Source organism: Canis aureus, chromosome 1 (genome assembly GCF_053574225.1).
Source record: "Canis aureus isolate CA01 chromosome 1, VMU_Caureus_v.1.0, whole genome shotgun sequence".
NCBI lineage: Eukaryota > Metazoa > Chordata > Mammalia > Carnivora > Canidae > Canis > Canis aureus.
This window is the reverse complement of record NC_135611.1, coordinates 101,272,151-101,392,222: the sequence shown is the minus strand read 5'-3', so window position 1 is coordinate 101,392,222 and position 120,072 is coordinate 101,272,151. Positions and strand designations below refer to the sequence as shown.

Here is a 120,072-nt window from a genome sequence, read left to right as displayed (position 1 = left end):
ATTACCTCATGCTACCCATTAACATTTATTACATAAAAATTCACTTTGAGGGCAGACCCAGTGGCGCAGCGGTTTGGTGCCGCCTGCAGCCTGGGGTGTGATCCTGGAAACCCGGGATCGAGTCCGCATCAGGCTCCCTGCATGGAGCCTGCTTCTCCCTCTGCCTCTCTCTCTCTCTCTCTCTGTCTCTATGAATAAATAACTAAAATCTTTGGAAAAAAAATTCACTTTGAGAAGGTACCCTGTGTTCTCATTATCCAGCATCTTTATTACTGAGAAGCTGCACATGATTACACGACTCCATGTCCTCAGATCAGAATGTGACTTCTCTTCCACCAGACTTCTTATGTCAAGCTTAGTCAAGTATGACTCAAGGGTTGTGTCCCAACTGGAAGGATAGATTTGTTCTTAACAGATGGGAAGGGGTGTTGGTGGTGGAGATAAAAGAGCTTGGAAGCATTGGGATCTCACTTTTGAACGTATTTTGTTTTAGAAACATTAAATATCCAAATGAGGCAGACTGTTGACATTTCAATATAGAACTCTAATTTTTTGGTAAAAATGTCAGCATTTTAATGCACTGATAGAGTGATTTCTTGAATGCTCATACTCTGCAATCCAGACTCCTCAACAGAAGAAGAAATTAATGTTCAGAAATACCACAAAGTAAAATGTCTCATATATGGATTTTTGCAGTTATAGGTAGGTAAGTCCAATATCTTAGAAAAAGTAAACGTAGAAGCAATTTAGCTGAGGAGTATTTAAATACTGGTTGACCTGGAGTACAAAAGGAGTGTTCCTAGGTCTCAAACCAGGACCACCTGTGGTACCATTTACACTCTAGATCTCTATGTGAGATCAGGCTGGCATAGATTCCAGATGAGATCACATCCCTTGTGTGGCTCCTTTCCTTGCCTCATTCTCCAGCCTTCCATTTTTCCTGATAATTCCTCCTCTGTAAATCACATGTCATTGAATCCTGTGCCAGCTTCTGCTTCCACAAAACCCAACCTCAGACAGGACACATCTGGCCAAAATGTGAAATAGTAATCATGTGAAGTGTATCCAGGATATGAAGGTTTCTTCTCCATAATAAGGTGAGCAAAGAAGATCAAGAAAACTTGCTTAAATGTGTCCTGAAATGAACAAAGCTCTGCAATTTTAGAGGATGGTTAGAATGTGATGGTGAATCTATTCGTGGGGGAGTGCCTGCCTCCTTAGTCAATACCTGATGCACAGGGCACATGATGTTCTCTGCTGTGACTGTGTGAGATGGATCTCAAGTTCTTAGCAAAACAAACTTTTTCATAACAGCAAAAGGATTAAGGAAGAAGCAAGCATTCAATAATTTGTAAAATCTAAATAGATGGAACACAGATTGCAATGTCAGTAGTACTCTCCCAAATGATACTGAAAGATTATTTTTTTCTTATTATATACACATAAAAATGAGTCATTGTAAAAAAGAAACAACTAAAGTGACACCAAATTATCAGGGTCTCTTCAATTTTTTAGTTCCCTTTTTGCCTCTTTTGAGTCATGCTTTTTCACTGTAGTAGTAACTAAGGTGGAATGTGACATACAACTTTTAAAAACTTTAAAGCATATTATCTAACTAAAATTCCTTTGCAGGGTGCTGGGTGGCTCAATTGGTTAAGCATCTGCCTTCAGCTTGGGTCATGACCCCAGGGTCCTGGAACTGAGCCCTGAGTTGGGCTCCCGGCTCAGTGATGAGCCTGATTCTCCCTTTCCCTCCCCTTCTCCCTCTGTGTGCTCACTTGCTCTCTTGCTCTCTCTCTCTCTCATAAATAAATAAATAAATAAATAAATAAATAAATAAATCTTAAAAAAAAAATAGAAGAGAGAACTCTGCCAAAAAAAAAAAAAAAACAAATAAAAGAAATAACCTCAGTTTCCATCTATAAGTTTCTGGGTGAATGAATGAGGGCATAACTGCACTCACTTCTCAATATCTGTAGAAGTAGGGACAGGAAATTTTTGTATACCAAGCCAGTCAGTATTGTTTCAGTCTTTTTTCCAACATGATTGAGAAGTTAGGAAACATCATGAGCATAAAGCAAATTTTATAACTGCTTATGGGTGTTTTTCATCTGTAAGAAAGACTGGATAAATGGCAAAAATTGCCCTCAGATGAAGCATGCTATGCAGGAATTAAAAAAATGCTCACTAAGACACAACTAAAACATCTGCCAAGCATGTCAGTTTACTGTGCAGTATAGCCTCATACACCCACATCTAGTGCTACAATTTTCTGCCTGATTTTATTTACGTTTTTAAAATTGAGGTATTATTGTTATACAACATTATATTAGTTTCAGCTGTATAACATAATGATTTTACATTTGTATATATTGCAAAATGATCACAATAAGTCTAGTTAACATCGTCACCATGCATAGTTACAAATTTTTTCCTATGATGAGAACTTGTGAGATCTCACTGTGAGATCTACTCTCTTAGCAACTTTCAAATGCACAATGCAATATTATTATTTTTTTAAAAAATTTATCTACGATAGTCACACACAGAGAGAGAGAGAGAGAGGCAGAGACACAAGCAGAGGGAGAAGCAGGCTCCATGCACCGGGAGCCCGACGCGGGATTCAATCCCAGGTCTCCAGGATCGCGCCCTAGGCCAAAGGCAGGCGCCAAACCGCTGCGCCACCCAGGAATCCCACAATGCAATATTATTAACCATAGTTACCATGGTGCTCATCAGTTCCCCATGACTTATTTATTTTGTAAGTGGAAGTTTGTTCCTTTTGATTCCCTTCACCTGTTTTGTCCATCCCTACTCACTATTTCACAATAACTCAAAAGCCATAATCCTTCTGACACTCTACCTCATGCAAATTTCAGCTCTTTAAAGTAAAATGTTATATTTATTGCAATATTTGTGTATTTCTTAAACACTTAAAATGTGTAAAACTGTGTTTCTACATTTAATAGGCTTCTATCTTCTTTTTTATGTTTCACTGATGACATTTTTTAGCGTCTCAGTAAACTCTGTGATTTTATTTTGGATCCTGTATATCGCAGTGGTTTTCAGGAACATATGCATTGTGTCATAGCAGAACTGATTCTATGGAGTTTTCTCCAGGATATATTCTATTTTTTTAAAGATTTATTTATTTATTCATGAGAGACAGAGAGTGAAAGAGGCAGACCTAGGCAGAGGGAGAAGCAAGCTCCTCGCAGGGAGCTCAATGCAGGACTCCATCCCAGGACTCCAGGATCATGCATGACCCCAGCTAAAGGCAGATGCTCAACAGCTGAGCCACCCAGGCATCCCTCCAGGATATATTCTTTTTTTTTTTTAAGATTTTATTTATTTATTCATGAGAGATACAGAGAGAGAGAGAGAAGCAGAGACACCGGCAGAGGGAGAAGCAGGCTCCATGCAGGGAGCCTGACGTGGGACTCAATCCCAGGTCTTCAGGATCACACCCCAGGCTGCAGGCAGTACTAAACCGCTGTGCCACCAGGGCTGCCCTCCAGGATATATTCTAAAAAGGAAAAGGCATAGTCCAAAACAGTGTACACAGTATGCCATATTTTTTTCAACCAAATAGAAAATTTTAAATAAAGGAAAAAAATGTAAACTGTAAACAGGTAGAGAGACAGAAATGAAAACTTTTGAAAGTTTCTTGTGTTTTCTCTTTCGTTTGTAGAAATTTAAATATTTTACATAGTTTTTATACAATGTCAAATCAAAATGACACTTATAAATCCTTAAAATGAAAAATAAATAAATAAATAAATCCTTAAAATGAAGGGCAAAATGAAAGAAAAAGTGAGCTTTATTGTGTGTTGGCCTTGTGTCCTATCTAGAAAAAGAAAAAGCCTTCAAATGGCTTTAAATCCCAGACACACACACACACACAGGAATCAACTGAATAAAAGTAATGAAATCTGAATAGGAGCAGTGTATACTATCATTGTTATGCAAAATGTTACCATTGGAAGAAACTGAGTATTCACCAGCTTTCTCTGTAGTAGTTCTTATAACTGCATGTGAATCACTAGTTTATCTATAAAAATCTCAACTTATAAAATATCTAAGGGATACATACATTGCAAAAATACCTGCAAAAATATCTTAAAGTGCCATCCATAATAATTTCTTGACAAAATCCATTGGAATTGATACATTTAAAAAATTGATATGTTAAAATTTGGCACTATTACACCAAAATTAGGGAATTAAAAAAACAGAAACAAAATTTAAAACTCTATTAAAGGGGATCCCTGGGTGGCTCGGCGGTTTAGCGCCTGCCTTTGGCCCAGGGCACGGTCCTGGGGTCCCGGGATCGAGTCCCACATCGGACTCCCTGCATGGAGCCTACTTCTCCCTCTGCCTGTGTCTCGGCCTCTCTCTCTCTGTCTACATCAATCATGAATAAATAAATATAATCTTTATAAAAAGATATCTTGCTACCTTAAAAATAAAATAAAATAAAACTCTATTAAAATATGAGGAAATTGGGCAGCCTTGGTGGCTCAGTGGTTTAGCGCCGCCTTCAGCCCAGGGCACCGTCCTGGAGACCCGAGATCAAGTAGTCCCACGTCGGACTCTCCGCATGGAGCCTGCTTCTCCCTCTGCCTGTGTCTCTGCCTCTTTCTCTGTCTCTCATGAATAAATAAATAAAATCTTAAAAAAAATAATAGAATAAAATATGAGGAAATAAATACTATCAGAAGAAGCTGCAGCCCAAGATAATATTTGTAAAGATTCTGTTACAGTATTACACTACAGTTCCAATCTTAATGGGGATATTTCTAACATTTCTCAAGTAATTATCAAATATAAAAATGAAAGGAGAACGAAGATAATGGGTACAAACAAAAGCTTTATGCTGAAAATGGATAGAAGTAGAAAAGTCAAAACAAGAAGCAAAGCCAACACATGGCACAAAATGAAAACCATAGTAAACAAATACATAAATAGGCATATGCATATACTTTTCCTGATAAATATAACCAATTTCTGGGGAAATTATGTTATTTATTGCATGATATTAACTTATCTGGACATAGAAACAGTTATTTCAACCTCATAATTAGAACTAAATAACACGCTGTATTTAAATTGTAAAGAATGACAGACCTTTTAGATAAAAATATTGGAGTGCATTTTTATGATTTCGAGTTGTCCATACCAATGGCATTTTAATTTAATAATAAAATATTATAATATAATAAAAATATTAGTAGATACTAAACAAATTAAAATTAAGCACAAGAATATTTAATTAAATAAAAAATATAAAAGGGGGATGCCTGGGTGGGTCAGTGGTTGAGCATCTGCCTTCGGCTCAGGGCTCAGGGCATGATCCCGGATTCTGGGGATCAAGTTCTGCATCAGGCTTCCTGAGAGGAGCCTGCTTCTCCCTCTACATATGTCTTTGCCTCTTTTTCTGTGTCTCTCATGAAAAAATAAATAAAATCTTTAAAAAATATATACATATATATAAGAGGAATTGTCAACCACGACCTCAGTAAAAAAACTAGACTATTGAAACCAAAAACAAATGATGGCAATGTGCAGTACTCAACAGACACCTTATACACTTATGAAATATGTTTGTCTCATATGTGATCATAAAAATGCAATGGAACTGAAAATGATGTTCTGTTATTTTCAACTCTAGCATCAATTTGCAAAAACGTTATGGCTCATTTTTTTTCTGATACAAAATTTTATTTCTCTTTCCTATCACAAACCATAATTAATTAAATATTATGCCATTAAGGTGCCTGAAAATTAGAAGACATTTTGAAACTTTTCATGCTTTCTTTCAGCTTGCCAGTTTGACTCACACCCTTTACCTCAATAGTACTTTTTTTTAGAACCTAAAAAGTTATTTTTTCCAGAACAATTTATTTTGTTTTATTTTATTTTTTTAGAACAATTTATTTTGGATCAAGGAGATATAGATCTAATTTTTTAACGATTTTATTTCAGTTGCCTTGCTCATAATAAATACATTATGTAATGCAAGTCATTAACTTTGGAGGAATACAACTGAGTTAGCACATATGTCACCTGGTAGGGACATGGTGTGAGGACAGAAGTAGTGATCCTATTAGCAGTGATCACATGCATTCCACTGACATTGATTAGGATATTTGACAAGAGAATAAAGAGAAGGAATTGGCACAAGGTCAGTTAGAGGAGCATTCTCAGAGATTTTACTGGATATATATATATATATATATATGAAAATCTGGAAGGAGCCATTGGCAGCAATGTTCTTTCTAAGAGTTGAAGAATGTGGGAGGGAGGAGGGAGATAGTGTGTCAAAGTGAATATTTACTTTAATTTTATTTATATGTGGATTTGTTAAAAATATTCATATGAGGGATGCCTGGGTGGCTCAGCTGTTGGGCATCTTCCTTCCGCTCAGGGCGTGATCCTGGGATGCGGGATCGAGTCCCACATCAGGCTCCTTTTAAGGAGCTTGCTTCTCCCTCTGCCTGCGTCTCTGCGTCTCTCTCTTTGTGTCCCTCATGAATAAATAAAATATTTTAAAAATATATTCATATGAAAGCTATAATGTTATAACACCATTTAAGGTTGAAACAAAAAATATAGAAAATCACTAGAGTAATGAACCTAGGTTACAAAAAAGACAAGTGAAACAAAATAAGAGAAGGGGTAAAGGAAAGAACCAGGCATCATCTTCAAGAAGAATCACAAAATGAAGTGAAATAATAGAAACATGTGGGATAATAAATAATAATAATAATTTAATAAAATTATAAATAATAATTTATAATTATAATAATAAAGTTGACTGTGGGAGTTTAAAATATTTGCACAAAACAGAAAGCCTGACAATTAAGACATTGCTGGGTTATACATCCCTCTGGCCCCTAAAGACCCAGGCTGCCCCAGAAGGCCAATTTTTAAAATAATAATCATGGATTTCCTGAGATAAGTATTTCCTGAGAGCATGATACTTACCTGAAAAGAAAAGCTATTTACACAGTTTAGGCTCCCAGGACAGGGACTGCTACCACAGCATCGGTGAAGTATCTCAATAGGACACATATGCCAGACAAAAAGGTTTGTTCTGTGATATCATCTGCTTGCCAGGAAGTGAATATCATTTCACCTGTAAATTCAGTGACAGTGTCTGCATGAGGAGTAGAGATTAATTCTAATTAATCCCCAAATAACTAAAAAATATTTGGGATTTCGCAAACTTCTGAAAGCTATTAAAAGTGTTAATAGGATATTCATTAAAAGTGGCAGAGGGCGCCTATGTGGCTCAAGTCATGATCTCAGGGACCTAGGATTGAGCCCTGCACCAGGCTCCCTGCTCAGCAGGGAATCTGCTCTCCCTCTCCCTCTGCCCTTCCCCCCAGTTCAAACACACGGGCACAGGCACTCTCTCTCTCAAATAAGATCTTTTTAAAAATTTGTTTAAAGGGACATCTGGATGGCTCAGCAGCTTAGTGCCTGCCTTCCACCCAGCGTGTGATCCTGGAGTCCTGGGATCCAGTCCCACATCGGGCTCCCTGCATGGGGCCTGCTTCTTCTCCCTCTGCCTGTGTCTCTGCCTCTCTCTGTGTCTCTCATGAATAAATAAATAAAATCTTTAAGAAAAATAAAAATTAAAAAATTGTTTAAAAAAGAGTGGCAGAAAAAGATGGAATCTACTTTTGAAATAATCTAATCCTAATGGAATGTGAAAGAATACCATTTTATCTAATCAGTGAGAGAAGATGTTGATTGAATGTCTTAGTTTGAGGGCTTTATTTACAGAAAATAATCCCTTTCCATTGCTGAGAGTACTGAAAACACAGAAATATTGTTTTGTCCTTCTCAATGCACTATATTAGGAGGCATATAGTGTCTGTTTTCCCTTTATTGGTAATAGTAACTTTTTCACTTTGTCCCTCTGATCTCCCTACACAAAAGTTACTATTTTTCTGGTATAACTGTAAGTGATTAGGGGAAGGGTTCTTTGAAAATGTATAAAAATTATTTTCCTCATTATTTTGTACTCTTTTAAGAAATGGTCAATCAGGTGTGGCCACAAGGGGAGATAAGGGAGGGGCTCAGGAAAACAAAGTTTATGATATTCACATGTTCTAGAAACAGGAGACATGCCACAAAGGACCACATGGGAAAGACACCGGGTTGGTCGGGAGGTAAAATATAGGAGCAAGGGGAAGGTTTAGGGTACCACCTTTATTTGGGTTTCTGGGAGAAAGGCAAGGCAGACCAGGTAAACAGTTTAGGATTGGCTAGTATGAGTAAGTTTAGGCTTTGGCTTTGTAAGTGGTCCCTAGTTGCTTGGCACCTGGCTGTTAACAGCTGACAAGATTCCAGGCTATTGTCCTTGATCTACTTCTGCTTCCATCTGGAGAAGCAAATATTTATCTTAGACAGAGAGAAAATGAGAATTCGAGCAGGGGCAGAGGGAGAAGGAGAGAATCTCAAGCCGACTCCATGCTGAGCTCAAGGCCCAGCAAGGGGTTTGATGATCCCACTATCCCAAGATTATGATATGAGCTGAAACCAAGAGTCTGACCCTTAAGGGACTGAGCCATGCAGGCATCCCTGCCACAGGCTGCTTATTGTTGAGGTGATACCTGAGTACATTTTATGGGCTCCAAAATGCTCAATGTCTCTAGGATATCATATGGGAAGCAGTCACTCCCAATTCTTTAATTTGCACATACCAGTGAGTTTCTCGTAAGTACACACTGTGGCCTCTGGGGCTATTATTACTAAGCATATGAGCCCAAATAGTCTATGACACTCTTTAGCAAATATTGTTTTTCTTGATTCTTGTCCTCTATCCACAAAACATGGACTATAACCATTAGGGTACATAATATCACAAGCCAGACATACAGAGAATTTTATATCTATGCATCTGGGCAACGTTTTCTTTTTTTTTTTTTTTTTTAAAGATTTTATTTATTTATTCATGATAGTCACACAGAGAGAGAGAGAGAGAGAGGCAGAGACATAGGCAGAGGGAGAAGCAGGCTCCATGCAGGGAGCCCGATGTGGGATTCGATCCCGGGTCTCCAGGATCGTGCCCTGGGCCAAAGGCAGGCGCCAAACCGCTGCGCCACCCAGGGATCCCTGGGCAACGTTTTCTTTCTTTCTTTTTTTTTCTTTCTTTCTTTCTTTCTTCTTTCCTTTCTCTCTCTCTCTCTCTTTCTCCCTTCCTTTTCTTTCTTTCTTCTTTCTTTTAAGATTTTATTTATTTATTCATGACAGACACACAGAGAGAGGCAGACACATAGGCAGAGGGAGAAGCAGGCTCCTTGTGGGTAGCCCAATGCGGGACTCATCCAAGGACCCTAGGATCACAACCTAAGCCAGAGACAGATGCTCAACAACTGAGCCATCCAGGCATCCTTGGACACTTTTTTCAATGGCTTCTTTCCTTGGTTATAAACTCCACATAGATCTGTGGCTCTGCTGTAGAACACAGCATTTTGGGTGTAGTTAGGAGGCAACAATCCCTGCATATTACTTCCCAAAAGGGTTTTTTTGAAATAGATATAGCCAGACAAATGGATATTAAAAACTAAGTAATATTAGAATTATTTCACATTTTAATCTGTTAGTATTAGAAACACATTATATAGATGAATCCAGATTGTATTCATCTTAAATACATTGGGGTCAGTCCTTGACCTTTAGCTTCAAGCAGATGAGAAGGTATCTGAAGACAAATAGTCTCACCACTATGGCCATATGTAGATAAAGCAAAGATATGATATCATTCTCTGGCTCTCAGCCTCTCACAAGGCACTAAGTAAATGTTAGAACTTTTTCTTTTTGCAGATTTTCACATCGTCCCTTTCCAAAATAATTTCAGTAAGAGAATTCCTTATTTAGATATTATACTCATTACAATAATTCATTTGGGTAAAGGTAAGGCATCCATAAATCCCTGCCTTGTACCATTATTTCATTGCAAACCATCTAGAGTTTCATTACCATATACCTTGTTATGTTGTCTTTTAAACTTTTTTAAGATTATTTTTTTAAAGACATGTTAGATTCATAGCACAACTGAGAGGAGGGTAGAGAGATTTCTTTTGTTCTCCTTGCCGCTATCCACAGCCTCTTCCATTATCAACATCCCCACCAAAATGGTGCATTTGTGACCATTGTTGAGCTTACACTGATATGTTATTATCACCCACAGCCCATAGTTATATTAGGGGTCATTCTTGGTGTTGTTCATCAGTGGGATTTGGATAAATGTCTAACAACATGTCTCCATCATTATACTCTCATAACATAGGATTTTCACTGTTCTAAACTTCCCTGCTCTGTCTATTCATTCATTCAATCCCTTTCCCTATCCCTGGCAACCATTGATCCTTTTACTCTCTCCATGGTTCTACCCTTTCCAGAATGTCATATAGTTGGAATCATACAGTATGTAGCCTTTTCAGATCGGCTTCTTTCATTTAGTAATGTGATTTTAAGGTTCTTCTATGTCTTTTCAGGGTTGATTGGTTCAGTTATTTTTAGCACTGAATAATATTCCATTGTCTTAGTGGGCCACAGTTTATTTTTCCATTCACCTACTGAAAGACATTTTCTTTTTTTTTAAGATTTATTTATTTATTCATGACACACACACACACACACACACACACACGGAGGCAGAGACATAGGCAGAGGGAGAAGCAGGCTCTCCACAGGAGCCAGATGCGGGACTCGATCCAGGATCCTGGGATCATGCCCCAAGCCAAAGGCAGCCCGCTGAGCCACCCAGGTGTCCCTTGAAAGACATTTTCATTGCTTCCAAGTCTTGGCAATTGTGGCTAAAGCAGCTATAAACAACAGTGTGCCTGGTTTTGTTTATTTGGCATTATTTATCTTGTTTCTTAATCTCCATCACCTTTTTTACCCATACCCCTACTCACCTCCTCTCTGGCAACCACCAGTTTGTTCTCTGTATTTAAAAGTTTGTTTTGGATCAGACTTGGATCAGAGGCATAGTCAGGACAAGCTTTAGTATCATACTGTATCACCACCCATAACTCTTCAGCTATAGTATCTTCTCTGTTGCCTTCACTTTCCCTAGGACAAAGAAAACTAGCCAAGACAGTGTATTCTTGAATGACTTTCCCTAACTTTCAAAATATTTTGACATTCACTTATTTTTATCTCCCCAATCCTACACCTACTGACTACAGGTCCTATATTTATACTTTCCCTCTCAAGACTGTAGTCCTTGAACAACCACAAACCACAAATGTCCAGAATCCATCCAGACAGCAACAATGGTTCCTCACCCACTACTCCAGTACTGCCAATTTTCTTTTCCCCCCAAACTGTCTTCTCATTATTATTTAGAGTTGAGGATCATATGAATTATCCTATCTGTATCATAAACTGCAAACATTTCATGAGTCTAGATAATTGAAAAGACTCACACATCTTCAGAACATCCAGATGTGAGGCTTTTATTAAAAGGTACTGGACGGGAGGTGGGTGGTAGATGGGTTAAATGGGTGATGGGTACTAATGAGGGCCCTTGTGATGAGCACTGGATGTCCTATGTGATGGAGGAGCAGAGGATTAGCTGAGAACAAAGCACATTGACAAGTCCATGAAATAGGCAGTGACTTTCCTGTACGAGACTCAACTGCCTTGATGTTAATACTTTACTAAGGGCAAAAGGCAATCTTAGCCTGACCCCAGGATCCTGTAGGTCTACTTTAACATATAAAAATTCCTTTAGGAGTTTCCTTTATCTCTAAACACCACCCCACCACAAGATACATGTTGGCAATCATCCGCCAAGCACATGGCCCACCGATGTACATCTGAAGGGCCTCATGACAAATGTTTTATTAGATGGTAAAAATGACCTTTTCCCAACAATAGCTAGCCCCCTCAAGGTTCTAGAAACCTTGCTTCCAAAATTCTTTAGAGAGTACACTATCCCCAAACCCCTCCCAACTCCCAGGTCTATAATCAGGAACTTCTCACAGGCCTGTGGCAGTAGCTCTTCCTGCCCACGGGTCCTGTCCCCGTGCTTTAATAAAACCACCATTTTTGCACCAAAGATGTCTCAAGAATTCTTTCTCGGTCATAGGCTCTGGATCTCACCTATATTCCAAAACTTCATCACTATGTAAGTGATGAATCACTAAATTCTACACCTGAAACTAAAAAAAGGCAGGGGGACCCTATGCTGGGAGGGAGAGGAGAGTTAAAGGACATACTGTAGTAAAATAAAAGGAGCGTGGGTCACCCAGGCACAGCTTTGCAGAATTGTTATTTGCACATGGATATGATTCATCTTCAGATCAAGGATAATTTGAGTCAGTATTCCCAAAAAGGATTTTATGCCCTTCTGCTAAAAGTAAAATCAAGATGCCTAATCAATTATGCAATTTTGAAAACCATCAGTAAACAAACTGGCCTTGGGTGCCCCCATGGGATTTTTGGACTTTAAACAGAACATAATAAGTCCCACTGCCCTATCTCAACAAACACTCAAAGCCAGACATCCAGAGTTCCTAGACATAGCACTGAAGTTTTCCAGTCCAAGTGAATTAATTCTACCTTATGCAGAACAAATACACAACACATTACAATTTGTGAGATGCTGCTAAAGTAATTCTCTTTAAAGGAAGGTATTTTGCTAAAGGTTTTTAGATAGGGCAGTGAAGGAAGAAAAAGGGAATGATGATGTGACCAGTTTAGAAACAAAGAAGTAACACTGCGTCTATTAACAGAGGACGTGATGGTATATGGAGAAAATCCTATAGGACCTACAAAACCCTAGAAACTAAAAATAAAACTACTAGAACTATTAAGTGTTACTCTACATAATAGCAATAAATAACTGCTAATTTTAAAAATACTGCAGCCTCTAATAGTGTCAGATATATTAACACTTAGAGATAAATAAGATGTTTAACTTCTTGGTGAAAGTCAAATAGGATACTGAGGAAAACAAAAAGTAACAAGTCTTTATTCACTTACTAAGATAGTATAAATGAGAGGCCCAAAAGAGAAAAGGGTGCTGGCTTCCATGAATTTTATTTGCCAGAACTGCACTGGGTGAGGGTCAGTTAGGTTAGTGCAGATTAAGGATCTCACTGCCAGGGTAGCCCTGTACAAACAGACCCAGTGTATGGGGGGTGGGGGGGGGGAGGAGAAATGGCTAGGAGTACTGGGAGTGCTGAGTACTAAGTCAAAGTGTGGAAGGTCTTCAAATCCCCCCCATAAGAGGGGCTTGGTAGAGGTGCCTGAATACTATTTCAGTGGAGTCCTGCCTTTGCTCCCACCTATGAAAAGGACTCTGAATGGAGTTCCCTAGTCTAGGAATGCAGATACCCACAAGAGCATGGCTGTGGTGCAGCCTGGGTGGCTCAGCGGTTTAGCACCACCTTCAGCCCAGGGCCTGATCCTGGAGACCTGGGATCGAGTCCCATGTCAGTCTCCCTGCATGGAGCTTGCTTCTCTCTCTGCCTGGGTCTCTGCCTCTCTCTCTCTCTGTCTCTCTCTGTCTCTCATGAATGAATTAAAAAAAAAAATCTAAAAAAAAAAAAAAAAAAAAAAAGCATGGCTGTGGGCAGAAAGAGAATGATTCATTGGTTGTAACTCCCTGAGTGTGCACCAGGTCTGTTGTGGGGAGGGCAGCTTTCTCCCAGAAGGCTTGCCAGGTGAAGTCTTTCTAATTGCCTATAGTTGGCCTGAAAGTTCACATATAGGATTTTAGCTTGGAGTTAAGCTACTCAAGAACTGAATAAAAGGAGATATATACCATATTTATGGACCAGAATACTTCCTATTAAGATGTTACTCTCTCAGAGTCAGCCTATAGATAAAATGCAATCTATAACAAAATCCTGGTAGATTTGTTCCAGTAGAAATTAACAAGCAGATTCTAAAATATACATGTAAATATAAAGGGCCAAGGATGGCCAAAATAACTTTGAAAAAGAACAAAGGGGCAACTGGGTGGCTCAGTGGTTGAGTGTCTGCCTCAGGTTGTGATCCTGGGGTCCTGGGATCAAGTCCCACATCAGGCTCCCCACAGGGAGCTTGCTTCTCCCTCTGCCTATGTCTCTGCCTCTTTCTCTGTGTCTCTCAGACACAGAATAAATAAATAAATAAATAAGTAAATAAATAAATAAATAAATAAAAACAATCTTTAAAAAGAAAAGAAAAAGAATGGCGTTAGAGACTACACAACCCTGATTTTAAGACTTTTTATAAAAACACATTCATTAGCACATGGAAGTATTGGTATAAATACAACAAACTGATATGTGAGACAACAGAAAGATTAAACTTTCAGCTCCGTTCACTTGGAGAAATTGGGGCAAAGCTTAACATTCTGGAAGCCAAGGCGCCTGGGTAGCTCAGAGGTTGAGTGTCTGCCTTCGGCTAGGGTCATGATCCTGGGACCCTGGGATCAAGCCCTGCATCGGGCTCCCTGTGGAAAGCCTGCTTTTTCCTCTGCCTATGTCTCTGTCTCTCGTGTCTCTCGTGAATAAATGGATAAAATCTTTTAAAAAAAAACAAACAAAAACAAAAACAAAAAAAACCCTGGAAGTCACTAAGAAGGTAGGTGGTACTGAAAAACAAACAAACAAACAAACAAACAAAACAAAACAAAACAAAAAACCTCATCAATTCTTTGCAAACAGGAGACACAGTCACATTTAGTTTCATCCAGGAAATATTCCCCCCAAATGCTGCCATTGTCTCATTTTGCAGAAAAGCACCAAGGGGTTGACTGAGACTAGTCAGTTAAGACTATGGACTGTGGGCCTGAGATCATGCCCCGAGACCACAGTGAAGTTGAAAGAAAAAGGAGAATGGCGTTTTCCAGGATCCCAGCTTCCATCTGAGTAAAGAAGGTAATTCCTGAGCTGGCCAAACCCATGACAGCAATGTCTAGGGGTATGGATTTTATTTTTATTTTATTTTATTTATTTATTTATTTATTTATTTATTTATTTATTTATTTATTTTTACACGTTGCTTTATTTTTTTTTTTTATTTTTTTTTTATGATAGTCACAGAGAGAGAGAGAGAGAGAGGCAGAGGGAGAAGCAGGCTCCATGCACCGGGAGCCCGATGTGGGATTCGATCCCGGGTCTCCAGGATCGCGCCCTGGGCCAAAGGCAGGCGCCAAACCGCTGAGCCACCCAGGGATCCCGGGGTATGGATTTTAATCACACTCCAAAACATAGGGGAAAATAAAAGTATATGCATTACCATCTTCACGTTTCCCTCAATGTGGAACAGAACCCACAATGCCCACATAAAATAAAGCATAAAAATATATTATGAAACATGGAAGAGTTTATTAGTTGAAGCAGTAATTCTTAAAAAAAGAAAAGAAAAAAGAACTGGAAGCACAAGAAATAACTTGTCAGATAAACAAAGACTCATTGACACAAAGTACTACTTACTGATTGTAAAAAGTAAAGAAGCAGGTTTTTATACACCAGGAATAGTTCCTACAATTTTCTACTTCTATGAGAGAAGAAAAGTATATATGTTTATGTGTATGTTTGTGTGTGCTTACATAAGGAAACAGTTCAAGGATAAATGAAAAATAAAGGGAGAGATGTGTTAGTGAGGAAGAAAGAACAGTTTGAAGGAATACATTCAAAAGCCAGACTTAGGAATCAACATTAATTACAATTTTCACTGTGCAACAATATTATATAAAACAATTAACCAAGCTATAAAACAATTTAAAAAATTAACCTACAATTAAAAATCATAACAGAGGGCAGCCTATGTGACCCAGTGGTTTAGCGCCGCCTGCGGCCCTGGGCGTGATCCTGGAGACCTGGGATCGAGTCCCAAGTCGGGTTCTCTGTGGAGCCTTCTTCTCCCTCTGCCTGTGTCTCTGTGCCTCTCTCTCTGTGTGTGTCTGTCATGAATAAATAAATAAAATCTTTAAAAAAATCATAACAGATCCATCATATGAAGCAGAATTGAAAAATAATTTGTTTTTTTAAACCAAATCCATATTACCAAAAGTATTTTCCCTAGACATACAGAGAATTTGTTTTCTTTATTACAGATGCAAAAGAACAATTGTGAATTTTAGCTTCTAATCCAGGACGTGGAGGGAGAGCTTGTAGGGGCATCACTGCTGCACTATAAGGAAAAAGAGCTTTGTTTGCCCCAAATCCATGATGGAGGGCTAAGCTGAGCTTTCCCAGGACTGCAGGGTTACCATTTTGCAGGACTGTGACCTTCAGCGAAGGTCACCCTGCCCCACTCTTCTCAGTCCGCATGGAGCTGGCACAGCAAGGATCGTGTCCCAAGCCCTCCCACATCCAGACCCCCATCTGCATGGTTCCCTGTTTGAGGGAGAGTGGTTTCTTTCTTTTTTTTTTTTTTTTTAAGATTTATTTTTGTTTATTTATGATAGACAGAGAGAGAGAGAGAGACAGAGACACAGGCAGAGGGAGAAGCAGGCTCCATGCCAGGAGCCCGACGCGGGACTCGATCCCGGGACTCCAGCCAGGATCACACCCCCGTCCAATGGCAGGCGTGAAACCACTGAGCCACCCAGGGATCCCCGGGAGAGTGGTTTCATGAACTCTTTGCCTTCCTAGCTCCCACTTCTAGGTCTGGGGACTTTGGGGGCTTCCCTTGGCCCAGATTCCTGAATCTTGAATCCAGTCCTGGGCTTGTATGATAAAGTCCACATTTCTGGCAACCAATGTAACATGAGTCCAAAGGTTGTCCCTGGGATGGGAAGAGTCTTCTGCAAATACTTGGAGATGAAATACTTGGAGATGAGGCTGAATTGACAGTGTTCAAGTAACCATAGTCTACTTTAGTGGGAATGAGGAGGGCACAGGGAGGAGCAGGATTCAGAACTAGTACTGCTGGCTGAACAGTTGAGCCTCTGTTCTGAGGGTCTGGGGAGCCACAGAAAATTTGGAACAGAAGAGGGAGGTAATCTGACTTATCATGAACAAGTCCTCTAAGGAGTTCAGAGTGGAGAACAGATTGTGGGGATGAGGAAGGAGATAATTGCAGTAGTCTGGAGCACCCTGGAACACCCTTGACCGTGGCTGGACCAGAGGGGTGGCTGTGGAAGTGGAGGAGGTGGTTGGATCTGGATCTCTGGGAGCTGGATAACTGCAGGGTTTTGACTTTAACACCTGCAAGAATGGAAACACCATCAACTGAGATGGGGTCGGGGTAGGACTCACTTTCTGGGGCAATACTCAACCAGTAGTATGTGATGAAAGGTTACCTGGCCACAGGAACCAGTGAGTTCAGATGCTTAGAGATGACAGTGAGTTGGGTGTTCAGGGAATGAATTGTGGGTCCCTATTCTATTTGCTAGGCCCAGAAAACTGACGGATGGGGGCAGAAGTCAGCCCTGGAATGGCAGCCTGAGGTGGTCAGAGACTCCAGGGGAAGCTATTATAATAGTCCAGGGGAAAGTTGATGGTTCATAGCAATGGCTCTGAAGCTGGTAGAAGAGGTTGGTTTCTCAATCTGTTTGGTTAGCAGGGACAATTTTCTGCTATATGGATGAGAGAACAGTCAGTTATGCCCGCAAGATGTTTAGCCTTCACAACTGAAATGTGGAAGCATTGGGTACTGAGATGGAAAGTCAGTAGTGGGAGTACTTAACAGAAGCACACTACACGGAGTTAGCTTTTGCCCTTTCGGTCTGAGATATTCCAGGGACCCCTCAGTGGAGATGTCAAGTTGGCAGTTAGAAACAAATGTGGAATTTAAAGGAGGAATTGAGATTGAAGATATCTGAGTAGGTTAACGGCATATATAATATGTCCTATTTCAGAGGAGACCTCTTCAAGTTATGGTGGCAGTGCCATTAGGGGGAAGAATGTGGAGGTTATTGTCCAAGGACTGGGTATCTGGGTAGTGGTGGCAGTCTTCATTAACAGAAGCTGGACAATACTGACCGTGGGGGGTGTGGTGGTGAGAGGGGAAAGTGTTGGCTACTGGCACAGGCTTCCAAGGGGAAGTGGTTATGGGATCTGTTCAGAGACAAGGAAGTAATGGGAGTCAGATGATGCAGAGGTCAGTATTGATACTTCTTCTTCCCTCTCCAGGCTCAGACTTTTCTTTGTCTTTTTTTGATAACTGTTGGTAGAGCCAGAGGAATTTTAGACAAGCTGACAAGCTTGGAAGCAAATGATTTTTACTGGAAGCAATGATTTTTACACTGGCGTGTGATGGGAGCAGATGAGGCTGGGCTTTGAATGAGTGTGGGTGGAGAGAAAAGAGGTTATGAGTGTATGTATAGGACATGCAACACTGAAAAGGAAGGGGGGTTTAGGCTACCTGAGGTCCATGGAGGGTCTGGTTGGCTGAAGATGAAACAAGGAGCCAGGCCAGGTGGGGTGGTCCTCAGAGCAGCAGAGGAGCAGGCTGGAACTGCCTCTGGCAGGAGGGTCCATCAGAGGCTTGAGGTGCCTCTGAATCTGGCTGCAGTTGGCAAGCACTCCCTGGATGCCACATGCAGATGTCTTGTAGAGAAGCCAGAGAGGTGCCTGTGACATGGACCAGAATGTGGCAATGGTGTTGGGGATGTAGCAGCCATAGGATGAAGATAGAGCAGGTGCAGTCCCAAGAGTGTTGTGCAAATGGGAAGGGCGTTTGAATGGATTACTCAGGGTCTTTGTTCTCAGCATTTAAGCAAAGAGGATGAGCACAAGTGGAATGATCTGAGGAACTCCAGGGGAATGGACTCTCAGGAGAGCGGTAGGTACTCTATATGCCAGTTCTAGAAAGTAGATGACAACTTCTTTTCCCATCAATTCCTACTGATGACTGACAGAGTGAGGAGTTTGACATGAGGAAGAGCAGGTACCTTTGGAGAAGGACCTAGGATCTCCTCTGAGTTGGGGAGCTGAGGAGGAGGGCCATGGCCATGGCCTGGGGGTCTTGGTTAGAGAGGCTGCTTATGCACTCCCCTGCCCTCATCACAACAGGGCCATGTGACCTTTGAGGATGTGGCTGTGTACTTCTCAAAGGAGGAGTGGAGGCTCCTTGATGAGGCTCAGAGACACCTGTACTGCAACGTGATGCTGGAGAACTTGGCACTTATAGCCTCTCTGGGTAAGGAACCTCATTTCCACACCATTGTCTTATGTGGGGCTGTGCTCTGCTCCTTTTCCCAAGGGTCTCTGTCCCTCTCAGAGCTGGGCCATGGGCACTGCTTCCTTCCCTGGTTTCTTGGCATGGGTGTTGTGTTTGCTGGGCCTGGGCTTTATGAAACTCCCAGGGTGTTCTGCCTTGAAGCCTCTCACAGAAAGGTTTGGTTTCTGAGTCTTGTAGCCTGTCCTGCCAATGCATTTGGCTTTGTACCTTCTTGGTAAGGTGACTGTTCCCACTTGTGTCAGATGTGTCACAATTTCTGCCCCTCCTTTTATTAGATATTGTGTGGACCTTGCCTGTCTCGGGGAGTTACAGGCACTTGAGTGGTCATGACTGCCACACACCACTAGGGTGCTACAGTAAGCCTCTCCTTCAAGGTTCTTTGTATAATAAATTTTTGTTTTAGTAGTCTCATGAGTTGAGATACCCTGGGCTAGTGTTGTCTATTCGACTGCTGTGTTTTTCTATTCAAACTTACATCTTCCAGGTCCCATTTAGTTACGCAACTTGAGCCAAAGGTTGGAGGGGAGCTCTGGGTGCCTAACAGGGTGACAAACTTCCAAAGGTTAATGGAGTCCTGGGTCTGGTGAGCTGGAGCTATAAGAAGGCTGATGTCAGGACTGACTACACATCATATCACGTAAATGTCCTTTTTCATTTTCCTGAGTGCCAATAAAGTTATTTTTTAAAACTATTGTTTGAGTTTTGGAATTCTAAAGTGGTATGCAAGAGCTTTGCAGTCTTTGGCTTTAAATCTCTCTCTTGCTTATTTGTAGGATTTATTAAATGTACTTATTATATATACATATTAACTCTTTAAAAATTATAGATGACTCAATACCTTCTCATCTGCATTCTTGTTATTTCAATTTTTATGTTTTTTGTAATAGAAGCCTATTATTTTCATATAGTTTGTGTATATGTTTTGATAATTTTTATATTTGGCTTGAGAACTCTTGCTCTATCATTTCACAAATACATTTTCTTCCATGATCTTGTATGAGTTATGTATTTTTTATTCCCATTTAAGCCTTCTTTATCTGAAATTAATTTTTCTATGATTAAGAGCAGAGATGAAAATTGGAGTTTAAAAGTTGGATACCCTATTTCCCCTGAACAATTTTTTAAGCAGCTATTTTCCAATGTTTTCTAGCACCAACATAGCCCAGTCTTGCAGGAGGAATCTAAATATGTGAGCACCTCTTTATAACCTTTAGAATTTACTCTGCTAGTTTTGAACTTGAATTCCATGCTACTATGCCAATAAGACACTGTTTTATTTTAAATTTATGACTTGCATTAATCTCTTATAGAAAAATCACTATGAGGGCAGCCCCGGTGGCGCAGCGGTTTAGCGCCACCTGCAGTCCGGGGTTTGATCCTGGGGACCCTGGATTGACTCCAACGCCAGGCTCCCTGCATGGAGCCTGCTTCTCCCTCTACCTGTGCCTCTGCCTCTCTCTCTCTGTGTCTCTATGAATAAATAAATAAAATCTTTTTTTGAAAAAAAGAAAAATCACTACGAGCTTTTATATTAAAATAATTTTTGTATCTTCTATACATACTGACTTATGACATTTATGAATAGCTTCTAAAATTCCAAAATAATGTTGGGATTTTTACATTTATAACTGTTATTTTCAACACTTCACCTTACCAGTCACCCCCAAAATAGTATTTTAGCACAATATCTTAGTGGTTTTGCCTTGCAACACCACCAATCATGGCAAATTAGCAAATAGTGTCAACAATGGATATGTGATATCTACTTTTATATCTTTACTTTGTAGCCAATGATGAAGCATACTAGCAAAACCGTAGGCAACAGAATTTTGTTGTATATAATTCACATTTTTTATTCCAAATCTCAATGCTTTTTCTTTTTTCCTTTGAGGTTTTATTTATTTATTTGCTAGAGAGCAAGAGAGAGCATGAGCTGGGTTTAACTGATTAAGCTACCCATGCGCCCCAATGCCTTGATTTTTCTTACTTGAAAATTTCTCCAAGATTTTCTCTTGACAGTCTTTTAGAAAGAAAACATATTTTTAAAAAAACACAAAAATTAAGGACTGTGTCTTACCTCAGTTTTCTAATACTTTGCATGGTTTGTAATCCTGCATCAATGTTTATGTTGAGAAATCAGGTTAAAGTGGATTCTTTTAATAGGTATATATATTCACACATATACATGAACAGCAATAATCCCGAAACCTCACTAAAATGTAGTGAGGAAAAAAAAAAAAATGTAGTGAGGAAGTTTCGGCAAAGGGAGCTCTTATGCATTACCACTGAGTCAATTGCAGACCCAATAGGAAGAGATACACTTGACCTAGCATATGGATACTACTTCACTATCCCAGCTGAAGAAAGAAAACTTCCCTTATCCTCCAACTCAACAACTCGGCCAATGAAAAGTCCCTCTTCTTCGAACTCCCAGTTTATTCCACGGGACTTGTAGTTTATAACAGCCTTCCCAACTCACTCCTTTTCTCCATAAAACTGGGAACCTCTCCTTTGTCCTTCGACTGCCTACGATTTTGCTGTAGTTTGTTTATCTTGGATTATAATTCTCTTTTATTCCTAAATAAGACCTTCTTTGGCTGGTAAAATAAGTGGCAGTTTTGTTTTACGGTTAACAGGTTTTGGTGTCTCAAAGACTCTAAGACTCAACCCGACGTGACTTTTCCATTTATTTACTCATGAGACACAGAGAGAGGCAGAGACATAGGCAGAGGGAGAAGCAGGTTCCACAGAGACATAGGCAGAGGGAGAAGGAGAAGCAAGTTCCCCGCAGCAATCCCGATGGAGGGCTCGATTCCAGGACCCCGGGACCATGACCTGAGCCAAAAGCAGACGCCCAACCACTGAGCCACCCAGGAGCCCCACTTGCAATGGTCTTAATTTGTCCTCTCCTAGGGACCATTCGGCCATCAATACGCAGGCGAGGGGGAGTGGCTTTTACCCCCACAGCAAGCTGAGGATTAGAGGAACTACATTACCCAGAAGACTGTGCGCCAAGCTTCCGGATCACAGTGACCAATAAGGGAGCAGAGTGGGTGTTTCCACGAGGACGAAAGACCGGGGGTGGGAGTTCCCGCCTGTTTCGCTTGGAGGCAGTGTTTCCGGCCACGGGCTGCTCGTTCGTGCGTCTGGCGGAGGAAACTAGATCCTAGAGGAGCGAAAGACTTGTGTGCTTTGCAACGGAGCGGGTGTGAGGTTCCGTGTGAGCGCGGCTGCAGCGACCCACTTCGGGGCCTCCTGCCAGTCTCCGCCATTATCCCGCGTCCCCTGGCCCGGTTGAACCCGCAGGTTACTATGGCGACGGCCAGGCTAAAGTACCTGGCTCAGGTGAGAGTGTGTTCTCGGGACTCCTCCCAAGGAGGAGTCTCCTGCTCAGGACACTGCAGTCCAGGCTCCGGGTCCCAGAACCTGGGGCGTTCGAGGAAGGGGCCCCCATTTCTGGCCGCCAGTGGAATGTGTGTGGAAGGGACCGTGGGGGCGCCCGGGAGAGCTGGGGTCCCACTCCCGCTGCAGGGAGCAGCTGGGCGGTCGGAGCTAGGGCTCTAGGGACCTGGGAGGATGTTGAAGTTTCAGTCTTTCAAAGGCTCCGGGGAGCACGGACTTAGGGAGCGGGGGAGAATGCTGCAAAAGACTCGAAACAGTGACGCTAGTTTCTGGACCAGAACGGTGGCTGAAAGAATGGAAGTAATAAGATTCCTGGTAAATCTTAAAACTGGCAGCATCTCCTGCTGCAGCGAGTGTGGCTGTGAGATAAAAGACAGGATGAAAAACTTTCTTTTGGCTGAATATCTGGAAGCGCTGAGACGAGAAAACTGGTGTGAGGAGCAGGTGTCAGGGAGAGTTTAGGAGTTGGATTTTGGACATACTGTTTCCGAGATTCCCAAAATAGAAGTGACATACAAGCTCTGGTCTGGACTGGGGTAAGCTGGCTCAGTGATGTTCGGATAATGACAGCCTAAGTCTTGGAACCAGGACCAAGCCTGGATCTCAAATTTAGGATGGAAAATCTGGACCCTTCTGTGAGATAGGTCCGGAGATGAAGAGAGGTCTGGGGCTGGAGGGCAGGCAGAGTGCCTTGCAGATGGGAGGGTCCCGTGGTCCAGGGCTTTATGGGGGGTGGGGAGGGTGTAATGAGTTAAGGAGCCGTGCTGGGATGGAGATGGAAGGGAAGATGTGAGAGTGTGTGAGATTCTCTGCTCTGAAGACTCAGCAGACAGTCTATTCCCTGTGGAGTCAAGGAAGGGCCAGCCTGGCTGGTGGAGCAGCCCAGGCTGTCAAGATCTCATAGGTGCCTCAGCTCACCTAGGAAGTACAAGTTCAAAACGGTATAGCTTTAGCCAGTTAAGCTTATGTAAGCAAGTAGTAATTGATTAAAATGACAATATGCCTTTGTGATAAAATGTGTGTGTGTGTGTATGATTTTGTTATGGACTCGGCTTTGTGATAAAATGTGTGTGTGTGTGTGTGTGTATTTGGATTTTGTTATGGACTCACCATATATCTCCTAAAACCCTTAGAATTTTCTGGGTGTTAGGAGTGTTTTTTGTTATCCTAACTGTCCCCTTTTATCACGCAGGAGTTTATTTTAATGAGATGACTTGGGGTGAGGCTCCTAGATAGCCTCAAGTTGAGGCCAATCACCAGAAAGACTGGATGATTAGAAGTTTACACTTGGAAAAGCATGAGACTCTTAATCTTGGAGATGTGAATTTGAGCCCCAAGTTGGGTAGAGAGATTACTTTAAAATAAATAAATACAATGTTAAAAAAAAAAAAAAAAGACATTTCAATTTTTAGTTACCCCCCACCTCCCAGATGGGAGAGGAGTTGGAGGTATTGTTGAGCAGTGAGATTCACGGAGCCTCCAGGATGGTGAACACATTGAAATAATAGAAGTAAGTGCTGGGACATTGTGCTCACTGACCCTGATCCCCATCTCCATGGTCCTGGTACATACATAAAGGAGATAGTGACATGATGAGGCCCTTCTTTCTGGGCCCTCGGGTCATCTCAGGTGCAGGGTCCTTAATCAAGGTCAGAAGTCGTGTTGAATTGTCCCATTTCTCTAGTCCATAAGGTGAAATGATGAAAGGTTTCCTGGCACAAGAACCAGCATGTCCACATTGGAGTATTCACTGAACTGCAGAACTCCATTAAATCTGTTGGGAATAGATTGAGGGGCAAGAGTCAGTCCTCGAGTAGCAGCCTGAGGAACTGAACCTCTGTTGAGGGTAGTGAGTCCGTGGAAAGTTTGGAGCAAAGAAGGGAAGTGATCCGACTCAGGTCTAAAATTTTTTTTTTTTTTTTTTTTTTAATTTATGATAGTCACACACACACACACAGAGAGGCAGAGACATAGGCAGAGGGAGAAGCAGGCTCCATGCACCGGGAGCCCGACGTGGGATTCGATCCCGGGTCTCCAGGATCACGCCCTGGGCCAAAGGCAGGCGCTAAACCGCTACGCCACCCAGGGATCCCCCGACTCAGGTCTAAACAGGCTACTCTGCCTGCAGAGTGGAGGATAGATTGTGGGGGTGAGGGTAGAGGCAAGGAGACCCCAGTGGAGACTGCAGTCTTGGTGAAGGTTAATGGTAGCCAGATCATAGCACTGGCTCCTAGCTGGAGAAGATTGTTTTGTTTCCAGGCTATTTTGTAAGTAGGGGTGATTTTCTGCTGTACAGAGTGAGAGAATCTGGGATTACTCCAGGATATTTGGCTTTAGCCGGAAGTGTGAAAGTGCCATACCTGAGATGGAAGTCCATAGCAGGAGTATTTAACAGCAGCGCTATCAGGAGTTAGGTTTTTGCCATGTTGCATCTGAGCTATTGCAGGGATCCCTGAGTGGAGGTGGCAAGTGGGCATCTGGAAACACACATCTGGATTTCAAGGAAGGGGTTCAGGTTTCCTCCGTGGTGGCAGGCATATAGACCATGTCACATATAAGAGGATACACCCTGAAGATCATGTTGGCAATGCCATTACAGGGGAAGGATGGAAGGATATTCTCCATGGACTGGCTCACTTACTTGGGCACCTGGATAGGGATGGCTGTCATCACTAAGACATGAGGAAGTACAGTGACCATGAGTGTGTGTGTATGCGGGTGGGGGGTATAAGGGAACAGGCCTTCTATGGGGGTCCAGGTGGTGGCACAGGATTCCCAGAGGTTGGATGCAAGATTTATTGAAAGGCAGAGCAGTAATGGAGATCAGATGACACTGAGGAAGGCATGGTACTTTTTTCCCTCCACAGGTTGTTTTGTGACAGCTCTTGCTGGAACCTGAAGAGTGTCAGATGGTAACAGATTAGCTAAAGGGAAAAGGAGGTCAGCTGATAGTCTCTTGGGCTGCGGTAGGAGAAGTGGGACTGGGCTGTGAATGAGAGGAGGTGGAGAGAGGAAAAGTGTGACTGGTATGGGGACAGAACAAGCAAAACTGAGGAGGAGGGCTTAGGGGGTCTGAATTCTACACAGATTAGGTGGCTGAAATTGGAAGACAGGGCCAGGCCAGGTGGGACAGTCCTTAGAGCATTGCTGGGACTGCCTTTGGCAGGAGGGTCTATTAGAGGCCTGGGGTAACCCTGGATCCTGCTGCATTTGCCAGTCACTGTCTGGGTGCCATGTGCAGAATGGCATATGGGGAAGCCAGAGAGGTGCCTATGACAAGGACCATAAGTGGCAGTGGTATCGTGAGTGAGTGGTCTTGGCCTGGCATGTGAGAGAGGAGTGCTGTGCAAATGGGGAGGGAATGTGAGGACACACTGAGTGTCCTTGTACTCAGGGTTTAAGCCAGAAGGCTGAGCATAAGTGACATATGGGGCATGATCTGTATGATCCCAGGGGAGTTGACTGTGAAGAGAGTGGCAGGGACTCACTCTGTGCATCAGCCTAGAGCACAGACAGGTAAGAACCTCTCTCCCCATCAATTCTTATTGATGATTGACAGAATGAGGAGTTTGACATGAGGAAGAGCAGGTACCTTTGGAGAAGGACCTAGGATCTCCTCTGAGTTGAGGAGCCATGGCCATGGCCTGGGGGTCTTGGTTAGAGAGGCTGCTTATGCACTCCTCTGCCCTCATCACAACAGGGCCATGTGACCTTTGAGGATGTGGCTGTGTACTTCTCAAAGGAGGAGTGGAGGCTCCTTGATGAGGCTCAGAGACACCTGTACTGCAACGTGATGCTGGAGAACTTGGCACTTATAGCCTCTCTGGGTAAGGAACCTCATTTCCACACCATTGTCTTATGTGGGGCTGTGCTCTGCTCCTTTTCCCAAGGGTCTCTGTCCCTCTCAGAGCTGGGCCATGGGCACTGCTTCCTTCCCTGGTTTCTTGGCATGGGTGTTGTGTTTGCTGGGCCTGGGCTTTATGAAACTTCCAGGGTGTTCTGCCTTGAAGCCTCTCACTGAAAGGTTTGGTTTCTGAGTCTTGTACCTGCCTGATCAATGCTGATTAGCTTTGCCCTACCTTTTCTGTGTTGACTGTTTCCATTTGTGGAAGATCTGTGTCACAGGCTGTGTCCCCTTCTGTTTTGTGTACTGCCTGTCTTGGAAATTATAGATACTGACATGGTTAGTATTTACAGGCAACCCTAATTCTTTTTGCAAGACTGTCTTCAAAATCCTTTTAGTAATAGATTTCTTTCTTGTAGTCTATGAGTACAGTCACTCTGGGCCAATGTTGGCCACTTAACTGCCTTGTTTTCTCCTGAGGACTTCAATCTGCTGGGTTCCAGAAAATTGTCTAGGTTGAGCTGAGAAGTAGAGGAGAATCGTGAGTTCCTAACAGCTCAGATACTTCTCTAACCATAGGAAAGGAGATTAATGGGATCCTAGGCCTGGAGCAGTGGGAAGGCATGATTTCAGGACTTTGTATATGCCATACCAGGAAAATGTCCTTTGCTCACAATTATTTTAGTGCCAAGACTCATAGCTACAACTCATTTCAGTCCTTCCTCCCCATGCTTGACATTTCGCCCACTTGTCATTTCTGCTCTGGCTTCTAGTCCTGACTGTCCCTTACATCTGTGTCTCTCACATCTTTACCCAATTCTCTCTCTCTGTAATGTTCTGTAGCATTAGCCTACCCTCCATATGTCATGACATGTGTGCATAGCCCTAAATGATTGACCACCAGCTACCCAGAGGCAGTTGCCTTTTTCTGGGGTGGGATACACATTCTTTATAGCACACACTTGTCATAAGCAGACAAGGTCCTGCTGGGAACCACTGGCAGAGGAGGGAGTTGTACCAGACCTGTCTTGCTGGCACATCACTGTATCCTACTTTCTTGCTAGTTTTGAGGCCTCTGTACCTTCCTTCCCCCCACACTGTTTTATAACCATCAGAGGCCTGGTACTACACAATGTCCCCTTCCTCCACCTGATCCTGGCTCCTTTGTCTTGAAAACAAACCCATGGACTCAGTCCTGGTTGTGTCCTACACATATTTGTAATGGGCTGTTCTGTCTCACCAAAGTCTATATACACTTCACCAGCATTTTTCTGCTCTTAGGTTGTTGGCATGGGGTAAACGCTGAGGAAGCTTTTTTTGAGCAGTGTGTTTTTGTGGAAAGAGTGCCACAGGCCAGAACTTCAGATCCAGGCCGATCTATCCCAAAGGTTCATTCCTGCAATATGTGTGTCTCAGTGGAGAAAGACATCTTGTACCTGGCTGAACACAAAGGAACTCACGCTGGCCTGAAACCATGCACTTGTGGGCCTTGTGGAAAACTGTGCTTATTCAGTTCATACCTACAGCAGCACCAGAAGCAGAACCATGGAGAGAAGGATCTTGAAAGGGAAGAGAGCAGGGCTTTGTTCATGAAGAACAAAATCCTTGTGTCAGACAGTATTTTCACCTGTGGAGAGGCTGAGGATGTTTCCTTGGGGACTGTGGGCCTTGTCCAGCACCAGACCATCCCCAGCAGAGAGCATCCACAGAGAGGCAAGGGGAGAAGCGCAGTGTCTCACACTCTGCAAGGGCAACACAGTGAACATGGGCAAGCCTCCCACAAAAAGGTTAAATACACAGAGCAGCAGAGTGCTCACACTGGAGAAAGCCTTCATAAGTGCAGTCAATGTGAAAAGTCTTTCATCTACAAAAAAAGACTTCTTGAGCACCAGAGAATCCACACTGGAGGAAAGCCTCATGAGTGTAGCAAATGTGGGAAATTCTTTAAGTACAAATCTAGTCTTAATCAACACTGGAAAGTTCACACTGGAGATAGGCCTCATAAGTGCAGTGAATGTGGGAAGTCCTTCATCTATAAAAGTAGACTTCTTGAGCACCAGAGAATTCATACTAGAGAAAGACCTTATAAGTGCAATGAATGTGGAAAGTCCTTCATCTATAAAAAGAGACTTCTTGAGCACCAGAGAATCCACATTGGAGAAAGGCTTTATAAGTGCAGTGAATGTGGGAAGTCTTTCTTCTACAAAAGAATACTTCTAAGGCACCAGAGAATCCACACTGGAGGAAAGCCTTATGAGTGTAATGAATGTGGGAAATTTTTTAGACACAGACCCAGTCTTATTCATCACTGGAAAGTTCACACTAGAGAAAGGCCTTATAAATGCAATGAATGTGGGAAGTCCTTCATCCATAAAAGGAGACTTCTTGATCACCAGAGAATCCACGCTGGAGAAAGGCCTTATAAGTGCAATGAATGTGAAAAGTCCTTCTTCTATAAAAGAATACTTCTTGAGCACCAGAGAATCCATACTGGAGAAAAGCCTTACAAGTGTAACGAATGTGGGAAGTTCTTGAGACACAAATCTAGTCTTAATCATCACTGGAAAGTTCACACTGGAGAAAGGCCTCATAAGTGCAATGAATGTGGAAAGGCCTTCATCTATAAAAAGAGACTTCTTGAACACCAGAGAATCCACACTGGAGAAAGACTTTATAAGTGCAGTGAATGTGAAAAGTCCTTTGTCTACAAAAGCAGACTTCTTGAGCACCAGAGAATCCACACTGGAGAAAAGCCTTTTGAGTGCAGCAAATGTGGGAAGTTCTTCAGACACAGCTCCACCCTCTTTAAACACCAGAAAGTCCACACTGGCAAAAGCCGTCTCAGTGCAGTAAATGTGGAAATCTTTCATCCACAGAAAAATATTTCTTTTGTACCAGAAAATCCATATCGGAGAAAAGTTTCTCATGTAGCAAACATGAGAAAACCTTCATAAAAAGGTTTGAATTCAATGAACACCAGAGAGTTCACCCTAGAGAAAAGCCATATGAATATAATGAATGTGGGAAATTCTTTAGACACTGATCACTGATCCACTCACGTTCAACACCAAAATGTTCATGCTGGAAAGAGGCCTTGAATAAGTGTAATGAATCTGGGATGTCCTCCATTTATAAAAGAAATCTTGAGCACAGAGAATCCAAACTGGAGAAAGAACCTTTGAGTACAATGAATGTGGGAGAGCCTTCAGCCTCAAGGATAGACTTGTTCAGCACCACAAAGTCCACACTGGAGAAAAGCCTTTTTGTGCAGCAAATGTGGAAAGATTTTTATTGGAAGATACTGCTTCATCAGGCACTGTGAAGTTCATAGTAGAGAAAGTCCTTAGCCACAAGGGAATGCACTGTCACCAAGTTTAACAACACACCAGAGTGTAGACTTTCCATGGGATTGACCAATTGAACCTTTTATTTATGAGGATCTCCAAATCACTACAGGTATCAGGTGCTTGCGACTGTTTCTTCAGCTAACCTGACTTTCGGATGTGCAGAGTGCCTCTGGCAGAAGGTATCTCTCTTCTACAATGTGGCATGTCCCCACAGCATCCATCAGTCTCCCAGTGTGTTCAGGGGATATAGATCTTTGTGCTCCAAATCCTGAAGGAAATTGTATGTAATAGCCTAATTGAGCTGCATGGGGTGTAGATGAGACCCAGCTTTGTTGATAGGAGCAGTCTGGGTTCTTGGTGGATCACAGAGGTTTCCTTCATGATGCTATTCTTTCATGTGATTCTCATGATAGATTTATGCCTACTCCAAGTGTCCCACCTAGGAAACTGTTTGCATCACCATTGACTGTTGTGCATTGACATGCATTGACAAACACCTTATTGTTTAAGTCACCTTGAAGTTTGGAGGTTATGTGCCCTTTGGGGTTAGGTTTAGGATAGAATTGTGGTTTCCAGTGTGAAGGGTTGAATAGCTTTTGTGAGTCATAATGTCAATATCAGAGGCATAGTACAAGTCAGAAAATAGTTCCTATTCCTATTTGGGCTTAATTTGTATTGCTTCTCAAGGTGTCCTGGGAAAGATTGCAGGGCTTTGTGATTAATATGTAGCCGTGCATTCCTGTGTCACAGAGTAGTTAAATGTCTAACTTAATAAAGGATAATCTAATGTGGTGATACCAGTTTACATTCTCACCAGAAAAACCATTACTAGAGTTCCAGTTGCTTTATATCTTTATACCTGGTATGGTCAGGCTTCCTAATTTCAGCAATGTAATAGGTGAGTAGTGACACCTTGTAATTTTAATTTGTATTTCCCTAATGACATGGTGTTTAGAGGTTTTTTCATGTGTTAATTTCCAACCATCATCTCTTTTTTGAAATTTCTGTTTATATGATTTTCCATCGTAATTACTGAGTTTTGACATTTGTCCATGGATTAGTGATAAAAATCTTCTATTTTAAATATTTGCCAATATATTCTTCCAGTCTTGATTTTGTCTTTTCAATCACTGTTCTTGTGAAAAATTTTAAAAATTTTAATGAAGTCTAATTTGTCTGTTCTTTTACTGAATATCCTTTTGATCTTGTATATAAAAAAAAAAGTTTGCCAAATTTAAAGACATAATTTTTCCTGTTTCTTTTTTTTAAAGACTCCATTAAAAAAAAAATAGAGACTCCATTTATTCATGAGAGACACAGAGAGAGAAAGAGAGAGGGAGGCAGAGACACAGGCAGAGAGGGAGAAGCAGGCTCCATGCAAGGAGCCCGACATGGGACTCAATCCCGGGACTCCAGGACCACGCCCTGGGCGGAAGGCAGGTGCCAAACCACTGAGCCACCCAGGGATCCCCTTTTCCTATGTTTCTTTTTTTTTTTATGATAGTCACAGAGAGAGAGAGAGAGAGAGAGAGGCAGAGACACAGGCAGAGGGAGAAGCAGGCTCCATGCACCGGGAGCCCGATGTGGGATTCGATCCCGGGTCTCCAGGATCGCGCCCTGGGCCAAAGGCAGGCGCCAAACCGCTGCGCCACCCAGGGATCCCCCTATGTTTCTTTCTGTAAGTTTTTTCTTTTTTTTTTTCCTGATGTAAATGTGCCTTTCTCAGTTAACTTTTGGACATTTTTTTTTTTTAATTTATTTATGATAGTCACAGAGAGAGAGAGAGAGAGAGGCAGAGACACAGGCAGAGGGAGAAGCAGGCTCCATGCACCGGGAGCCCGATGTGGGACTCGATCCGGGTCTCCAGGATCGCACCCTGGGCCAAAGGCAGGCGCCAAACCGCTGCGCCACCCAGGGATCCCCACTTTTGGACATTCTTTTTTTTTTTTTTTTTTTTTTTGGACATTCTTAATTTAAAAAAAATTTTTTTTTTATATGGGAACAACTGGGTGGCTCAGCCGTTGAGCATCTGCCTTCAGCTCAGGGTGTGATCCCAGGTCTAGGGATCAAGTTCCCCATTGGACTCCCTGTGCAAGGAGCCTGCTTCTCCCTCTGCCTATGTCTCTGCTTCTCTCTCTGTACCTCTCATGAATTAAGAACTAAAATCTTTAAAAAAAAATAGGGCAGCCCCGGTGGCGCAGCGGTTTAGCGCCGCCTGCAGCCCAGGGCGTGATTCTGGAGACCAGGAATTGAGTCCCGCATCGGGCTCCCTGCATGGGGCCTGCTTCTCCCTCTGCCTGTGTCTCTGCCTGACTCTCTCTCTCTCTGAATGAATTAAAAAAAAAAAAAAAAAAAAAAAAAAGGATACCCAGGGGCAGCTGGCTGGCTCAGTAGACTCAGTAGAGTCAGTAGAGCATGTGACTCTTGATCTCAGGGTCATGAGTTTGGTCCCCAATTTGGGCATACAGATTACTTAAAAAAAAAAAAAAAAGTAAGAAAAAAAATATGATACCCATATTCATTTAAAAGATTTTTTTTTCTCCCTTAAATTGGCTTTTGTATTTTCATTGAAGGTTAATCATTTATGTGTATGTTTATTTCTGGACTCTCTTCTGTTGTATTTATCTATTTTATTCTATACATTTTTGTGTTGAATAATTTGTTTTTGTAATATGTCTTGAAACCAAGGTCATGTACTCCTACAACTGTCTTCTTTTTCAAATTTGAGTGGTCATTCTTGGTCTTTCACCTTTCCATATGAATTTTAGAATCCACTTGTCAATTTCTATATCACAAAAAAGCCAACAAGGATTTTGATTGAGACTGCGTTTAATCTTCAGTTTAGAAGAAATACTGAATGTCCCAATCCATAAACATCATATGTCTCCTTTTACTTAAATCTTACTGAATTTTTGTTCATAATGGGGATTTTATTTTATTTTATTTTATTTTATTTTATTTTATTTTATTTTATTTTATTTTATTTTATTTTATTTTTAAGTCACCCAATGCAGGGCTTGAATCACAACCCTAAGATTAAGAGTCACATGCTCCACTGACTGAGTGAGCCAGGCGTCCCTCTTAGCAGTGTTTTTTAGTTTTTTTTACAGGCCTCACATATCTTATATATCTCCAAGTATTTTCTACATTTGATGATATTATAAATGGTAATTTTTACATCAAATTTCAATTTGCCAAAAAAATTTCAATTTGCCAATTGTTTAGCGTTATTATACTGAAATAGATACTAAGGATAGAAGCAATCCTCCTTAATTTTATAAATGATGTCTACAAAGAAACTCTTACAAATATTATACCTTATCATCCATTACTAAGATTGTCCTATGGGATTAAAACAAAGGGAAAATAAATAGTTGCTCCTTTGTCTTATTCAGTTATCCTGGAGTTCTAGTTTCATTCAGTAAGGCAAGATGATGGATATGTAACAATTGTCAAGGAAGAAATAAACCACCTAAAATATTTCCTGTGTTGTTATCTTCACTACAAGGCCATATATAGATACCCAGTTTATTGCCTCAACCCATTCCAAACTCCTAACTTCTTCATCACCCATTCACTGTTCTTCTTTTCTTAGGACCCATCACCTTCTATAACAGTATGCAACTCAATATCATTTATGAATTGTGTATTGTGTTTTCCATCAACTATGGAGTAAGTTCCAGGAGGGAAATTTCTTTTTTTTTTCTTTTTTAAGATTTTATTTATTTGGGAACCCTGGGTGGCGCAGCGGTTTAGCGCCTGCCTTTGGCCCAGGGCGCGATCCTGGAGACCTGGGATCGAATCCCACGTCGGGCTCCCGGTGCATGGAGCCTGCTTCTCCCTCTGCCTGTGTCTCTGCCTCTCTCTCTCTCTGTGACTATCATAAATAAATAAAAATTTAAAAAAAAAGATTTTATTTACTTATTCATGAGAGACACAGAAGCAAAGACATAGACAGAGGGAGAAGCAGGCTCCCTGCAGGGAGTGTGATATGAGACTCGATCCCAGGACCACAGGATCATGACCTGAGCCAGAAGCAGATGCTCAACCACTGAGCCACCCAAGTGCCCCAGGAGGGAAATTTCTATCTACATTTTGTGCACTGATACATTTCATGTTTCTAGAAATGTGCCTGAAACACATGAAGTACATAATCAATGTGGTTTTTAAAAAGATTTATTTATTTATTTTAGAGAGCAAAAGTAGGGGGAAGGGCAGAGGGAGAGAAACCCAAGCAGACTCTCTGCTCAGAGTAGAGCCCAACTCGGGGCTCGATCTCATGACCCTGAGATCATGACCTGAGCCAAAACCAAGATTCAGGCGCTTAACCATCTGTACCACCCAGGCACTCCAATAAATAGTTTCTTATTAAGTTGGTATTTATATTTCTCAGTAAAAATATATCCGTACACATATGTATGTGATTTTTTTTAGATGCTTCTTGTTCTGTGTCCCAGACTTTTCTATTTTTTTCTTTTTCAGTATAAAATGTTAGTACCCATTGTCTTAATTTCCCTTGTTTTTAACTTATTCTTATAATTTTTATATTTTATAATTAGGACATGTTAGGAATATTGCCAAAATATCTATATGTTTGAGTTATGAATTATGTTAAATAAGATATTTATATTATAAAAATGTGTTTACACATATCATCTTGGGCTATACGGTTGTTTCTGCTGTTACTTCTGATCCTCATAGTTTAGTAGTTTTAACTTTTGCTTCCATTTTCCATAAAATTACCTAATTTTAGTGTTATTTTTGCCAAATTTTAATTAAAAGGCTTGTTTTTAAAATTTATCAATACTAGTTGATTTTGTCAAAACAAGATAAGTGAAGGGCTTTAAGATACTTTGTAGGAATTTTTTGATATATGTATTCCTTGGATTCTTTTTTTTTTTTTTTTGGATTCTTTAATTGAAATATTTATCGTGAAAATTACAAGTAACATGTAGTTGTAAAAATTGTTACAGACAGATCCTTTGTGTGTTTTACCCAGTTTCTCCAATGGTGACATTTTCTAAGACCATATTACAGTATCATAACAGTGATATTTGCATGAATACTATCACTGATCTCATACAGATTCTTCTAGTTGTACACACGGTGTATGTGTGTGTGCGTGTGTGTGTGTGTATGTATGTGTTCTGGACAATAGTTTTTTACTTAAGAATATATTATGGAGAGAGTCACCTGGGTGGTTCAGTGGTTGAGCATCTACCTTTGGCTCAGCGTGATCCTGGGGTCCTGGGATCGAGTCCTGCATCCAGCTCCCCACAGGGAGCCTGCTTCTCCCTCTGCCTGTGTTGTGTCTCTGCCTCTCTGTGTGTGTCTCTCATGAATAAATAAAATCTTTAAAAAATATATTCTGGAGGAAAGTCCACAAAGTCCGTTGTGCTGTAATGGAACCCGTGTGTTCCTAAAAATCACAAAGCTGTGCAAAATCCAAAATAAAAATCACAGGGCTTCTAAAGATCCTCAAAATATCATCAGTAAAACATAGAAAAAGAAGATAGAATCCTAATAAATGCCATAGCACAGTTTTATACATGTTAAAAGTTTGAGAAACACATAAATACTTTAATACAGCATTTAATCTTAAAAGCCAGAAATTTGTTTGTGGAAGTGGGTTGCAGTAGTGAGTTATTCTATGAAGTTATGGAAGGAGGGTTACCCAAAATCAAATGGTTGCCTAAAATTCACCCGTCAGAAGTGAATGAGTTTGGCTCATAACACATGGTGAACTGGCATACTCCATAGATGTTTGACTTCTGTCCTTACGTGTGTTTTTATACACCTACGTGACTTGTTTCAGCTGGGTAGCTTTCTGCATTCTAGACTTTTCTTGTAAATGAAAGATGCATAAGTAAGCATAAAAATTTGCTTCATTCTCAAAATGCTCTATAATTTCTCAATTGTGTTGGGAAAAATTCTGAAATAATACTGACTGGATCAGTGTCTGGAGATCTTTACTCGTCTCTACAGTTATGGAGGTCTATTGTGTAATTGTGTCCTCATTCATTCACCTGATCCTTAGAGATGATGGACCCTGAGGCTATTTCTTTTTCTTTTTTTTTCTAATTCATGAGAGACACAGAGAGAGAGAGAGACACACACACACACACACACACACACACACACACACGTGGAGGGAGAAGCAGGCTCCCTGTGGGGAGCCGGATGCAGACTCAACCCCAGGACCCCGGGATCATGCCCTGAGCCAAAGGCAGATGCTCAATTACCAAGCCACCCAGGCACCCCCCTGAGGCTATTTCTAATGCAATTCTTCAGGGAATTGTCTTTGCACAATTAAGCACAAAAAAGCATATAGTGTTAAACCATGCCTCAAGTGAGAAAACATGAGTTAGGAAAAGCACAGAAAATTACTCTATAGTGATGGTAAGATTTATTTTTGCTTTTTTTCCTACTAAGTCCACTGACTTTGAAAAAATTCAACAACCCTTAGACATTAATAAAATGGATTATGGTAAATTGGAATTGGGGATTATCTTCCTCACTCAGACTGGAGTTGGGATCCTAGGAAATCCATCCCTCCTTTGTTTTTATACATTCTCTTTGTTCACTGGACACAAGTTGAGACCCATAAACCTGATTCTCTGTCTGGTCCTAGCCAACATTGTGGTCCTTTTTTTTTTTTTTTTTTTTTAAAGATTTTATTTATTTATTCATGAGGGACAGAGAGAAAGAGAGAGGCAGAGACGTAGGCAGAGGGAGAAGCAGGCTCCATGCAGGGAGCCCAATGCAGGATTCAATCCCTGGACTCCAGGATCACACCCTGAGCCAAAGGCAGATGCTCAACTGCTAAGCCACCTAGGCGTCTCTGTGGTCCTTTTTTCCAAAGGGATCCCTCAAATGATGGTGGCTTTTGGGTCCCAGTATTTCCTGGATGATGCTGCATGTAAGTTTGTTTTTTATGATTACAGAGTGAGGTGAGCACAGGGGTTTCCTTCATTGCTGTCTCAATGGCTTCCAGGTTATTAAGCAGGATCTAGTCTTTGTATTTGGATGGAGCTCAAGATTAAATCCACCAAGTTCATTGGCTTCTGTTTCCTCTGCTGGATTCTGCATCTCTTGATAATTTCATATATTCGTATATTAGTGAATGGTCCATTAATTAGCAAAAACAATAGTGTAAAAATAAATGGATACTATTCCTAGAACATGGTAGGGAGATTTAACCTACTATATGCAGTCATATATTTTCCCCCTGACTTAAATAGATGTTAGAACCCTTCGGTGGATTGAAAATGAGGCTGACAGAAATGATAGGTTTCTGATGCTATCCTTTTATTGATTGAGATGCTGATTTAAGATTTGTGTAGCTTTTGGGAATATTCACTGAGCTTATAATTATGTGTTTATTTTGCAGAATGCCATGTGTGTCATACAAGACTGGCACTTTGACTCTCCATGTTTGTTCTTCACTTTCATTCAAAGATTTTCCTTTCTCTCTAAACCCACCTCATGATCTGTGGCTCCCTCATGTTTAGCTGATGGCTTCAAGTCATTCTTCCTTCAGAAAAAAGGATAAAGAGTACCTTCTAACTGTATCCCCATCCCCTACTTGAAATGGGTCACCACAGGACTCCCATTCTCTCTCTTCTCTCATCATCACAATTTAAGAAGGGCTTCTGCTCCACCTCCCCAAGTGGGCTCTGGATCCTACCTTTTCTTGACATCTGAAAGGTTTCAACCCTGCTGTTTCTACTTTATCTCTCCGCTGTCATCTCCCATCAGCATCCAAATATGGTCTCATATCTATTCCTCTGAAAGAAAAACACTCTTGCCTCCACCACAGCTCCATTCCATTCCTGACGTTTCCTGGCTCTTCCTTCCCCACTGCCCATTCCAGTTGGCTCTGTGGCCATAAAGACTATTCCTGTCAAAGTCACCAATGACTCCATTTTTGTCCAATGATTACTTCTGCATCCTCAGATCAATTAATTTTGGGGAGTTTTCAATAAGCTTGGTTGATGTTGCCCACTCCAGATTTTTCCCCATTACCCTTGATATTTCCTGAACCCCAGACTTATTTTTCCAATTCTTTACTTGACATCCCAATTTGCCTCTCTGATAGATACCTTTCTTTTTAAAGATTTTATTTATTTATTCATGAGAGACACACAGAGAGAGAGAGGCAGAGACACACAGGCAGAGGGAGAAGCAGGCTCCACGCAGGGAGCCCAACGCGGGACTCGATTCTGGGTCTCCAGGATCATGCCCCGGGCTGAAGGCGGTGCCAAACCGCCGTGCCACCGGGGCTGCCCCCCGAACAGATATCTTAATGTACTTGAAATAGAGCAGTTTTCCCAGCTCTTATCCTCAAAACCGTCTCAATCATTTTCTGTCACTATGAATAACATCATCATCTTAACAGTTGCTTTATTGCTCTCCAAAAATGTGGCAATTTTCCATCCTTAATTCATCTCTTTTCCTGATCATTTAACCCATGTTTCAGTAAGTCTTATTTTAAATTTTTATTCAGAATGCATGCATCATAGGGGCAGCCCGGGTGGCTCAGCAGTTTAGCGGTGCCTTTGGCCCAGGTTGTGATCCTGGAGACCTGGGAGCGAGTCCCACGTCAGGCTCCCTGCATGGAACCCACTTCTCCCTCTGCCTGTGTCTCTGCCTCTCTCTCTCTCTCTCTCTCACGCTCTGTGTCTCTCATGAATAAATAAAATCTTTAAAAGGAATGTATCATAGACTTAATACTAAACAGCAAGTGACGTGGAGGAAAATCTTTGTTACCATGGTTAAGCAAATACTTCTTAGATAAAACAACAAAAATAAGTTGTAAGAGAAAAAATGAGAAATTACACTTCTTCACCATTAAGATCCAATACTCTTCAAAAGGCTCTGTAAAAAAACAAAGGATGAGCCACAGATGGGGAGACAATACCTGCAATCACACATTTGGTAAAAGACCTGTATCCATAATATTTAAAAAGTATTAACTAGAAAACTCAAATATTAGGAAAATAATTTAAAATTATGGGTAAAAGATTTTGTCAGACATCTCTACAAAGAATATAGACCAATGACAGTTATGCACATATAACGTTCTGTGGAAAATGCAAAATGAAATTACTATGCTATACTACTATTTACCTATTTGAGTAGCTAAAACTAAAACAACTGACCATACCGAGTGTTGGTGATGTTGTGGGGCAATTGGAACTCTCATACATTGCTGGTGGAACATAACCTGGGACAATTGATTAAAAAAAAACACTTACCATAAAACCCTGTGATGTATTCAGAGTATTTACCTATGTGAAATAAAAATATGTATTCACGGGATCCCTGGGTGGCGCAGCGGTTTGGCGCCTGCCTTTGGCCCAGGGCGCAATCCTGGAGACCCGGGATCGAGTCCCATGTCGGGCTCCCGGTGCATGGAGCCTGCTTCTCCCTCTGCCTGTGTCTCTGCCTCATTCTCTCTCTCTCTCTGTGACTATCACAAATAAATAAAAAAAAATTAAAAAAAAATATGTATTCACAATTTTCATAGTGGCTCTACTAATAATTTCCAAAATCTGTAAACAAAGTTCAAATGGATCTCAGCTGTAAAATCTAGGCTGCATCCCTAGAGTCATTTACCATTCAGTAATGGGAAGAAGGAACTATTGACACATGAAACAACATGGATAAATCACAAATGCATTAGCTAAGTGAAAGAAGCTAGATTCAATGGTCCTGTGCTGTTTGATTTCATTTATGTGAATCTCTGGAAAAGTGAGTCTCTAACATTCTAGAGACAAAGATCACATATGGTTACCAGTGTCTGTGGATAGGCAGAGGCACATAGGAGCACAAGAGTTTTTGGTGTGATCCAACTATTCAGTGTATTGATTTTGGTAGTAATTACAAAACTATATGCTGTCAAAAACCCCTAGAGGAATATACAGAAGGGTATATTTTATAGCGTGTAATTTATAATTTAATTTAAAATTGTATAAAGGCAAAGAAGTAGCTATTAATACTTTAGACAGTGTGGGCATTAAAGAACATTCTGATAATGGCATTTGGCTAATAGCTTGAAGGGAATAGGCAGCAAGCCATCCCTGTAGGAAGAAAGTTTGTAGGGTTGGGCTAAGATATGATCATGTTTGTTCTTTAAACCTATTGCAAGAATTGAGGTGTTAATTTGTAAAGAAGCATGCATTGAAAGGTTTGGAAAGGGAAGTGACATGATTTTACTTGGGAAAGATTAGTCTTTCTCCCTACTATTTAAAGATTAGACCATGTATGAACAAGGAAAGTAGAGAGATCATTGAAAGACAACTATAAGAAATCAAGGGTGAGGAGATGGCAGCTGGATCAGTTATTAACATATTTAGTTGAGAGATATAAATAGATATTTTTGTTCTTTGAAAGTAAGTAGCACATGATTTGACCATGAATGCTATGAGGGTTAGTATGGTGGTTAAAGATGGCCTCCCGGTTGGTGTTTTGAGGAAGTAGGATAATGGAGTTATCATGAAGCTGGTGACTACTGGGGACAGCAGAATCAAGCCCATCTGGACATGCTGAATAGGTGAAGAGAGGTATAGGTAAGTTCCTGGAGGAACTGTGATGCACAGATGTAAACTTGAGTCATAAATACAGAGAAAATGTCCTTAGAAATGAGGCTGGTTGAGGTTCCCCCACTGTAGTGAGAAGTGTACATACAAAAGAAGTGAGATCAGAAATCTGAGCCTCACTTGGCACTCTCATTTGTGCGTACATTTGTGCCCCTCATATTCCTTCTATCCTTCCCCCTTGCCCTTTCCTGGCTACTTGATCTTGCACCAAGCCTCTTCTCATCTTCTGTTTTTGGCACTTTCTCTACCTTTGTGTTGGATTGTTTTAATCTGGCTCTGCCCATGAATGACTCATCATTTGTCCTCTCAGTGTCAACTTGGTTATCAGCTGCACAAAGTGGCTACCCATACCCAGAATACAGAAAGGAGCTCTTTTTTCCCTCCTTTCAGTTTAAACATTTATTCGGCTCCTTTCTCGATTTAACTTTTATTCCCTTCTGATCCTCTGTCTTCTCCCTCATTCATTTTATTGATACATTTAGAGCAAGAGGAGAACAAGAAGAATACGTTTTGTTAGTAGGTCTTTAGGCGTAGTAGTGAGTTGTGCCGTTTTCATTTCGAAAAAAGAACAATATATTTCAGGATATGGAGCAGAAATAAGCTATAGATAAAGCGGTACTGCTCATCGGCTTGGATAAATTACTGGTAATTTATGCAGGAAAGATATTTTCCGAGGGAACCGGAGTCTGGCTTACCCTTGTCCACCTGCTTTAGAGTGGCCAACATGCATTCCTCCTCTATTTGCGTTACCACGACCCTATCTGGAGTCTTCTCTCCTGCCCCTAACCTAAGATTCTCAAGCTAACGAAACTGACTCCAATGCCCGGGGGCACTTACATTTGAAAAGCAATAGCATGATTTTTATTAGCTTCTAGCTACGGAGCGAACGCATTTTGTACAGAGTAACTCTGGAAGGCTATGTCCATTTGGATCTGTGTCCCTTTGGGGGCATCTGAAAGAATATTCTTTGGCCTCTGACGCAAGCTCGGCTTCATGGAGTCTGAAATAACACGTTTCTAAACACTTGCGATCGCTTGCAACAACGGACCCAGAAGCTTGGATATTGCTCTTCCATAAGGAGGCAAGCTCCAGTCTCTTCTGGGCGAAGCCATTTCCCGGTGATCTTCGCGGTGCTGCCTGACGCCGGGGAGGTAGTTATGGGGACATCCTGGACGGAGTCTGCAGAGCTGTGGGAACTACGTTACCCAGAATGCTCTTGCCTGAACGCCCGGTGGCGCTGAGCCAATGAAGGCTCAGGAGAGGGCACTTCTGCGCGAGCACGTCATACTGGGGGGGCGGGGGGACTCCTGGCGTACTCTTTTTGGCGGTCATTTTGGTTTCTTAGGGTTTACCTTGGTTTAGAGGTACTGCAACTCTGGTGAGGTGACGGGATCAGAGAAGGGGCGGGAGGAGGCGCCGTCCTCACCGCGCAGACTGGGGTCCACGGCTCGGCGACGCCTCCTAGGCTGCCCCTTACGGGGGTTGGGACAGAGACCCCCAGCCCGGGTGTCCGCCCCGCAACCCGAATCCGATGGCGGCGGCCGCGCCCAGGGTCCCGGCACAGGTAAACATTCGTCCCCGGGGCCCTCCCCACCCTCCCTCCACCCAGACCCTCAAGGCCCGAGCGCGGGACGCCCGGTCGCAGCCCTGCGGCCCAGGCTCCGGTGTCCGGGACAGGGAGGCGACGGTGGGCAGGGGCCCCTCGTGTGAGCGCCGGCGCGCTGGCGTGAGGCGCTGGAGCGGGCTGCGGGGGAGGGGCGGGTTGGGGGTGCGGCGGAGGGGGGAGGACTCTGAGGTCGGGGAACTGGTAGCCTGAAGCGGGGTCACGCTGGGATTGGCGGGCGGAGGTGCTGTACCTCTGTTCCGAGGGAGCCATGGATGGTAGTGAAGAGAAGAGGGACACGGTCTGATTGAGTGTTTTCAGTTTCTCGAAGGTTGCTTGGAAAGAATAGATTGGAAGGGTTTTTGCGAGGACAGTGAGGCCCCGGAAGGTGGCGTTCTCTTGCAAGGCCACACCCCTGGTAAGAGTCCTAGCTGGGGCACAAAGGTTAGACAGTCAGCGGAGGTCACCTGGCTCCGGGGCTGGGCAGGCATATGAGGAGATCTATCTGAGCCCATGGATCCTGGCCATGATGATCTTCCTCTGAGGCCTGCCTCTTTTCACATTTCTGTGGCTGAAGAAATGCTCATGAGGCCAACACAGGTCAATGGAGGGAGTCTCAGTCCCTTACCTGTCCTGACTCCTCCCATATGGTCTCTGGAATTTAGGTCTCCTGGGACTCTGCCTGCCACTCTCCCAGCCCTTGTGTCTGGGGGCACTTGAAGAAACTCTAGGCACAGTCCTGAGTCTAGGCTGAGGATTATATGGAAGGATTCTTGTTTCTTGAAAGAGGTGTGGAAGGTTATCCTTGGAACAGTGCCAGTATGTGCAAATACTTGGAAGGTACAACTTAGCTGGGAGTGCCAAGGGAACTGAAGTTTCCTTTTTTTTCCTCATGGAAACAAGAGGACAGAAGGCAGGGCTGGAGTGGCTGCCTTTGAGGTCAGGTGTCAATTCTGGAGATAAGAAGTTTGATTAAGAGTAAAGTGATCTTACCGAGGTCTTAACAGGTGTCGTGTGGCTGGCTGCATAGTGGAGAATGGACTCTTAAGATAAGGGAGGGAGAAGGATGACCAGGAAGGAGGCGGCTGTAATAGGCCAGATGAGTATTGTTGGATGCGGGAAGGGGCGTGGGGCTGAGGCGGGAGGACTTCTCCATTGAGGTGGGAGAAGTGGTTGGATCCTGGACCCTTTTTTTTTTTTTTTTAAATCAGGTCATCCAGATTTGTTTATGTGGAAGGTGAAGGACAGAAAGGAATTGAGGATGATCTCAAAGTTTTTGGTCTTAACAGCTGGAAGGATGTAAGTTCCATCAACGGAGATGGGGTAGTCGGTAGTGGGATCAGTTTTCAGTGGGGTATCAGGAGGTTTGTTTCAGCCATATTAAGCCTGAGACATTTCAGAGACCACTGAATGGAAGCATTAAGTGGGCAATTGCACACAGTTTGGAAGGTTTCAGAATGGAGCGTCCCAAAGACGATTGCTGCTGTGTCAGCCAGGGTGGAGCTGTTGGTTGCATTGAGAAGGGGGAATCTTCAGATCTTGGTGGTAATACTGTTAGCAGTCCAAGAAGATGATGTGGCCCAAGAACTGAGCCTCTGACTTGGACACCTGGTTGAAGGTGGAGAGTATTGGGTACACAGGTGATGGAGAAAAGTGGCTGGGGAGAAGTGTGGGCAGGATGATGATCTGGCAGGTGACCAAGGTTTCCAAGGGAAAAGTGAACATGAGAGGAATGTGGAGGCATAGGAGTAATTGAGGCAGGATGATATTCCCTAGGATTTTGTGGTGACCCTTAGGTGGGGCATGAGGTGTTTCAGTCAGTATGGTAGGTTATTTCAGAGTCCATTGTGGTCATCTGTGTGTTGTTAGGCCTGGGGTAGAGGACCAGTGGGGCTAGTTTTGAATGAGGTTTTGGTGTGACTGGAGGGGACAGGAAGTTGAAGAGGGCCAAAGATATCTGAGGTATGCATGTAGTTATGGTTGGTGAGGTTGAAGCAAAGAACAGAGCCAGCTTTCTATGAAGGGGAGGCTTTCCTAGCAGAATTCTGGACTCCCTTGGTACTGGAAGCCATTGGAGGTCTGGATAATATTGGATTCCATTTGAGTTTGCCAAGCAAATATTGTCTCGATGCTGTGTGCCAAGTGATATGAGGAAAATCTAGGGATATCCCTGTGCTATGGGGCAGGAGGGTAGTTGTGGTGGTGGAGGGAGTGCATCTGTGGGTTCCAGAGATGTAAAAGGTGCAGTCTATGCATCACAGGGATGTGGAGAGTGAGTATGAGCTAATGACCCCAGGTCCTGGTATTGGAGTCTTAAGGTTGAATGAAAAGCTCAAATGTGGTTGAGTCTGGGACGCTTAGTCTGGAGGACTGCAGGATTATTGCTTAACAGGAGGGGTGGGGCCCAATGTGCCAGGCCCAGAGTTTAGATGGTGTTTATCTGATGACCTGCTGTTGTTGCTGAGGGCTGACCACAGCCATTAATGGGACCATGAGGAGAGACCACCGGTGGTGCCAATGGGGTGATTTTGTGGGGGAAGGGATTGTGGGTCCTTGTGAGAGGGGCTCTTTGGGGTTTCATCTGTCTCTGTCCTGACAGGACAGTGTGACATTTGAAGACGTGGCTGTGTACTTCTCCTGGGAAGAATGGGGTCTCCTTGATGAGGCTCAGAGACACTTATACCACGATGTGATGCTGGAGAACTTTGCACTTGTGACCACCCTGGGTAAGGCCCTCATTCCCTCCCCAGGGATCTGGGCTAAGCCTTTCCACATTTATCCCAGGGATAGCTCTATTTCTCCCATCACAAACATGGGCACTGCTTCCTTCCCCAGTTCCCTGGTTAGTTGCAGTCGTTAGGGTTGGGCTGAGTGCACTGTCCCAGCACTTCACCAGGGAGGATTCAGGGTCAGTAGTCTTGCAGTTATGCTAATGGCTTCCACCTTGCTTGTCCTTTCACTGTCTGGCTGACTCTGTCCAAGTCCACGGCATCTCTCTGTCCCCAATGTTGGCCTCTTCCTATAGGTGATGACATTTCCTGTCTCTGCCTGCTCCAGGAATTATAGTCACTGACATGGTCAGTACTTATGTGGACTATGGTTCTCACAGGAACCTCCTCTGAGGATTTTTTTTTCCTTGTAATATTAATTTTCTTTCCTATGGTCTGTTTATGTGTTAAGTTGCTCTGGGCCAGTGCTGGCCATTCATCTGTCCCACCTTTTTCCTTATAGCTTGAATCATGCAGGTCCCATTTAGTTCCTGAATCAGAGGTTCTGGAGAGTCCTGGGTACCTCCAGGCCATGGCAAGTTAGACTCAGAGGAGTCTTGGCCCTGAGAAATGTTAAGGCTCATCAAGGCTCCATTCAGATCGTACCAAAAATCTGTCCTATTTCACTGGTGGCTATTGGCCACCTCATTTCTACTTTTCCTTCTTGACACTTGCTAATTTGTCATTTCTGCTCTGAATTTGGTTAATTCCCACCACTCTGGACTCCATATGTCACCACTTCCTCTATTGCTTTCTCTGTAGTGCTTTCTCACATTGACCTACATATGTTGTATCATTAAGTGTGCACATATCCTCACATAGTTCTTAAACACCAGCTCTCTTACACTTGGATTTTCCTGAGCTTACATACACCTTTCTTCACTGTTGTCAGCAAGGATATACTGAAAGCCATTAGCAGAGGAATGAGCTGTAGACCCTGCTGCTCCTCCCTGTGCCACACCCCATCCTTATGTTCTTCACCTGGAGAGGTCTCCCTCACTGTCTGACCTTTAGAGGCCCAGTACTGCATAGCAGCTTCTCTACCCTCACCCCAGCTCCTTCATCCTGGTAATAGTGCCATCAGCTCATTCTGATGGGTGTGAGAGACACGTAATTATGATGGTGCTGCCTCTTCCCACTACTGCCTATACGTACTTCACTAGAATTTCTCTGCTTTCAGGTTATTGGCATGGAGCAGAGGATGAGGAGGCACCTTCTGAGCAGGATGCTTCTGTAGAAGTGTCGCAGGTTAGGACTCACCACGTAGGCCCATATCCCAAGAAGACACACCCCTGTGGGATATGTTTTCTGGTCTTAAAAAACATTTTGGGCATGACTCTTGATCAAAGAACACATGCCCAATTGAGACCATACACATGTAGAAAACAAATTAGTTTCATTGCAAATCTTCATCAGCATGGGAAGCAGCACAGTGGAGAGAAACTTTTGAAATGGGCTTCATTTATGAAGAGCTGCAGGTTCCCTGTGTCAGGGAAATCCTTTACCTGTGGGGAAGTTGATAAGGACTTCCTCGCCAATTCAGGTGAGCACCAGCACCAGGATATTTGTAATGGGAAGAAACCACACAGTTGCACTGTGTGTGGGGAAGCTATTCACAGTGAGAAAAGCTGTTACAGTTGGTGCAAATGCAAGAAAACCTTCAGCCACAAATACACTCTTACTCAACACCTGAGTGTCCACAATGGAGAAAGGCCTTATGAGTGCAGTGAATGTGGGAAATCCTTCACCCGAAGGTTTAACCTCTCTCAGCATCAGAAAGTCCACACTGGAGAAAGGCCCTATAAATGCAATGAATGTGGAAAATTCTTCACCCACATCTCCAGTTTCATTCAACACCAGAGAATTCACACTGGGGCGAAACCTTATAAATGCAGCAGATGTGGGAAATTCTTTGGCCAAAGTTCCAGCCTTATTGTACACAAGAGAGTTCACACTGGAGAAAAGCCTTATGAGTGCAGTGAATGTGGGAAATCCTTTAGCCAAAGCTCCAGTCTCATTAAACATCAGAGAGTTCACACTGGAGTGAGGCCTTATGAGTGTGGCGAATGTGGAAAATGTTTTGGTGACACCTCCACCCTCATTAAACACCGTAGAGTTCACACTGGAGAAAAGCCTTATGAGTGCAGGGAATGTGGGAAATTTTTTAGCCAAAGTTCTGGCCTCATTCAACACCAGAGAGTTCACACTGGAGAAAGACCTTATAACTGCAGGATATGTGGAAAATCCTTTACCCGCAATTCTGACCTCATTGAACACAAAAGAGTTCACACTGGAGAGTGGCCTCACGAGTGCAAGGCATGTGGAGAATTCTTTAGTGACACCCAATTTGCTCAACACGAAAAAATTCACATCAGGAAAAGGCCTCATGAGTGCAACATATGTGCAAAAGCCTTCAGCCGAAGGTATAACCTCATTCGACACCAGAAAGTTCACGACCTCACAGAAAGGCCGTATATGTGCAGCAAATGTGGGAATGTCTTCAAACAGTGGTCTGCGCTGATTCAGCACCAGAAAGTTCACAATGCAGATGGGCTTTATGAGTGCAATGAATGTGGGAAAGCCTTTAGCCGAAGGTGTAACCTCATCCGACACAAAAAAGTCCACACTGGAGAGAGACCTTATGGGTGCAGTGAATGTGGGAAAGCCTTCAGCCGAAAGTCTCACCTCATCAGGCACCAGAGAGTTCACACAGCAAAGCCATAGTCATTCAAGGAACGGGCCTTTTACTTCTTCGATGTCATTATATTGGAGAAGAGCCTTTGTGAGGGTGCCTATTCCTAATTTTGAACTCATATATCTGAATGTACACCACAGGGAAGATTCGCTATAGGTTCCAGGTATGTGGGAAGCTTCTAGGAACCATATTGCACTTCCTAACCTACTTGGGGTCCTTGCTGAAATTGTGTGACTGTGTTTCTGTGGTGTAAGTCATCTCTGCTCTACTGCCTAAAAGACCCCAATGGTATACATCAATCACCCCAATGTTTAGGAAAGTAGATTGTGTTTGCTCTGGATATAATAATGAGCAGCCTGAGCCTTTAAGGTGATGTCATTCTTTTCTCTATAATGATGTGTATACCTGACCCAGTTTTCTCCTAAAAGACCTTATCTAGGGGATCCCTGGGTAGCTTAAGCGGTTTGGCCCCCGCCTTTGGCCCAAGGTGTGATCCTGGAGTCCTGGGATCAAGTCCCACATTGGGCTCCCTGCATGGAGCCTGCTTCTCCCTTACCTGTGTCTCTGCCTCTCTCTCTCTATGTCTCTCATGAATAAATAAATAAAATCTTTAAAAACAAAAAAAGAAAAAGACTTTATCTGGATTCTACTGGTGGCTTTTAGAGGTTTGTCTTCATGGACATTGTTTTCATATGACACTTAAGGATTTTTCCAGTTTCCATGTCACCAACCCATAAACTGCCTGCCTCATCTTGTTAAGATTTGTGCAGTAATAAAGGCCTTATTGTTTAAGCCATCTCTAATCTTGGGGGTTGTAGTCACTAATGGGTTCCTTTGAAAGCATCATGAAGGGGTAAACAGCTTGTGTGAGACTTCCCAACTTTGGTGTGCCTCAAAGGCCAAGTATGATGGCAAAGAATAGCTCTTTATTTTGGGCCTAGTTTGCAGTGTTGCCCAAGGCTTCCAAAGGAAAGACTGTAGGCTTTGTACAGTGGAGCGAAACTGTTGAATCTGGATGCCAAGATTTTGTGGGCCCAGATGTCACATTGAGGAATGGGCACTTGCAATAATCCCCAGTGTTTCTGTGATTGGTTCCTTTGCTTATAGTGCGTATCATGTAATGACCACATGGTTAAGGGAAATCTCTTTTCCAGGGCCTTCAGGGGTGCCATGTGCCCTGGTGTCCAGAATTTAGTAGGGTAGTATCACTGGTTTTAACACTAAAGAATCAGGGAATCATAATTGGTGAGAAAACACTAGATTGATAGGAAGTGGTGGAGCCTGCAGCAAACTAGATGGAACATTCCTCTCCTAAAAGTGGACCCACAGCTATTCTGGTGACTGGCTGTGTCGGGTGAGCATGTACCTCCTGGCCTGTGTATCTTGAATAGCTGAGGTGACTGGCAGAGAAAATAAAGGTTTTGTGGATTCCTATGGCTTTCTGGGCTGTTAGCCTTAAGACTGTTACTATACATACAGGAAAACAAGGACAGAAGGGAGATCTCTTAGTCCAGTGATATGGCCTTTGTGACTACGGTAGAAACATCTTCCATTGCTCAGATATTTGCTACTACTGAGGTAAGGCATCCCTCCAAAAGCATTAAGAGAGAAGTGATGGAGATAATAGAGGGTTGCCATGCCTGATTTTTTTTTTTTTTAATGGAGTGGGAGATCCTTTTATTTTGAACCATTGCTTAAAGCTTTAAGTTCTAATGACATGCAGTAAACTGCACATATTGAAAGTATATAGTTTGGTAAGATTTGACAGTATAATCCACAAAATCATCATCATTGTGATAATGAATATATAAGCCCCACACATGTTTACTTCAATTTTTATTACTCTCTCTGCCCTCTCTGGCTCTCTGGGCAAATTTGGATTTACTTTCCTTTACAGTAGACTACATTTTCTAGAATTTTATGTGATTGGAATCATAAAGTATTCTTTTTTTCTGATTTCATATATCCTGGATAATTACTTAGATTTAAAAAGTTCATTCCTTTCATTGCTGAGTAGTATTCTGTTGTATGGATATACCATTATTTGCTCTGTATATCTGTTCCTTGACATCTGGGTTTGAAAGTTTTGGCTATTAAATAAAACTTCTATGAAGATTCACATATATATCTTTATACAGATACATGTTTCATCTTTCTTGTGTTAATACCTCTGAGTGCAATGCCTGAATAATAGGGTAGGTGAATATTTAGCTTTTTAGGAAGTTGCCAAAGTGATCTGAAAGGGTTTTTCTATTTCCTACCAGCAGTATATGAGAGTTTCACTGCTTCCCTGGTTCCTGTGAGACATTGGAATTTCCACTTAATCCCTCCCTCCATAGGGTCCATCTGCAAGGATGTAAAACCACTCAGAGGGGCACCTGGGTGGCTCAGTCGTTGAGCATCTGCCTTCGGCTCAGGTCATGATCCTGGGGACCTGGGATCGAGTCCCACATTGGGCTCCCTGCAGGGAGCCTGCTTCTCCCTCTGCCTATGTCTCTGCCTCTCTCTTTGGGTCTCAAATAAATGGATATATCTTTAAAAAACAACAACACTCAGAACCAGGCTTGAATAGGCTTCTCAGCAATCGAGTCCCACTGCACATGTTGCCTGTAATCTGGTCCCTTTGGTTTTGTGGTGTCCTTCCTATATGACAGGCATAGCAGGAAGTGACAGAATGTTTTCTTATGCTATCTGTGTAAGGAATAATCTTTCTCAATCCATTTGGGCTTGTGGTCTCCTTACCAGTCATATGTATGGCAGATTGGCAAGCAAAAATCTAGACTAGCAGTTGCTGCTTCATAAAGATTGCTTGACTTTTTGACACCACATTTTCATTACCATGATTTTCTAGTTTCTTCATATCTAGTAAAGAAGTCACCTTTTGGCTTTCTCTTTCAAAGTTACCTGTAAGCAAAATCATTGTAAAAGGGGTTATGTATAACACCGGAGAAATAGCTATAAAATAAAATGTAAGGGATGCCTGGGTGGCTCAGTGGTTGAGCGTCTGCCTTTGGCTCAGGGTGTGATCCCAGGATCCAGGATCGAGTCCCACATCAGGCTCCTGCGGGAAGCCTGCTTCTCCCTCTGCCTATGTCTCTGCCTGTCTGTCTCTCATGAATAAATAAATAAAATCTTTAAAAAAATAAAATGTAAGATTTACTTTCAAAGTTAGGAGGATATAAGTAATACAAAAGTTGTGATAATATGGAAATGCTGGGCATTGAATACAGTGGTTTCATAAAGTACACAATGGATAGGATAAATAGTAATGTCTGTACAGGGGCACCTGGGTGGCTGTCAGTTGAGCATCTGCCTTCAGCTCAGGTCGTGATCCCAGGGTCCTGGGATTGAGCTCTGCATCAGAGTTCCTGCTCAGGGTGGAGTCTGCTTCTCTCTCTACCTCTGCATGTGCATATGCTCTCTATCTCTCTCAAATAAATCTTTTTTAAAAAAGAATGTCAAAAAAAAAAAAAAGAATGTCTATTCGACTAAAATAAAAAATATTAGGGGTGCCTGGCTGGCTCAGTTGGTAGAACATGCGACTCTTGATCTTCAGGTTGGGAGTTCAAGCCCCAAATTGGGTGTAGAGTGTATTTTGGGGGGAAAAAAAAGTATGAATATATATGATGGGGATTAATAGTAATATATATTAAATTATATATGTTAATATATAATATACTAAAAGCATATGTAAAAAATATATATTAAAATATATATTATTAAATAAATATCAGTGGAGGAACTCTCAAAACAGTCCTAAAGGGGTAAAACTAGTGGAGATTTTAAAGGAAATCTAAAACCTGACACATTAAAGAAGCAGCAGACATATATCTAGATAATAGAACACAAAGAAGGAGGAAATTACAGAGGGGGAATGTTTGGAAGGGAGAAACACATGCTGCCTAGACCCATTATAATAAGAATCAACGACAGGAGGAAGTTATACACATGCGCAAGGAGAGAAATGGAGGAACCCAAGTCAGCAGGCTCATTCCTTTTCACGATTAATGAATGCAAGTGTACCATGAGATAAGTTCTTAAAGTATTGAAGTAAAAATTATATATACCAAGAAAATCCTCAAGCAGCCAACAGACACATGAAAAGATGCTCATCACTAATCATCAGAGAAATGTAAATCAAAACCAGAATGAGTATCACCTCATATTTGTCATAATGGCAAAAATAAAAAACATGGAAAACAAGTATTGGCAAGGAAGTGGAGGAGAAAGGAAACTTCATGCACTGTTGGTGAGAATGCAAATTGGTGCAGCTATTGTGGAAAACAGTTTGAAGATTGCTAAAAAATTAAAAATAGAATTACCATATGATCCAGTAATTCCACTACTGGGTATTTACACAAAGAATATGAAAAACAATCATTTGAAAAGATACATACACCCCTATGTTTATTGGAGATTTTTTTATAATAGCAAGATATGGAATCAAAGTACCATGGACTTTCTTCAGAGAGTTGGAACAAATCATCTTAAGATTTGTGTGGAATCAGAAAAGACCCCGAATAGCCAGGGGAATATTGAAAAAGAAAACCATAGCTGGGGGCATCACAATTCCAGATATCAGGTTGTACTACAAAGCTGTAGTCATCAAGACAGTGTGGTACTGGCACAAAAACAGACACACAGATCGATGGAACAGAATAGAGAATCCAGAAGTGGACTCTCAACTTTATGGTCAATTAATATTTGAGAAAGCAGGAAAGACTATCCACTGGAAAAAAGACAGTCTCTTCAATAAATGGTGCTGGGTAAATTGGACATCCACATGCAGAAGAATGAAACTGGACCATTGTCTTATACCATACACAAAGATAAACTCAAAATGGATGAAAGATCTCAATGTGAGACAAGATTCCATCAAAATCCTAGAGGAGAGCACAGGCAACACCCCCCCCTTTTTTAATTTATTTATTTATGATAGAGAGAGAGGCAGAGACACAGGAGGAGGGAGAAGCAGGCTCCATGCCAGGAGCCTGATGTGGGACTCGATCCCGGGACTCCAGGATCGCGCCCTGGGCCAAAGGCAGGCGCTAAACCGCTGAGCCACCCAGGGATCCCCGCAACACCCTTTTTGAACTTGGCCACAGCAACCTCTTGCAAGATACATCCATGAAGGCAAGAGAAATAAAAGTAAAAATGAATTATTGGGACTTCATCAAGATAAAAAGCTTTTGCACAGCAAAATAAACAGTCAACTAAACTAAAAGACAACCTACAGAATGGGAAAAGACACTTGCAAATGACATATCAGATAAAGGGCTAGTGTCCAAGATCTATAAAGAACTCATTAAATTCAACAGCAAAGAAACAAACAATCCAATCATGAAATGGGCAGAAGACATGAACAGAAATCCGGGGCTGCCCCAGATTGTGTTTTAATCGCCTCAGCAGCAATGAAAAACGATCCGGACACATTGAACAACATGGCTGAATTGTACTGACTAGTACTTTTTATTTCCCTCAGTGGCGGATACAGAGGCATCTATTTAGGAACATTTGTTAAATTCTAAATATATATTAATCCCCTGTGCAAATGTTGTATTTCACCATAAGAGTGTGAAGAAAAAATGGGATAAACCTAAGTGTGGTCCTTAAGTGATAGAACCAAAAAACAGTAATATGTAAGAATTTAATGAAGATGAATTATACATAACCTTCCCAGAAAACAGAAATGCGAAAGAATTAAAAGTTGGAAAGAAGAAAAAGAAGGTTGATTATTAGGTTTAACTAGCAGGTTTCTTTCTAATGAGATCTCTCATAAGAGGCAAGGTATGAAACAAAAACACAAAATCAATCAGTATGAGTGTGAATTCCTCACAGACTCAGAGAGTGATTGCTTGACTGAAAATCAAGTGGAACAGATCAATCCATAAAATGCAAAAGAAAAAACTCCCAAAATGCTTCATTCAGCTTCAAAAACACTGTTACCTGGATGCAAAGTATTTCCATTAAGAACATGGTCAGAAACTTGGACAAATGAGTTTGAGTCGAGTTGTGACATGGAATGATGGCTGGAGTTTATAGGTTGTAAATCTGTTTTCTCATCTTCAGATGAACATGAGGATACTTAGCTTATAGATGAGTTGTATGAATACATTGTTAGCAGACCCCTAGAAATAAAATAATCTCAGACTCACTGTTAGAAAATATGAAATCTGCTGTAGAACCTATAGACCAGTAAGGTCAGGGGACAGACATGCAGTTCAGGAAAGAACTGACAGCAGTCATTAGAGCAGGTCTGGGAAAGCTCACTGTGAGGTGTGTCTGCCTGAGTCAGAGACAGAGTCATCACAGAGAAGGAAACTGCTGTATCCTTTATGGCTTCATTAGGTGTCATTGGGCTAAGGTTCCATTTTAAATACAGTGTTTTCTCATCAACTATTCAAGAACTAATTAGTCTAGGAATTACTTTAGGACTACAGAGGACAAAAGTTAATTGGTGATCTGTAGGTAATTGGAAAGCATTTAAGTCAGGGTGATTTAGAGAAACACGCCCTAACTGATAGCGGATTCTGTGTGAGTGGATGTCATAGGAAGGACAAGGCCTCATCATAGACAATTGTGGAAACAAGCTCAAGAAACAGTTGCATGGCGCATGATTTTTTTAATAAAAATTAATTGGACTTACGGAGGCCTATAAATGTCATCATTTTCTATGTGCAAATAAATGATAAAAAGGTTATACATTCTCAAAGACAGCATTCAGTCTTAGGATTTATCACAATTAACTATAAAATAGTTCTAAAAATATCTGGACTCTTCAGGAAAATTAACAGGTTAAATTAAAATCCTTAAAGATGATATGAACAGCCTGAATTAAATAAAAGACAAGACATCCCAGAGGAAAAAATATACTTAATAGTAAATGTGAGAAATAGTAAATGTGAGAAATGCTTACTTAAGTTCTTGAAAGTTTGCCTTTTGTTCAAAATAAAAGCACTTTGGAGATATTCTGAGTTCCATCACCCTAGGGATATTAGAATGAAACTTAATGGCCTGGGAGCCACTCAAAAGGCAAGTGATGCTGAGGGAAACTCCTCTACCCACTCTGTGTATGTAAAAGACAACTTTACATCCAATGTCATCCAGGAAGTATTTTCATCCAAAAGCTGCCATGGTCTTGAGGGATCCCTTTGGACAAAAACACCAAGAAGTTGGCTTAGACCAGTTGGTTGAAAATCAGTTCTTTGGATTTCAACTTGGGTCTAGTAATCAAAGTGAAGTTATAAAGACCAAAGAGGAGGGAATTTCCCAGGGTCTCCACTCCTTCTGAATGAGGAAGATGAACCCCATTTCCAAGTTGGAAGATCCCATCATATCAATATCAAGTGGAAATCAGTCTTTTAAAACATTTTTGAAGATTTTGTTTATTATTTATTTATTTGTTTGTTTGTTTATTTATTTGAGACAAGAGAGAGGCAGAGACATAGGCAGAGAGAGAAGCAGACTCCCTGCAGGGAGCCCGATGTGGGACTCTATTCCAGGACATGGATCATGACCAAAGCCAAAGGCAGATGCTCAACCACTGAGCCACCCAGGTGCCCTGCAAATTGGTCTTTTCTTTATAGTGGAAATCAGTCTTCGTTGGAGTTGAAGATCTGGAGGAAACCCCATATGTATATATTACTATCTCCTGTTTCCTGTAGGGCTTTTCATTAACCACATTTTTTCCACATAAAGAACATTCAGAATATGTCCTGAAAGGCAAACAAAAGGGGGCACCTGGGTGGCTTATTTGGTTAAGGGTCTAACTTGATTTTTGGCTCAGGTCAGGATCTCAGGGTCCTAAGATTAAGCTCCACCTCATGAAGCCTGCTTAAGATTCTCCCTCTCCCTCTGCCCCTCTCTCCTCCCCCTACCCCCGCCAAACAAACAAACAAATGGATCAGAGAGGTTATCTAAAGGAGATTTTACTAAGTAGTAAATAAATGATGTTTCTCCAAGGTTGCACGCTAATTGACAACAACCCTTAGTCCTTGGGTTATTGAAGGAGGGAATTGTGGGTTTGTTTGTTTGTTTGTTTTTAACAATTTTATTCATGAGAGACACAGAGAGAGGCAGAGACATAGGCAGAAGGAGAGGCAGTCTCCCTGTGGGGAGCCAGAAGGAGGGCTTGATCCCAGAACCCTAGGATCGTGACCTGAGCCAAAGGCAGATGCTCAACCACTGAGCCACCCAGGTGCCTCAGTTGTGGGGTATTCAGACAAAAACGTTCATGTTAACTTTATAGGCAGGTCGATTTGCTCAGAATGTTTAGATACAATTGTGATTTTTATAACAGCAATTACAATTGAAAGATAGTTTTAAGAAAAAGTAGTAGAATATACATATGAACTTTGTCAAAAGAGAATTTTAAACCAAAGGGAAGTTCCAGAAATAATTTTGAAAACATAAAATGAATTTAATTCTCCAACAAAGATGCCATTTTATGTAGAGTGAGAATTTACATAGTTTCTGTAAATCATAGACAACTTTGAGGAGTCTCTGACTCCTTAACAGCTGTGATCACCAGCCACTCCCATGCTCAAAGTGTAGTCATTCAAGGGCAAAAATAAGAGATTAATTTTCTTCCCTTTATAAAAAGGAAATGGTGGCCATGGAGCTGTGGTTAGGAGCTAAATTATGTGCACTGTGCAGAGAAAGAATATTGAAATGTCCATCATTATGCTACTTGGGTAGAACTTTATATGTCATAACAAACTATCCTGTTAATGCTACAGGTGTGTGAGTGGTGAACACACTAGAATTTCAAAGGGGGATCAAAGGGGACAGCGAGGTTCTTCTTGGGTAGAAAGTTATGTATTTATAGGATAATTAGAATTTCACAGTAATTAGGATGCCTGGGTGGCTCAGTGGTTGAATGTCTGCCTTTGGCTCAGGGTGTGATCCTGGGCTTCCGGGATCAAGTCCCGCATTGGACGTCCTGCATGGAGCCTACGTCTCCCTCTGCCTGTGTCTCTGTCTCTGTGTGTGTGTGTGTGTGTGTCTTTCATAAATGAATAAATAAAATCTTTTTAAAAAAAGAATTTCACAGTAATTTTGAAATCTGATAATACTGAGAATCTGAGAATATTGAAGTCCCTGATAATCTCTGCTCTTCTAAAGATGGAGTCTTTAGTCACTTTTCTCTTAAAACAGTCATCTCCACACGGGAGTTGAAGATTTATACTCTTCCACCAATCATAGGCATTGTAGAGAAATGTAATTACAGGATCCTTTAAACACACAGGTTCTCAGTGATTAAAAACAAACAAAACCTACTGCATATATCTGCAATTGCCACCCAGAAATCAAGTGTCCATTTTGCAGATGAGAACTAAAAATAATTGTCTTACTGTTCGTTGTGTCTTGGGAGGTTTTTGATGACTGCTTCAATTTCCTCCTTGGTTATTGGCCTCTTCAGTTTCCTATTTCCTCCTGTTCCAGTTTTGGTAGTTTGTGGTTTTCCAGAAATGCGTCCATTTCTTCTAGAATGCCTAGTTTATTGGCATAAAGCTGCCCATAATAAGTTTTTAAAATCGTTTGTATTTCCTTGGTATTGGTGGTGATCTCTCCTTTCTCATTCATGATTTTATTAATTTGAGTCTTTTCTCTTTTTAATATGGCTGGCTACTGGTTTATCTATCTTATTAATTCTTTCAAAGAACCAACTCCTGGTTTTGTTGATCTGTTCTACAGTTCTTCTGGTCTCTATTTCATTGAGTTCTGCCCGAACCTTTATTAAGTCTCTTCTTCTGCTGGGTGTAGGATCTATTTTCTGTTCTTTCTCTAGCTCCTTTAGGTGCAACGTTAGCTTTTGTATTTGAGTTCTTTCCAATTTTTGGATGGATGCTTGTATTGCATGTATTTCCCCCTCAGTACTGCTTTTGCTGTATCCCAAAGATTTTGAATGGTTGTATCTTCATTCTCATTAGTTTCCATGAATCTTTTTAATTCTTCTCTAATTTCCTGGTTGACCCTTTCATCTTTTAGCAGGATGGTCCTTATCCTCCATGTGTTTGAAATCCTTCCAAACTATTCTTGTGATTTAGTTCTAATTTGAAAGCCTTATGGTCTGAAAATATGCAGGGGATGATCCCAATATTTTGATATTGGTTAACACCTGATTTATGACCCAGTATGTGGTCTATTCTGGAGAAAGTTCCTTGTGCACTTGAGAAGACTGTGTATTCAGTTGCGTTTGGATGTAAAGTTCTGTAAATATCTGTGAAATCCATCTGGTCCAGTGTATCATTTAAAGCTCTTGTTTCTTTGGAGATGTTGTGTTTAGAAGATCTGTCGATTGTAGAAAGTGCTACATCCAAGTCACCAAGTATAAGTGTATTATTATCTAAGTATGTCTTAACTTTGGTTATTAATTGATTGATATTCTTGGCAGCTCCCACATTTGGGGCATAAATATTAATGATTGTTAGGTCCTCTTGTTGGATAGATCCTTTAAGTATGATATAGTGTCCCTCTTCATCTCTCACTACAGTCTTTGGGATAAACTTTAATTTATCTGATATAAGGATGGCTACCCCTGCTTTCTTTTGAGGACCATTTGCATGGTAAATGGTTCTCCAACCTTCATTTGCATGGTAAATGGTTCTCCAACCTTTTATTTTCAGGCTATAGGTGTCCTTATGTCTAAAATGAGTCTCTTGTAGACAGCAAATAGATGGGTCTTGCTTTTTTATCCAGTCTGAAACCCTGCGCCTTTTGATGGGGTCATTAAGCCCATTCACGTTCAGAGTTACTAATGAAAGATATGAATTTAGTGTCATCATGATACCTATTCAGTCTCTGTTTTTGTGGATTGTTTCCTTGGATTTCCTCTATTACAGAGTCCCCCTTAGTATTTCTTGCAGAGCCGGCTTGGTGGTCACATATTCTTTCAGTTTCTGTCTATCTTGGAAGCTCTTTATATCTCCTTCTATTCTGAATGAGAGCCCTGCTGGATAAAGTATTCTTGGCTGCAGGTTCTTCTCATTTAGGACCCTGACTATATCCTGCCAGCCCTTTCTGGCCTGCCAGGTCTCTGTAGAGAGATCTTCTGTTAACCTAATATTTCTCCCCATAAAGGTTAGGGATCTCTTGTTTCTTGCTGCTTTAAGGATCTTCTCTTTATCTTTGGAATTTGTGAGTTTCACTATTAAATGTGGAGGTGTTGAGCGGTTTTTATTGATTTTAGGGGGAGATCTCTATTTCCTGGATCTGAATGCCTGTTTCCCTTCCCAAGTTAGGAAAGCTCTCAGCTATGATTTGTTCAAAGACATATTCTGGACCTCTGTCCCTTTCGGTGCCCTCGGGAACCCCAATTAAATGTAGATTTTTCCTTCTGAGGCAGTCATTTATTTCCCTTAACCTATCCTCATGATCTTTTAATTGTTTTTCTCTTTTTTCCTCAGTTTCCCTCCTTGCCATCAACTTGTCTTCTATGGGGATCCCTGGGTGGCGCAGCAGTTTAGCGCCTGCCTTTGGCCCAGGGCCCGATCCTGGAGACCCGGAATCGAATCCCACGTCGGGCTCCCGGTGCATGGAGCCTGCTTCTCCCTCTGCCTATGTCTCTGCCTCTCTCTCTCTCTCTCTCTGTGTGTGTGACTATCATAAATTTTTTTTTAAAATGTCTTCTATGTCACTCACTCGTTCTTCTACCTCGTTAATCCTCATCGTTAGGACCTCTAGTTTGGATTGCATCTCATTTAATTGATTTTTAATTTCTGCCTGATTAGATCTAAATTCTACAGTCATGAAGTCTCTCGAATCCTTTATGCTTTTTTCTAGAGCCACCAGTAGCTTTATAATTGTGCTTCTGAATTCGCTTTCTGACCTTGAATTGTAATCCAAATTTTGTACTCTGTGGGAGAGAGGACTGTTTCTGATTCTTTCTTTCGAGGTGAGTTTTTCCTTCTAGTCATTTTGCTCAGTGCACAGTGGCCAAAAACAAGTTGTACTGGAAAAAGGAGAATAAGAGAGAAGAGAAAAAAGAAAAAGAAGAAGAAAAAAAGGGGGGGGAGGAGCAAACAAAACAAAAAATAAGGGGGGTATCCTCTGATTCTATATACTGTAAATCCCTCGACTTCCCCTGGAACTTTCCAGTGCTGCTTGGTCAATAACTTGCTTTTCCCCTGTCCTTCTAGCTGGTCTTCTGGGGGAGGGGGCTCCTGTGCTGATTCTCAGGTGTGTGCACCTGGGGGAGCTGCTCAGCCCCCTGCCTGGTGCACGGCTCAGTGGGAGTTGTTTATCCTGTCAGGACCCAGGAGGAACAACAACAGTGGCAGCGGCCAGCTCTCCAGCCCTAGAGTCAGCTCCCGCAGTAACTACTACAGGTCCCAGTCCACAGGGGCCTGGATGCTCCGGGGGTGGGGGGCAACGATCTGCACAGCTCGAGGCAGCCCAGCGGCAGGAGCGTCCTTGCTGTCCTGTGTCCTCCCGGCCTCTGCCTATCCCGGGGGGAGCCCCGGATCTTGGGCTGTGTCCCCCAGCGCCCTGGGCTCTGGGGCCTGCACCGCTGGAATAGTACTCCTCCCCTCCGCGCGGGGCCACTGCCGGAGCCGCCGCCCGAGCTGCTCCCGGGCCCTTTAGGGAGCTTGGCTGTGGTGTGTGGTGCGCTCTCCTCCCCTCCCCCCCTTCCCCCCCTCGCGCAGGTCCTCTGTTAGTGCCCCTGGGAGCCTGAGGGCATCCCCGCCCCTCCTGGGATTCTGCTCCATCCAACTCCCTGTGTGCACCTTTCCATCCGGGAGGAATGGTAAAGCTCCTGCTTCCTCTGGCCGGGGCTTTCCTGTCCTGGGGGCACTCGCCTTGCGGCCTTAGCCCGGTTCCTCACGGGGCCCCTCCCCCTTGGATGTTTTTTATTTCTTTATTATTTTTTTTTTCAGTCTTCCTGCCTTGATAGAAGCACAAACTCTTCTCACTGTACTATTCCAGCTGTTCTCTCTTTAAATCTCAGACTGAATTTGTAGGTTTTCAGGATGATTTGAAAGTTATCTAGGTAATTTGGTGGGGTCAGGTGACGGGGAACCCTACTCTTCCGCCATCTTGCCCCCTCCCGGAAAATTGTTTTTTAAAGCATGTTTTTATTTCTGAGACCACTGAACAAAAACAAAGTTGGCTGTTAAGAAAAGGTAAATTGAGGATAAAGTTGACCAAGGTGTATAAACACAAAGAAAGGGATGGTGGGGCAGCCCTGGTGGCTCAGCGGTTTAGAGCCTCCTTCAGCCCAGGGCCTGATCCTGGAGACCGGGGTTGGAGTCCCACGTCAGGCTCCCTGCATGGAGCCTGCTTCTCCCTCTGCCTCTCTCTCTCTCATGAATAATAAATAAAATCTTTAAGAAAAAAAAGGGATGGTGTCCTGTTGTTTCATTGCTGAATAAATATTTATTGAGCACCTCATCTGTCTCAGATGCTATTCTAAATGTGTGTTCACACCAGTGAAAATAACCAAAAGTGTGTTGCTCACATTCTAATTGATGGAAATAGAGAACAAATAATAAAAGAAATATTGGGGTTCATAGTAATTTGTAAAGTTACATCACTCAAATAGAGACAGTAGAAAATTCATGTAAAGATAACCATGTACAATAGAGTGGATAGCAATGTAAAATATGGTGATCAGGGTTGGTCTCATAGGGGTGTGAGCAAATATTTGAGTGGTGAGGGAGTGTGTGATTTGCATTTATGGGAGGATGTTCCACACAGATGAAATAACCAGACTAGTGCCTGAAGGAAAAGAGCATACCTGGATCTTTGCTGAAAATGTGAGCATGGAGCATAACTACTAAGGGAGCAAGTATAAAGCTCTGAGGAAGAGCTAAGGAAGCCAGATTATGTAGGGCACTCTAGACCGTTGTAAAGAACTTGGAGTTTCTCTAAGTGAAATGGTGAGCCAGTGTATACATAGTATTGGAATAGAGAGGGGCATGATCCAACCTGTATATTAAAAGGACCACTCTAGCTTCTGTGTTGTATATCAATTAGAAGGAGCAGAGGAAGTGGAGAGGTCAGTGAGTCACTATTGTGCCAAAATTTGAACTGGGAAAGTTTAATATAAAGAAACAGGGCTGGAGTTAACAAGGGATTGGAGGGTAAGAAGTAGTGAGAACTCTGAAGAATATAGGAGTATCAGATATAAGGAATTCTAGGCCTGAGACAGAGCAGTCAGAGAGCATATCTCAAGATGAAATCTGTACCTTGTGGGCGAACGCACAGCTGGACCACTGAATAACAGAGAAATCTCAGTTTGAGTCTATGGATCCCAGGTCCTGCCAAGCATACATGGTAGCCAGCAGCTTTCCCAACATCACATCCTTGAGAAGTTTTAAAGTGGACTACCTCTGACCCTCAAGAATAGCTTTCCCAAACACTCCCAACTTCCAGAAGACAGTTTCCAGAAGTCCTGCTGGTGAGACATCAAAGCAACTCTATCATTCCAAAAATCACCACCTGCCCTTTCCAACAAGATCTTAGAAAGTCCCTTTGGTGGGGTAGGAGGATATCCTATTTGGACACATAATCTCAGCCCAAAGGCTTCTAAAATGTGTTCTTCTAATATGTTTCAGGGCTCTTTTTATTTTTACTGACAAATCTGTCATTACAGCAATCCCCTATTGGTCTTTTATGTTAAACTCTCACTGTTCAAATTCTGGTGTGGTTTCTCTCTTCTGATTGGCCCTGGTTGACATATCACCTTGTAAGCAATTAAATTAGAAGTGTATCGGGATCCCTGGGTGGCGCAGCGATTTGGCGCCTGCCTTTGGCCCAGGGCGCGATCCTGGAGACTCGGGATCGAATCCCATGTCGGGCTCCCGGTGCATGGAGCCTGCTTCTCCCTCTGCCTGTGTCTCTGCCTCTCTGTCTCTCTCTGTGACTATCATAAATAAATAAAAATTTAAAAAAAGGGATCCCTGGGTGGCGCAGCGGTTTGGCGCCTGCCTTTGGCCCAGGGCGCGATCCTGGAGACCCCGGATCGAATCCCACGTCGGGATCCCGGTGCATGGAGCCTGCTTCTCCCGCTGCCTATGTCTCTGCCTCTCTCTCTCTCTCTCTCTGTGACTATCATAAATAAAAATTAAAAAAAAATTTTTTTAATTAAAAAAAATATTAAATTAGAAGTGTATCATCCTTTGTTGGTATGTGTCTGTGTGTATGTGTATGTATTTGCACTGATATGCTTGTCTATACATGTTCGCATATGTCTGTGTGTGTGTTCAATCAGAAGCCAATGCACTTTGAGGATTTACCTTTGAGCTCCATCCATCTAGAGAAATTGGGGGCAAAGCTCATTGGCCTGGAAGTCACTGAGGAGGGAGGTGGTGCTGAGGAAAACCCTGCTGCCCATTCTGTATTTTTTTAAAAAGTTTAAATTCTGCATCATGCAGGACACAAATTCTTTCAAAAGCTGCCACTGCCTGAAGAATCCCTATAGAGTAAAGAAGCAAGGATCTAGGGAGCCTGCTTCTCCCTCTGCCTATGTCTCTTCCTCTCTCTCTCTCTCTGTGTCTCTCATGAATAAATAAAATCTCTAAAAAAAATGTGTAGATTATGAAGAGCAATATTAAGCATGGTCTCACTATGGATATTAATCATTTAGATAACAGATTTTTAATTTATTTTTTAAAATATTTTATTTATTCATGAGAGACACAGAGAGAAAGAGAGGCAGAGACACAGGCAGAGGGAGAAGCAGGCTCCATGCAGGGAGCCTGATGCAGGACTTGATCCTGGAACTCCGGGATCATGCCCTGGGCCAAAGGCAGGCACTAAACCGCTGAGCCACCCAGGGATCCCATAGATAACAAAATTTTTAAATGCCAGTAGTGTATATGAACAGGTAGTACTTAGAAGTAAAAACATTGTAAAGTTATGAAATGCTTGTCTCTAAAATATGTGAAATGAATTGAAAATAATATACCATTATTTTCTAGTGTGATTTTTATAAATTTACCAAAATTGTTTTTTAGGCCACACTTCTGTGGTACAGTATTTTCACTTTCATATCACAAACCATAATTAGCCAAATGTTTTACTACTGTGTAAATCTTTAAAAATGGCCCCAAGAAAACGAACTAGGGGTGGTGGAAGGGGAGGAGGGCGGGGGGTGGGGGTGAATGGGTGACGGGCACTGAGGGGGGCACTTGATTGGATGAGCACTGGGTGTTATTCTGTATGTTGGTAAATTGAACACCAATAAAAAAATAAATTTATTATTAAAAAAATAAATTTAAAAAATTAAAATGGCCCCAAGAGTTTAAAACATTTGAAAGCCTCATTTAGCGCAGAATGCCCACTGGTTTATATGATGCAATTCTCAAAAGCACTCTGGTTTCATCATCCACTTCTCCTTTATAGCTTTTTAAAAGGAGGGCAGCCTGAGTGGCTCAGCGGTTTAGTGCCGCCTTCGGCTCAGGGCGTGATCCTGGAGACCTGGGATTGAGTTCCACATCAGGCTCCCTGCATGGGGCTTGCTTCTCCCTCTGCCTCTCTCTGTCGCTCATGAATAAATAAATAAAATATTTTTAAAAATAGCTTTTTAAAAGGATATGCAATGTTTATTTTCTTCAAAGCATTAAATTAAGCTTTAAGTACAAAGAAGGCATTTTTTAGTACATCTATATTCCAGCATTTCATTCTATCAACTACACTATGTAATTGAAATAAAGGGTGCAATGGTGTTAAGGTTTGGGGTAGAAAACTGACTCTTGATAATGACAGTTAAAATTTAAAAAACATTAGATAATAAAATATTATAGAACCAAAATTAGAAAATAGGGAGAACAATAGGAATGATTTGGAGGAGAAATCATAGAATGTATTTAAATAGCAATAGGTATGTCAACAGTCATGGTGTAGGACTTAATACATTTTTTTTCCTTTTTAAGAAGAGATCTCACAACAGAAACATGTGAATCTTCAAATCAGTGTGATTATTAACACTCAGAACCAATAAAGAATTGTAGCAATGGGACAGCCTGGGTGGCTCAGCGGTTTGGCGCTGTCTTTGGCCCGGGGCATGATCCTGGAGACTCAGGATCGAGTCCCATGTCGGGCTCTCCGCATGGAGCCTGCTTCTCCCTCTGCCTGTGCCTCTGCTTCTGTGTGTGTGTCTCTCATGAATGAATGAATGAATGAATAAATAAATAAATAAATAAATAAATAAATAATAAATAAAATCTTAAAAAATTGTAGCAATGTGCAGGGCAATAATGGTTTGCGCTGTCCACGTGCTCATAGTGGATTTGTAAGTCACGGGGAAAATCTAAATTTAGTGCCCCTGCTCTAAGAGAGAGAGGAAGGTGAACCTGCCTGTCAGTCAGAGTCTCTGGACAGAATTTTTTTCAGTTTGAAAACAGAATAATGTATAAAATGAGGTAGGTGGGTAAGTGGATAGGGTGGCCACACACTACATATATTTAGATAGAAATATGGATGATGGATGGATGGATAGATATAGGTAGAAAGATGATAGATAGATGATTTTAGATTTAGATACAATGGATCCAAAGGGATAGCTGAGATCCCTAGGGGGTAGAAAGAATGTCAGAGTTGTACAAGAAGGAGACTATTGAAGCCCCTTCACAATCTGGTTACCTATCAGAGTAACATTTGTATTTTGAGACTATTAAAATCATGATTATTCCTTTTGTCTGTCCTCCACAAACTTTTTGCCACATAATTTTGTTACCAAAAAATTTTTGTTTCTATCATGCAAACAAATAAGACATTATTTTCTGTAAATGGGATATGAATGCTTACGAATGAGAGAAATTTAGAAACATATTAGACTTTAGTTAGCACTACATGCCACCCTTGTTTTGCAAAATATAGAGCAGCGTCACCAGAAGCACCAAGGCATCCTGCCAACAGTCACTCAGACATTCACCATCTGAGAGCTCCTCTTCTGTTATTGCTGCCCCCACATCCACAGCGTGAAGTCTCTAGAGCGGAATCTCTGAGGTGCAGTGTGCTGCAGACAAGTGAGAGACGGTTTCACAAGGGCTGTAACTGGGGGAAAGGGAGCAGCAGGGGTGGCCCTGAGGCAGGTGGACAAGGGTGACAAGGGCTTCTGGTTTCCTTAGCTGGTTACGTGAGCATATGTCTCCCCTACCCCTCAGTCTTTTACGTTTCAATTTCGGAAAGCCTCATGCTTTTAAGAGAATGGGTATACCCGGGTTTCCTGAGATAAACTCCTTATAATAATGAAGAACTTAACTGGAAAAAAAAAAGTAGCTAATAACCCAATTGGTGTGTGCTGTGAGGCAGTGACTGCAGGGATGGCACCTGTGCAGGTCTGGAAAGGGGGCTTTTGAACCCTGAAGTAGAGGTTTAGAGATTCCATGATTTCATCTGCTTGCTGGAAAGTGATTATCATTTCATCTATAACTGCACTGACAGTGTCTGCTGGGGACTTAGCATTATTTCTGGAAAACATTTATGAATTGTACATGTCACTGAACGCTGTTAAAAGTTTGATGGAGATATCCAACAAGAGTGAAAGAACAGGATGCGGAGAGCAAGAATCCTAATGGAAATTGAACAGAAGACACTGAGATCAGGTAAGTGAAAGAATGAAGCTCAGCCCATCTTATCCACTTAGTCAATTCCATGTTTATATCCAAAACATGATTTCTTTCCTCTCCTGAGAGCCCTGATGGTACTGTAGTTGAAGGGAGAGACACCAATGGGTGGGAAGAGTTAGGAACAACATATGATGTTGCAAATGAACAGGAACTCTGTGTTGTCATATTGTTTGGTGCTCTGGCAGATATTTATGGTGTAGCTTATGTGGGTCAGGCACATTTCTAGGTGTATGATACATGAGTACACAGAACATAAACAAGGAATGTTTCCTTATGGAAATTGTATGCTGATTAAGGGAAAGAGATAAGCAATGGGTCTAAGTTGTTGAATTACATAGTGTCTTAGAAGGTAATAGGTTTTCTGGAAAGAGAAAAGAACCAGATTGAGTGAAGAAAAGTGGAGGGGGTAGGGAAATATTATCATTAGTAAATTGGATCTTCATAGTAGGACTCAGTGAAGATGAAATTTGGGGAAAGAAAGTTAAGGTGGCTAGTGATAAATCCCTTATTTACTCCTTTCCAAATGTTACATATCCATTTTCTTGTTTTATTGCACTAGGCAAAAACATCAATATTAATACTGGATACAAGTACAGAGAGTAGGCATCCTGGTTTTGTTCACAATCTCAGGGGAATATTTTATAATGGACAAAGAGGCATTTGCAATAGCGCTTTTGTAGAAGCTATTTAAGATCCTTTCTAAGTTTAATGACTCTCTCTGTGGGTGTGTCATATACACACCCCCAAATTTTAAAAAATGCGCAGAGAAAAGTATTTTGTACTGAATAGGGAAAAAAACACTCAACATAAGAAAATCTATGGGAGGCTTCTAAAGCAGTAATTTAAGGAAAATTTATCATGCAGTACTTTAAGGAAAAATTATCACATTAAACACTTTTAAAAAATAAAGGTGTCTAGGCTCCTGGCTCACTCAATCAGTGGAGAATGCCACTCTTGATCTCGGGGTGGTGAGTTCAAGCCCCACATTGGGTGTGGAGCCTACTTTAAAAAAAGAAATCTCAAATCAAGGATCTCAGCTCCCACCATTTCAGCTTCCATCATTCAGTGAAATGAAATCCAGAGAAAGCCAAAGAAAATAATAAAGATCAAAACAAAAAATGAATGCAACAGAAAATGAAGAACTCTAGAGAAAATTAGTGAAACCCAAATCTTTAAGATCAATAAATTGATGAACTTCTACCCAAACTGATCATACAAAGAAGAGGGCAATACACAAGTTTACAATGTCAGAAATGTTAGAAGTAACATCATTAAAGATTCTATAGGTATTAAAAGGATAATGAGGGAATATTACAAATCATTTTATGACAATAAACTGTCAATGTGATTTAATATAAGACAACTACTGACATGTACTGCCAAAAAAGTCTTATTTCTATAAATCCTAAAATTTCATGTCTCCAAGAAACATGGAAATTGAAGAGTCTTTAAAAATGCAATTGAAAAAATAAATAAATAAAAATGCAATTGAGGTAAAAAATGGGTTATAAAACCATACCAGATTAGATATCATATAAATCTTTGAATATTCCACACTTAGGTTTTTGACATCTTTAAATTTTCAGGCTATTTGAAAGGATTCACAATATCAAGGCATGTTTGATCAATTCTGGTTTGTGATAATGAAAAATACGTAAAATTTAAATCTCATGGATTTGATCCAAAATACAATCTGAGCAAATTAATATGTTATAGTTGAACATAACTGAGCTTCATTTTTGCTTGCAACTTTCTACTCATTGGTAGGATGAAATAATTCAATAACATCATCAAATAGGACTCACACTCTCCTAATTTTCTTCCAAAAATTCTTTTAAAGAGTTGGTTTGTTTGAATCAGGGTCCCAACATTGTATGTATATACCTAAAATTTAGATGTTTTTGTTTTTGAGGTTTCTTGGAATTAAGGTGTCTTTTCCTTTTCTCCCTTCTTGCTCTCATTTTTATGAAGATAACAATGGATCATTTGTCTTGAATGATTTCAAACATCCTGCTAGTATATTGTATCATGCTGATGTCATTTAACACATATCCTCATATGCCCTGTATATATAAACTTGATCTAATTCAGGTTCAGGTTTGTCCAGGACTCTTCGTAGGCAGCTCAGTTATCTCCTTATTGCCTCTTTCCAGGGCTGGCCATATCAGCCACTTTCCTTTCTGTACTGTGAAGTTTGATCAGCAGGTACATGTGCTGTTATCAGTTTCCTACCAGCCTTTATCCATTGGTTTCCCTATACTGCTAATCACTGACCCAATGAAGTAATCCATTCAATGCTGCAGAAAGTTCATATTTTAATGTTATTACTGTTTCTGTATTTAGGACCTGGAATTATACAGGTCCTAATTATACTTTAATTAATTAATTAATTATACTTATAATTATACTTTATACAGAAGAATTCTCCCTCATCATCGATTTGGTTACCCTGAAATGTAGTCTGTTCAGTAAAGGCAGGAGAAATGATTGACTCTTTCTATTTATCCATTTAAAGAAAAATGGAATTGGTTCCTTAACATCCCCTCATCATTGTGAAGTTAGAGCCTCTTTAAGATGAAAGATGTGTCCCATTAAAATGTCACCAGCTGTCTTTGAGAATTTCCTTGCTTGCTGGTTTGGTAAAATGTTCTGGCCATTTCCTTACCTAGACCTGGAATTGGCAATTTTTTCAAGATATTTATTTTCTTTTAGTGAGAAATGGCATTTTGAGAACACAGTCTGGGTAATGAGGGTGGCAGTACCTCTAGAGTTTGTCACTGTTTAGACCTGGCCAACAGAAAGTGATAGAACTTATGTCTATGATGCAAGTCAAATGCACCCTGAATTAATGGGATTAACTCCCATACAAATTTGACATTACAACATTTTTATTAAGATTTCTTTATCTTGAGAGTGAGAGCGAAAGCCCATGCAGTGGGAAGGGAGAGAGAAATTTAAGCCATCTCAGTACAGTGCACAGAACCCCACACTAGAGTTCAATTCCAAGCCCCTGAGATCATGACCTGAGCCAAAACCAAGAGTCTGATGCTTAACCAGCTGAGTCACCCAGGGATCCCAATGTCACAGCATTTTTGGACAAATATGTTACCCTTATATTTCTGTATCTCCTTTGTTGATGAAAACCCTGGTTCCAATTACACAAATACATGTACCTAATTAATTTCAATATTTAACAATAATATGACGATTCACAAAATTTTAAGACCTTTGCAGGTATTTCTACCTTCATATATCACTAGTGGCATATAGTCAAAACTTCGGGGTTTTTATTGTGTTGTTGGAAGTATTACTCCTTTGTATGGAAGCTATACATTTATTGTGCAATCAAGTTTACATACTTTTTTTTTGCCTTTGAATTTTATGGGTTTTCAGTTCCTTTTAACATTGTTTAGTAATTATGTAAAATATTTATATTTGTTCAAAAACCAAACGTATAACATCAGGTCAATTCATATCTAGTGTCTATTTCTGTCCTTCAACCGTGATCAGAGACTCTTGTAAGAAGTCACAATGGCTCACCCTTAAACAGTTTTCTAAAGTGACTGAATATATAAATATACATGTACACATACACAAATATATGTGTGCATATGCATTTCTTTACATTTTTCTAAGTTAAAAAATCTGGATATAATACAGAGTATACAGAATTTTTACTTTTTTTCACCTAACAAAATATTTCCTATTTTATTATTTCACATATAGCATTTAGAGATGTCTCTCATCCCATTTTAGCACTGTAGTTACTACATAAATTATGATAAATTTCCCAATTAATGTACATTACACTGTTTTTAGTCTTCAGATTTTATAAAATGTGCTTCAGTGAAGACCCTGAACAACTAGGGCACAACTAGGACAGATCTTTTTAAAATTTTTTGTTATATTTTTTTAATGGAGTTGATTTGCCAACATATAGCATAACACTCAGTGCTCATCCCATCAAATGCCCCCCTCAGTGCCCATCACCCAGTCACCCCATCCCCCCACCCACCTCCCTTTCCATTACCCCTTGTTCATTTCCCAGAATTAGGAGTCTCTAATGTTCTGTCACTCTCACTGATATTTCCCACTCATTTTCTCTCCTTTCCCCCTTTATTCCCTTTCACTATTTTTTATATTCCCCAAATGAGTGAGACCATATAATGTTTGTCCTTCTCCGATTGACTTCCAGCAAGCTGGAAGGAGCTCCCTTGGGCCCAACCTGGGGAGACTTGAGCATCACAATGAATGGCCCACTTACATACTTAAGTGTCCATTATTCCATATTAATGTAAATTTTTATTTTTTAAAGATTTTATTTATTCATTCATGAGAGACAGAGAGAGAGAGGCAGAGACACAGACAGAGAGAGAAGCAGGCCACATGCAGGGAGCCCAACGTGGGACTTGATCCCAGGACTCCAGGATCATGCCCTGGGCCTAAGGCAGGTGCTAAACCACTGAGCCACCCAGGGATCCCCATATTGATGTAAATTAATAAAAAATGAGTGAACACACAATCTATTGGGAAACTTACTTCCAAAGTAGAATGCCAAATAATTAATGTGGGATTTGAAAATCATCAGTGGTGACTAAAATAATGGGGTGGAATATGGATGTGGATCAGTATAATCAATAGTTTTGAAACATCTTCTGAATAATTATATACTAAAAATAAAGGGAAATAAAATAACAGGCCCATCATGGAATTGTTTATGTTAAGTTACAGTTTGGATCTCCCAAAAATGGAATCATAAACATCAGGATTTCCTGATTAGTACTACTCAGGTACTTTGCCTGATGGACTCCAGCCATCTCCTGAAGGAAAGTGCCCTTGTATAAACCAACCCACTTTTTGCCAAGAATGACTTCTTTGTCCCCACTTCCTTCTCCTTTATTTTTTTAAGATTTTTATTTATTTATTCATGAGAAACATAGAGAGAGACAGACAGACAGACAGAGACATAAGCAGGCTCCGTGCCGGGAGCCCGACCCGTCTCCAGGATCACGCCCTGGGTGGAAGGCGGCGCTAAACCGCTGAGCCACCCGGGATGCCCATCCTTTATACAAGTATTTCATTTTGTAAAGCTCCTTGGAGTTCCCTTCTGCTAGATTAGATGCTGCCTGATTTGAATCATTTTTTGCTCAAATAAACTTAAAAATGTTACAAAAATAAAGGGAAATAGTAATTCTTAAGTCAAGATCACAAACTTACAGAAAGTGACTGAAGTTACTCTATCCATATTGGTAAGTATGGACACCAAGTGCCTCCTGATATGAAGTACTATGAAAGATACAGTATCACTTCTGTGATTTCAGTGTAAAAGCAAAATATCATCAAGAATCAGAGAAACAAAAGGAAATTCCACAAAATACATGACCTGTCATATCCAAGGAACACAAATAGTGATGAACTGTTTCATTAAAGAAGTGGAGAGCAATGACAACCAAATTCCCCATGCCATTCTGGGGGGAATGTCATAAAGACATGAAGGGACAACATTAGGACAAATGGTAATATTTGAACATGCACTGTGGATTACATAATAGTATTTTACCAATGTTGAATTTCCTAATTATGATATTCTAACATAAAATGTGCCCTTAGGAAACATGCACTGGAGCATTCACTTGTACAGAGGCAATATATTTCCCAAAGTTAAATTGTTCAGAAACAATGCACATGCACATGTATGTATGTGGGGAGAGATAAAACAAAAGATGCAGAACAAACTATTGTTTAATTGGGCAGATTTTATACAAAAGTTATCTTGCACTATCTTGCACTTACTCTAAGTTTAAAACTGAAAACTTTAAAAATTCAAAAATCAATATGCTTGACAACTTCATACAAAATGGTATGTATCATAATCAACTCAGATGATGCATAAAATATAATTTGATGTTAATTCACATTCTTGCCTTTTTAAAAAAAAAAGCATAGAACAGATTTTCCTTAAACATCCAAAAAATTCTGCAACACATGCCATATGTATGATGTTAATATTTCACCCAAGATCAGAGACAAAAGAAAAATAATTGGGATCGCCTAGCCTTCAACATTACTCTATAGGCACTATCTAGTGCTATATGGCAAGAAATATATTCATATATGCATTAGAAAGGAAGAAATAAATAAATTTGCCTCTTTAAATACATGCCAGAACACATCATCTACACCAGTCCTAAGGTGAACAGTCTTAATGTTGGGACTCCTCCCTGTCCTCTGTTTTTCTTCACCGCTGTCCTGCTTTTCTCTTTTCCTCAGAACCTACTCCTTCTAACATGCTATGGAAGTTAGGAATATTGCTGTTTCCTCACCCAGAATGTAAATTATACAAGGGTGAAATTCTTCTGGTGTTTTGTGCATCTCCTATATCTACAAAAGTCCAAGACTCACATAAGATATACAATAAATGATTCCTTGGGAGCACTAAATATCACTTTAATTTCCTTATCCATTTGTAAGAATTCACTCTGCTATTTATCCCAACTTTACTATTTCACTACCACTCTCCCTTCTGTAACAATATCCTGAGTGCTCTCAAGAATGGAGAAGAATCCTATTTTAAGAGACAAATTTTTAAAGATTTTATTTATTTATTCATGAGAGACAGAGAAAGAGGCATTGGCAGAAGGATAAGCAGGCTCCGTGCAGGAAGCCCGATGTGGGACTCAGTCCCAGGACTCCAGGATCATGCCCTGAGCCAAAGGCCAACGCCCAACCACTGAGCCACCTAGGTGTTCCTGGAGTCAAAATTTTCAAGGTGATTAAGAATCCAGCAAAGCCATGTGCTCACCTTCCTTCTCTTTTTAGATTTCAGTGTACTCTGCTCACCTACACTGGCATTAAGGTCCCTCCCTGCTCATGGACAGGACTCCTGGCTCAATCACCTGGGTGTCCCACGTTCCACAGTATGCCCAGAACACAAAAAGTGGTCATGTGGATGAAGGATGGAGGTCTCTACTGAACACACCATGTATATAGTAGGTCCACTGAACACGTTAAATGAGGACTGTATGGACCTTGAAGTTGAGGGAACAAATTCTCAGATTTTCTTCACCTAGTGGAAAATGCTTTGGGACAACTGGGGTCAGTGTCCCAGGCATGCAAAGGAAAATCCTTTGATGAAAACCAAGATGTTTACAGAGGGGTTTCTCCAACTCTCTTGAACCCAAGGTTCAGCCACAAGTACAGACACAGCTACAGTACACACCACCCTCCAGAGACAGGATGGAAGAGGGTGGGTCTATGAGTCAACTCTCCTTTCCAAACAACAGAAAACTATGCACACTATCCAAACAAAAACTAGGGTTCTTACTAACTCATCAAGAAGTGCAGTCATACTATGTGCGCCACAGAAAAGGCACATGCCCACTATGTAATGTGTACTGTATGTAGTCTTTTATTTTTTTAATTTTTAAAAAAGATTTTATTTATTTACTCATGAGAGACACAGAGAGAAAGAGGCAGAGACACAGGCAGAGAGAGAAGAAGGCTCCATGAAGGAAGCCCAATGTGGGACTCAATCTCAGGATTCTGGGATCATACCTTGAGCCAAAGGCTAATGCTCAACTGCTGAGCCACCCAGGCGTCTCTGTATGTAGTCTTTTAAAAGGTGCTAAGGAAAGTTCCAAGTGAGGAAATGATCATTTTATATTTTCCTGTACATTATTTAACCCATTAACATTATCTTGTGTACCTTGAAAACTAGTCTTGAAGGAATATCCACAGGATGAATTTCAAACAACCACATCCAATGCCAGCACCCAGGGAATACTAAGTCCATGGTGGCAACTGTGAAGCCAACACAAATCCAACACCTGCATGTACACAATTGGACTCTTCTGTTCAAATCTCTGGCACTTTATTTTGTAACAAAACTTCACACAACCAGTTGTAAGATCAGACCATGAGAATAGTCTGTTTGTTTTTCTGGGCTTACCATGAATTTGCCTCAGCAGAGTGTTTTTCTTCCATGGTTTTAGCTATAATTCAACCCCTAGAAAGCTGTGGAAAGGGACTGGGGAATGCCCAGTCTCTGACACAGGATTAATGAACTTGTGAACCCCCAGGAACAGGAAGGCATTAGGCCCCAACAGAGGAGGCCACACTCATACTATCAGGGGAAGATACAGAAAAAAACCAAACAGAATGGAATCAAGAAAAAGTGAGGGAGGGAGAACATCAGGCATTTAAAAGCTACACGAACAAGGAGTTTTACTTATAAATATCAAACCCGGGGCTCAGCGGTTTAGCGCCTGCCTTCGGCCCAGGGCGCGATCCTGGAGTCCCGGGATTGAGTCCCGTGTCAGGCTCCCGGCATGGAGCCTGCTTCTCCCTTTGCCTGTGTCTCTGCCTCTCTCTCTCTTTCTCTCTCTCTCTCTCTATGTCTATCATGAATAAGTAAAAAATTAAAAAAAAAATCAAACCTTTCAACAGTCTCAATGGATCATGTTTTAATGTGGCTGTTGTACATGGATCCTTCTCTCCTCAGACAGCATCAGAGGCAAATGGTATATGATGTTATTTTCAAAATTCTAACTTCTTCTAAGTTCAAGTATCTTATGACTCAGCCTTCACTTTCCTCACAAAGAATGATGCTCCTTGTGGGTACAGATGTGTGGAACAAGCCTTGCAGCAAACGTCTAGAGAGCTGCCCTCACTGTCCAAGCTTCCTGACACAGGACAGCAGTGAACACACATTAAAAACAAAGGGCTGACACCCTTTCTCTCAAACATTCCCCCACCAAAAAAATAAAACTGATGAAAAACTGTAATAAGTTTGGCAGGGAAATCTGAAAGTTTGTGAAGACATTTGTTTTTTTTCCATTTATAGTTTAGGTTTCCATCTCTTTATTTTTTTTTAAATAATGCTGATGGGCAGCCCAGGTGGCTCAGCAGTTTAGCGCCACCTTTGGCCCAGGTCCTAATCCTGGAGACCCGGGATCGAGTCCCACGTCGGGCTCCCTGCATGGAGCCTGCTTCTCCCTCTGTCTGTGTCTCTGCCTCTCTCTCTGTCTCTCATGAATGAATAAATAAAATCTTAAAAAAAATAAAATAAAAATAATGCTGAGATGGCTTTCTAAGTGTCAACCAAGGGGCAGACCTGTGGTTGGAGGTCTTTGTAAGTGCACAGTACCCACTGTCCATTTCCTATATCCTCCTCATGGGCATAATAAGGCCCACACAGCGTCCCATTCCATCTGACTCTTAACAGTTAAGTGCTGACCTAAGTTTTCTCACAGCACTGGCAATGATGTGACTCCTGTTGGTTATGAATTCTCAGATGGCAGGTAAGATTCTTCTGGCTAAAACCTCTTCAATAGTTGTGTTCAGAATGTGTTTCCTCAGAGCTTTCTCTGATGTTGACAGAGGTGGACTCACAGGTGATCTGCCTTCTCGAAATTCTCTCTGGTATGAATCCAATGATGAGTGGGGGCAGAGCAGTGGCTAGAGGCTTTCTCATGCTCACTACATTCACAGGCTTCATCTCCAGTGTGACAACTCATGTGTTTGAAAAGCCAACCAAAAAAACCTCTCCGACATTCTTTAAACTGAAAGGGTTTTTTGTTTTTGTTTTGTTTTTTTTTTCTTCCTTCAGTGTGGATCCCCTTATGAAGGACAAAAGAGTAGCAGTGGGTGAAGGCCTTTCTGCATCCACAGCACTGAGAGGGCTTCTTTCAAGTATGAACCCGCTGGTGCTGCAGGAGGTGTGACCTGCGTTTGAAGGCCTTCCCACACTCGAGGCACTTATATGGCGTCTCCCCCGTGTGGATGACAGAGTGCTGAATGAGGTATGTGCTCCGGTGAAAGGCTTTCCCACACTGGGCACACTCATAGGGCTTCTCCCCGGTGTGAATCCGCTGGTGCTGCATGAGTTCTGAGCTGCATCTGAAGGCCTTCCCACACTCCATGCAATCGTAGGGCTTTTCTCCAGTGTGGATGATATAGTGCTGAATCAGATGTGCTCTGTTGCTGAATGATTTCTCACATTCTTTGCACTCAAAGGGTTTTTCTCCAGTGTGGGTCCTGTTATGCCGAATAAAAGTTGAGCGGTGGGTGAAGGCCTTTCGACACTGACTGCACTCGTAGGGCTTCTCTCCAGTGTGAATTGGATGGTGTTGCATGAGGTAAGACCTGCGTTTGAAGGCCTTCCCACACTCCATGCACTTGTATGGTTTCTCCCCAGTGTGAATGAGGTAGTGCCGAATAAGGGTTGAGCTCTGGCTAAAGGCTTTCCCACATGCGTTACATTCATAGGGTTTCATGCCAGTATGAACCCGCTGATGTCGAACGAGGTACCACTTCCGGTTAAAACCTTTCCCACACTGCTTGCATTTGTAGAGATTATTCCCTGCATGAATCATATGGCCTTTACTTGGTCCCTGTGGATCACATTCATGGAGAACATGTCCCTGAGAGACTCTCTCCTGTAATATCCTGGAGTGCAGACTATCATCTGTCCCCAAACCATCATTTTCAAGGCTCATTCTCTCAAGATGGGTCTCCTTTTGAGCATCTGTCCCAGGTCTCAATTGACCTTTCTGCATTTCCAAAAGCCCTTCCCAACCTCTGGCATGCGCCAACCTGGAGTCCCCTGAAGATCCCTGAGTCAGGCTTCCCTGGAGCAAAGCTCCCTCAGACAAAACCAGTGGAGAAGTGCTTGGGTTCCTGATCTGAAGTTTTGTGTCGTCACCTGCAGAGAAGCCAACACAGAGGGGGACTTTTACTGCTCAATACAGAAGAAACAAACTCAACACTTCAGTGGCAAAGTGAGGGTGAAACAGCATATCTCTGGGACTGCTGCATTCTGCAGCTCTATAACCTGGGTTCCCAAGGACTGTCTATGGTCCTTATACCCTTGACACCATTAAAGGGAAAATCCAAAGAGCAGGCTGGAGACCAGGGGACCGAGGATCTAGAGTAGAGACCCCTTCTCACAGTCCAGAGGAGAGAAGGGAGAACACTTTTGATAACACTTGTCTGTGGGGTATTTGCTTTAAGAATTGATATCTCTTGGTGTTAGGAGAGCACATAGAAGTAGCTCTATGGAATGAAAGAAAAGCATTCATCTTCCTAGAGGAGGTGTCCCAAGAGCTAGGTCCTAATAGAGAATCAGAGTTGCCAGATAAAGAAAGAAGAAAGGAGCACTGGGTTGGAATGGAAGGAGCAGCCATGGGTAGAGTCACTCTTGGACAGTACTGAATGGTTAAAGGAAGAAAGGGCCCCACATGCCTAGTAATGCCAACACTGAAGGAAGTAAAAGGAAGAGAATTAAGACTGAGGAAGATGGAAGGAGACACTCAGGGACAAATATGGTAGAAAAGACAAGCTTCTGCTCTGCTGAGAGGCACTATGTGGTGGTTAAGAGGCCTCCAGAGCCAGAAAGCCATTGTTCTGTCCCACCTCTACCAAGTGAGTGATCCTGGATAGGTTACTTTCTTCTTCAAGGCCTGATTCCTCATCTGAGAGATCAGGAGACTCCATTTCATTCATGTTCTCCATGAATGTAACCAGGAGGACACAAAGAGTTTCACACAGAAGTTCAGAGGCACTGGTCTCTTGCATGCTGAAGGCTCCCATGACCCCACCTGACCAGTTGTCTGCTCCTACCTGAGCAGGTACTATGTGAGAGGCCTCTCTTTCCTTTCCATAGCTCCTGCCCACACTCCAGTAGGTGGGTCAACTCTGGTTTGGGGACCGGATGCCCTGTTGATGGAGAAGGAAACAGGTCATGGTGTATGAGAAGAAGGCAACATCTCCATCCCATCTGGGACTTCATAGCAGGGACAAGACCTGAATGAAGCTGTGAAGAAAACGCTGATCTGCAACCTGGAAAGCAAGCGCACAAATCCCATCCTTGGGCTGCAACTGCCATAGAGGGTAGCGCTGTCTGCACAACACCAATGTCCCTGAACCTCATCAGTACAAGCCAATCCTACTCAGGGGCATAACACTTTCACACACAGCTGAGAGCCTGGGAATGGGAGCCCCTCCTTCCAGAAAGGATTCTGTAATTAATTTAAGTCACTGTTCTTAAACACCCTGTGCTTCAGAACCACTTAAGGATGCTTGATTCCAACCTCAAACCAAAAGATACCAAACTGCTTGGGGTGAGGCCTAGCCATGATATTTCTGAGCTCTCCCTAGGGAATTCTGTCTTTCAGAGAGAACTGAAAACTGCCAGGGGAAGAAATCGGGGAATGGCATCTCTGATCACTGGTAATCTGAGGCAAACAGGTAACCAGAACTGAAGACAAAGCCTTTGTTCCAACGTGAGGGGAGGCTGAATGAGGGGGCTGTTTCCTCAGTCCCGGCTTTAGCACCTCATAGGCCCACAAGGGTGACGAGCAGAGAGAACCTTACATCGCTAAAGACAGAACTATGTGGCTGCTACCTTCACCCAGGGGGCCAGCCCTGGGGCTTCTCATGAGGGGAGATGGGGATCTCCTTCAGGGGAAGCCAGGTTTAGCTGCTGTCACGTGCAGCCAGATACATCTCAACAGAGACAGGTGGGTTCTGTACAGAAGTCTAGTGATTGAGGCCCCAGGACCCACTGAAGTCTCAACTGGAAAATTCTGATCCTTAGCCCCGGACTCACTGGGACAGGTCTCGGTAATGGTCACCAGTGTGTGCGACCTGCCTGGCACCAAGTTCAGGGAGGGCCAATAGAAATGTGAGCCAGACCCTCCTCTGGCTCTTCCAGGAGTGGAGCTCACTGTCACCTCAGGGCCTTTTCATGTACTGGTTCCTCCAGTAAACTAAAACCCCTCCTCCACCTCCCCTCCAAGCTTCAAGTCTCAGTTCTAATGTCACTTCCAGAGATGCCTTTTCTGAAGCAACCATGAAGTACCCATGATGGGTTATGACCACCTGGCTACATATTCCTAAGTTCCCTTAATTTTTCTATGTATGACTCATCACAATTCATTTAAGATTGACATCTGCCTTCCCATCTGAACTCAGAGTGACTGGTGCCATTGTCACTGATGGCTTCTCTTTAAACATACCCACTTTTAATTTTTGTTACATATTTTGTTATAAAACGGAACTCTGTTTTGCTCTGGCAAATGAGAAAAGTCAGGTTCACTTTCCACAAGTGGCAGGTTCCCATCAAAACACAAGGAAATCAAAGTAATGCCAGTAGAGTCCTAGCAAGTTCATGTAGAGAGCTCAGATTGTGAGCTAGAGGCTGTTCCTTCTATTGAAGAGAAAAATTGGACACAATTAGGGCACATGAAATACTCATAACTGTTCTGAGACTTTCTCTTGACACCAATCAGCATTCCAGGCTGAAAAGGTAAAAGGACTGGCTTTCTCAAGGTGCCACTCCTAGCATTCTGTGACATTCCCATGTACCTTCTAAAGCAGCTCCTGCCCCAGTGCAGGACTGTGACCCAGGCCTCAGGAGAACAGGTGATGTACATGGAGATACCAAGGGTCTCTTTACAGAGACTATTGTTTAGGAAGATCCTTGAGGGGCACTGATGACAAATGCCATATAGGGATCTGCCAGACTCTCTCCTGAGAACAGCCCTGCTACTGGATCCTGGGATGTCTGACCCAACCAGGCTCCTGTGGAATCTGGAATGTGGACTTCAGATTGAAGCCTGAATGTGCTGGGTATTGGGGTGAGGGTTCGTGTTCAGAAGTTGTTTCTGTCCCAATGATCCTGGATGAGAAGGAGCCAGAAAACTGTAGGATCTTTGGGGAGGAGGGAAGATGGCTCCTATGACCTTCTTGATCAGCTGGAAATCAAGAAGGCTGGCTTGACCCATAGGGATGAGAGATGAACCCTTACCCAGTGAGACCAGAAGCCCATAGGTCTCCAGCATCACCTCCTGGTACAGGGCCTTCTGGTCCAGGTCCAGCTGCCCCCACTCTTCCCGAGTGAAGGTCACAGCCACATCCTTGAAGGTCACCAAAACCTGGAAAGCCAAACAGAGGTAATGAGGTTGGCCTCATGCAGCTGGGTGGGGTCAGACCCAGTCTCTGGTGAAGGTGCAGAGACCCAGGCCTGAATCACCAAAGCCTCCTGAGGGCCGAGCTCTGAGCTGGGCTCAAGGGAGAGGGAGATGCAACCTTTGACACAATGCAATTATGGCTGAGAGAAACTTCCCCTGGGAAAGCCACTGTGATGACAGACAGTAGCACTCCTCTGATAACTGTGGGGGCAGGCAGTACGTCATCAGGGACATTAGAGGAACAGGGAAAATGTTTATGATGATAATTTCCAACAATGAGAACAGCAGCAATGGTAGCTGAGTCTCCCTGGTCCTCCCCCATGCCCGCCCCCAGCTAAGGGCTTCCCACACAGAGGAAGGTGGCTAGTGACTAGAAGTCCCTAGTTCTGGAGCCAGACTCCCAGGGACTGAATCAAGATTCTTGACTCTGACACTTGTAGGCTGTGATCACGAGGAGGACATCATATCACTTCTCCAAGCCTTGATTTACACATCAATACAATAATCATCCCCATTTCACCAGGCAGTTCTGAGAACTAAAGACAAAACGCTCACAGTGCAAACAGCGGAGTACCTGGCCTGGTATGTGCTCAACATATTTTGTGACTTTTATTAATCCTCCCACAGCCCACAAGGTGAATGCCACCATCACCTCATGTCACGTGGCGTGTGTTTGTGACGTGGTGGGTAGGTGTCACAGCCAGCAGCCTGAGGCTCAGGCAGCTCTAGAAAGTCACCCACAATCTCACATTTAAGGAGTTAAGACAGGATCTGAACATCCAGCAAAAGATGACAGAATTACCAGAAAACAGGCAGGTAAGGGCCCAAAGCATCTTTTTTTTGTTGTTGTTGTTTATTCATGAGACACACACAGAGAGAGGTAAGAGACACAGGCAGAGGGAGAAGCAGGCTCCATGCAGGGAGCCCCATGTGGGAGTCCATCCGGGAACTCCAGGATCATACTCTGAGCTGAAGACAGACATGCTCAACCGCTGAGCCACCTAGCCACCTAGGCATCCCCCCACAGCATCTTAATTAGAAATAAAGCAACCAGGAAAGGCTAGTCTCAGCGGTGACACTGATGTACAGGAGGAGTGCAGAGAGACAGCCCTGCAGGGACGTGGGGACAGGGCCTGGGGCAAAGGCTGCAAAATGGGAAGGACTCTGGCAAATTCAGCATCACCCAGCTGGGTGCAGTGAGCAAGGGAAGAAAGGAAGAGGAGCACCGAGGTAAGTCCAGGGGCAGATGGAGTAGAGCCTGGGGCCCACGGAGGGGTCTGTGTGCATTTAACAGAAGTATGATGGGAGTCCCTGAAGGGGAGGCCCATTCACTCATTCAGCCATTTATTGAATACCTTTTACAAGCCCAGGCCAACTAGGTCTCAGCATAGGGCAGCCACAGGTGCTCACGATCCAGGGCTGGAAACAGATCCTAAACAAGCAACTAAAATCAGCAAGACAATGTCAGAGGGCCCTAAAGAATCCAAAGACAAGAAAACAGAGCAAGGGGACTAAAGAGATTGTAGTCCCCATAGGGCAAGACGGAAGGCGTCTCGCAGTATGGCACCACTAACTGAATGTCTTAAACAGGAAAGCAGATTCACTACTGTCAGGGGAAAGCCAGTTCCACTTACTCTAACTGGAAGGATAAACGGCTTGGCCTAACTGGCTCCCAGCCTGCCCTTCCAACCGTTTCTGCCCCAGCACAGCGGCAATTCCAAAAACCGCTCCTGTCTCTCTTCCACCCCAGCCCTCAGAGGCCAGGAGGGCGCAAGGCTCAGGTTCCCGCTGGGGTGAGCCAAGACAGACGGGCATCCTCGAGGAAAGAGCTCCCAGAGCGAGGCTCCCAGGACCCGCTGGACACCAGGGGATGCACATCATCCCCGGATCCTTCTAGTTCCCTCAACCTAGGAAGAGAACTATCAACACCCAGTGCAGCAGGGGGACACTTGCGAGGTCACGGCCTCGGGAAGGGTCGCCTACACAAGTCACGCCGTCCCTTCCACACGGCATCCCCCCCGGCTGCCAGAGACCGGCGCTACCCCCACGTGCCTCCGACCTGCCTTTGGAGAAACAGCGGCCGGGAGGCCAGGCGCGGGGTCAGAGGGCACCGCCATCCCGAACGGCCACTCACCTGCGCGGGGTGCACGGGCACCGCCATCGGGCCGCACGAGGGCGCTGGGGGGCTGTCGCAGGGTTAGCCGGCTCTCCCCCTCCGGTCCCACGGAGAGGCGGGAGGAGCGCGCTGCCACCGTTCCCCTCTCCCGCCCGACAAGCGGAAGCTCACGGTCGGCTAGCACCTACCCACCACGTCACAAACACACGCCCACCCGCGACGCTGGAAGTCCCGCCCCGCCAGCGGGGCCGGCAACGCCCCTTACTGTGGCACAGCTTCCCGGGTAATGTAGTGTTTGTCCTGACTCCGGCCCGCGGAGGATTGCTACACTCTTTCCAGGAGCGAAGAGGGCATTGTCCAAGGACAGGGGCGCTGGGTAAGGGTGTGCAGAAGATCCGAAGAAGAGGGCGGCATCGGATACTCCTAAAGGGATGCACCCACATTTTTGGGAGGAGGAATGCGCCCAAATTGCGTTTTCTATGTCTTTTTATTTTTTTAAAGATTTTATTTATTTATTCATGAGAGACAGAGAGAGAGGCAGAGTCACAGGCAGAGGGAGAAGCAGACTCCCTCGGGGGAGCCCGATGTGGGACCCGATCCCGGGCCTCCAGGATCACGCCCTGGGCCGAAGGCGGCGCTAAACCGCTGGGCCACCCAGGCTACCCTGTGTCTTTTTATTTTGTAAGTGCCTGATGGAGCTAGTGTTGTAATTTTTTTTTAAGATTTTATTTATTTATTTATTTATTTATTTATTTATTTATTTATTTATTTATTTATTTATTTATTCATGAGAGACAGAGAGAGGCGGAGACACAGGCAGAGGGAGAAGTAGGCTCCATGCAGGAGCCCGACGTGGGACTCGATCCCTGGACCCCAGGACCCCAGGATCACAACCTGAGCTGAAGGCAGGCGCTAAACCGCTGAGCCACCCAGGGATCCCCTAGTGTTGTAAATTTTTAAAACCACATTCTCTTGTTGCTTCAACATCCTACATACAGGCTGAGAGCCCACGTGACCAGGTACACCAGTATGATAATAAGGCTAGTTCCCTATACCAATTCCTTTCCTTGTCCTTCCCTGTGATCTAGTGACATTCCACTGCATTAATGAAATTCCTGTGTCTGTGTACTCCCCCTTGACTCCCAATAATGATACTTGCCTCTCTGGGATCTCCACCTGCTTGGTTGAGTCAATTCCCTGGCTCCATCTGGCTTCTTGTATGGGGTGTGGTTCCTCCCTCTTCTAGGAGCTGTGAATGTAATAAATCCTTTAATTTCATATATCACTGAGCAGCCTTGTAAAGTGTTGCTTAAAGACTCCACAGGGGGACTTATTCCCGCATTCACTATATGGGGGAGTAACACATGATATATTTTATCATAGTGTCCCTTAGATACAAGTACCTTCATTCACAGCTTTGAACTAATAAACATTATCTTGTTGCTCTTCAAATACACTCAAACTGAAGTTTTAGAGTCAACTTTGTGAGTTTCAGTATGTCCACTGAGGGTAAGGAGAGGAAAGACTTCACATAAGCAGCCATTACTGGGATATTGGGGAGGAAAATGTTGTGTGTCCCTGAAACAGGTAGGGAATAGTGAAAATTTTGTTTTCTATAAATTTTTAAATAAGTTTATGAAGCTCCTTCAGATTTTATGTGGAATATATAGATTTAATTTACCTAAAATGAGAGAGGTTGACACAAATTATAATTTTAAGCTTATCATTATCCAAGTATCCTTATATTTATTCTGCCTTTTCCATTTTTAAAAAATGTATTCCCAAAATGTAAGGCAATATATTATAGATTCCATCCAACAGAACAGGAACCCAAAGAAAACCTGAATGTACACACTGCAATGTTAGTCCTATAATGCTTGCTTTCAATAGTTGGCAACCAACAAATATTATTTCTCTTCAACTACATGTTGATCAAAGCTTCACAATCAATTTTGTAGGCTTTGGTATGTGCAATCAAGGGACAAAGAAGAAAGAATCAGCTAGGGTCATGACATGGGAAATGAATGAGGAATGGCAAAAGGAAACAGGGTGCCTGGGTGGCTCAATCGGTTAAGCATCCAACTCTTGATTTCCTCTCAGTTCATGATCTCAGGTTGTGAGATTGAGCCCCATGTTGGGTTCCACGCTGGGCATGGAACCTGCTTAAGATTTTCTCTCTCCTTCTGCCCATACCTCTACATGTATACATCTCAGTATTCCAACCCCAGCAATCCTATCTGTTCCCCACCCCCAAATATATTTCTAACTGAATTTCCTAACACAAATACTGCTATGATCTGAATGTTTGTGTCCCCCTCAATTCATATGTTGAAAACCTAATGCCTAATGTGATGGTATTAGGAGATGGGACCTTTGGGAGGTGACTAAGTCATGAGAGCTCTGCCTTAAAATGGAACTAGTGCCCTTATAAAAGAGATCCTTGCCCCTTCCACCATGTGAGGACACAGCAAGAAGGCTGTCGGTGAACCAGAAAGTGGGCTCTCACTAGATGCCAAATCTGCCAGGACCTTAATCTTGGACTTCCAGCCTCCAGAACTGTGAGAGATAAATTTCTGTTGTTTATAAGCCACTCAGTCTGTGGTATTTCCTTATAGCAGACCTAACAAACTAAGACAGATACAATTCATTTTGAAATCTTAGACTTATCTGAAAAGAAGAGCCACTTGCCAAAGTTTTTTCCTGCTGTGATAGTGGCTACTATGAAAACAATCTGAGCACGTGTGCAAAGGGGACATCTTATCCCTGAGATAAATTTTTTTGGGCACCTGGGTGGCTCAGTGGGTTGAGCATCCAACTCTTGGTTTTGACTAGGGTCATGATTTCAGGGTCCCGTGCAGTGGGGAGTCTGCTTGAGGATTCTCTCTCCCTCTTTCTCTGCCCCCCCACTCATATGTTCTCTTTACCTAAAATAAATAAATAAACAAACAAACAAACCACCTAATTCTCTCTCCCCCTCTGCCCCTCCACTAAACTCCTTCCTCACACTTGTTCTGTCTCTCTAAAAAAACAAAACAAAAAACATTTCGTTATTATTTGAGGGTGATGTTCGTGATCCAAATAACTATTCTTCCCTTTTCTATACAGACTTATTTTGAGTTAACCGAATGGAAGACTGTGGACATTTCTTTGTACTTCATTAGAATTTCTAGCTAATAAATGCTATTAAATAGCATATGCTGCTATTATGCTATTATAAATATCATATATATTATATATATTATAAATGCATAAATAGCAATAGAAGTAGGATACAAATGTGTTTCAATGGTGCATGAAATAATCAACTACCCAATAATGATCACTGCATGCTGACAGTGTATAAGATGCATGGTGAATTGGTATTGGATAGAAAATGCTAATAATATTAGGACTCATCACAAAAGAGACACGCCCATGCATCATAGCTGACTTACTTGAGGCAGTCACAATTTCTCAGCACTGTGTGTAGAGTATTATGGCCAAAGGCTGACCTGGATTTCAAACTTGTTTGGATGGCAAGACTATTAACTGAAATTGAGAATGTTGGAATATGAGCTCAAGGTGCATTTGAGGCATTCAACTGGAGACATTGGATTGAGGATATAGGATGGCATTTGGAATAGACTCAGGATCTTAGCTGAGGCTGGATATGGGCACTTCTGGCTGGCTAGGCAGCCTGGAAGGATGATCGTTAAGGGTGAGGCCACAACTTGGCAGGGAAGCCAATCCATTTACTTGATGGTTGCAGCTGCCTCTGCAGTCAGAGGTGAAATAGACATTGCTAAATATCATATTCGTATTTAGAGGACACAAAGGTCAGGGAGACACAGTGCAAGGGAATACCTTTGAATCGGATAGACAAAGAGGAGGACGAATAAATAGATGGAGAATGTGGAAGAGGGTGGGATACAGACTATTATACAGATGGTAATTTCAAGGAGAAGAAATATCTTTTTTCTTGAATCATGAAGACAGTCTACAAGGAAATGTATATTATTGTTATGATTAATACTATTGCAAGAATAAAAAAATACTATTGCATGAATAATTCTAAAATTATTTTGTCTGATATAAGGGTTGCTAACCTGGCTTTATATCCACTCTTATTTGCATGGCAAATGCTTTTTCATCCCTTCACTTTTAATCTGGAGGTATCTTTAGATCTGAAGAATCTTTTATAGGGAGCATATAGACAACTCTTGCTTTTTTATACATTCTGTCACCCTACTTTTGATTGAAACATTTAGTCCATTTACATTCAAAGTAATTATTGATAGGTATGTACTTACTCTCATTTGGTACTTGTTTTATGGTTGTTTTGTTTTTCTCTGTTCCTTTCTTCTCTTGCTCTCTTCTCTCGTCGTTTGTTGGCTTTTGGTGATATACTTGGATCTCTTTCTCTTTACTTCTTGCATATGTACTATCAATTTTTTTTAAAGATTTTATTTATTCATTCATGAGAGACACAGAGAGAGAGAGAGAGAGGCACAGAGACACAGGCAGAGGGAGAAGCAGGCTCCATGCAAGGAGCCTGATGTGGGACTCGATCCTGGGTCTCCAGGATCACACCCCGGGCTGCAGGCGGCGCTAAACCGCTGCGCCACCTGGGCTGCCCTGTACTACCAGTTTTTTATTGTGGCTACCATTAGGTTTATACATAACATCTTATGCATATAGCAGTCTAAATTAAGTTGATGGTCACAATGTGAACCCATTCTTCTTGTTTCAGGTGTATGGTGTCATACATCTTTTATTTTGTGAATCCCTTGACTGGTTTTTATAGACATATTTAATTTTACCGCTTTTGTGCTTCCTACTTTTCTTACTCTTGCTTCTTTCCTTTCTACCCAAAGAATCACCTTTAACATTTCTTGTAAGGCTGGTTTAGTGGTGATGAATTCCTTTAACTTTTGTTTGTTTGGGAAACTCTTTATCTGTCCTTCTATTCTGAATTATAGCTTTGTTTGGTAGACTATTCTTAGTGCAGGTTTTTCTTTCAGTACTTTGAATATATCATGCCACCCCCTTCTGACCTGCAAAGCTTCTGCTAAAAACAACTGATAGCCTTATGGGGGTTTTTATTGTATGTAACTGTTTTCTTTTCTTTTGTTGTTTTTAAAATTCTTCATAACTACTTTCTGTCATTTTAATTACTATGTGTTATGGTGTATATCTCCTTGGGGTGATTTTGTTTGGTGGGGTCTTTCTTTGCCTCCTGGATCTGGATTTGTTTCTTTCCCCAAATTCAGGATCCCTGATAAATCCAAAACACAGCAAATTATGACAAATGACTAAGCAACTTCGACAAACAGATAGTCTAAGAATTAGATAATGATGTGGTTTTAAGTGAGTAGGGAACAGACCCATCTACTAAGTCATATATATCCATTTTGGATCTGATTCCCTTAAAGAACAGTTTAGGAAAATTGAAAGAATAGAGCACTGACATATGAAATCCCAAATATATTTTTTTTCTGTTTTATTTGACAGAGAAAGAGAGCACAAGCAAGCAAAATGGTAGGCAGAGGGAGAGGGAGAAGCAGATTCCAGCATAGCAGAGAGCTTGATATGGGACTCAATTCCAGGACCCTGGAATTCATGACCTGAGCTAAAGGCAGATGCTTAACCAATTGAGTCACCCAGGGCCCTACTCCAAATATTTTGTTTGAAAAAAAGTTTTTAGGATTAAACAGTCCTTACATTTTGGAAATGCATTCCAAAGAGATTAGGCATTGAACAAGATGTTGAGATTATATGTAAAAAACAATCTAGTAATGAGTGAGACTAGAGGGAATAAAAACAACAGGGAATTGATCAATGTTGAAAGATTAGGATTGGGGTCATGGGGCTCCATGACACATTTCCTTTTATGTATATATTTGAAAATATCCATTCAAAGGATAAATATGTCTACCATTTTAATGTTAGGAGGGATGCATTAAAAAAGGCAGAAGAAACATTTGGTTTCAGGGGTTAAGCATGTATCAAAACACAAATTGTACACTTTAAATATGCACAATATAAGAATTTTTAATAAAGCTATTTTTATTTTTTTATTTTTTATTTTTATTTTTATTTTTTGGGGAATTTTTTTATTTTTTAAAAAGATTTTTATTTACTTATTCGAGAGAGAGAGAGAGAGAGAGAGAACGAGGCAGAGACACAGGCAGAGGGAGAAGCAGGCTCCATGCAGGGAGCCCGATGTGGGACTTGATCCCGGTTCTCCAGGATCACACCCCGGGCTAAAGGCAGTGCTAAACTGCGCTAGGCCACCAGGGCTGCCCTTAATAAAGCTATTTTTTAAAGTAAATGTAATAAATACTCAAAAGCTGTCACTTCCAAATTATTTTACTATATCGTACTCATATATATTCCTGAGGTTATTGATAACTATTGTATCTGTATGGTGGTATAGAATATAATGTGCTACTGCACATCTCTTCCCAAATTCACGTTCAGTGACATCATTTTAGCAATCTGAAACTGACTGGGATGGGAGTATGTATATACATGAGAGAAACTGACAAACACTACAATACAGGGCCTGTGTTTATTGAATGTCTAGACTTCAGAAAATGATGGAGAATATGTTAAGAATATAGAAAATGCTTAAATGTATATGGCCTCTGTAGGTGTTACACTGTAAATAGCACAAAAAAGTTTTTTTTAAGATTTTGAAATTTTTTAAAAGATTTTTTAATCTATTGACAGAGAGAGCACAAGCCAGGGGAGGTGGGATGGTGGCAGAAAGAGAGAGAGGGAGAACCAGGGAGCCTGACGTGGAGCATGACTGAGCCACCCAGGTGCCCCCCCCCAAAAAATTGCAAAGATATTCTTATAGAATTGAAAAACAATACTTCCATTTGGCAGAGGATACAACAGTCCTGAAAAATGAGTTCCAAAATGTGTCTTTTTATTATTAATGAAAAGTATCAGCCAACATCCATTTTAAAATAAACAAATAGTGTTGTCATTTTCATTAAAGAAGATATATAAGTGGCAAACATAAAAAATGCTCAACATCATGAAACATCAAAGAACTGCAATTAAATGCTATAACACCTCTATTAAAACAATTAAAAATTTAAAAGACTGACAATATGAAGTATTGGCAAAATGTGGAGGAACAGGAGCTCATAGGCTGTCAGTGGGAACTCAGATGGGTATAACCAGCTTAGATCACAGTTTGGCAGTTTCTTTTTTTTTAAGATTTTATTTATTCATGAGAGACAGAAACAGAGAGAGAGAGAGAGAGGCAGAGTTTGGCAGTTTCTTACAATGTTTTTAGTCTTCAGATTTTATAAAGTGTGCTTCAATGAAGACCCTGGGGCACAACTAGGACAGATTTTTTTTTTTTGGTATATTTTTTAAATTGGAGTTCGATTTGCCAACATATAGCATAACACTCGGTGCTCATCCTGTCAAGTGCCCCCCTCAGTGCCTGTCACCCAGTCACCCCATCCCCCCACCCACCTCCCTTTCCACTACCCCTTGTTCATTTCCCTGAGTTAGGGAAACATTATACAGCAATTTGGCAGTGTGGCACGATACAAAATCAATGCCCAGAAATCAGTGGCATTTCTATACACTAACAATGAGAATGAAGAAAGAGAAATTAAGGAATCAATCTCATTTATAATTGCCCAAAAGCATAAGATGCCTAGGAATAAACCTAACCAAAGAGGTAAAGGATCTATATCCTAAAAACTACAGAACACTTCTGAAAGAAATTGAGGAAGACACAAAGAGATGGAAAAATAGTCCATGCTCATGGATTGGAAGAATTAATATTGTGAAAATGTCAATGCTACCCAAGGCAATTTACACATTCAATGCAATTCCTATCAAAATACCATGGATTTCTTCAGAGAGTTGGAACAAATCATCTTAAGATTTGTGTGGAATCAGAAAAGACCCCGAATAGCCAGGGGAATATTGAAAAAGAAAACCATAGCTGGGGGCATCACAATGCCAGATTTCAGGTTGTACTACAAAACTGTGATCATCAAGACAGTGTGGTACTGGCACAAAAACAGACACATGAATGGAACAGAATAGAGAATCCAGAAGTGGACCCTCAACTTTATGGTCAACTAATATTCAACAAAGCAGGAAAGACTATCCACTGGAAAAAAGACAGTCACATCCTGAGACAACAGGATCTCCATTCTCTGTCTTCGTTTCTCTGCCTTTAGAGCAGTGGATGGCCACTAAGGTGAACAGCCCAGGAGGACAATGAGGACAATAAATGGTGCTGGGAAAATTGGACAGCCATGTGCAGAAGAATGAAACTAGTCCATTCTCTTACACCATACACAAAGATAAACTCAAAATGGATGAAACATCTAAATGTGAGACAAGATTCCATCAAAATCCTAAAGGAGAACACAGGCAACACCCTTTTTGAACTTGGCCACAGCAACTTCTTGCAAGATTCATCCATGAAGGCAAGGGAAACAAAAGCAAAAATGAACTGTTGGAACTTCATCAATATAAAATGCTTCTGCACAGCAAAGAAACAGTCAACAAAACTAAAAGACAACCTACAGAATGGGAGAAGACATTTGCAAATGACGTATCAGATAAAGGGCTAGTACCCAAGATCTATAAAGAACTTATTAAACCAACAGCAAAGAAACAAACAATCCAATCATGAAATGGGCAAAAGACATACAGAAGTTTCACCAAAGAAGAAATAGACATGGCCAACGAGCACATGAGAAAATGCTCCGTATCACTTGCCATCAGAGAAATACAAATCAAAACCACAATGAGATACCACCTCACACCAGTGAGAATGGTGAATATCAACAAGACAGGAAACAACAAATGTTGGAGAAGATGTGGAGAAAGGGGAGTCCTCTCGCACTGTTGATGGGAATGTGAACTGGTATAGCCACTCTGGAGAACAGTGTGGAGGTTCCTCAAAGAGTTAAAAATAAAGCAATTGCACTGCTGGGGATTTACCCCCAAAATACAGATGCAGTGAAAAACCGAGATACTTGCATCCCAATGTTTATAAACCAACATATTGCTAAAGAAAGTAAATCCCTGAATCCCTGTAAGGTCTGGTAAGGACAAAGAGAAATTATAAAAGCATGAGGTACATCATGGTTCTTCATTATCATGATTATGATGGTTTGTATGGGTTTAAATGTATGACAAAAATTTTCAATTGTACACCTTAAATATGTGCAGATTACTGCATGTCAATTGTACCTCAAAAAAGTTTCTAAAAAATAGTTCAGAATAAAAAATCTGAATCACCTACTTTTTGTAAACCAGCAGGTTTAACCACCCAGTACTGACTCCACTCTATTTTTCCTTATTCCTGAGAAAGAGCAGCCCTGAATCAGTGCAGGAAATACTGGTGAGCAATGGAGGCTGTTCCAATCTGGGACAAATGAAACACTGACTAGACCACAAGAGTCACATCCTGGGACAACAGGATCTCCATTTTCTGTCTTCGTTTCTCTGCCTTTAGAGCAGTGGATGGCCACTGAGGTCAACAGCCCAGGAGGACAATGAGAATTCACAAATACCTCTAGATTATTTGCTCTGACAATGACTTCGGCTAGAGAAGATACACAGCACTGGGAGTCCTGTAATTCCTCATAACAATAGTCACTGGGAGATTTATGGATGCACTTTTAGAAGAGGGATATAGCATCTAGTTTGCCTATTAATCACATCCAGGATATCAGTACCACCTATGGTTGAAACCAGTTACTGTAGTCTGAGGAGTGATAAAAGGCCTTCAGAATTATAAATATCAGGACACTCGGCTCCTTTGTAGAACCTGTTGAAAATATTCCCCTCAACAGTGCTGTGCATCACATGACAGCCTCTAGGAGCAAGAGAATAAATTCATGCCATTCCTAAAGGCACCAGAACTTTCCAAAGCAAGGGGCCCTTCCTTAGGGTGTCCTATGGTCTCACAATAGATGGAGGAGGCATCTAGGCCACAAATGAGGACCATGAAGCACTGCATTGTTTCCTAGGTCTTGTGCAGCCATACAAATTAGACCAAAACAGGAATGAGAACTTCTCTCTGTCACTGCATTGTCCTCACTGAGCTGCACAAAGTTGGGGCCCCCACACAAGCACATTTCTGTTTTCCATTCACCCAAAACAGTGAATACAACCCCCATGATTAAAGATAGATTAAACACTAAGAACTTTATTGCTGCACAAACCAGAGCAATGAGGCAGACCATTGGTGACCTGAAGGCTGGAAAAATCAACTACAAGTGTTGTCTGAAAACAAAAATTTCCATGAAGAAGGTAAGCCTTCCCTGTAAGCTGCCAGCAGAGCCCACTCTTGACCCAAACTGGGTCATATTCATACTTAATCAGAAAAGGGAAATTACTATAAGGGCAAAGACTACTCAAGATTTCCTCTAGGGAATGGGAGAGAGCACAGACATCTGCCTTGCTTTAGGCACACTGCAGTGACTGATGAAACACTGTACAAGGTAAGAGAAGTAGGATGGCTTCTATTAGAGAAACTGTCAGTGATCTAACTCTGGTAAGAGCCCTGGGTAGTTTGGAATGTGTAGTGCAGCTCCTGTAAGCCTCACACATGCCTATAAACTCATGGGGGAATTTCACCCTCTGGATGCTTGCAAGTATGAGGTTTAACTTTAAGTACATGGCTCCCTCATACAAACTATTTAGTGCCATTAGAGTGAACAGGGGATGGCATGTTTCCTTCAAATCTAAGCCTATCTTCAAGTATGGACTTTCTGGTGCTAAACATCAGATGTTGTAGTGACCGATTTCCCATATTTCCTGCATTCATGGGCCTTTTCCATGATGTGAAATTTTCAGTGGAGATTGAGGCTGGAGCATTGGCTAAAGGATTTGCCACATTTGCTGCACTCATAAGGCCTTTCGCCAGTGTGAACTACCTGATGTTGAATGAGAATAGGTTTTTGCCTAAATGATTTTCCACAATGACCATACTCATAAAGTCTTGCTCCTGTGTGAATGCTGCAGTGCTGAATAAGGCTGGTGCTTTGACTAAAGGATCTCCCACATTCACTGCACTTCTAAGGCCTTTCTTCAGCGTGAATTTGCTGATGTTTAGTGAAAATAGCTCTTCTGCTAAAGCATTTCCCACACTGGCCACACTCAAAAGGCTTTGCTCTGCTGTGAATTCGCTGGTGTTCAACAAGGCTGTAGCTTTGTCTAAAAGACTTACCACATTCAGCACATTCATAAGGCCTTTCTCCGGTGTGACTTCTGTTGTGCCGATCAAGTTTGGATTTGGATCTAAAGGCTTTCCCACATTCCCCACACGTGTAAAGCCTTTTACTGGTGTGAACACCCTGATGTCTAATGAGAGTAACTCTTTGGCTAAAGGATTTTCCACACTGGGAACACACATAAGGTCTTACTGTGGTGTGAATTCTCCAGTGTTGAACAAGGATGAAGCTTTGAAGAATTTCCCACATTCACTGCACTTGTAATTTTCTCCACTATGAGTTCTCTGGTGCCTTACAAGATTGGATCTGCACCCAAAGGCTTTCCCATTCCTCACACTCATAAGGCTTTTCTCCACTATGGATTCTGCAGTATTCAATAAGGTTGGAACATTGACTAAAGGATTTCCCACATTCACCACACGTATAAGGCTTTTCTCCAGTGTGGTCTCTCTGGAGCTGAACAAGTGAATACTTGCAGTAAAAAGCTTTCCCATATTTGCTGGACTCATAAACCCTTTTTCTAGTGGATACTCTTCAGTGGTAAACAAGACTCTGTGGCTGGAGACTTTCCCAGTGGATTCATGTGATGTGTAATGACTTTTTCCACCATGAAAGGCCTCCCCACACTTGGTGATTTTGTGGTGCTGAAGAAAGCCCAATGTGGCTGGAAACTCCTTTCCAACCTTCCTACAGGTGAAGGGACATGGTAAATGCAAGTCTTTACAAATAAGGCCCTTTCCACATCCCTTTTCTCTGCAGTATAATGCTTCTGAAGCTGGTATAGGTTTGCACATGCTCCATCCAAGTATAGTTTCTACCCAGGTAGAACAGTCAGGTACAAAATGTCTTTCAGAATAGGGACACATTTCTCACAGGGGTGAGTCTTCTGGGTGGATAGACCTATCTTTGGAGTCCTGATCTGTGACAAAACTTCTAAAGAAACACTGCCAAATTATGCCTCTTCATTCTCCACTCCATGCCAACAAACTAAAAAAAAGAGAAATACTGATGAATCATGCTGACTACAGTGGGAGAGTATTCATTACAGTGTTTTTAAAGCTTTCTGCATAGGATGATTTCGCATCTTATAAAACCATGATGGTAGAGGAGACAATGGACCTGAACAACACTATGGACCAAATGGAGCTAATATATACAGAACATTCCACTGAACAGCAACAGAATACATATTCTACTCAAGGGTGCAGGGGAAAGTATCTAGGATAGAGCATATGGTAGGCTACAAAACAAATTTTTACAAATTTAAGAAAACTGAAATCATATAAGTATCTTTTCTGACCAAATGCAATGAAAAGTAGAAATAACAGGAAGATAATTGGAAAATTCACACATATGTGGAAATAAAGAACATATTCTTGAACAACCAATGAATCAAAGATGAAATCAAAAGGGAAATTAAAAAAATATCTTGAGATATATGAAAATAAACAATATGCCAAAATTTATGGGATCCAGCAATAGCAGTTCTAAGAGGGAAGGCTATAGCAGATACTTATCTATATTAAGAAAAGATAATGGATGTTAAGTAAACATTCTGCTTTTACAACTCAAGGAATTAGAAAAGAACTAAGCCTAACATTAGCAGGAGGATGGAAATAATAAAGGTCAAAGGGAAATAAAGAAAATAATCCTAGGGGATGCCTGGGTGGCTCAATGGTTGGGTGCCTGCCTTCGGGGTCATGATCCCAGGATCTAGGATCAAGTCCTGTGTTGGGCTCCCTGCAGGGAGCCTGCTTCTCTTTCTGTCTGTGTCTCTGCCTCTCTCTCAGTCTGTGTCTTTCATGAATAAATAAATCTTTTTTTTTTTTTAAAGAAAAGACTAGAAGAACAATAGAAAAGATCAAAGCTAAGAATTATTTTTGGTTTTGTTTTTTGAAAAAGATAAAATTGACAGACCTTTAAATAGACTAAGGAAAAAAGAAAAGACTCAAATAAATGAAACTAGAAATTAAAGAGGGGATATTGTAATTCATACCACAGAAATATAAGGATCATAAGAAACTACTATTAACTGTACATCAATAAATTGAATAACCTACAAAAAAAGGGATATATTCCTAGAAACATACAACCTACTGAGACTTAACCATAACGAAATAGGAAACCTGAACAAACCAATGATGAGTAAGGACATTGAGTCAGTAATCAAAAACTTTCCCTTAAAACAAACAAACAAAAACCTTCCCCAAAAAGAAAAGTACAAGATTTGATGGCTTCAATGATGAATTTTAAGAAACACTTAATGTCATTCCTCCCCAAACTCTTCCAAAAAACTGAAGAGGAGGGAATACATCCAAATTCATTTACAAGGCCAGCATTACCCTCAGACCAAAGCCATATAAGGATACTACAAAACAAGAAAATTACAGGTCAATATCCCTGATGAACCTAGATGCAAAAAATCCTCAAAAAAATACTAGTAAACTAAATTCAATAGCACATTAAATGGATCATACACTATGTCCAACTGGAATTTCTCTCTAGGATGCAAAGATGGTTCAACAAACACAAATCAATAAAGTGATATACCACATTAACAAAATGAAGGATAAAAATCATATCATCACCTCAATAGATAGAAAAGCATGTGACAAAATTCAACATCTTTTCATAACAAAAACTCTCAACAAATTAGGTATAGAAGGAACATGATACCTCAACATGATAAAGGTCATATATGTATGATAAGCCCATAGCCAACATCATATTCAATGGTGAAAAGTTGAAAATTTTTGGCTAAGATTAGGAACGAGACAAGGTGACCTCTCTCAACACTTCTATTCAACATAGTACTGGAAGTCTTAGCCAGAGTAATTGGACAAGAAAAAGAAATAAAAAGCATGCAAATGAGAAAAGAAGAAATAAAATTGTCTCTATTTGTGGATGACATAATCTTATGTACAAAAAACCCAAAGACTACACTTAAAACCTGTTAGAATAAATGAATTCAATAAAGTTGCAGGATACAAAACCAACATTAAAAAAACTGGATTTTTACTTATTAACAATGAACTGTGAAAAAAGAAATTATAAACAATCTCTTTTATAATAGATTCAAAAGGAATAAAACACTTAAGAATAAATTTAACCAAGGAGGTGAAAGATCTATACACTGAGAACTATAAAAACACTGATGAAAGAAATTAAAGATACAAATAAATGGGAAAAAAAAGTCCTTGTTCATAGATTTTCAATAATTAATATTCTTTTTTTGGTAAATTTATTTTTTATTGGTGTTCAATTTGCCAACATATAGAATAACACCCAGTGCTCATCCCATCAAGTGCCCACCTCAGTGCCCGTCACCCAGTCACCCCCACCCTGCCACTGCCCACCTCCCCTTCCCCCACCCCTAGTTCGTTTCCCAGAGTTAGGAGTCTCTCATGTTCTGTCTCCCTTTCTGATATTTCCCACTCATTTTTTTCTCCTTTCCCCTTTATTCCCTGTCACTATTTTTTATATTCCCCAAATGACTGAGACTATATAATGTTTGTCCTTCTCCGATTGACTTATTTCACTCAACATAATACCCTCCAGTTCCATCCACATCGAAGCAAATGGTGGGTATTTGTTGTTTCTAATGGCTGAGTAATATTCCATTGTATACATAAACCACATCTTCTTTATCCATTCATCTTTCGATGGACACCGAGGCTCTTTCCACAGTTTAGCTATTGTGGACATTGCTGCTATAAACATCGAGGTGCAGGTGTCTCGTTCTTTCACTGCATCTGTATCTTTGGGGTAAATCCCCAGCAGTGCAATTTCTGGGTCGTAGGGCAGATCTATTTTTAACTCTTTGAGGAACCTCCACACAGTTTTCCAGAGTGGCCACACCAGTTCACATTCCCACCAACAGTGCAGGAGGGTTCCCCTTTCTCCACATCCTCTCCAACATTTGTGGTTTCCTGTCTTGTTAATTTTCCCCATTCTCACTGGTGTGAGGTGGTATCTCATTGTGGTTTTGATTTGTATTTCCCTGATAGCAAGTGATACGGAGCATTCTCTCATGTGCTTGTTGGCCATGTCTATGTCTTCCTCTGTGAGATTTCTGTTCATGTCTTTTGCCCATTTCACGATTGAAATGAGTTTAATAAGTTCTTTAATAAGTTCTTTAATAACTTAATAAGTTTAATAACTTAATAAGTTCTTTAATAACTTAATAAGTTTTCTTTAATAAGTTCTTTATAGATCTTGGATACTAGCCCTTTATTTGATACGTCATTTGCAAATATCTTCTCCCATTCTGTAGGTTGTATTTAAGTTTTGTTGACTGTTTCTTTTGCTGTGCAGAAGCATTTTATATTGATGAAGTCCCAACAGTTAATTTTTGCTTTTGTTTCTCTTGCCTTCATGGATGAATCTTGCAAGAAGTTGCTGTGGCCAAGTTCAAAAAGGGTGTTGCCTGTGTTCTCCTCTAGGATTTTGATGGAATCTTGTCTCACATTTAGATGTTTCATCCATTTTGAGTTTATCTTTGAGGCAGGCGGGTCTTGGATGCACCAGGGGCCCACGGGTAGGATCTGCGTGGGGCTCTCACTGCTCACATTCTCATTTAAATCTTTCCCTCTACGGACAGACATGCTTCAAGTCAGCGGGCCAGGTGTGATCTGAGGTCGCATCAGACAGGGTACAACGTGAACTGGGCACAGTGAGGGTGGACCTTCAGACCCCACGGAAGCTCAGGTGGAGGTCCGGGAAGCGCGGGAGCCAGGGAACACACCTAGAGGGCGTGGGGACCTCCTGTGGGGGGCCTCAGAGTCTCCCTCCCAGGCCTCTTCTCCCCAAGGGCGCTAATCCCATTTTCACACGCGGCCTCCAGGGGGCGCCCGCCCGGTCCCGAGTCAGGTGCGGGCCGCGAGCTGCCCCGAGTGCCCGGGGGTCCGAGAGCCCGGAGCTGCGGGAGCGCTCGGGGGTTCCCAAGTGTTGGGCACCTGCCGGCAGGCCCCCCCCACCTCCCGGACTCCAGGCGTCTCCACTGCCGGTCCCGGTGCCCCAGATCGAGCTGCCAGCGACGCGTCCGCGCGGCCCTCGGGGGGCTGAGTCTGCACCTGTCGCCCCCGAGGCCAAATCTTGATCTTTTCGGGCGACCCCGGGAGGAGCACACAAACCCGCTGGCCCCGATCGGGTCAGGTCCCGAGCCCGTGAAAAGCGGCTCCGAGACTGGTCAGCGCGTTTCGCAGAGAGCGCTTCCCCTGGGAGACCTCCTACTTTGGCTGCGACCCCTCACTCCGCTGAGGGTGCCCTTGTGGGCTCGAACTTCCACGAGGGGACCATCGCCGGGCCTTCTCCCGCACACTACAGTGAATGAAGGATATTCCAGGCCCTCAATGGTCCTGATCCCACCCTTTGTCTCTGGGATTGTGTCCTGGGACTCTTGGCCTGCCCTCTTCCACTCTTCTTGGGCCCAGAGACATTGAAGAAATCCAAGCCCAGGGTCATAAATCCAGAAGTTCCTGTTGCTGGCAACCAATACAATGAGGTATAAAAGATTGTTCCAAACATAAGTATCAGAATATGTTCAGTCTAGGAGATGACTATGAGTTTGTTCAGAGAACTGCAGTTTCCCTTTCTTATCATTATAGAGAGAAAGGAGGAGAACTGAGAACAGGTGGGAAGGAGTCAGGCATGGAATGGCTCCATGAAAAGTTGGGCATCTCTTCTGGAGGTGATGGGAAACAGGAGATTTGGAACAGAGGGAACTGATCTGATACAGCTCTCATCAAGCTCCCCGTGGCTGCAGCCTGGAGAGCAGAGCATATACTTTTGGCCTCAGGAGGTTATGGGAAGAACAAGGAACAGGCAACAACTGCAGTACTTCAGGTGAGTGTTGGTGGTTGTACCAAGGTGGTGGCTGTGGAAGTGGGAGAACTGGTTGGATTCTGAATCAGTTTTTTACTTAGAGCTGCCCAGAATTTCAGATTTTTGCTAATGAGAGGGAAAGGAAGGGAGTTTTAGAGCTCAGCAGCTAGAAGGATGGAAATTCCATTAACCAGGATATTAAAGTAGGTGGTAAGATAATTTTCACTGAGGCTATCAATTCTGGTTTTGACTATCTTAAGAATCAGAGATGTTTCAAAGAAAAATGGGTGAAGAACAATTAGTAGATGGCCACACAGGTCTGGAACTCTGAGGAGGGGTTCAGTAGGGAGATGTGCAGAACGTGGTGGTCATTGTCTGCACTGGAGGGTAGCTGTGGCTCACAATTAGGAAGGGGATCCTTGTCATCATGAGAAAGGTATTGGATGCCCAGCAGGGGAAGATGGGAGCTGTGACTGGGTGTCATGCCTGGGTATTTGGGAGGGGTACTGGGCCTCATAAACACCACTGAGGGAGAGAAATGGCTGTGGGAAGGTTGTAAGGAGAGAGGACAATCTGTCAGGTGGCCAAAACATCCATAGGAAGCATAGATATGAGAGGATTGTGGAAGGGGTCCTAATGGATGGGACCACAACATTTGTTAAGTGTTCTTGCTACACACACACAAACACACGCACACAAATAATGATAATAATAAAGGGATAGGAGGAAACTTAGGTGATGGGTATATTTATGGCTTCAACAATGATAATGGTTTTATGGCATATACTTATCCCTAACCCATCAAATTGTATCCATGAAACACGTATAGGTTTTTACATGTCAATAATTCCTCAATAAAGTAGTTTAAACATCATTTACTAAAAGGCACCAAAGCCCAAACCTCAGAAACATAACCATTACTGAGGCTCAAATCATATCTGGGGAATCTCACCACTTTAACACACTGTGCTCCTATACTTAGGAAAGTAACCAGATATAAAACAGAAAAATAGATCTGCCTCACTTGAATTGTAGCCTTGCCTAAATTTCCCAATGTCATAACACCCCAAAATATCCCATATTGGGCACACTCTAACATGATGAATACTGCATTTAAAATTAGTATAAGTCTTTGACACAGATTGGCGTAATGGGATCCCACAGCCCCCCAGCACTGCCCCAGGTATTAATATCACCCAATGTAAGTTAAAATAGGGCCTCCAATGATTGAAACTTATTATATATAAAAAAAACTTATTATATAAAATCTAATTAATAAAATGGTGATTATCCTCACTACTTCCCTATCCTACAACCTGACTGTGTCTGTTCTTAAATCTGGAAAAATTAAAGGCTACTTCCTGGTGGATTACTATTATTCACAATATAGCAAAAGGTGGAAGTAACCCAAGTATCTTTTAACATGAATGGATTTTTAAAATGTGGTACATTAAGGCAGCGTGGGTGGCTTAGTCAGTTAAGCGTCTGACTCTTGATTTTGGCTCAGGTCATGAGATAGAACCTACTAGGATTCTCTCTCCCTCTGGCCCCCTCTCTAACTCAAGTGGTCACTCTCAAATAAATAAATAAATAAATAAATAAATAAATAAGTTATATATTCATGCAATGGAATATTATTCAACCATAAAAAGAAATGAAGTTCTGGGGCACCTGGATGGCTCAGTCAAGTGGGTGCCCTCTGCTCGGGTCATGATCTCAGGGTCCTGATATCGAGTCCCACATTGGGCTCTCTGCTCAGTGGGCTAAACTATTTGAGATGCCTGGGTGGCTCAGTGGTTGGCACCTGCCTTTGGCTCAGGGTGTGATCTTTGAGTGTCCGGATTGAGTCCCGCATGGGGCTCCCTGCATGGAGCCTGCTTCTCCCTCTGCCTATGTCTCTGCCTCTCTCTTTCTGTGTCTGTCATGTCAAAAAATAAATATTTTTTTAAAACTTAAAATTTTTGATTGACTATCCAGGTGATGGTCCCTATATGTAAAGAAAATACATATAGGGAAATACATTTCAAGTGAATCAAAAATACAAAAATATAGAATTTTGGGTGTATATCCCTAAGGGGAATATCTGAAGGCAAAACTATCTGCCAAAATCCTAATATTTTACTACAATGTATTGGTATAGTATTCGTGGAACAAATACATTAGTATAGATAAGAAACAAGTTGTTCCATGTAAGACAAAACAAATGCAGACAGGACACCAAAGGATTTGAGTAAAGTCTAAAGCCTGCATTGGATAGAAACAATATCAAGTCATATAGTATTGATTTTAACTTTTATGTATTTCATTTTTCTTTTCATTGAAAAAATCTAGAAGTGATGGGCAATGCCATAACAATGCCTAATTCTAGCACCCACCTTCATACAGTTTTTCAGTATAAGAAGCAGAGTGGCTTGGGAAGAAAACAAAAGGGCCTGTTCCAGATTCTAGGGCAGGAACTTCCCAAGATATCCCAAAACTTCTTGTCAAGCAAGGGAATAGAGGAAACTGTCAGAATGCTGAGCATCAGAGAGCCTGCTTCTCCCTCTGCCTATGTCTCTGCCTCTCTCTGTGTGTCTCTCATAAATAATTAAAATTTTTTAAAAAAAGAAATTTCTGTATAGGCACAAAAAACTGGTCTGTTTTGAATAAGACTTGTGGATAGATAAAAACATTTTCATCATGGGAAAAGATTCTGAGGTACAAAATTAATAAAAAATAAATTCAACAATATTTTAGAAGAGACTTCCTCGTAAGAACAATTCCTTCTTCCAGATGCACTGATGTTTCAGTATTCGATGATGAAGTATGAAGACATTTTCAAATTGTGAAGACACAAAACACAGAAGTATGCAAACTTTAAAAAGTTTAATGAAAAGAACTTTACTGGGCAGCCTGGGTGGCTCAGCGGTTTAGCGCTGCCTTCAGCCCAGGGTGTGATCCTGGAGGCCCGGGATCAAGTCTCATGTTGGGCTCCCTGCATGGAGCCTGCTTTCTCCCTCTTCCCTCTGCCTGTGTCTCTGCCTCTCTCTCTCTCATGAATAAATAAATAAAATCTTTTTAAATAAAGAACTTTACCATGTACAAAGTATAATAACTACAAGTTATTATTGGCAAAAAAGCCAAATATGGAATAGAACAAGGGGCTTGCAAATTATGTTTGCAGGTATTTATAGAAGCTTATATATGATAAAAATTAATGATGAATTAGTTTGGAGAAATGGGTTTTTTAATATATGGTAGTAAAATATTTGGAGATTTAATTAAGAAATCAAAGGTATATTTCCAGCTTTAACATTAAGAAAATAAAAAAAATAAATAAAAAATAAAAAAATTAAGAAAATAAATACTAAATCTAAACATAAGGAATGTCTAATCTCTTAGCTATGAACATGGTAGTATATTTTCATAATTTTGGCTGAGCAGAGTATTACTAAGTTTTATTAAAACCGAGGACTTAAAACATTCCTAGCACATTTGTATTTAATAATGATTTAAAATTTTTTCACTGGGTGCCTGGGTGGCTCAGTCAGGTAAGCATCTGCCTTCAGCTTAGGTCATGATCCCAGGGTCCTAGGATCAAGTCCCACATTGGGCTCCCAGCTCAACAGGGAGTCGACTTTCCCTGTTCCCACTCCCCCTGCTTGTGTGCTAGCTCTCTCTCACTCTCTCTCTGTCAAATAAATAAATAAATAAATAAATAAATAAATAAATAAATCTTTTAAAAATTTTTCATGTTTATGCTATCTTTTACTGAAAGATCCCTAAAACAATAGAAAAATAAAATTCAAAGAAAACATTTAAATATGTAGAACAGAGGTGATTATAGTAATCATACTGCTGCTTTGGCAATGTAAATGAACAGGCAACTCTTAGAAAAGAAAGTATACGTTAAAAAATGTGTTTTTCTCATAAATATTAGAAAAAGCCAAATTACACAGAAAATGACATAAAATTTTTCAAATACATGCATACTCTTGCTGAAGTCTCATTTTAAGGTCTGTTTGATAGAAAAATTGCATCATTTTTCTTTCATATCAAAGAGGATTTATGAGAGGACTTGGGTGACTCAGTCAGTTAAGCATCTGACTCTTGATTTCGGCTCAGGTCATGATCTCTGGGTCCTGAAATCAACCCATCGGCTCTGTGCTGGTCTTGGAGCCTGCTTAAGATTCTCACTCTGCCTTTCTTACCCCTTTACTCCCGCCTTCAAGAAGAAAAAAAAAGATTGACAATTTGGAGTTTTATTGGTCTCCTTTATTACGAATTGGAAAACTGGATATTTTCCTACTGCTACAACATCCCCACAATGTGTGAACACCTGAGCCAGGTGACCAGGTGCATCAGTGTGAAGGCTGGCCCCTGCCACAAGTTGCTCCTCTTGCCTTTCCTGACCATGACCTAGGGACATTCAGATGTGCCAATGGAATCCCCTTTCACTGTTTACTGTGAACTCCATCCTGACCCTCAATGAAGGTGCTTGTCCATAGGTCCCCCTCTCTTCCCACCCCACCTTCCTCACCTTCCCTGCCTGCTTGGTTGAGTCAGGCCCCTCGGCTCTTCCACCAATGACCTCCTGATAGTGTGCACTGACTGTGTCTCTATAGGACCTGTGAGTATATAAACTTTGTTTTTCTGGGCCTCTCTTGCATCACCTCTTGTGGCCAACCTGACCAATCATTTTATGACAGATACAAAACACCTGCTAATTTAAAATTTTTTGAAAATCATTTAGAATCCCAAATACATAATATTTTATATTTTTTCTACTTGTTTTCCAAAGATGATCGTGCCATTTAGGATTAAGTAAATTAAATGCTTTATAAACTAACTATGCTTCAAACATATTTCAGTAAATAAAATAAAGTGAACAGTTTGTACTTAAGTATGGGGGAGACACCTCATTCTTGGTAAGCAAACTAGTGGACTAGTGAAAAGACAATCCTGTGGGATGAATAGGAGGAAAACATATCTTACTAGTGATGATCAATCATAGTTGTTGGGCACGGATTAGCATGTTCCATAAGAGAATGTAGAAGGCGAACTCAACTATAAATTAGCAGATGTGACTTAAGAGAGATCTTAGTGACTGAATGTCAGTTGGTGTAAAAGGATCCTCAGCTGGTGAAGCAGGGTTACCTGTCTGGGCTAGAAAAGTGGACAGGGGCAGAGGAGTGGTGACCCAGTGGATATCCACCTGAAATTTATAAAGAAGTTGATTTCCTAAAAACTTCACAATGAAATGTATAGTTTTTAAATTTAAATTTTGTAAAATTTAAAACACCACTTAATATTGAAGAGAGAACTTGGGGCATAATTAATTGAATAAAAATATGTAATAGAGCCTGAGTGGCTCAGTCAGTTAAGCATTCGACTCCTGATCTCAGCTCAGGTCTTGATCTCGGGATTGTGAGCTCAAGCTGCATGTTGGGCTCCATGCTGGGCATGGGGCCTACTTAAGAAAATATGTAATAAGCTTTGCACGGTGGCAGTATCATAGCCAATGAGGTTTATCCAAAGCATGATTATTGCTAATAGAAAATATGTAATAGATCTAGGACAGTGAAATAAACTAACAAAAAGGGAAAGATTTAAGATCTTTTGAAAGAGACATCATAAAATAAATTTGATCTTTTTAAAAAATATATTTAAACCTAAAACACTTAGGTAAGAAGACACAGTGTGGGAATTAATAAAATTTGCTTATATAAAACCCCACATCAGAATCCTTTAAATCTGTGGTTACTGATTATTCCAGCCCTTAAAGACTTGAGAAATACTAAAGCAATAAGAGATCATGATATTCCCATAATCATAGGGTGTTGGGCAACAAAAGGAGGATCCAAATTAAGTGACTCCTGGTCTTAGAAAGGGGGACCTGAATTTCCCCATCAAACAAGTTCTCTAGTTAGAATTTTATTTTATTGTTTTTGTTCTTATCTTTTTAGTTTGATAAATACACATCTTAGAGGGCAGAGAGAGCAACAGCTTAACAGCAGTATGAGACTAGCAAGAGACTTTTAACATCTGGTGACTTTATGTACCAGGGTAATACTACTCTTTGAAGATTATTGAAGTCTCTGATTATTCCTCCCTCCCTGCTCCTGCCCCACATCCTACAACCGTTAGGCATGGTGTTCCTCAAATAATAATTTCTCTTGACTAGGAAATGAGATTAGTCTTTTAGTTCTCTAAACAGAAGATAAATACTAACACTCTTTTACTGATGACAACATTTAGACCTATATCATCATAGATGCATTTAGTACAACAAGCTCAAACAAAATGTAACAATAGTAACTATAAGTGATAGTTTCTGTCACACAGGCCCCAGGCAACTACTCAGAGATTGGAATTCAGTGTCTTTATCTACCTGCTGGGCACATATCTGCAGTCTTTAGAGTAATTCTGTGACATTCAGCATCCTTAGAGAGAAATGAAAGATTTCACAGAAGCTGTAACTTGAGGAGAGAAGAGAGATGCCAGACAGCTGTAAAGATGGTGGGTAAAGGGATAGTATGCATCATGTGTTCTCAGGAAACATCATTTCCTACTATATGCAAAAAATATATTTGTGTTTCAACCCATAAAACATGAGAGAAAGAAAGCAAGCACTTTATGTTTGTGGATTTTCTGTGATATAATTCTCCTATGAACCTGAAACTTAACTGAAAAAAAAAAAAAAAACCTTACCAAATAACATTTGGAATCAGGACAGTTATGTGTTAGGGAAGCTTCTGTGCCAATGTGGAAAGGAGCATCTGAACCTACGATAAAGTTTCGGGATTCTATGATCTCATGTCCATGGTGTAAAGTGATTATCATGTCACCAGTAATTTTAGTGACAATACCTGCACAGGGAGCTGAGATTATCTAAGAAAAACATTTGCAGGGCACCTGAGTGGCTCAGTCAGTTAAGCATCTGCCTTCAGCTCAGGTCATGATCCTAGGGTACTAGGATCTAGCCCGGTATTGGGCTCCCTGCTCAGTGGGGAGTCTGCTTCTCCCATTACCGCCCCCCTCCCCTCAGCTGGTGCTCCAAACACAAACTCTTGCATTTTTAGTCAGTTTAGTTAATTTTTAACAGAGGTGCCAAGGTAAATCAATGGGGAGAGAATAGTCTTTTCAACAAATGTTACTAGGACCATTGGATATCTACATGCAAAAACATGAGTTTAGACACTTATCTCACAAGATAAAGAATTAACTCAAAATAGATTATAGACTTGAATATACAACTTAAAGCATCTAGGTAAAACATCTAGAGGAAACACTGGATAAAAGTTTTGTGTTTTTGTGCTAGGTAAAGATTTTGTAGGTATACCATCAAAAGCATGATTCATAAAAGAAAAAAAGATAAATTAAAACTCATCAAAATAGAGAAATTCTCATCTTTCGAAGACATTAGAAAAGAATAAAAGACAAGCCACAAACTCAGAGAACTGATTTGTAAATCACATACCTCATGAAGGTGACTTTGTTTTCAGCGTATATTAAGGCTCAATAAGGAAAGTGAGAAAAGAAGTTGAAAGATATGTAATCCAAGAAAATATACAGATATCAAGTGAGTACATGTTAAAATGCTCCATCATTATTTATTAATGAATTGCATATTAAAATCACAACAAGGGATGCTTAGGTGGCTCAGCGATTGAGTGTCTGCCTTTGGCCCAGGGCATGGTCCGGGAGTCGTGGAATCAAGTCCCAAATCAGGCTCTCTGCATGGAGCCTGCTTCTCCCTCTGCCTATGTCTCTGCCTCTCTCTCTCTGTGTCTTTCATGAATAAATAAATAAAATCTTTAAAAATAAAATAAAATAACATCACAACAAGATACCCCTTCACATCCACAAGCATAGCTAGAATTAGGCAATTCTAACTGTTCCCAGGGATGTGGCAAAGCTGGAACATTCATACATTGCTGCTGGAAATGGAAAATGGTACAGCCCATGTTCCAAGCAGCTTTAAAGTTTCTTAAAATATTAAACATAAATTCACCATATAACATGACCCAACATTTCCACTCCTAGGAATCTGCCAATGAAAATGAAAAATACCAAAAAAAAAAAAAAAAAAAAAAAGAAAGAAAAAAAGAAAGAAAATGAAAAATACCTGTCCACACAAGGATGTTCATAGCAATGTTATTGATAATAATTAAAAAGTTAAAACAATCCAATGTCCATAAAATAGTGAAGGGGTAAACAAAATGTGGTATATTAATAAAATGGAGTATTATTCATCAATAAAAGGGAATGAGCTGTTGATACAAATAGCAGCATGGATGAATTCCAAGATAATTATTCTGAGTGAACAAAGCCAGACAAAAAGGAGTACATATGGTTTTATTCCATTTATATACAAGTCATAGAAAATGAAAAATAATTTATAGTGACAGAAAGTCCCTTATTTATTGCCTAGAAAGGAAGTGTTGGGGAGGTTTTTTAGGGTAGTGGACATGTTTGTTATCTTAATTGTAAAGGAATTTTTGCAGGTGTATACATATAACTATGCCAAATTGAACACTATAAACAATTACATGTGTGTCATTTATACCTCAATACAAATGCAAAAATGTAAATTAAATTAAAAAATATATTTGCACATAATATGACATATATATAAAAATAAGCAAATGATAGAGTTGAGGAATGAAATTATGAAGATTGTAAAAATGTCTTAATCGACACACTAGGGTAAAAGAATGGTAGGAAAAATGATAGGATATAGATGAAGAGACAGAGAAAGATAATTATATGTATGTATATGTGTGGGTGGCTGTGGGTGTGGGTCTGGAAGGGGGAGACAGAGGGAAGGAGGAAATAAGAAGGAAGAGAGATCATCCTAATTTCACTAGAGTCAAGATGATATTTTGGATGGAGTTTGGGCAATTCAGAGCTCAAACATGCAAACACATTTTCCCAGGTAGAAACCAGACCCCAGCCTGCCCCCTTCTGACCCACCTCACCCCCCTGCCTCACCCACCACATGTCTTCCTGTGTGGTCCCTGAACTTCTTCCACCATCTCCTACCACACACTTGAGGGTTCTGAAGCCTGAGAATATCCCGGCCTTCCTGTCACAGGACCGCTGTTCCCTCCACAGATGGACCTTCTTTGTCAGAATCATCTCAACTTTCCTTCCTTTTTTTGGGACTCCTTGGAGTCCCAATCTTCTTACTTTATTGATGAGGGAGCAGAAGGCAAGCTGAGGACAAAGCACAAGCTGACACTCAGCAACCACCCCCCACTCCTTAGTGGAATATGTGTGACATTCCGCCAGGAAAATCCCAACTGTCTTAATGCTCCGCTAGAGTGAAAAATCACCTTAGCTTGACGATTTCCATCTCTAGTATCCTGAGGGTCTTCTTTAGCATATGAAAATCCTTTTGGACACCTCCCTTTTTCTTTAACTCCTGGACTTCAAGTATATAATCATCCATTCCTCACAAAGCCCAGTTCAGCTGATCTTTCTGCCCTCAGGTCCTGTCCCTGTGTTTTAATAAAATCATTTTTTTTTTTTTTGCACCAAAGATGTCTCAAGAATTCTTTCTTGGCACCAGCTCCAGACCTTACCAACATTCTGTTGTGCCCAAGATTGAGAATCCGAGAAACCACCAAGGAGCCAACACCGATGCAAGCGCACGAGGGTTTATTAGCAAGCTTGAGCTTAAGTTCGAGTATACCTGACACGGCGGAGCAGGGACTTGGACCCCGAAGTGGGTTACGGCTGGGTTTTTTATAGGCTGGTCTAGAGGATTTACAGAAGGGGTGGAGGAATTTCTCAAGTTCTGTTTACATTCTGATATGGGGCTTAAGGGCATTGAGTTCTGTTCTCATTCTAATATGGGACTTTCTACCACAGCGTGGGCTCTGTTGTCTTTCTGATATGGGATTCTCTGCCGAGGGCAATTCTGAGCTCTGTTGTCTTTCTGATGTGGGATTCCCTGCCGAGGACATTCTGCAGTTTTTCCTGTAAAGTTCAGCTCTTATTCACAGGGGCCAAGATGGCTGTACTTGTGCTAATGTTAAACTTGAGGTGGAATGGCCTTAATTTTTGGCCTCCACACTGAGGCATCCTCTGATTCACCAACTGGGACTGAATAGTAAAAGAGAACATTAGCCTTGTTCTCCGCCGCTCGTGCAATCCACAAATCTCAGAAAATTAGGAAGTACTAGCAAATTTGTGTGAGACTCACTTCAGACCAAACTTGGCCAGAATTTATGTGATACTAATGGTAATTTTTGTATTCTCCTTTAGCGTAAGTATTGTTACATCTCACTGCAGAAATATTAGTGTATTTGATTGTGGCCAATTGTTCCAATCACAGGGATGTTATCTAATAATGTATTGGAGAACTGGAGCTAGAGCAAGATGAAGATTCCATCAGAGATCCCATCAACAGGATAATCTTATCCAATCACGACTGTAAATGCTTCATTGACCCCACACCCTATAAAAGGGATGAGTCTTAAGAAGGCAGAACTAGTGCAGAGAGTGAGTTTCACAGAAACTTAGCTTTCAGCCCAGAATTGACCAGTTTGAAGTTCAGTCTTCCTGAATAGGTGAGTTTCCAGAATGAAAGCAAAATTTCCAGTTTCGTGCTTGTGTTTTATGCATGTGTGTGGGATAATCATTGGGGAAAAATGCCTAGTTACAAAAATATGGGGCTTGTTCAGTTAGGTATGGTGTTTCTTCCGACTGGATGGGAGCCCCCCAAATGTAGGGTGACCAGATCGGTGGAAATTGGTGGGATGGGAGATGAGCGGATCCACCTGAGGCAGAACAAAGGTGATAGAAGTTTATTGAATACATGCAAGGGAGCAGCAGGCAGGACAGCAGAGGAGCGACTGCTTGCAATGAAGCAATGGGTGGGGGTTGCTTTTATTTTTATTTTTTTAAGATTTTATTTATTTATTCATAGAGACAGAAAGAGAGAGGCAGAGACACAGGCAGAGGGAGAAGCAGGCACCATACAGAGAGCCTGATGTGGGACTCGATCCAGGGTCTCGATCCAGGGTCTCCATGACCACGCCCTGGGCTGCAGACGGCGCTAAACCGCTGCGCCACCAGGGCTGCCCATGGGGGCTGCTTTTAAAGAGGGAAGGTGAGCAGGTATGGTAACATAGAATTTTCCATTTTTTGGTAAACTGTACCTGGTTATAGTAGCTCATTGATTAGTTAGGGCCTATGGATAATTTGAGGTGGGTTGCCTGATGGGATGGTCTGTATTTAGCCAGGGGATTGCTGTGGCACTTCTCATCCCATCTCACCTACATCTCTACTCTATTGGGGATGGTCTATTTTTATAGATGCTCTAGCTCAGTAGAGATCAATGTTGTGGGCTTTATAAAAGCCTGGCCTGGTTGAAAGAGTTCTCCCATCGAAGGCATTTTTGTATGGCTCTGTTGTCTTGTTAATTTTGTTTCTAGTGAGATGTTTTTATGGCATCTTGTTAAAAGTGTTGGTCCTGAGTGGATTGGGGTGTGGTTGGGGGCTAAGATTCAAAGTTTAAGTATCAGCTATTTAGCATACCCTTACTAAGTGGCTACCTTATGCTACGGCCTGTCCCTGTGTTTTACATATATTAACTCATTGAGTTCCAGTAACAACCCTAACAGCAGGGTGTTTTTAAGAATTCTCTGCAGGGCAGCCTGGGTGGCTCAGCAGTTTAGCGCCCGTCTTCTGCCCAGGGCATGATCCTGCAGTCTGGGGATCGAGTCCCGCTTTGGGCTCCCTGCATGAAGCCTGCTTCTCTCTCTGCCTCTCTCTCTCTGTCTCTCATTAATAAATAAGATATTTTGTTTTAAAAAGAATTCTGTGACAGATGGGGACCTCATGGGTAACTTGCCTGGGCCAAACAGCTTGTTTCACATTGGAACCTGGCAGTCTGATTTTGAATGCCAAAGTCTTTTTTATTCATGAGAGACAGAAGAGAGGCAGAGACACAGGCAGAGAAGGGAGCCTGATGCGGAACTCTATCCCGGACCCAGGATCATGCCCTGAGCGAAAGGCAGACTCAAACACTGAGCCACTCAGGCATCACTAAATGTGGAATCTTAAAACAAAAACCTTAATTCATAAATAATGAGATTGGTGGTTGCCAAAAGCAGGAGGTGAGGGGTGGCAAAATTGGTGAAGTGGGTCAAAAGTTATAAACTTTCAGCTATAAATAAGTCATGGAGATGTAATATACAGCATGGTGACTATAGTTAATAATTTTATATTGCATATTTGGAACTTGCTAAGAGTAAATCTTAGAAGTTCTTATCACAGGGATGCCTGGTTGGGAACTAGATCTATTTTTTTAAAGATTTTTTTTTTTTTTTTTTTTTTTTAAAGATTTTATTTGACAGAGAGCAAGAGAAAATAAGCAAGGGGAGCAGCACAGGGAGAGGGACTCCCCACTGAGCAGGGAGCCCAACACGGGGCTCAATCCCAGAACCCTGGGATCATGACCTGAGCTGAAGGCAGATACTTAATTGACTAAGCCACCCAGGCACTAAATCTATTTTCTATGTAATCTATTTTTGTGTCCTTTTTAATCTTAGATGGTAAGTAATTCACAGATCTGTATTTATTTTATTAAAAATTTCATATTAGGGGCACCTGGCTGGTTCAGTCAGTAGACTGTGTGACTCGATCTCAGGGTTGAATTTGAGCCCCATGGAGTAGAGATTAAAAATGTCAATTACCAAATATCTCATCTGGTAGTCTGATAGGATTAATCATGTTGATCCCATCTATAGATGAAATAAAGATTAATCCAGAAGAACCACACAGAAGAAAATGGAATACATATTTTCCTTTTCCTAATCCAGATGACTTTAGTATAATGCTAATCTTGTCACATGCCATTTTACATTCCCTTGCCCTCAGGAAAAACTACTGAGTCCTTCCTGGTCTCATGAGGCCTTACCTGGGTCATCTCATCCCTCTATTCTTAGGTGTCATGGCTGGTTCTCTATATCCAGGTACATTGGCCTTATTTTTCCTCTGCAGATCTCTTCATCTGGGCCTCCCCACAAGTTCTCTTTTTCAAGACCACCCCAGGCACAAATAGACCGCATGGTCACACTTGCAGACAAATACTCAATCCCACAGGGACACTGCTGTGGAGCACTGTGATTAAGACCTTAGCATTAGGGATGCCTGGGTGGCTCAGTGGTTGAGCATCCGCCTTCCGGGATCTGGGATCAAGTCCTGCATTGGGCTCCCTGCGTGGAGCCTGCTTCTCCCTCTGCCTTTGTCTCTGCCTCTCTCTCTTTGTATCTCTAATGAATAAATAAATAAATCTTTAAGGAAAAAACCACAGGAAACAGGTATTGGCAAGGATGCGGAAAAAAGGAACCCTCTCACACTGCTGGTGGGAATGCAAACTGATGTAGCCACTCTGGAAGATACTACCAAGGCTCCTCATAAAGTTAAAAATAGAACTATCCTCTGATCCAGCAATTGTACTACTAGGTATTTACCCAAAGGATACAAAAATACTGATTCGGTATTATAGCCAAATTATGGGAAAAACCAAATCCCAAGAGCAAAATTTTTAAGAAGACTTCTTTTTCTTTTTTTTTAAGATTTTATTTGTTTACCTAACAGTGAGAGAGCACAAGCAGGGGAAGCAGCAGAGGAAGAGGGAGAAGCAGGGTCTCCACTGAGCAGGAAGTCTGATGTTGGGCTCCATCCCAGGACCCTGGGATCATGACCTGAGCTGAAGGCAGACCCTTAAGGAACTGAGCCACCGAGGTGCCATAAGAATTTTTCTATAGTCATTTTGTAAATGCCTTATTACACAATGGAAGCTCCTCTCTACTCCTGGTTTTACTAAATACCTTTCTCAAAATTGAACACTGATTTCTTATTAAGCTTTTTAAATATATCTACTATTAAGATGAAAGCATATTCTTTAAATTCAGTAATGTGATAAATTACACTGCTTTTTGAGATTTAACCCAAATTGTATATAGAAGATAAAATCCACCTATTCATGAAGTATTACTTTCCTTATATATGACTGAGTTTGATTTTCAGATATCTATGCTCATAAGAATTATTGGCTAGTATTTAATGTACTAGTATGGTTTATCCGTAAGGTTAGTTAATTAATTAACCTCATTAACTAAAAGAGGAGTGTCTTTTTATATGCTCATCTAAGACTAACATTATGTCTTTCTTAAATGTCTCATAAAATTCACCTATGAAGTAATATGGGTCTGAAATTTATATTTTCTTTTTGCTTTTTTAAATTATTCCAGTGATACAATTAAATATCTCTTCTTTGTAGTTTATAGTTTTTAAGCATCTACCACTATCAACTCTATGCAACATCTGTTATCTAAATAGTAAAATGAGAACAGAAATATCAAATGGATTCCCTGATTTTGTTTTGAAACAGATCTCCAGAAACAGGACTTCACAAACTGCATCCAGGAATTTGCATCTCTGATAAATATTACTAAGATTGGATTTATTTCTGTGTGAACCATCCATGGATGATCCTGGGTCAAAAAATAAAGACTTTAAGCCCAGCCAAAGACCTGCTCTCCAAGAGGCAGAGGAGATTTCGGAGTTCAAGGACACTCAGAACAGTTTATTTCGAAATGGCAACAACTCACATGCAAAGCAGGAACTGCAAAGACTCTATAAATCATTTTACTTCTGGCTGCAGCCAGAAAAACACAGCAAGGATGAAATTATTTTTCAAGTGGTCTTGGAACAGTTTATGATCAATAGACATTGCAGTGATCGGTCTACTTTGAAGAATAAATGGGAATCAAGTGGCAGGAACCTGGAGAAATTCATGGAAGATCTGAGTGATAGTTCTGTGAAGCCACCTGGCTTAGTGAGTAGAAGATTCTTTTCCCCTAGAGGGAGGGGCCAAAAAGAGTCAGGAATAAGCAGTCAGTAGGAGATACTGGAAGTAGGAAAATAAGTTATTATAGATGCAGTTGTCAGATCACTCCTCCTCACCGAGGAGGGAAAACTTAGGAATAAGTGAGTAAAAATAAGGGGTTATAGTCATTCTTTCAGTGGGAAAGAATAGGAACCAATATATTAATTTATTTCATTGAGTTTCATTGGAGAGGTGGTACAGAAACTCAGCAAGAAGTTGTCAGTTGGGCAAAACCTCAAGGATGAGGAGAAACACCTTGACAAGTGCTGGATCTTCCCTCAAAGCCTTAGCATTCATCTTTTTTATTAGGGAAGACACATCAATAAAGAATACATAGGGCATCCCTGGGTGGCTCAGCTCTGTAGCGCCTGCCTTCGGCCCAGGGCATGATTCTGGAATACCAGTATCAAGTCCCACATTGGGCTCCCTGCATGGAGCCTGCTTATAGCACTGCCTGTCTCTGCCTCTCTTTCTCTCTCATGAATAAATAAGTAAAATCTTTTTTAAAAAAAGAATATATTACAGTTATCTTTTTTTTAATAACAGGTCCACGTCCACATGAAGGGCCAGGACGCCCTCTTTTCTGAGAATATGCCCTTAAGAGAAGTCATCGTTCATTTCATGAAACAATTGTCAGCAGGAACCCCAACAGAAGAGAACATGGGGACACCCTCCTGGACTTCCCAAGATACTTCCCTGGAAACAGGACAAGGTGAGTGGGGTAAGCCAAGGTACCAGAGGGATGTTGTGTGTGGACTCCTTCTTGGGTACAACTTCACTGAGTTGTTTTATCCCCCACAGGAGATAAAGCAAATGGCTACAACATTTATCACAATGACGGTACTACTAGTCAAGGCAATGCAGTACCTTCCCTGTTCATTGTCCATGAGGAGGACTGTCCTCACCTTGAAGAGGACAGTGTTTCTTTGAAGGATCTGCTCAGCCCTGGAAGACCGGGTCTAGGTACGTCCAAGTCCCAGGAAGGGTGCCTGCAAGGACGCCCATATCAAGATGTCCTGATGGAGGGGGCACCAGGGTTTCACTCTCGGTCAACCGCAGTCACCCCTGACCCTGTTTCTACCCACCAAAAAACCGAGGGGAATTCCACATGTGGGGGACACCAAGAAAGATTCCGTGACGCCCAAAACTCCTACAGATGTGAAAAATGTCCCAGGATCTTTAGGTATTTCTCTCAGCTAAAAGCCCATCAGAGAAGACACAACAATGAGAGGACATTCATTTGTGCTGAGTGTAACAAAGGCTTCTTCCAAGCGTCAGACCTACACGTGCATCAGAAGATTCACACAGAAGAGAAGCCTTTCAGGTGCAGCACATGTGAAAAATCCTTCAGCCACAAAACCAACCTTCTGGCCCATGAGAGAATCCACACGGGTGAGAAGCCCTATGTATGTGCGCTTTGCCAGAGAAGCTACCGCCAGTCATCCACCTACCACCGCCACCTGAGGACTCACCAGAAAATTGCCGTCAAAGGTACTCCTTCCACATCAGAAGCTTCCTCAGCTGTAGCCTCAGTGTAATGCTATGTGAATATGTATGCAAATACGTATATTTCCATAGCACCTCCCTATTTAGAACATATAATTTCCTGATTATATTTTCCATTTATTTTCTTCACTAAAATGTAAGTTTAAGGAGGAATTTCTGTTCGTTCACTGGAGTGTATCTCAGGTGCCCAGAAAAGTGGCTGACAAAAAATTCAAATAACCAATAAATAACCTGCTGAATAAATGGATGAATGTGTAATGTTGGTGTTTATTCCTTAAAATCCATGAAAGTTCAACTCCAGGACACAAACACCAGCTTCCAGTGGTCAAGTGATGCTTTCCCTCCTGCTCCCCTGCCTCTGTCCACACACTTTATCTTTACTGGGTCACATGCACTTAAAAAGGTGCAGAGCAGGGGCACAAACCCAGAAATAGGCCTTAGTCTATAAAAGGGAACTTCTATATTCAAATGTTATATTTCTTTAATTCACTTGATATATTAATGGCTAAACTCCATCTGATATGATTGGTGATTGAAAGTTTGAGAATGCTATTTTATTGACAAATACCAAAAAAGGTCAAATGCTTTCTGTTCATTTCTTCCAGAGATGGCAGGTATGGGGTGGTGGTGGTGGGGGGGAGGATGAGGAGCTCATTTGCAGAACTAGTTTGAAAGGGCACTTTGGAGGAAATGAAAAGATGCTGTGCACAGCTGAGGCAAGAGCATTTATGTTGGTTACTTGGAATACATTTGTGAGCTGGTTTCCACTAGGAAACTGGGACTCAATCACATTGAGAAACTAGAAGGTACCATGTGAAAATGGCTTCAATCATGGAAGGGGGTATTCTGTGAGGTATATTGTGACATTTCTCTCACTACATTCATAGTGCAGAGGACTATGGGGCTGCAGACAATGCTCCACTGTGTGGAGAAGCCCACTGATCCATCCTCTTTCCTGGGCTGTCTCCAGGTGTTTCCTATTGTGAATATTCTTGCACATACCTCTTGGTACAAGGGAAACCTTTTGTTTGGAAAGACCTCTGTGAGGCAGGTTGTGAAATAACAGAAAATATATATGTGGGTCTCTGTCCCTAGTTCCAGGCACAGAGCCCCTAAAACCCTTGTAACTTCTTAAGTGATGAGAGCACTAGAAGCATCTTTTGTTCTAATATTTGGTCTTTGACCTTGGTTCCTGATACAGAACCCCAAAATCACTTGGAATTTCCTGGGTGATAGGACTGTCTTTTGTTTCAGTGAGGCAACTCCCGGGTAGCTTCAGGATGGGGGCTGGTCTCCAGAAAGACTAATCCATGAGTAGACGTTTAGGACGTTCATCCCTATCCACAGTGGAGAGGAGCTAGAGATTGAGTTAATGATCAATCATACCACAGAGTTTGGAGAACTTGGTGAACACCCACGTGCCAGGAGGGAGGCACACCCCCAACTCCATGGGACAGAAGCTCCTGTGCTGGGGACCCTTCCAGACCTCACCAAGCCTGGCAACATAAATGCACAAATACTCAGAGACTCATGAGACAGGCATGTCATGGGGACACCCAAACAACACAGAATTGTGTAGTCCCCACAGACCAAGTGTGATGAGGGGGATGGGTGTAGAGATAGTCTAGCTTAGAGAAAACAACCTATCCCATCTCTGCATATTTGATGACGCGCTGGTGGGAGTCAGAACAGAAAGTTGGGTGCACACCTTGGTACAGCCCGGAGGCTCACACAGGTTTGAAGACTTACAGGTGGTGGGGGAAAAACCAGCTGGGGCCCAGAATTCATTACAGGTTAATGCTTGCCCCCAGGGCTAAGAAGCCTCAGTCTAGTTGGGAGAGGAAGGTGGGAGGTTTACAGGCTTTACAGGAGGGATGGGAACTTTCTAGCAGGTTGGCAGTCACTGTTTGGACAATTTGCAATTTACCAACAATGGTGAGGGAGAACTGTAAGCGCTAAGGTCTCCTGCAAGAGCTGCGGGCAGGGATATGTGAAGGCCTCAGTGGCTGCTCTCAGTTCTTCAGGGCCACACAGCACCCATAATAGTGACAGTGATAACTGGGTGACAGCTCAGTATGGGGGCACAAGGTGGAGCGGCCACCTAGAAGCCATATTTAGGCTTCCTCCCTCCGCGGGGAGGAATTATTGCCAATGGTGGTGAGGGGACAGGATGGTCTACAGTGACACTTATGACCCGGAGAGTCTCAGGTGGAGATGTCAGGGTAGGGTTACTTGGTGGGTCAGGCTCCATGGACAGTCTGGCAGGTGAGGTGTCTGAGTGTCTTGGCCCGAGTCCTGGGCAATTTCCAAAGGAGAACAGAGGCGAACAGGGTGAGAGGGTCCAGCATGGTGTAGGCTGACCGTCCCCAGCTCAGGGATGTAGCAGCTGTGCTGCCCTGTGGAAGTCCCTTGCCCTCTCTGAGAGCTAGATCCCTCCTTTGAAAAGTGGAATAGTCTCTGCACACTGTATGGTTTGCAGGCTGTTAAAATGAAATGATCCTCAAGAGAGCCCATCAGCATTAGGTCCCCATGAAAAGATGAGTGGAGGCCCTCAGCAAAGGGGAAGGGAGGGTGTGTCTGCAGAGTGCCGCAGAGGGCCTGTGGGCCAGAAGCAACGCCAGTGAGGGGCCTTCTGTGAACCTCTGAGACCCTGGCCTAGCGGGAGTTCTGGAGGACATCTCCTGCCAGCTGTTATCGTTGCTCCTGCAGAGCAAAGCAACAGCCAAAGAGCAATCCCAGACCTGTTCAAACTAGTATGAGATGTGATGGCTGCCAAATTTGACCTTTCACGAACTTTCCCCCTCATTACAATGCTAAACGTCATTGCCAGAGGTGGAGACTTGACACACAAAAGAAACATACGTGTATAAAGAAGCATGTTCTGGGATGCCTGGGTGACTCAGCGGTTGAGCGTCAGCCTTTGGCTCAGGGTGCCATCCTGGGTCCGAGGATCAAGTCCCACATTTGGCTCCCTGCGAGGAGCCCGCTTCTCCCTCTATGTCTCTGCCTCTCTCTCTGTGTATCTCATGAATAAATAAAATCTTAAAAAAAAAAAAAATAAAAGGAAGCACGTTCTGTCAACTGTGCTTGCACTCGCTCCCAATTCCCTGTATTTCCCCACCCCACATGCTTAGCCGTCACTCCTTTCTCACCTCGGGTCCTTTAAAACTCGGGTCCTGCCTATTTTTCCAGGAGCCAATGTGACACATTTTCGTGACTGTGTCTCCCTTCAACTGCAGCTGGTGCCCCAATAAAGCCTTGACTCTGCTTTTAAATTGTGGACACAGTCTCATTTCTACCATCTCTGGGTACAAGGACCCAAATCTGATAACATCATTATGTGCTCTCTGAATCAAATAAACCATTAATTTCCACATTACATTTACTGACTGTCATTACTTCAATTCATTCTATGATTTCATGTTCAACTTAGGCCTACACTTTTCCCTTTCCCTTTCCTTTGCTTCACAGTTCTAGTCTATTATGTATTTCATCCCACTCATAATTTCTTAAATGTCTGATTTCAATTACAAATGGATTTATAAAATGTTAAATTCATCTGTGTGTACATTTAAGGTTTTGCTCTGTTAAATAACAAAATTCAACTGAGTAAGTTTTAAAGATCTAATTGGCTTTACTCAGCAATTCATGAATCTGACAGCGTCCCATCCAGCGTCCCATCCTTAAATAGAAAGGAGCCCCAAGGAGCTATACAAAATGGAAAACTTTTATAGGCAGAAGGGGTGGGACAAGGAAGTTACTAGCAAAGAGTAGATTGTTTCAGGCAAGATCATTTTCCTTTGGGGAGCACAAGTCTGTTGGGCCTCACTGGTGCTGATGAGGTAATTCCAGATTGTCTGCTTTAAGGTTCCACAAGTGTGAGAAGTTGAAATCATGATTAAGTTAGGTATTAAGTCCTAGTTTGATGACATGGGCTTAGGGCATGTGACTCCCTTTGGGGCCTCTTGTTTCTTTTTTTAACAGTTCCGTCTGACACACTTAGCCACTCCTCCCTCCAACCTCCTAACCCAAGGGAATGAACGTTTAAATTCGTGAGAATCTACAAGACACATTTTCTCCCTCATTTACAAACATTCAGTAAAATATCCATTGACTTGCCTTTACCTGACCTGTTTGTTAAATTCATTCATTGGCTCCATTTGTTTCAAAAAGCTTACTAGTCAATACAAGTGCAAGAAACCCACCAGTGCTTTGTTTCAACTGTTTCTAAATTTATTTTATTTTATTTTTTTTAATTTTTTAAAATTTATTTATGATAGTCACACAGAGAGAGAGAGAGAGAGGCAGAGACACAGGCAGAGGGAGAAACAGGCTCCATGCACCGGGAGCCCGACGTGGGATTCGATCCCGGGTCTCCAGGATCGCGCCCTGGGCCAAAGGCAGGCGCCAAACCGTTGCGCCACCCAGGGATCCCTGTTTCTAAATTTAATATCCTGGAAAAACAGTACTTTAAAATGTTACTGAGTTTTAAAAAGAACATTAACACAAAATTAGGTAATTGTATCATATGTCTATTTATGTATTCCACTCTCTGAATGGTTTTCAAAGATCTTTAACT

At 41.7% G+C, this 120,072-nt stretch overlaps 4 protein-coding genes, 1 long non-coding RNA gene, 1 other non-coding gene and 2 pseudogenes across 9 annotated transcripts; 5 read left to right on the top strand and 3 right to left on the bottom strand.

Annotated features, from left to right (window-relative positions):
* The first annotated feature begins 22,187 nt into the window (after positions 1 to 22,187).
* Positions 22,188 to 31,001, top strand: LOC144322550 (uncharacterized). Its single transcript, XM_077912718.1, has 3 exons — positions 22,188 to 22,494; positions 26,252 to 26,378; positions 27,677 to 31,001. The coding sequence occupies exons 1-3, from the start codon at positions 22,462 to 22,464 to the stop codon at positions 29,347 to 29,349; spliced, it is 1,833 nt and encodes a 610-aa protein (XP_077768844.1). The 5' UTR covers positions 22,188 to 22,461; the 3' UTR covers positions 29,350 to 31,001.
* LOC144322553 (uncharacterized) lies at positions 22,358 to 50,588 on the top strand. Of its 3 annotated transcripts, XM_077912732.1 has the most exons (3): positions 41,621 to 41,907; positions 44,546 to 44,672; positions 45,895 to 50,588. In XM_077912732.1, exons 1-3 carry the CDS (start codon positions 41,875 to 41,877, stop codon positions 47,436 to 47,438), a joined length of 1,704 nt encoding a protein of 567 aa, XP_077768858.1. In that variant the 5' UTR covers positions 41,621 to 41,874; the 3' UTR covers positions 47,439 to 50,588. The 3 variants fall into 3 exon arrangements, with proteins under 3 accessions (XP_077768875.1, XP_077768868.1, XP_077768858.1); XM_077912749.1 differs by lacking the exons at positions 41,621 to 41,907; positions 44,546 to 44,672 and adding an exon at positions 22,358 to 22,494 and having other exon boundaries at positions 45,895 to 50,587; XM_077912742.1 differs by lacking the exons at positions 41,621 to 41,907; positions 44,546 to 44,672 and adding an exon at positions 29,368 to 29,921.
* A 21,024-nt stretch (positions 50,589 to 71,612) lies between these two features.
* Positions 71,613 to 82,262, bottom strand: ZNF550 (zinc finger protein 550). The gene is made up of 4 exons (XM_077912789.1): positions 82,089 to 82,262; positions 79,792 to 79,918; positions 77,604 to 77,699; positions 71,613 to 76,686 (listed from the first exon to the last, which is right to left on the bottom strand). Exons 1-4 carry the CDS (start codon positions 82,113 to 82,115, stop codon positions 75,671 to 75,673), a joined length of 1,266 nt encoding a protein of 421 aa, XP_077768915.1. The 5' UTR covers positions 82,116 to 82,262; the 3' UTR covers positions 71,613 to 75,670.
* Positions 75,153 to 80,603, top strand: LOC144322622 (uncharacterized). The gene is made up of 3 exons (XR_013388282.1): positions 75,153 to 75,784; positions 75,999 to 76,120; positions 77,647 to 80,603. It is a non-coding gene; the product is annotated as an uncharacterized LOC144322622 (long non-coding RNA).
* Positions 80,653 to 115,734, top strand: LOC144322589 (zinc finger and SCAN domain-containing protein 4-like). 2 transcript variants are annotated; one of them, XM_077912803.1, is made up of 5 exons: positions 80,653 to 82,446; positions 109,422 to 109,656; positions 113,490 to 113,936; positions 114,534 to 114,699; positions 114,789 to 115,734. In XM_077912803.1, exons 3-5 carry the CDS (start codon positions 113,583 to 113,585, stop codon positions 115,523 to 115,525), a joined length of 1,257 nt encoding a protein of 418 aa, XP_077768929.1. In that variant the 5' UTR covers positions 80,653 to 82,446; positions 109,422 to 109,656; positions 113,490 to 113,582; the 3' UTR covers positions 115,526 to 115,734. The 2 variants fall into 2 exon arrangements, with proteins under 2 accessions (XP_077768929.1, XP_077768927.1); XM_077912801.1 differs by lacking the exons at positions 80,653 to 82,446; positions 109,422 to 109,656 and adding an exon at positions 112,694 to 112,840.
* On the bottom strand, positions 92,390 to 93,994 carry LOC144322596 (uncharacterized; annotated as a pseudogene).
* LOC144294014 (zinc finger protein 416-like) lies at positions 93,551 to 98,575 on the bottom strand (annotated as a pseudogene).
* Positions 104,572 to 104,706, top strand: LOC144289636 (U4 spliceosomal RNA). Its single transcript, XR_013357457.1, has one exon. It is a non-coding gene; the product is annotated as a U4 spliceosomal RNA (small nuclear RNA).
* Positions 115,735 to 120,072: the final 4,338 nt, after the last annotated feature.

What these genes read in the sequence shown, in the direction of transcription:
- LOC144322550 (XM_077912718.1), top strand. Translation starts at nt 22,462, where the DNA reads ATGGCGACGGCCAGGCTAAAGTACCTGGCTCAG. An exon ending in GGCTAAAGTACCTGGCTCAG is followed by an intron (nt 22,495 to 26,251) that starts GTGAGAGTGTGT and finishes TCATCACAACAG; the next exon opens with GGCCATGTGACCTTTGAGGA. An exon ending in GGCACTTATAGCCTCTCTGG is followed by an intron (nt 26,379 to 27,676) that starts GTAAGGAACCTC and finishes TTCTGCTCTTAG; the next exon opens with GTTGTTGGCATGGGGTAAAC.
- LOC144322553 (XM_077912732.1), top strand. Translation starts at nt 41,875, where the DNA reads ATGGCGGCGGCCGCGCCCAGGGTCCCGGCACAG. An exon ending in CGCCCAGGGTCCCGGCACAG is followed by an intron (nt 41,908 to 44,545) that starts GTAAACATTCGT and finishes CTGTCCTGACAG; the next exon opens with GACAGTGTGACATTTGAAGA. An exon ending in TGCACTTGTGACCACCCTGG is followed by an intron (nt 44,673 to 45,894) that starts GTAAGGCCCTCA and finishes CTCTGCTTTCAG; the next exon opens with GTTATTGGCATGGAGCAGAG.
- ZNF550 (XM_077912789.1), bottom strand. Translation starts at nt 82,115, where the DNA reads ATGGCGGTGCCCGTGCACCCCGCGCAG. An exon ending in TGCCCGTGCACCCCGCGCAG is followed by an intron (nt 79,919 to 82,088) that starts GTGAGTGGCCGT and finishes TTGGCTTTCCAG; the next exon opens with GTTTTGGTGACCTTCAAGGA. An exon ending in TGGGCTTCTGGTCTCACTGG is followed by an intron (nt 77,700 to 79,791) that starts GTAAGGGTTCAT and finishes CTCCATCAACAG; the next exon opens with GGCATCCGGTCCCCAAACCA.
- LOC144322589 (XM_077912803.1), top strand. Translation starts at nt 113,583, where the DNA reads ATGGATGATCCTGGGTCAAAAAATAAAGACTTTAAGCCCAGCCAAAGA. An exon ending in CTGTGAAGCCACCTGGCTTA is followed by an intron (nt 113,937 to 114,533) that starts GTGAGTAGAAGA and finishes TTTTAATAACAG; the next exon opens with GTCCACGTCCACATGAAGGG. An exon ending in TTCCCTGGAAACAGGACAAG is followed by an intron (nt 114,700 to 114,788) that starts GTGAGTGGGGTA and finishes TATCCCCCACAG; the next exon opens with GAGATAAAGCAAATGGCTAC.